At 44.6% G+C, this 144,179-nt stretch overlaps 1 protein-coding gene and 1 non-coding gene across 2 annotated transcripts; both read left to right on the forward strand.

The window, feature by feature from the left end:
* The first annotated feature begins 34,278 nt into the window (after window positions 1–34,278).
* On the forward strand, window positions 34,279–108,023 carry LOC124619971 (putative transcription factor SOX-15). Its single transcript, XM_047146633.1, has 6 exons — window positions 34,279–34,366; window positions 75,572–76,068; window positions 79,925–80,221; window positions 82,365–82,616; window positions 84,474–84,651; window positions 104,776–108,023. The coding sequence occupies exons 1-6, from the start codon at window positions 34,279–34,281 to the stop codon at window positions 105,276–105,278; spliced, it is 1,815 nt and encodes a 604-aa protein (XP_047002589.1). The 3' UTR covers window positions 105,279–108,023.
* Trnas-cga lies at window positions 86,226–86,301 on the forward strand. The gene has a single exon. It is a non-coding gene; the product is annotated as a tRNA-Ser (tRNA).
* Window positions 108,024–144,179: the final 36,156 nt, after the last annotated feature.

Here is a 144,179-nt window from a genome sequence, read left to right on the forward strand (position 1 = left end):
CTTTATGTCGACAACGTGTTCAAGGATCTTCATCGCGTGATTTCGTTATCTGATAGGGCGGTAATTAGAATGTTTCTTGTGTTTGGTGCCGGAGATCGAATTCGTTCTCCATAGCCAACATGACATCATCAGCGTAGAGAAATGTCCATAGTTGCGCCATGTGCGGGTCTGATGTGACAGTGTCCATCATAAGAATAAACAATAGTGGTGATAAGACCGAACCGTGGTGGACTCCTGCTGTGATGCGAAAGTCATTTGACTATCTTGCAGCTGCTTGGACGTACCTCCTCGGTTCTGCGTACAGAAGCCGTACCCAGTTAACAAAGTACTCCGGAATGGTCTCGAAGCGCTAACCAGATTGCGTCATGATGTACCGATCGAAAGCCTTTTCAAGGTGTAGAAAAGCAAGATGCAGTGGCTCGTTCATTTCGGGGTATTTTTCAACCAGAAGCCGCGCAGCTTGCATTGCATCAATTGCGCCCAAATTTTTCAAAAATCCGGCTTGGTTCCTTGTGATTTGAGGTATCTCGCGAATCTTTGTGTCGACAACGTGTTCAAGGATCTTCATCGCGTGATTCCGTTATCTGATCTGGTGGTAACCAGAATTATTTTTTGCTCCGCTGCCAGTCTATTGGTATTCTACTTTCTCCGATGATTTAGTTGAGCAGATCTGTTAGCCAACCTGCCGTATTCCAGTTTGAGAACACGATAACTCTGCTGGGAGATCATCGGGGTCTGTGGCTTTCCTTCTCTTCATCACCTCCAGAGCAGCCTTTACTTCGGCAATGTTAATTTCCTTGGCTGCGCCTTCAACAACAGTTGTTGAAGGCGTAGTTAAGGAAATTGGAAGAAAATTGTGGTAAGTTCTATGGGACCAAACCGCTGAGGTCATCGACCCCTAGGCTTACACACTACTTAATCTAACTTTAATTAACTTACGCTAAGGACAACACACACGCACCCATGCCCAAGGGAGGACTCGAACCTACGAGGGGGGGAGCCACGCGAACTCAAGGAAATTAATAATATTATATAAGTACCTTATGTTGTAACTTAGGCATTTTTTTTTCGCGTGGTCGCAGATCGAAGGATGCGCTTGCGCTTTTCACTTTCGAAAATTCTGCGCATATTCTCGTTGCAGTTACTCGCTTTCTTGTCCTTTTCAGAATTTTTTCTGTGTGTGGTATGTGATGTTTAATACGAGAACTGTGATGGTTTTAATAGCAGAGTTATTTGTTTACCTGGTGTCTGTAAACAACGTACAGAGCGCGTAGCAGGCCATAATAAAACAACATGCACCAGGTGACGGGCTGCCGCCGACTCACTTCCGTATTCTTGTCCGACTGAGCTAGTTCTTCAGCTGCACTCGTCGTGATGTCGACGAACCGTTAAAATCTGTTCTCGCTTCCTTCTGTCCTTTACAATAGACCATCGGACCTATTGGAATGAATTTTGCATAAAATAAAAAATAAAATAGCTTCACAGTCACGTTACTGTAATATAAATCAGGCACCCTTTGGCAATCAAAACGTTATTCCACGTTTCACAGTTACAGTAATATCAGCAATCAGACATCCCAAGTAGATATTAATTCACTATATTTCCTTCATGATCCTTGTGTTAACATCAGAGCGCCTAGAATTAATAACACATCACTCTCAGCTTATTAAATAATAATGTAAACATAAAACGTAGTCCACACCACCCACTAACGGCTACAAGTTTCCTGACAGAATTCACGTTACCAGTAAATAGGTTCTACTATAATACAGTTCATATAAAGGGTTTCCCAGACTTACATTAACTGTTTGAATTCCTTTTATTGTTCTGAGAATGATGTGTTTAAAGAATTAAATTGCACATTCAAGTGCATAAAGTCATACATTATCACAGTACGTCTGACGAATGTATTTTCTCACGAGCAGAGTTCCACCTTTTTTCCTTCGACTTTGCTTCCACTAAAAGATGTGCTGCTGTTAATAATAACGTAAGTTTCCAGTCACTGATGTAACGTAGAAAGCTAAATGAAGCACGAAGTGCATATCCGAAGTAAACTATAAAAATCCCATTGTGCCTGTCTCTCTCTTTTTTTCTTTAAAAATAAAGAAGAAGATCCGTAATGTTCTCGACATTTCATGGGGGGAATGTGTCATTTTTCTCCCCAGCCGTCTCATTCATTATTGTCGGTAACGCCTGGTGAAGACAAGCGGCTCTTACTTGGGCCGTGTTCGCCTTGACGTCCCGGTGTTCTGACAGTTGCTGGCCGAGTATTACAGGCTCCGTGAACTTCGACCCGGAAACGTGTATAGCGACGTGACGTGACGTGGAGGGCCCCCACACAGCTGTCGGCCGGGCATTGATGGAGCGCTGTGCCGCGGACATCGCAGGCGGCCGTCGTAGCAGGTGGAGGCGGCAGTCGCGGGGGCGGGCACGGCCGGCCCCTCTACACTGCACCACATCACACCGCGCCGCGCGCTCGCTGATTCACTCAGCGCCCCTCGCTCTGTGCGGCCGCATCCCGCATCCCGTATCCCGGCATCCTCGCCCCACACACACACACACACACACACACACATATATATATATATATATATATATATATATATATATATATATATATATACTTTGCGAGCCTACCTAGTTTTTGTGTTCACACGTTTTGACTGGAAACGTCGTTCGGCGCTTGGGGGGACTTAAAAGTTGTGGAACTAAAGGTACAGTGAGTAAATAGTTTACCTCATACTTCATAAGCAATACACTTGGGGTCGCCTTAAGTAGGCCCATTATTAAGTAAGGAGTATTTTGTCGACTGAGGACAAATCGCTGCCTGTGGAACACAAGGGTCGGTACTGAGTCCACTTCTGTTTTTGTTGTGCAGTGTCGCCACAATAAAAGTGGCCTGCAAAATTTTTGCAAATCTCACTCGAAATAAGTTACCGTGGAATATTAGAAGTGCTCTTCACAGAAGATGCTGCATTATTACTTGCTATTTATATTACACTGTCATTTAATGCCAAATACATTTTACTAGTCAGTCCTACTTCTGTATGTGACTGCCATTCTCCCTTTTTTTTATTGACAAATCAGAAATGGCTAAATGGTTCAAATGGCTCTGAGCACTATGGGACTTAACATCTGTGGTCATCAGTCCCCTAGAACTTAGAACTACTTAAACCTAACTAACCTAAGGACATCACACACAGCCATGCCCGAGGCAGGATTCGAACCTGCGACCGTAGCAGTCGCGCGGTTCCGGACTGCGCGACAGAAATAGGGCTCCCTGTCTACGACGAAAATAGCATAATGAAGTTGACCAAGGCCTCACCGCCGGGCGGAGTGGCCAAGCGGTTCTAGGCTCTACAGTCTGGAACCGCGAGACCGCTACGGTCGCAGGTTCGAATCCTGCCTCGGGCATGGATGTGTGTGATGTCCTTAGGTTAGTTAGGTTTAAGTAGTTCTAAGTTCTAGGGGACTGATGACCACAGAAGTTAAGTCCCATAGTGCTCAGAGCCATTTTTGAACCAAGGCCGCACCAGCAGAAAGAATGGTAACTCAAATTTTCTTTACAAACGTTGATTGGGTGATAAAATTTTCTCACATTGTCAGCCAAGTAACAACGGTCCCCTGTGAAACGTTTACACAAGGTACCTTGCGATTTTCTGTCGCTCCCGTAGCGAAAACGTAGCTTTAAATGTGTTCACCGCAAAAATTCGTGTAATTTTTATGTCTGTATGTAAGTTTCATTTACTCAGTTCCATCGATAATATTGTTTCTGTCTCTCACGCGTAATATGGTGCCTTTCTGGGTCTGTAAATGCCGTGAAATGAAGTTTTTATACGGAATACTAATCATAACTTGAACTATTTCGGTTTTAGGATTGGTTTCCAGAATATAACACAATATTCTGGAAGCTAATCATTAGACGTTTTCACAAATTACAGCTGTTTCAATGTTTCCATATCGTGAACATCACCTCGTCATCATTGCAAAAAAAAAAATGGCTCTGAGCACTATGGGACTTAACATCTGCGGTCATCAGTCCCCTAGAACTTAGAACTACTTAAACCTAACTAACCTAAGGACATCACACACATCCATGCCCGAGGCAGGATTCGAACTTGCGACCGTAGAAGTCGCGCGGTTCCGGACTGAGCGCCTAGAACCGCAAAACCACCGCGGCCGGCCATCATTACATGTTACGTATTTTAATTCTGCGTGAGGTTTAATAGATCATGTAGGCTGAAGCCTCAGGCCCCTCCCGTGATGAGGGAATAAAAAAGACCAATAAAGGGAAGAAAAGACGGTGGCAAAGAAACACGAGAAAAATGAGTCAATTACCTTTTTTCGATGTTTAATGTAAGTTTGTTAGATTACCCTGAAAGTGTGATTTCGAAGTATCTCAACCGGGCTCCAGAAAGTGGTGTGGTCGATGCTATTCACTATGCGACAGGCTGTTTTCAGAACCGCGTGAGGATTGTAGAGATCCACTAGGGTCGCTTAGTACTGATGTCCGGAGAACTCCCCCGCCAAGACGCGTGTGAGCCAAGCGACGCTTGTCACATTGGTACCCCCAACTCATGTCTTTCGGACCATTTTTGAGTGCAGGTTGTGTCGTGTAGTGTGCAGCCACAGCGGCGGCGAGCCATCATCTGCAGGCAGCCAAGGCTGCGCACTACGCGTGCCGCTGACGTTCACACTGACAGGAGTTGTATTTATCCTCGCCTGAAACCTTCCTAGTCCGTGTTACAACCGCCGTATTGGCGTCTCATCGACGAATTATCGATGCGTCTTCCTGCTCGATTACAAGGTGTAAGCGAGTTCTCTTGTCGTTGAAGGCCGCACAGGTGCGCGACATCTGCAGTGGGAATGGATGGCAGTTTTGGCGACTGTCCATGGGAGTATTACAGTTTTCTTCTCGAAGTAACAGACTGACAGCATAGCCTTTGACATAAAGTCAATCGTCCATGTTTTAGAGACCGCCCCCATTCAAATTGGTTCCTCGTGCTTGTAACTAAGCGTTTTGCAGAGCTGACTTTTAGTTGTATTCTACTCACCTCCACTGCTGCTGAATCGTGATAATACCGACGGTAAAGGACTAGAATGGAAGAACGTTACAGTGTTCAGCACCCCGTCGACGACTACGTAATTACAGTCCGATCACAAGTTCAGGTGGTGGAGTGGGGAAGGGAATCAACTGTGTTGTTTTAGAGGAACGGTAGTGGATTTCGGCTTAAGAGATGTAGGGAAATCATTAAAGCCTAAAACTGGGTGGGCAGATGGGGATTTGAGCTGCCATCCACTAGGGTGAAAGGCTTCTCTCTCACCACTGCCGTAGCCAGCCTCGCTCGGTGGTGTGGTACGGGAAACGGCAAGTCTTGTGAATTCGAAACTTAACAAAGGGAAAGTTGCAAGGCAAGAGATACTGGTAACCTTGACGGGACAACAGCCAGACTTTGGAGGGAGGTTACATAGAAACTTAAAGGCTCCTAAACGCATCAGGGAAAAAAGTCGCCATGGTGGCGATGGTCACCTACAGCGATAACACTAAAAGCTGTAAAAACAAGATTGAGATAATTGCAGGAAAGGAGCGATGGTAAGAGAGGGCTAAAGGGATCACGTCATCGGAAGGGGCACCTAATACAGCACGAAGAGCCTACAGCAGACCTAAGATATGATGTAATGACAGGCGCCTCCCTCCCTCCCTACAGTCTCCGAAGAATAGTGCACAATTCGAGCCAATGAGATGTTGAGGGCCCTTCGACGACGGGCCATGTCAGGGACTGGCGAAGGCGAAGTCTGAATAACACTCGGAAGCAGGACGCTCCGAGATGACTATTGCAGTCATAGTAGCAAGTTAGTAGTTGTATTAGCAGAGGCAGCCGAAGAGAATAGCCAAGAACGCTAAGCTGAGTTATCTGCAGCAGTGCAGTACAGCTGTTGGAATCCTAGTCGTTTAGCTTGAGGATTCTGCGTGTCGTGATGTGGGTGCAGACTCAGTTTTCATTGACAATTTCATTGTAAGTAGACAGAACTGTGCTAGTCAGTCACCATCTCTGCATGAAGACTTGGTCTTGTCGTGGGTACAGTTTCTTTAGAGCAAGTACACCAGGAGTTGAACAGTTCTCTAAATAAAGTCACTAGTTGTAAAACACTCATAATGTCTGTCATTTCAGTGCTTATTCCAAGCCTTATCTTTTGTAATAAGGGACCTGAAATATAGTCAAGACCCCCTTCTGGATCCTTCGGGGATCATGTCGCCTTCCCAAGCAACACTCACCTTTGGGGCGCGACAATGGCAACCGAGCACGAGCGTGTCGGCTGGAAGGGAGTACTCTGCTGATAGCACGCACTGCCACATCACCAATGCCCGGAGAGGAGGATCGCCTAGAAGTTTACGTTTCATCTATGTCGAGATCATTAGCGAGACAACAATAGCTCATCTGGAGGAGAACGGGGAGGCGAACTGGAGGACTCACACAAGCCTGAAATGACATGAGGGATACAAGCCATAGTTCAGCGACAAACTCAACAATTTCCCTCACTGTCTTGTGGGGTAATCGGTTAAACGTACGTTGATGATACGCCCTATGATTTGGGGCGTTGAGCGAAGCGGCCTCGTCGATGCTTTCCGAGAATACTAGCTTCCATGCCGTCAGCAGATTTAGCCTTTCTGTGCCCGTACGTTAAACACACACACACACACAACACTACAATACATAGGAAATCATGGTAACCATACGTTAATTATGTGGCACGTTATACACGTTTCTTATAAATGTATTGTATTAGAAAGGCATATTTATTAATATATTATCTTCAAGGCACCTTACTGCGGCACGTGCTCAAACGCATCTCTCTCCTTTCCACATAATATTGGCTCTTTCGTCTGTCCAAACAGCTCTAGTGAGATTCAGAAACGTGGCGCACGAGGGTTTTGTGAAAGGTGAGATCGTGGGGAGGCTACATTTAACTACACCCCCTTTCCATTCACGTTGTCACTCCATTTGACCTTTCTCGCAGTGGTCCAGTATAATGCTTGGCCCTCAAACATTAGTAGTTGTTTCGTACTTACATTGTGCAATGACGAACTGAAATTCAAAATTCTGTCCATGATGCTCTGGTAAAAACAGAAAAAAATAATAAAAGAAATTGGGGGAAAATGGAACGAATATAACTACAATATATTCTGTAAATTAAGTTCGGAATGAAAATAAATGTAATGAATTCCAGATATAAAGGAAGAAAACAAACGAACGTTGATTTAACTTCTGAAATATGTCCTTTTCCCAATTATAAACTATACAGAGTAATTGGGAATTAATAGTCGGAAAGCACGTCAGACAATAATTTCATGGAGCATTTGTAGGAGGCACGCCCGTGCAAAATTTTCAAAGAAAGTACTTTCATCAAAACGGATGAGCTGGCGCTATCATAAAAGTTTACAGCGGAGATCAGAAGATTCTTTTCCCATTCCACAGCTAAACTGAACTCTTGGATACGTGTTATTAGAACTTGTGAGCTCATTATTGCTTTTAATTTGTTTTATTTTTATTATTTTCCTTCTGCTCACTGGTTGTTGTTGTTGTCTTCATTCCTGAGACTGGGTTGATGCAGCTCTCCATGCTACTCTATCCTGTGGAAGCTTCTTCATCTCCCAGTACCTACTGCAGCCTACATCCTTCTGAACCTGCTTAGTGTACTCATCTCTTGGTCTCACTGGAGTGTCGTCTATTCTCATTAAGTACAAACCAGTGTGTTCTACAAAGATGCGTGCCACCAGTTGAGGAGATATCGCTTAAACACATTATCTGAAGAACAGACAGACTCTTTGTAGATCCCTCAAGGATGTCGATTATCGAAGCAAAAGTTATATATCCTATGATTAAAAAGTGAAACGATCGTATAACCCCATCTGCGGTTTTTATTTGACGCTACTTCGTCGACTTGCGCGCCGATAAAGATGACATGAAATGATTAAGACAACACAAACACTCTCGAGAGAAAGAAATCTCCGGACTGACTGGGAATCGAACCCGGGGGCCCGTGATCTAGAGGCAGGGACGCTATCTACTAGACCACGAGTGGTTGATGTCATCTGAATATTCACTCATATACAATGAAAGAAGATAAAGTTTTAAATTCAGTCGACAACACGGTCGAAAGAAACGGAACGTAAGATCGGCTAGGGCATGATAGATCCGAAATCGGCTGTGGCTTTTCCAAAACAACTGTCTTTTCATTCGCGTTAATCGATCTAAAGAAACCTAACTGTGGGTGGTCGTATGTGGTATGCTGATTACAACCTTCGTCGCGCAATAAAAGCATTCTAGAACAAAAGAGTTGGGAGTTTCGTTACTGTTATCTTGCAGTAGTGATCCTGTTTGGTGACGAGCAGTAGTAGTACAATTTCTGTATGGTTACAAACATTCATAATTACAACATGGGGTAATATATCTCCTTTTGATACTTGTTCCAATAATAATATACGTCGGACGTCGTTTCGCAACATACGTGTCTAACTTCTAACGTTTCGAGAACATGCGTGGTGCGGTTCTGTTACACGAATTTTGTATCAACCAGCACGGTGAAAGACTGGCAGAGTGACCAGCTTGTAAGCAGAGTGTGACACTAGCAGAAGAAAGACACACTTAAATATTGCATCAGATTTAAGTGCGCTTGCCAAATGTTAGGAATCAAACAGTTTCTTTGGGTAGATTTCGGCGAGGTGAGGTACGACGAATCTTGTACAAGGCTTACGAACTAGTTGTGGCTCCTGTTGGTCCACGTGTCGTATTCAAACTAGCTTCGGGTTGTCTTCGATTCCCGTAACGCGACCGTTGTTAGATTTGCAGCTTTAGTTTTCCAGTTCATTAATAGATCCTGGCATGGGTCCGAGACGAGTAGAACTGCTTGTTCTTCGAAAGAGCTCTCAGGATGCGGTCGTTGTGCAGCCTTCGCGTACAGAACGACGTACACCAGATAACCAGTAAACAGCTTTTAGTAACTCTCGGCGTGAATATTTTTCGGAATGAAGCACGCAGAACAAATTGAAAATTGCCACCTGCGACGCTATAAAAGGCTCGGATACGCGATAGGAATGGCAGGCTCGGCTACATAAGGGGATAGGTGTGGGAGTGGAGTCCGTGACGAAGGCGCACGTACATGGCGATAATCAATCGTTCGGCCACCACTAAGCTCCCTTATGAGTCGCAGTTAGAATGCATCTCATTTAGTCCGGTCTTTTATTACAAGTACGAAATGGTGCCATACTGGCTTTGTAACGGCACGGCGTTGATGTGGGGAAGACGGGAAAATCGCGAAGCATTAGTGAAGTGCTAGCCCAATATAGATAACCAATCATTACTGCAAACTTTACCCACAAAGCATATTTGGTGCAGTAGTTGGTTGAATGTATGTTTGATTCTGTTTTGTTTGCGTGTACGCATGTGTCCATATTCAGTGTGAGTCGCGTAAGACCTAACAGCCCTTTTATTTCGTGAACGGTTCAACATATCGAAACTAGATTTTTGGAAAATAATAGCACGGAGAAAGACATGTGCTGTTGTTACGTCTCTAATATTTTCAACTCTTCTATCAACCTAGATACTGAGCCAAGTATGATTTTTTTTGTAATGGAACGACAGACATTTTTTAACCGAATTCAAGAGCGTTTTATAACACGGCTACGTCAATGCCTGATTTCTTTACTGTTTACATTAGGTTCTCAAGAATTGCCTTGTTCATGACAGCACTGAAACTTTTCACAAACGTTCATAGTTGCCCGTTCATTTGCACTTTCATTTCTAGCCTTAATTTTTTGTTTTCTTAAATCGCGATTCATCTTTGCAACACTTTGCGCGTTTATAGTACGGTAAGCTTCGATTAGTCGAAACAAGCTCTTTGAACTGTCTCCTTATATCTCCACTAATGCCTTTCGTATCTTTGCAGACCTGTTTGGGCGTCAGCCTATGGGAAGCGCTTGCGCGTATGGAACCACAAGGCGATATAGTGTCAAATGAGTTTACGCCATTCTGTGTTTGGCTTTTCTGTTTGGGGGACGGGGGCAGTCTCGTTTATTCTGTCTCTTACTTTGCTTGGTGTCGACGTCATCAAGTTCAGACTTTCTATAAGGGACGATCAAAAGTTCCCGTTTGAATGCTCTATTGCGGAGAATGATTAAGCCACTCAGGCAAAATCACCGTGGGCATTGTGCCCTGTTGCATGAAGAAATCCGTAACTGCTCGCTACACATCCTCGTCCGATAGGGGTAGTCGACTCTACAAGGCATATTGTGCGGGACCAAAGGCTTGATAATCGCATGGGAAGAGATGAGAACTATGGGGCGGGTCCTCGAGTGTGTCCTACTGGAGTTGGCATGACTTCTGCGTTACGACATTTCCGATATGGGGTCGTGTGTTGTTATGAAGCAGCAGCAGTCGTGCTACGTTGCATAGCAGCGAAACCCTCAAACGAAAATTTTTTGATCGCCCCCTTATACAGTGATTTAGATTATGGGGAGACCTTTGCAGTTGTTTGCCATGGTGAGTAATACATGAACGTGTAGGTTACTTCGTTCTAAATATTCGCATAGTTATCTTACGATCACTCCGCGTGCAGAACTTGATATGTATCATCCCCCGTGGTGAAATAAATGTTCATAGTTTGCTCACTTTTCAGGAAATGGAAGCAGAATACAGGGTCGAGTCGCAGATTCAAACCTATCCTCCTTTACTGCATTTAGGTGGTTTATTGTCTTGCTAGAAGTTGTGTATTGAGAATATGTGATTTCCTTACTCCTTCCGAGAAATTTGCTGTGAATTATTTACATTAAGAACCCATGTGTGCTTTGTCAATCATTTTCCCTATTTTAAGTCTTTGCTGCGCCGCACGTTCACATCTGTTTCTGCAGGTGTCGTCTCGACTACGCTCAAATATGGGATGAACGGTTAACTGAATTTAATCATGTGCTACCACTGCAAACAGTAGCGATAAGGATTCATTGCACGGATTAACGTTACATGACTTTATTGAACAGCTGATGGCAGTAGATGGTTTCTATTACACAACACAGCGCTTACAACATTTCCGAGAAATGTGCTAAAATTCAAAGCCTTGGTGACGAAATCGGCCGTTAAGGTGCAAACACCACAAATTCGGGGTTTCATTGCAGGCTTCGTCGTCAGATGCAGCGACAAGCTACGCCCATGCTATTAAGATATGATGTGGATCCTCATGATTCTACTTCGTACGTCATAAATGTTGGGTGAGCTACGACTATTGTAAATTGAACTATGTGCTAACTTCTAGCGTATTAAAACGGACTTAGAAAAACTATTTCGATGAGTGTACGTACTCACGTTCAAGAGAAGAACGTTTTCGGAGACAAGTAACCAGTCGAAATATGTGATGTAACGACGGAGCTTTGCAACAGCCTATTCCGGCCTCCCTGCCTTTTTAATTTTAGCACATTTCTCGGAAAAGTTTTACCGGCAGAAGTAAGACGCATTATATTATTACTGTACACGTATTTCCGCATGCCCTTGAAGGAGTACTTCATTCCATTAAAAAAATAACACATTTTCTTCAATATCTGAGTTGATAAAGAGTAAGACGGCCGGAGTGGCCGAGCGGTTCTAGGCGCTACGGTTGCAAGTTCTAATCCTGCCTCGGGCAGGGATGTGTATCATGTCCTTAGGTTAGTTAGGTTTAAGTAGTTCTAAGTTCTAGGGGATTGACGACCACGGCAGCTAAGTCACATAGTGCTCAGAGCCATTTGAACCATTTTTTTTTTTTTAATAAAGAGTGAGAGGATTAATGGTGCAACAACAGTACGTGCCCATCTCTGCACCGTTTACTGAAAACCTCGTTTCGATATCTCGACCCGTTCGCGAAATGAAAGGTGTGTTACGTCTTTGGAAACTTGTGTGTGGCGTGTCGGTGGGTGGATGGTCCCTCGCGTGCGGGCGCACAATATGCATTGCGGGGCGCCGTTATCATTAGCCACACGAAGATTGTTTCTCGCGGAAATACGAGCCATTCTGCTGTACTCACAGTGATGCTTTCTCCTCCCACCTTTCGTCGGCTGCAGTGATTCATCGCCGCCTCTCTGCACCGTCCTTGGGTCTCAGGTCGTACGTCCCCTTTAATGGATCTCACAGGGCCGCTGATGTAACGGACTTTTCTTTTTTTAATTGCAGTCGTCTTTTGTTTTTAATTTCTTTTGTCCCTCTATGTCCTCACACATTTCTGGCTGAAGTGCAACGGTGTTGGTCAGCAAAATATTAGTCTATGTATACTTGTAGCCGGACAGAACTCCTTTTTTTAACAAACGCATGTAACTACGACAAAAAGCATAGTCGCTCTAATATTTCTCTAGATAAAACTTCAGGTATATTTTCGTGGACGCTTCTTGACTTACTACTTTGAGGCGTCTGTTTCAGATTCTCCGGCCGACGGCCGCCTGGTTGGTTATCTGACGTTTTGCCAGCACGTGTATCTGGCGTTTCCAGGGAATTAAACGATGTTTCTCAGTCCACCACGGCCAATAGAAGGTAATTCTTTGAGAATGCCAGTCACTCGTGTTAAGTAAACTTCAGACTCTCAATCAGACTGCCGTCTACCGAAGAACCGGAAACAGAAATATGTTTCAGAATATTAACAATACCGTCACATTTTTGTCCTCTGCAGGTATTTCGTTGTGTACAATACAGAATCAAATCTTTTATGGAATATTGTACCATGGGTTGGAAACAAATGTTAACAAAACAGTTAGAGTGGTTGTAGCAAACAAAGGACGAAATTTGATCTGTCCGTGCACGACAGTGCACGGTACCAATCTGTTCCAAAAAGCCGCGCGTGAAAATGCAGTTTTTCAGAGGTTCGTATTCGGATTCTACTGATCACAGAGGTGAGGGGTCAAGTGTTTTAGATAGCCCGTGGTCCAGTGACCATTTATATGTCTACCTGAAAAATGGTTCAAATGGCTCTGAGCGCTATGGGACTTATCATCTATGGTCATCAGTCCCCTAGAACTTAGAACTACTTAAACCTAACTAACCTAAGGACAGCACACAACACCCAGCCATCACGAGGCAGAGAAAATCCCTGACCCCGCCGGGAATCGAACCCGGGAACCCGGGCGTGGGAAGCGAGAACGCTACCGCACGACCACGAGATGCGGGCTATGTCTACCTGAAGAACTGGTTTATTGCAGCTAATCTACAGTACAGAATGGAAATTTAAACATTACACACTTCCACCATCCCAGGCAAATTGAGCAAATCGATATGTTATTTTGCATTAGCTGTAGTCTAGGGTGGACCTTAGGCGCCATTTGTTCATGTGCGCTTCCTGAGAAAACCCCGGAATTTTGGGTACGAAAGCTACCATTTGCGGAGACGACCGCTTCTTTAATTTCTGTTCACGGCAAACCGTCTAAATTTTTTTATCGTACGTTCTTCAGATGATGTTCCCGGGAAGCTTATTTCGATATCAATACCGAGACCCAGACGTTCAAATTTATGAACGTAATATCAGCTCTGGCCCATAAATGTAGTTTTAACTGACATAGTGAACACACGTCAAGGGTTCTAGCATCATCGCAGGGGTTCTGAGATCACCAAACTATGTTCTTGTTTAGCATTTTTCACCAGGAAGACTTTATGAGGCGCTGGCTGTGTAACTTGGGCACTTCACGCCTATACAAATACGTCCTGAGTGGTATTGCAGTGAGAAAAAATGGGTTAAAAAGGTTCTTAACATGCCTGAAAAGAACTTCAAACGAATCCTAAAAATTACATAAAACTGGAAGGACTTCAAACTCAGTAAAATATTTCAAGTAACATTTATACTCTTTTTTTTTTAGGTACAAATCGTAAACCAGGAGTTTTCGATGAATAGCTATCGATGAGCAAAGTACCCAGAAAAATGTAAAGCAAAGGATTTTTTGTTAAGCTTATATTATGCGTACTTATTTGTTGTTTATATGTGTCAAAGTATATAAATGCGTCGAAGTATATAAATAAACTGTCAAACTCTAATGGCCTATAGAATTCGTTTTATATAAGCAGTACACGCTGCTGTTGCAGGAAGGAGAAAAAAACCAGTGGAAAAATTCTCCTGTCGGAAGACAAAGAAGGCAGATATGTTTCTCTTTAAAAGCCTCTGGTAGAAAAGTGGGGAATCAGCTACATCAGTCCACATTCCGCCTTCCTCACGAACCATTTTGGCAGGCGAACATATTCGCGCTTTTTTGTAATGAAAGAGAGTAGCAGAGGGACAGTTAGGTGGAAGAGAGGAGGAGACAGTACCAGTGACTGAGAAAGAGAGAGGAGACAGCGATGACGGCAGAGAGAAATCGACAGTGAAAGAGAAAGAGAGACGGATGAAGTCAATAGCAATGGGAGCCAAAGAGAGGCAGTAGCAGTAATAACAAAATAAAGATGGATGGAGATAAAAGCAGGGGGAACAAAAGAGAAAGGAGACACTAGAAATGAAACATATCGATGATTGGAGATCATACGTGGGCTTGGGAGGTCTGGACCGTCTCATACCGCCGAACTTTAACACGTAGGTATTGAGGAGAGCGCAGTTTTGACCACAGTTTTAAATACGTGTGTACAGGGGAAAAGGTAAGTCGGGCCTTGCAGAATATTTGAGATGCCAAGGTATAGTGGAGACAGTGGGAGTAGGGGGAAAGGTAAGTTGGATCCACCAGAATTTCTGAGCTGCTTAAGTATGGCGGAGACAGTGGGAAGGGGATGTACCTTACGTAAATCAATGGAAGAAAAATGAGATATTGGGAGAGTGACATATGTAGACTGCGTCAGCGTGAAGGATATGCTGAGTATGAAGACTTCACTGGAAGCGAGGCTAGGGGCAAGGGTTAAAAAAGTGTGAATACGACGCATGCCAAACTTTTGGGGAGGCAGGCGGAATGGAGATTGAGACTCTTTTTCTGTCAGAGTCTGTTAAAGAAGAACATATTTGTCTTTTTGTGCTCCTAGCGAAGCATTTTTCCGTTGGTAACTAAATTAATGAAAAAAGGAAATGTAGCGTTTAACAGTCAGTTGATATCGATGTCATTACAGGCAAGCGTAGGTGGGGAAAATTAAAATGAATAACATCGAAGCTGACATAAAATATGAAAAAGCACATACTAGTTAAATATTTCACTATGCAAATAACTATCATCAAGAAAAAGAATGAGGTTACTCAACTAATTTGTGAAAGCAGTTCATTGCGCCTGAAATATACGAAGACTATTTTTCGAACGATGCTGCCGCCATTTGACTGTAATAATTTTCATTTTAGTGTCGTAAGATCCAGATTTTGGGCCTTGGGCCATTTTCAAGTACAACGACTTAAGTATGTTGAAAGGCATTAGACTGGTATGACTTTTCACATAAGTTTTGTACTCGAAGATGGCTTAAGCTCGAAACCTGGATCGTATAACAATAAAATAAAAAGTTATTACAGTCAAATGGTGGCAGCATCATTACAAAAAATTGCCACGATCGTTGCTCTTTGGACGGTAGCGCGACTGCCATTTTTGTTCGGGTGTACAGCTTAGAACCACTAGGAACCGTTCAAAATCATTCGACGAAATTTGAACGCGACCCGATGCAGCAAATGGTGCGGATGCTTTTTCATCCCTCCTATTTTGCGCTATTGTGACGTGATCACGAGGGGGTGCGACATTGAGACAAGCGTGAATAAAATCACTTTAAAAAAGTACCTGCAAAGAGAGAAACTGTGACGAGAGTCCTAGGCGCCTGCAAGGAGGTTATGCTGCTTCTCTTTGCACCTTCTGGTAGACATGCGGAATCGTAGGTGCTGTCTGTCTGCAAGTGCGTAGGCCTCCACTTCAGTTTCTGTCTGTGCAGGTACATTTTTGACGTACTAAAAAGAGGCGGGAGGGTGACACCGATGGTGTCGCCGAACTGGAGGGTCTTAGAGAGATCCGTGCGTGTGACAATGGCGCACCACTTTATGACAATGCTACAGGAGGATGCGAAAAGGAGGACTGGAAAGGGGTAAGAACTATTTGGTAGTTCGGATCGCATTCATATACCGTCGAATGGCCTTGAACTGTCCCTAGTGGTTCGACCCTGCACAACTGAGCAAAAACTGCAGTCGCACTGCACTCCAATCGTGTGAAATCACGTTCAATGGAATTGCTGGTCCACGATGTTCTTCGACGAGGGCTGATTCGTCCGCGGGGAGGGGAGAGGGGGGGGGGGGGGTCTGTCAGCAGTGTCAAAGATTTCGGCCGCGAAATGTATCGGACTCAACATACCAAGGGAAAGGGCGGTTTAATTGACGCCATTTATGCCACCCCCTAAGGTCTTTTCGTATCGATTCTCAGCGCCGGTGCGTCTGAAATGTTTTACTTGGCCCCTCGTAAGACAACTGCGTAATTTCAACGCTGGGTGTTGCCATTCAGACCTTCATCGTAGAGGCATAACAGGAAGGGGTGAAATGTGCGTAAGAAGAGCTGTGACAATTTTTCCGTCCTGTGACACGTCCTCGGCGGAGTTGGCAGAATTGTGGTGTAATTTGGTATCAACTGGACATGATTAACCTACTTTGCACGTCACGTGAACTTCTGAACTCCAGCCCTTTTTTTCGCATGTGTTGCTGTTCGAGGCATCTACGAATCTGTTCGAGGCGTCTACGAATCGGATGGTGACGTCGCAAGGCGCCTCGCTCTTTAGGCATTAGGGAGAAAGGCTGCAGGTGCATTGAGCCAAATTTCAGACTTATGGGTCACAATGGGAGACAATACGGCGTTTCGAAAAGGTGATCCTTTAATTATGTTACGCAGTGTATATGCCGCCACGTCTCATACCGTAAATGAAAGATATTCCTTCCGAAAGCTGGATTCGAACTAGCTAGCCCTCGAGTTGTGGATATATCTTCAAGGCGGTACTGATGTTACTTTCATTCTGAGAAATAAAGATTGTGGGATCGGAAGTACCATCAGTATCTCACCCAGTGGTGAGTTTCGCTCACACTCGCAGTATCATTTGGGTCCATTGCACATGTAAGGAATCGCACTGATGTATTCGCAGTATCTCAGCAGCCCAGATGGACAAAGAGAGAGAGAGAGAGAGAGAGAGAGAGAGAGAGAGAAGGGCCAGCCTAATGAGTCACGGTGCGCGGCTCGGCGACGCGCGAGACAAAAGGCTGCGGCAGACACGTAGGACGTCGTCGTCGGCGTCTCCGCCGCTGGCTTGCGGCACACCCTGCCCCGCCCGGGCGGCCAATCACAAAAAGCGCCGGCGACACCAACACGCACTGGCGCCCCCCCTTCCCACATACACATATGCGTTTGGCCCTCTTTTTAACTGACGCCCCGGAATATATTATTGCGGCCGGGTTCAACCCTCTATTGTGATGCACAACTTTTATGCCGCGCGTGTAAGCCCTAACGGCCGCGCGACGCACTCTTTTTCCTGCGCTCCGCTCGGCCGCCTTTTTTCACTTTATTTAGAGGGTGTTTTTTGGGTGAAAGCGTACCTGTTATATTTATACGTCCCGCCGTAATAAATAGTGCGCCCAGTCCGCTCATTACGGGAACAAATCGTCCCGCAGGTCACAATATTAGGACCCGTAAATCGTGCGTGGGTTGATGAATGGTGGCGGCGCGAGACGCGATGGGGGTGTTGACGGCACGTGCTCGCCAGCCCCGGCGTGGGCGTCGCACCCTGGCGTGTTCGGGCGCGTCCTCTCCAGCTCCAGGCCTCCACCTCACGCTGGTTACTCCCTCTGCTATCCACACTACCCAGCACACTGTCGATGTAAACAGAAGCTGTCAGGGATGTTTCGTTCATTCTGATTTCTGTACGGTCATTGACACAGGTCCACAATGTATCTTACTGAACGAAATGTTAGCCGGCCGGAGTGGCCGTGCGGTTCTAGACGCTATAGTTTGGAACCGCGAGACCGCTACCGTCGCAGGTTCGAATCCTGCCTCGGGCATGGATGTGTGTGATGTCCTTAGGTTAGTTAGGTTTAATTAGTTCTAAGTTCTAGGCGACTGATGACCTTAGAAGTTAAGTCGCATAGTACTCAGAGCCATCTGAACCATTTTTGAACGAAATGTTAATGTGCGCATATTCGGAGTCTTCGAAACGCTGAAGGTAGCGCGGATAAAATACATAGGGTGAACGGTTTTCTACAAGTTGTGCAGAAGCAAGACAATTGTTGAAAGAGTGAAAGAGCACGAAAGGGAAGCAGCAGTTGATAAGGGTACGAGACAGCGTTTGTAGCCTATCCCAGATTTTATTCAGTCAGGAGAAATTTGAAAAGGAAACTGCAGTTCAGGGAGAGCAAATAAGAACTTTGTGAGGTTTGCCGCTACCATGTGAGAGACGGCAAAGCACTTGGAAGATCAGTTCGGCGGTACGGATAGTGTCTGTAAAGGAAGTTTAAAAATCAGTATCAACGAAACAAAACATTGGTAATGGAATGTAATGGAATTAAGTTAGGCGATGGGGAGGGAATTAGATTAGGAAATAAGGCACTAAAAGTAGTAGATGAGTTTTACCATTGGGGCAGCAAAATAACTGACGATGGCCGAAGTCGGGAGGACATAAACCGACGACTATCAGTAGCAAGAAAAGCGTTTCTGAAAAAAAGAAATGTGTTAACATCGAATATACTTTTAAGTTTTACGGAGTCTTCTTGTGATATTTGTTCGCTATGTAGCCTTGTACGGAAGTGAAACGTGGATGGTAAGAAGTACAGATTAAGAAGAGAAGCAAATAACGTGTTTGGTGTGTTTGTTTGCGTCCTGTAAAGCACTCGGGAGCTGTTACCTGTGGCATATCGTGTGTAGTGCTGTGTAAGTAACATAACTGGGGAGCGAAAACAAGCTTTTCCGAAGTGATTTGTGGACCAGAATGAATCCCAAGAATTCAAGTAACTCTACACGACGACCCCAGCAATGCTATAGACAGTTGCTAAGAACTGTGTATCGTCTAGTCACTAGGCGACTTCAAACAGCTAATGGGGAAACAAAAATCCTGGCATCACAAAGGCGACTGATTGCAGTTATTTCTGAAAAACTTTACAGACTGAAGATATTTAGAAACTACGCAAATTTATCGCACCACTTTTCAGAGTGGGTTAGACCTCGCAAATGGTGTATTCCGGCAGAGGGCAAGAGTACTGTTGCTCCACAGTTGCTGTGCTGATCGATTCTCATTAAATTTCTTACAGTGTAAGGACACAGGCTAAAGCCGAAAAACAGTTGTGCACTGATACTGATACGAAAACAGTTTCTTCCTTCTTTCAGCTGTTATAAGAGTTTTATGCTGCACTGCGTCGTCTGACATGGTTGTTACTGTTGTGGCGTAACAAGCCTGCTACGCCACACTGGGAAGGGAACCGAAAGAAAGGCACGCGTACACACACGCCGACTGGCGTCAAGTCTGGAACAGGATAACTATTGAATGGTAGCAAGAAAAGTACGTAGCTGCTTTATACTTAACTTTTATTCTTTGATGAATACAGCGTTCTTCTTGAGACATTTATACGATAACTCTCAAACTAGGTAAGGCTAATGGCGCCTTGCTAGGTCGTAGCCATGGACTTAGCAGAAGGCTATTCTAACTGACTCTCGGCAAATGAGAGGAAGGCTTTGTCCTTATTGTCGCTAGCAATGTCGTCGTACAACTGGGGCGAGTGCTCTATCGTATATCGAGACCTGCCTTGTGGTGGCGCTAGGTCTGCGATCACACAGTGGCGACACGCGGGTCCGACCTGTACTAAATGGACCGCGGCCGATTTAAGCTACCACCTAGCAAGTGTGGTGTCTGGCGGTGACACCACAGTTACTATTAGTAATACTCACGTATCGAAAATAATACACAGTTATTATGGATCGCTCAGGTAAAAATAAGAAGAAAGGCCCATATCAACAAGAGTACGGAAATGCTTACTATCGGAGCGGTGGGACTACCACATTTCCTGTGTCAGTTCAGGGAACCACTGATTATGCACGTCATTAATTGCAAATAATTCACAAAACCTCACACAAAGTGTTCAATGTACCCACTTGACCCCTGAATACAGATTTCAGTCGAAGAATATGCGTGACATACAGCGTGCAGTCACACCTTGCGCGAGAAGAAATGTTTCAACAACAATGTAAGTCTCATAAAATGCCCTTTTGACGTACAAGAAGTCCAACGGACTTAATGCAGATGGTAGGGTAGCCCGAGGCACTGATCGGCATTTACCTATCCGCTGACAAAGATTACATTCGGACCAGCATCTAACATGAAGTACAGATGTCGACGGCCTGCTGGTGGTATCTCATCCAACTAATCAGGCCATGTGTTGCACAGTAAACGTTAATAGTGCACACGAAAATCAGGCAGGAGCCACAGTTATCTATCTTACAACTCGCAGACTAAGCATTTCCTGACCCATGTTGATACAATTTTTCTTCTAATTTTTACGCGATGAATTCAAAAATGGTTCAAATGGCTCTGAGCACTATGGGACTCAACTGCTGAGGTCATTAGTCCCCTAGACCTTAGAACTAGTTAAACCTAACTAACCTAAGGACATCACAAACATCCATGCCCGAGGCAGGATTCGAACCTGCGACCGTAGCGGTCTTGCGGTTCCAGACTGCAGCGCCTTTAACCGCACGGCCACTTCGGCCGGCGATGAATTCAATTTGGTATTGTCCTGTATTGTAGGTACAGCTTATATGCAAGCGACATTAGGATGCTTTTTAGATTTTTTAAGCTGTTCACTGAAGACGCTGCGGTTTGGGGGGGGGGGGTGTTATGGGAGAGAGAGGAGGGGGGGGGGAGACAGAGACGCGTCATTGGTACGATATTACTGTGAAATACTAGGGAATTTGACGAAGACCTTTCCTTGAAGTGGAAGTAATGCAGCAAGCGTATACAGATGAAAACATGGTTGATTACACCATTTGTAACAAATTATTAGAGTTATCCACAGATGGTACATATTTATGGTTTGGCGTGCGAAGCTAGTCAAGATATAGTGACGACGTATATGTAAATGTCAAGCAGATGCTGGACGGAGATTCACTGGAAGAATTCTCGGAAAATGTAATTCACCTACAGCTCTCTTGACGAGACTGTGGCCATTCCATTCTTCCTTATTATATGTCGGCGATCCTTACGGAGCGAGATTAGCGAGAGATGTGTACTAGGGTCAGAGAAAAGCTGTGGAATTCGTCACGGGCTCGTTTAGCCCCAGCAGGCTTGTATGTAAGTGCTAAATTAGTTCCAGTAGGAGGCGGAACACAGAAAACACGCTGTGCATCACTTTTAAAGTTCCGAGAAGTCGCCTTCTGAAAGGAATATGTGAGCGGACCTCACACACATCGCGTCGGTACAACTACAGGAATCCGGGCTGGTGTATTGGCGTGAGGCAGTCGTCGACATCATGCACTGTACACGAATTAAACAGGGTGGGTGACTGATGAAAACAATTCACAACGCATGGTAGCTTGCTGACGCAAGTCGTGTAATAGCTTGCTGACGCAACTCGTGTAATTACTGCATCGTAATCAAGTGTGATATATAACCACAGGGAATAAAATACGAATAAATAAGTTTTCTTCCCCGTCGCTATGATCCTTAAATCCGACTTGGCATTGCTGATCTTGGAACTCCAATCGCCAGCTGATTTGGACAGTGTTCTACCTGAATAGTAGCACGCGTGATTGGCCAGCTCCACTCTGCAGTTCGGTTTGCTTTCTTTGCTAAAAATCAAAACACCCTAGGAGCTCACTTACAGATATATAAATCTTAAATTCCAAAAGCCATGCCGGCCGCTGTGGCCGAGCGGTTCTAGGCGCTCAGTCCGGAGCCGCTTAGCGGTTCTAGACGCTCAGTCCGGAACCGCGCGACTGCTACGGTCGAACGTTAGAATCCTGCCTCAGGCATGGATGTGTGTGATGTCCTTAGGTTAGTTAGGTTTAAGTAGTTCTAAGTTCTAGGGGACTGATGACCACAGAGTTCTAAGTTCTAGCGGACTGATGACCACAGATGTTAAGTCCCATAGTGCTCAGAGCCATTTGAACCGGAACCGCGCAGCTTCTACGGTCGCAGGTTCGAATCCTTCCTCGGGCATGGATGTATGTGATGTCCTTAGGTTAGTTAGGTTTAAGTAGTTCTAAGTCTAGGGAATTGATGACCTCAGATGTTAAGTCCCATAGTGCTCAGAGCCATCTGAACATTTGAACCAAAAGCCCACTCAGATAGTGAATAAGCCATTTTACAACATACATTTTCTACGTGAAAAGTAGAGTCTGAAGATTGGTTCTGAGTCCTTGTGGAACTGGGATATTTATGGGCAGAGTATTTCTCATAAAGGGCAGAAATCCAGAGAAAAAGTCTGCTATGCATTTATAATCTGTCACAAGTTCTGTTGAGAATAGATATGCACTGTATGACAAAATTTGATACTCAGGCTACCTGACTTTGTTTAGCTGTAAATTTCGCAATATTGTGGGTACGTATTATTTCACGCCGCAGTGTAGTAACCAAACACGAATGAACGGCAATAGGTTTGAAGCCCCTGAAATTCTTGTTTTTTCTTTTGTGTTACTGATGTTTACCGTCTTCGTAACGGAATGATTAGCACACTCACTGATCTCCCTTACCCTGATCCACTCGCTGAACGCCGTGGAAAGAATGATTGCCGGTATGCCTCTGTACTGGCTCTAATTTCACGAATTTTCTCATTGTGCTCATTACGCAATATCATTGACTTCGTTTGTGGCCTCTTGCAGGCCTGCTGGGCAGAACAACAAATTATGCCTTCCTTTCGATGTTCGGATTGCCAGACAGTCAGTGTTACACAGCGAAATCCTAGCCTCGGGGCAGAGCGTATTCCGAATGAGAATGCTTCAGCTTCACGAGTAAGATGGTACATGGCGCCAATCGGCATATCTGAAACTACAGGACTTGTCGGGTGTTCGAGGAGTGCTGTGGTGAGCGCCTCCAACAGTGGTGAAATCAAGGTGAAACCCCGTCCAAACGTGCTGTTGGCCGGCCACCCCTCATTACAGATGACAGATATCGCACGCTGGACAGACTAGTAAAACAGGGCCTGCGGTGAACCTTGACGAAACTAAAAACAGACTTTAATGCTGGGCAGAGTACAAGTGCGTCTGAACACACAGGACTCCGAACACTCCTAACTGTGGGCGTCAGCAGCCGATGACTCATGCATGTGCCTGTGTTAACACGACATCGGCAACTGCGACTGAAATGGGCAAGTGACTATCGGCACTGGACTTTGGCACAGTGAATCCCGATACCTTCTTTACAGTGCCGGTGCGAGGGTGCGAATCCGTCGTCTTCCAGGAAGACTTCTTCTTGACACCTGTACTGCGGGACAGAGACAAGCTGGCGGCGACTCTGGGGAACATTCACGTAGGCATCCATGGGCCTCGCGCAAAAGATCATGACGAACAAGGAGTATCGTACACTGGTTGCAGACCATGTAAACCCGTTCATGACGGTCTAGTTTCCCGACGGCAACGGCAGTTTTCAACAAGATAATGTGCAATGTTACAAGGCTAGGACTGTGATGGAGTGGTTCGAGGAACACATTGGCGTTTTCCAATTGATGTGCTTGCCCCCAACTCGCCAGATCTGACCCCGATCGAACACATCTGGGATGTGACTGAACGTGGCGTCAGAGGTCATCGCCCACTCCCCGGAATTTACAGAAATTAGATGACTTGTGCGATATTATCCGTGCCAAAGGTGGGCATATCGGCTGTTAGGTATGTCGTTATAATGTACTGGTTGATCAGTGTACATTCTAGACGGGACTTTTATGTGCGATGGAGTGCTTACTCCTCACAAGAGGAACTCTTCATTGCACCCCTTTCACATTTAGTGGTAAAATTGCCCAGCGGATAGCCCGTCAAAAAAACTGAACACAGATCAAGCATGAAAACAGGAAGAAGGGGTACTCAACTGTAAAAAAAAAAAGCAAAATAGGAACAGTGAACGATCCAAGCTCAATATGTGCAAAAATCGAGCGAACTGGAAAAGCCATGTCGTAATGGTTCAGTGCTCGCGACGTTAGACTGCAAAGCGGGTAATCCGTGTTCAAATCTCCTTCATGCCCTGATTTTTTTCACAAAATTGTACAGTAACCGTCCAGTCACTGACGTATCTGTTTTCCTTCTGTAGTCTTGGTAATTATTATACTATACACTACTTATGCGATATGAGTCATACGGTAAGAATATATAATCTTAAGTAAGTATGATGAAAGTGAGAGCAGGCGAGATGCCGCATAGACCTCTCACAGAAATGAAAACAACAGATAAACGCGTGTGATCCACGTTACAACAAAGGTATTCAAGAGTCAAAACTTCCAAAACGAAACGCACGTCATAATATGTGGTCCTTATGTAGAACTAATAGGAGGTACGTACGTCTAGTGGCCACTTCCTTACCCCTCGCTGTTGCAAACGGACGCTACACCACAACACAGAGACAAATTTGAATACAGCGAACAGACACGTCAATGACTGGACGGACAGCCCATAATTTCTGGAAATAAAAAGTGGGACACTAGGGAGACTTGAACACGGATCTGCCCCTTTGTAGTCCAACACCGTGAGCACAGAACGATGCCGCCTTGGCTATTCAAATTCGATCGATATTGCACATCTTGAGCTTGGACAGTTCACTGTTTCTATTTTGCTTATTTTTTACAGTTTAATACAGCTTTTTCCTACTTTCATGCTTGTCGTTTGTTCAGTTTTTGACGGGCTATCCATTGGGCCATTTTACCACTAAATCTGGGGGGGGGGGGGGGGGGGGGCGTTTCCCATGTCAGTCTGAAAAGACCGTCGCATGCTGTCTCGTACACTTTGTGCAATACCAGTTTGCAGCTGTTGGTAGGGAGGCCGAGGCCCCCTCCCCTGTGCAGGCTGTGCTGGTGGCGGCTCCGAGGTGAATGTGGCGCGCCTGTGGAGTCCGCAGCGTGCGTTCAGCGCGCTGAATGGGACCCGCTGACCCAGCCCGCGATCGCCTGGCGCCGCAAAGCGGGCCGCTCCGATCGCTCAGCGCTGCTCGGGCCGCTTCATTGTTCTGGCCACTCGCGCTCGCCAGAGGGGACAAACACAAACAAAAGGAAATATCCCTCCCATTCATACGCGCTCCCCGCGTATTCGTTATCGTCTACACGAGGTCCGCCGCCGCCGCTGCCCACGTGCTGAAAGGGGCGTGATTAACCGCGCACCGCGACCGACAAAACAAAAATAATAATAAGTCATTCGGGTAGCGCCGGGTACTCGCGCCTCTCTTCATTACCATTGTACGGCGGGTGGTGGCCGCGCTCTTTTGTTCCCCGCGATGGCAGTGGGACGCGGAAGCGGCGGCGCAGCCTTGACGTCACTTCCGCAGCGTGAGTCAGGCTTGCGTAACGGCCTGCCCCTCTCTCTCTCTCTCTCTCTTTCTTTCAGTGAATGCCAGGTGGAGGCTTGGCAGAAGGCGAAAATCCTCCTGCGTGGACAGCGGATTTTGGGCGGTGGCCCCACAAAATCCCGACGCGCCGATTCCTTGTGGGCGTCGAAGACAGGAGGAGTCAACGCCCCTAGCGGCAGATCTCGGTACTTGCCGATCACAGGTGGACGTGCGTGGGCGGGAGCTACGTGATGCGGCCGATTCCAAAGCAGCGTGCACGGGGTGATTTATGGGCTTTCCTTCCAGTATGGTAGCTTGACCGTTCCGGCGCCGAGTTGACGATTCTCCATTTCACGCACGATATTCAGACGACCATCCAGGCGCATTCATCACGTGCCTCGCTAGCTCACCTGCAGCCGCACCGAGAGGTAGTGTTGTTTCTCTGCTGTTATTTATACCCTAGCTCGACTTCTACACCCTTGATGAAAATTTGGATTATTAAGTTACTGTTTGCCTACACGATTCCATATATTTTTATCGTTGGAATGCATCCTTATCTTTTTGCGAGACATCACGAACCTAAAGCGCGGTTACGAAGGCACGTGCGTTCTTAGTTGTGGCTCCATGTACCTCGCCTCAACTTACTTCCGCGTATATCTGAAATTTGTTTTGGTCACTCAGAAGCAAATTCCTAAAAACCAATCACCTGGCAGCCATGCACGGTGGCCACCAGACTCTGGACGTGATATCAACTAATAAAAGCTAGGTGACAGAGCAGTATATGATAAATGCAAGCTTTAAACTGTCAATCTATTCCGACAGCCTGATAGTCCGAGTTGATCATTCGAACGTACAAAAAATTTCGATGGTACATCGAGTTCAATTAAACTAACTCCGCAATGAATTAATGAAGTCGCTATTGCGCCCTAGCTGCAAGCATTGAGCTAGCAACGAACTATGTCGTGTAGTGACCGTAACAGAAATCTTGGCAGTTATCATCCATAGGCAGACGTCTGCTTTCCTGGCCACTTCTCCACGAAATGGGTGGGCTCGGGACTCTCTTAACGTTTCCTGGCTGTGGGCCAATGTGCAGTCTACTTCAGTAGCGGTCGTTCGAACTTACAAGGAAAAATTCCCCGGTGTAAATAAACGATCTTGATGGAACTTCGTGGGCATGTAGATGGGTCAATATATTGCAATACGTAGGTTTGCGTTTTTCCCCAATTTCACTTCTAAAGGGTAAAACATACCCCGAAAAGTACTTCAGCATATTAAGTTAAGAGGGAATGTCTTCAAGAGCACTAAGTACAAAAAAAAAAGTTTCATATAAAAATTGAAATTTAATTAGCGTTCTTGAAAAGCATTAAAACTTTTGTTACAATATAAATTAAAGAGGATTTCACACCACACCCACCCATGTGTGATAAAGCTGGTTTCTGAAATTACATTTTTCGAAAAGTAAGTTGTACACAATGAGCTGTCGGAATATTTTCAGCATATCTAATTGAAATATCTAAACGTTCATTATTATTCTAATTGCTTGTTGTACTTTTTTGTTTATGTTTAAATTGTTATTTTACGTTTTAAATACACGTTTTGTAATTTGCGTTTCACATATGTGTAATCTGTTAATTGAAAATAACAAGGACCGCTCATTATTATGATATAAAATCATTAACATACTGATAGTCTGTAAAGAACTGCTTAAAAGGTTTTTTTACAGCATGCACGTAAAAAGAACGTATGCCGTTAAAGCTTTTTTAATTTATGTTGTAACAAAAGTTTTCATTCTGCAAAATTAATTAATGGTGGTGGAATATTTTGCAAAATTTCAATTTATTATAAAAGTTGATTATACACTTTTCAAGAACGTTAATAACATTCAACTTTTATATGAAACACATTTTTTTTATTCTTTCACGACTTCTTCACAACCTTACATTGATGCATGTACACTGAAAGAAAAAAGCATTAAAATGTTGCTGCCGAATTGTTATCGATACGAAAAGCAGCAGAGGTTATAAATAGTTAAACGTCATGGCCTAGTAGAAAGCCTTGAGTATCTCAGAAGATACCGAGTGAAGCAGGAGAAAGGCAATACAGACGGCTAAAAAATGACATTGACAGGAAGCGCGAAAGGGCTAAGCAGATGTCGAAGCATGTATATCTAGCGGAAACATAGATACGGCTCCATTATAATTAAAGAGGCATTTGGGGAAAACAAAAGCTGTTGTATGAATATCAAGGGCTTGGATGAAAAACCAGTACGAAGCAAAAAGGGAAAGCTCAAAGGTGGAACCCATATTTACTAATTTTTTTTTGCTTCGAATGGTCGTTGCTGTAATATCCCTGAATATTTTCAATTTCTTATGGAACACCCTGTGTACATGGGGACGCTGTTTTTAGTGCTAAATGCGCTCCATACACAGTTCTTCTTCTCAGGATTCGCTATACTCTGGCAGTTCCATCATTCAGTCTTCAAGTGTCGTTCACGCAACAACTGCCACTGAATTTACGGATTGAGATTTACAGCGTATAAGAACACAGAAACTTACTCATTCCTACAAAGAGCAATTCACCCGAAGACGTGGAGTAAAGGCTGCGGTTTAATCTGGCGGGTTCTGCCTCAGGGAACTTCTGCGCTGATGTACGAGACGGGAATTACGTAAGTCCGTGTTGCTGTTAAGCCGACCGGTCGTCAACGTCTTCTTTAATTATCCGAATCGCAAGTGTGTTGCAACCTCTTGCCAGCTGGCAGGACTTCCAAAGCATGCCGGTAGAAAGACGTGGCACGGACCATGTGGAGTACACTGAAAAAAAAAAAAATCTACATTTTGAGTTCACATTTGCGACTGGTAAGCAACTGAAACAAACAGCTCTCGCGTTAAACATATGCAAAATACCGCTGGACGAGCGTCAATTAGAACTATCCGAAAATTCTCCGCTAATTAAATTATCATCACATGTTTCATTCTTGCTGTCGACCTCCGTCGCTCCCTCGCGTTCAAAACCTCGACGACGAAAAGGAATAAGCCTTGTATTTGGATATCAGGAAACTTGATAGAGACAAATCACAGTTCGACACCTTCATAACCATTCATATGCTACGGAACATGGTGCAGACGGTGGCCTCTTAGTTAATTGCAGAACTTCAACATCTTCTTGATAACAATGCAATTGGCCTCGTAGGACGATCGAAACGGAAAATGAAAGTTTTTGTGATGGGGTAGGATGTTCAAGCGATTTTTTCGGACAGAGACTGCAACCTATGTAACTAACATGGAAAGTTTGAATCCAGATGCATATATTTAACGCTGAAGTATAGTGTATCGTTGGTGTTTCACACGGGGAAAAGTTCTTGAATTAGTTAATGAGGCGCCCGCCACTTTATGAATGTTTCGCTGAAATAATATAAGGATTTATCCTTCTCTTGATAGTAAGAGTAGTAGCGACGGAGATCAAGGTCGGATTGGACAAGGATGGGTTCGGAAATCGCTGCTGCCGTTTCCAGAGGCGCCGCCCCCAAGCATCATTTTCTCTCTTTACCTAACTTGATGTACCAATGACACTCTTGAATGTGGTACATCTAGCATGCTACTGTGCATATGTACATTCGTTCTGGAAATACCTTTCTATATACAGGGCGATTCAAAAAGAATACCACAACTTTAAAAATGTGTATTTAATGAAAGAAACATAATATAACCTTCTGTTATACATCATTACAAAGAGTATTTAAAAAGGTTTTTTTTCACTCAAAAACAAGTTCAGAGATGTTCAATATGGCCCCCTCCAGACACTCGAGCAATATCAACCCGATACTCCAACTCGTTCCACACTCTCTGTAGCATATCAGGCGTAACAGTTTGGATAGCTGCTGTTATTTCTCGTTTCAAATCATCAATGGTGGCTGGGAGAGGTGGCCGAAACACCATATCCTTAACATACTCCCATAAGAAAAAATCGCAGGGGGTAAGATCAGGGCTTCTTGGAGGCCAGTGATGAAGTGCTCTGTCACGGGCTGCCTGGCGGCCGATCCATCGCCTCGGGTAGTTGACGTTCAGGTAGTTACGGACAGATAAGTGCCAGTGTGGTGGCGCTCCATCCTGCTGAAATACGAATTGTTGTGCTTCTTGTTCGAGCTGAGGGAACAGCCAATTCTCTAACATATCCAGATACTGTAGTCCAGTTACAGTAGCACCTTCGAAGAAAAAGGGACCAAAAGCTTTATTGGCTGAAATGGCACAGAAAACGTTCACCTTAGGCGAGTCACGTTCATACTGAGCTGTTTCCCGCGGATTCTCAGTGCCCCATATACAGACATTGTGATGGTTGACTTTCCCGTTAGTATGGAAAGTTGCTTCACCACTAAACACAATCTTTGAAACGAAAGATTCATCTGTTTCCATTTGAGCAAGGATAAAATCACAGAAATCGATTCTTTTAATCTTATCAGCTGCAGACAGTGCTTGAACCAATTTCAGACGATAAGGTTTCATAACTAACCTTTTTCGTAGGACTCTCCATACAGTTGATTGTGGAATTTGCAGCTCTCTGCTAGCTCTGCGATTCGATTTTCCTGGGCTGCGAACAAATGCTTGCTGGATGCGTGCTACATTTTCATCACTCGTTCTCGGCCGTCCAGAACTTTTCCCTTTGCACAAACACCCATTCTCTGTAAACTGTTTATACCAACGTTTAATACACCACCTATCAGGAGGTTTAACACCATACTTCGTTCGAAATGCACGCTGAACAACTGTCGTCGATTCACTTCTGCCGTACTCAATAACACAAAAAGCTTTCTGTTGAGCGGTCGCCATCTTAGCATCAACTGACGCTGACGCCTAGTCAACAGCGCCTCAAGCGAACAAATGTACAACTAAATGAAACTTTATAGCTCCCTTAATTCGCCGACAGATAGTGCTTAGCTCTGCCTTTTATCGTTGCAGAGTTTTAAATTCCTAAAGTTGTGGTATTCTTTTTGAATCACCCTGTATTTTCTTTTACATATATTTAGCAGTTATACCTATAAAAACTTGGGAATGTCATTATACGTATAGAGTTGAGTGAAATATGTCTTACAGGATTCTCTAGGACCCAATCCTTTAATATGATTGCAGCAATTCTCCGTAGCAGTACCCCTTACTTCAACTGTGACTGAAAGCATGAGTAGTAACAGAGAACCAGCAATTTTCTAATGGTTGATTATCTTAGTTTACATACTAGTCCAAGTTTACCAATGAGATATTTTACGCAGGGTGATTTTTTTCTCCGTGTACAAACTCTAGGGACTGATCGATGAGAGGAAACGGAACAAAAAAGGTCTGATGAGCTTATTGTCCGAAAATGCATGGTTTCCATGCTAGAGACCATTGTTACAGAGACTACCGCCTAATACACGGTGTACCATGCAGCCTCAGTTCCAGTATGCATGGTTTCCTTGTAGAGTATAGTACTGCTCCTCATATGTCATGCCCTAGAGCCCTCTCCTGCCGTAGTAATTGGTAATATTGTGTCCGATTCACTTTTCTTGCTGACACATCTTGTAGTGGATGTGATGCAGCGTTGTACACAATGGTTCCGTATTCGAATCGAGAGCTTGCCGACATGGTGTTAACTTACGGAAAGGCAAATGGCAACGGGCAGCAAGGTTGTATCAGGAGACCCATCCCCACTGATAACAGCCATAGCATTCAATCTTTACAACAGTGTTTCGCCGCCGGCCGCAGTGGCCGTGCGGTTCTAGGTGCTACAGTCCGGAACCGAGCGACCGCTACGGTCGCAGGTTCGAATCCTGCCTCGGGCATGGATGTGTGTGATGTCCTTAGGTTATTTAGGTTTAATTAGTTCTAAGTTCTAGGCGACTGATGACTTCAGAAGTTAAGCCGCATAGTGCTCAGAGCCGCCGGCCGCGGTGGTCTCGCGGTTGTAGGCGCGCAGTCCGGAACCGTGCGACTGCTACGGTCGCAGGTTCGAATCCTGCCTCGGGCATGGCTGTGTGTGATGTCCTTAGGTTAGTTAGGTTTCAGTAGCTCTAAGTTCTAGGGGACTAATGACCACAGCAGTTGAGTCCCATAGTGCTCAGAGCCATTTTTTTTTTTGCTCAGAGCCATTTGAGCCAGTGTTTCGCCGTCGTTTCAGGAAGCAGGAAATCATGAAGGGCGTACTCGAAATGTTTGGACATCGGACTCGGAGGAAAATGTCATTAACACTGTGGTAGGTGACCGCCGTATCAGTATCAGACAGCTGGCCCTCCAGTACAGAGTAAGTCAGAAGACCGTGCGGAACATTCTCCATGACAATATTGTTACTACCCTTATCACTTACAGCGTGTGCAGGGCTTACTAGCGACAGACTTTCCACGTCGGGAGTAGATTTGTGACTCGTTTCTTCACCAGAAAACCACGATTCCGGGTTTTGTGTCATCCATCCTATTCACAGATGAGGCCACCTTTACGTGGAGTGGTATCTTATGCTTTGATAACAGTCATCTGTGGGATACTATGCAAAACCCCCTTGGTATGGTGACAGCAGCATCGGTGTAGCCGGTATGTGTGGGCCGGGATAATTGACGACCGTATTGTAGGATCAGTTTTCGTTCCACGTCGCCTAACCACGTCGGAACTATTGGCGTTTCTTGCGGGTGACTTTGCCTCCCCTGATGGAAGAAGTGCCATTGATGATTCGAATAGTTATGTGTCTGCTAAATGATGGTGTTCCAGTCCATTTCGCCGTTAACGTCCGGACACATCTCAATTGTGTCTTCCCTGGTCGATGGATAGGACGAGGGGGTTCAGTTGCTTGGCATCGGATCTCAACCTGTCCACCGGATCTCAACCTGTGCGAACTCTGGGTTATCGGACCATCTCAAAAAGTATAGTGTGTGCAGAGTCCATTCCAGAGGTGGAGACACTGGAGCAGCATATTCGTGCTGCCGTTGACACTGTTCGGGCGACCTGAACGTATGAGGCAGAACATGCTACAGCGCGTTCACGCATGCGTTGAAGCACATGGGAACCATTTTCAACACATACTGTAACTGTGGCTGATTGGGACAGCGCTCATTAGATCGCAGTCTCCGTAACAATGTATGATTAAATAAATGGTCTCTAGCATGGAAACCATGCATTTCCGGACATAAGTTCATTAGACATTTTTTGTTCCGTAGCCTCTCATCGATCAACTCCTAGAGTTTGTAATTGACCGAAAAAAATCCCCCTTTATATTAATTTAATTTGGTCTATTATGACGCCCAACAGTTTGACACTTTGTCTTCTTTTCGCGTGTTTGGATTAAAATACATTTCAGTTGCTTTTGTTTTATTTACACATAGCCGGTTAGGTTTAAACTATCGACTACTTTTTTTCAAATAGTTTCTTATTATTGTTTGTACTACCTGCGTATTCTCACCGGGTGACATCATAGTCATATCATGTAGGACATTTTTGCAGACCATATAGTGGATGCGAAATGAACATAGACGGTAAAAAGGAGTAGTCGAAGGACAGAGCCTCTCTTAATTTTCATTAGCTTTGACCTCTCCATGTTGACACGTTATTACGGACGACATGAGATGTAATAAGGAGGTGAGCGCGTATAGAAGTTGCCGAGGAGGCATTTCATGAGAAGAGCAGGGTTCTATGTGGTGCATGGACACGGAGGAGGAGGAGGAGACTGGTGAAGTGCTTCATATGGAGTGTGGGATTATACGGAGCTGAGACGTGGGCTCTGAGGAAAGAGGAAGAAAGAAGAATAGAAGCGTTTGAGATGTGGATTTGGAGGAGTATGGAAAGAATGAAATGGGTAGACAAAGTGAGAAATGAGGAGGTGTTGAGAAGAGTGGGGGAGGAGAGAAATGTTAAAGGTAGTCACGAAAAAGAAACACAGTTGGCTTGAACACTGGATGGCTGGTTCAAATGGCTCTGAGCACTATGGGACTTAACTTCTCAGGTCATCAGTCCCCTAGAACTTAGAACTACTTAAACCTAACTAACCTAAAGACATCACACACATCCATGCCCGAGGCAGGATTCGAACCTGCGACCGTAGCGGCCTTGCGGTTCCAGACTGTAGCGCCCAGAACCGCTCGACCACTCCGGCCAGCTGACACTGGATGAGAAGAGATTGTTTACTGATGGATGCTGTGGAAGGAACGGTGAATGAAAGAAGAAAAAGAAGATGCAGAAGATATCAGATGGTGGGTAACGTAAGGATAGGAAACAATTATGAGAAAACGAAGAGAGTAGTAAATGAGAGGACTGCATGGGGAGCTACATGTGAAGACTTGCACCAGGCAGAACACTAATGATGTTGATGTTAACACACGCTGATGGTCGCCTGTTACCTAGGTACCAAAATTTTGTGGTTCATGTACAACATTCTAGCATTTTTGCAAAAATCTAATGTGATACAGAATCAAGAGTGGGAATATACCTCCTACATGGGAGAAAGTATAAAATTAAGCGCACAACAGACAGTAAGAATGCATAGTAACGGAGAATCAGTAATTTTTTGTAGATGTAATATCTTAGCTTACATAGTAGAAAAATCACAAGACCAAGCATATACGAGTACGAAGGTTATCTGTGAGAAGTATGAGAAATTGATCATTAGGAGCTACCTTGACAGTTATGGTAGTAAATTCTCCGGAGGAAGGAAAGACTGTAATGTAGGTCACCGAGAACGTTGGATACATAGTGTGAGGCTTGACCGACGCAGCTGACCTCGGAAGCAGCGCAGACCTGAGTGAACTTTTTGCGCATATAGCGTGGAGCGCCTTTGCCGATGCAGCGGTGAGGCGCAGCGTGCTGTACGAAGCTGGCGGGCGGCGCGGCGGCTGATGTACGGTATGGCGGCCACGCCCGCCGGCCGGCGCCAGTCGCGGCGCGTGGGCGGCGAGGGCCGGCGGGCGCCACACTGCAGTGTGGTGTGGTGTGGTGTGGAGTGTGACGGAGGGCGGGGGCGGCAGGCGCCGCGCCGCGGTGCGGTGCGGTGCGGTGTGTGGCGCCACTTCGTCCTGAGGAACACACTTACCGGGGATTCGGATGATAATACATTTGTATTGGGCCCACATATCGAATGTCTCTCTAAAAATTCGTGAGGCGTACTCCAAAAATGGTTCAAATGGCTCTGAGCAGTATGGGACTTAACATCTGAGGTCATCAGTCCCCTAGACTTAGAACTACTTAAACCTAACTAACCTAAGGACACCACACACAGCCATGCCCGAGGCAGGATTCGAACCTGCGACCGTAGCAGTCGCGCGGTTCCGGACTGAAGTGCCTAGAACCGATCGGCCACCCCGGCTGGCGAGGCGTACTTAATCCAGAGTTTCGTCATATGTTTATAATTGTAATTTCTGCGGTATTAATGCGGAATTAACTAAATCAAACACTGCTCATGAATTCCATAGGAGACCCAGTCTCCATGAAAAAAAAGTCTCATTGATTTTTATATGCACATTCCAAACTTCGCTCCCATAATAGTCCAGTGCGAAATTTGGTTTAACGATATGTCCTCTAGCAAATATCGGTATATAAGATTTGTTACGCACCTTCCTCGCCCGATGTATTCAGTGACTAATAAACAAAGAAAAATACTGCAACAACCGCACGCTGCTATGTGCAGCAAGGCCTGCAGTTTTTGTTTTCTCTCGGACTTATTTTTTACAAAGTGAAGAAAAAAATCTACCATTTAACGAGACATTTAAGAACTGGACATGTTATTCTCCCACAGATGCATTCAGTGTCGTATGGGAGTCCTCATTTGTATCAGTTAGCGCTGCGAATATACTGGATAAAATCTCATGTAATCGAACAGTAAGAGTAATCGTATAAGAACCTGTGTTCCACACGCTATCGACTGTGAATCGAAAAGAGCGGCCGATTTGTAGAGTACTGCAAAGCGTACAGGTTGTGCACTCTTGCTGTTCTTTACGTTTTGCTAATGCACGCGTGCCGTACCTCCCAAAGCTCCCTTCGCGTTTCTCCATTTCATCAAACAGAGGTCCGCTTTCATTTTTTGACGTGGGACCGTGAGTAAAAATATATGATTAAATTTCAGATTTTTGGTGTTTGCGTAACATTCACTAACTTTCTTAATCAAGCTCCTGGAAATATTGGTATTCCTAAAAAGGAAGCAGCGAATATTGAAATGGTTCAAATTGCTCTGAGCACTATGGGACTTAACATCTATGGTCATCAGTCCCCTAGAACAGAACTACTTAAACCTAACTAACCTAAGGACATCACACAACACCCAGTCATCACGGCAGCGAATATTAATGTAGGTCTTGTTCATTAGGAGCTTACCCTTCGTTAGGAGCTCACCCTTCGTAAACTGCGAGTGTAGTGTCTTTAATCTCGTTTTTATGGTGCTGATAGCGACAACAATGACGGAGAGGGGAAACGCGTACTCACCAATATCATCAGCGGACTACGGGATAGCCTACGTGCGTGGTAACACGCCGCTTCTGAGTCTCTGGCTGGGACGACGGCCCAGGTACGAATTCGCCCGGAGGATTAACGACGAGGGTCGATGTGCCGGACAACCTGGATGTGGTTTTTAGGCTGTTTTTCACATCCGACTAGGTGAATCCTGGACTGGCACTCGCGTCCCGTCACAGTTACACGATTCGCGAACATTACAAAAAGTTTGCACACTTTCAGATGGGTGACAATACTTGCAAACTGTTGGGGGTGCACAAATTCCATTCCAGGGGGTAAAGGAATGGCGGCAGGAAGGGAATCTGGCCACCTTCTCACATGAACAGTGCCAGATACCGTAATAACCACGCCGATCCAGAGTAGGTACGGGACAAAGGCAAAAGAATAAGTCCTTGTAAGCAATACATACGGTGTCGCCGAGAATTACGTCCCTTTCCGACCGCAGGAGCACTGTCAACACCAGCACACGTCATCACTTCTTCAGACTGTGCAGAGAAGTTTGGGACGTAACCCTAAACACGTAGCGGGCAGTCTGAGGTGTACGCGACTACCTCTCCTTCCCCTTCCAGCCAAATCGCCAGAAGTCTGGCCCAGTGACTTCCACGTGGAGCTGCACTTTACTTATCGTGCTTTAGGGACCTCGCCTACGGAGGCGGACGCGCTCGACTACTAGAGCGTTAGGCGTGGGCGGCCGCCCTGGGCGGTCCGGTGCTGCGCTGACAGACGGCTCCAGTGGGACAGTCCGCCCACGCCACGGCTGCCCTCCTACCTGCTGGAACTGGAGATGCTGAGGCCGTCTGGACCACACAAAGGGTTGCCGCTCCTCACTCGTCACCAACAACCCGGATTCGCTGCTGCTCTTACGGACGCCACGTTCCGTTCTGCGCTGCCGTTCTAAGGCTATGATCTAAAATATTCGGATGTCCTCGCGCAATTCCACTCTAGAATTTGTGGCGTGTAGTATGGGGCTACCTCGTACTTATACGAAAAGGCGAGAGATGAGGCGAGCATGCACAACGGAAAATCGTTGCAGATATTTCTGTTTGTGACTTAGGAACGGTGTACTGAATAGCATTACATCAGTATTTAATTTTCGGACTAATAATTATAGCTGTTAGTAGTAGTGTGTTTTTAAGTTGGTTAGCACCTCCAAGTTCGTGTGGTAGGGCAAGCCATCTTACCCTCGGTGACAGGTCAGGTGTTGAACTGTGGATACGTGGACTGAAAACGGTTAGTCTATACTGACAGACTTAGTCCACTTACTAGTGCAGTTGTGGCCATGCAGAAAACATCGGGCCGTACAGTTTTGACAATTTCCTGGTCGCGACTCTTCGTTGTCAGGAGATTAGCGTCCTACTCAAAGATTGCTGGGATTTGACTGAAAATCTCGTGACTTCAACTACAGCTTTGGTTATAATTGTACACATAATTATCAGGCTAATGTATAACTGCTGGGACAAAGAGGCTAACTGGGAAAGACGCTTCTGTCACCAAGAATATCTGATGGATTAGTGTTATTATGAAAGCTACCTCCACCGAGAGCAGACAGTCGTCAAACAGCTGGCTCGCTCTCGATTTCGGGTTTGGTGGTGGGGGGTCAGCTCGTGAAGTGTTCCATTGAGTCTTTTATGGAACAGAAACTTTGACGATGAGGCATCGCGAAGGGCTATGTATGGAAAGCGCTGAGACGTGGCAGGAATAAAACATGTGGAAAAATAAGTAACACAAAATTCAAGATGGACAGTTCAGGTCTGATACGAAGAGTTAATTAGGATAGATCAGGAAGGAAGATCTTTCGTAGGTACCGGTGATTCGTAGAGGCAGAACTGTAAGGAAGTATTTGATGCACTACGCCTACATCATTCATGGTAAAGAGTAACGGCTTCCCGGCAAGTGGAATACTGTTAACGAATAAATTCACAGGAATGAGGCAGTAGACGTGATAATTACGAAAGCAGAAGGTATAGAGATAAATATAAAGGATTTCGTACTTCGTGTCATTTCAGTAAACCTTCAGTGTATAGTATCTATTATTTAAGAGGTATTCTCGAACTGCCTTTTAAAATGCTTTGTTTAGTTATCTCTTTTAAGTCCTTGGGTAATTTATTGTACAGTTTGGAAGGTGGATTTTGTAAAAGTGTAAGTTTGTGTTATTCTTGTTCCAAATCATGGGTAGAGCAGTAGGTGTATTAATTATTTCCTGAATGTGGGTAGCGATTAGAATTCCGAGCTCTTTAACCCTTCTTTTTTTATAGTTAGCCAGATTATATTTTCTCGGTTATTACCCTTACTGCTTTTTTCTGTACTCTGCTAATTGCCTCCATATTTTACGAATTTCTTCCTCAAGAGAAGATGTCATAAGTAACTACGGATTGAATACACGATTAGTATTAAGTACAAGGCACTTGCCGCTACACTGACGTGGGGACACGAATGACAGTCTCTTTACTGTTACCTTCTCGTCATTCAACGTCTGCTGACTGCTGAAAGGGATGGACTGAAAGGTTTCGTCAGGGATCTAAATCTACATCTACATTTATACTCCGCAAGCCACCCAACGGTGTGTGACGGAGGGCACTTAACGTGCCACTGTCTGTACCTCCATTTCCTGTTCCAGTCGCGTATGGTTCGCGGGAAGAACGACTGCCGGAAAGCCTCCGTGCGCGCTCCAATCTCTCTGATTTTACATTCGTGATCTCCTCGGGAGGTATAAGTAGGGGGAAGCAATATATTCGATACCTCATCGAGAAACGCACCCTCTCGAAATCTGGACAGCAAGCTATACCGCGATGCAGAGCGCCTCTCTTGCAGAGTCTGCCACTTGAGTTTGCTAAACTCTGCGTAAGCTATCGCGCTTACCAGATAACTCTGTGACGAAACGCGCCGCTCTTCTTTGGATCTTCTCTATCTCCTCTGTCAACCCGACCTGGCAATACTCAAGCATAGGTCGAACGAGTGTTTTGTAAGCCACCTCCTTTGTTGATGGACTACATTTTCTGAGGACTCTCCCAATGAATCTCAACCTGGCACCCGCCTTACCAACAACTAACCCTATGTGGTCATTCCACTTCAAATCGTTCCGTACGCATACTCCCAGATATTTTACAGAAGTAACTGATACCAGTATTTGTTCCGCTATCATATAATCGTACATTAAAGGATCCTTCTTTCTATGTATTCGCAATACATTACATTTGTCTATGTTAAGGGTCAGTTGCCAATCCCTGCACCAAGTACCCATCCGCTGAAGATCTTCCTGCATTTCGCTGCAGTTTTCTAATGCTGCAACTTCTCCGTAGGATGCTAAGCGAGAATTGGCCAGGACGGCAGTCGCGTTGCTGCGGATGCTGCAGTTGTGAAGCGGCGTGCGTCGACGCCGTAAAACTGGCGTTTCAGTGGACGGGGGCGGCCGCTGCAGGTGTTGACAGGGCCTTGGCGAGAGCGCGCCCCGCGGTGGGCGACGCCGCGGCCTCTGAGTAACGGCCGGGACACGCGAGGCGTGAGGCGTGAGGCGTGGTTCCCACGGCTGCCGTTGCATCAGCTGGACGCCGTGCCTCGCCTCCCCGCAAGGACGAGCCGCCCACACGGCTGCAAATCTCATCTCGGAGGAAGGCGGCGCTGGCCCACACCTCCTCCTCCTCCTCCTCCCTGCTTTCTCACACCGCCGGCCGAGGTTACGTCAAACATAATTAACATGTCACTAGTTCTTACTCTTCCGCGCATTCTCTCTGCCTCCAGTCCTTCGCCAACCCCTGCCTCCACAATTAAATAAGTAATGTCTTTCACTGACGCAGGTAAATTCTAAATCGTGGTCATGTGGCAGCACTCTTCACGGGATACATAGATGAAATCGTGAAATTCGCGATATCTGCATATGGTGTCTCCCTTAAAGGCCCTCAGTCTCATTTTCTCTGGTTTTTCGACACATATTAGCAACTCTGTTCTGACACTGAAGTTCGGGCAGACACGGCAAAGGAGTTGGATGAACAGTTGAATGGATGGACCATGTCTTGGAAAGAGGTTTTAAGATGGAGAGCAGCAAGACAGGAGTAATGGAATATAGTCGAATTAAATCAGATTATGATATGGCAGATCAAAAGTAGTAGACGTGCAAAATAACTGACGATGGCCGAAGTAGAAACTGTATAAAATACAGACTGGCAGTAGCAAGAAAAGAGTTTTTGGACGAGAAATTTGTAAACGTGTAACATATCTAAGTGTTATAAAGTCTTTTCGTAATCGTATACAGAGGTGAAACACGGACGATAAATAGTTCAGACTATCTGAGTAGCCAGCGTTGCCCAGGTATGCATTTAACCCCTATTTTAATTCAAATAGTCTATCTCCTCCTCCCCTCCCCCTATCGCCATCTCCTTTTCTCTCTCTCTCTCTCTCTCTCTCTCTCTCTTTCTCCATCTCCTACTCCCTCCTCTCCTTGTCCATCCCCTCCTCGCCCTCTCTTTGTCCATCTCCTCTTTCCTTTCTGTGTCCATCCCCTCCTCTTCCCTTTCTCTGTCCATCTCCTCCACCCGCTCTCTCTCTGTCACACAGTGATATAATTTTGTAGGTACATTCAGCGACATATGTGGATAGGGTTAGTAGCAAAAACACTACTAATAAATGCAAACGTCTTGACGTCATGCCTAATGCGATGGTTTTACTCCATTAATAGTGAAAATGTAGTAAGTAATAAACTTTCTTCCTTTCATCGTTGTGTGGGGAGGGGGAGGGGGACATCAGCGAGAAAAAGTTTAGTGAAGGTTTTAAATTGTGTGTAAAGATTGTTACAAGTCACTAAGTGCTCTCGTTCTAAAATACTGGATGAATAAAGTCTGGGATTCGCGCGTCGCGGCCTACGCTTCTTTTTTACCCCCACCCTTACCCCTTTGATAGGGAGGTGGTTCTTACACCCAGAGCAATTCTTTCCAGGCAGTAGGTGATATGTATATCAAGTTTGGTTCAAACTGGTCCATTGATTTCGGTGGAGATGTGAAACATACATTTTTATAATATGTATGAATATCTTCTTTCGTCATCTGATTTTGATGAAATATAACCTCTACGGTGCCCCACAATTACCAGTGAAAATCCCCCAAAAATCCGTTGAGTGGTTTTGGTGATCACCGTGTTCAAAGACAAACAGACACGGCGATTTTATCGACTTAGTACAGATATGAAGAGAACAAAAACTTTTGAAGTATAATGCTGCACAAAATAGAGGAAAACTGGATGGACAGATCGGAGAACTAATGAAGAAGTACTGCACGTGATTCAGGAGAAGAATTTATGGTCCAAGTTGAATAAAAAAAGTAATCACTTGATGGGGCACATACTCAGGCATCAAGGAATCGTCTACTTCCTTGTCGTGGAAGAGACTAAGACCTATGCCCTGTTCGTCAGTATGGACCCCTTGCCAAGTTTGGTTAACGGAAGAAACAGAAAACATTCAGAGAAGAGGTCCACAATTCTTGACGCGCTTCTATTTCCAGCATAAGAGAGCCGCAGAGTTGCTCAGCGAAGTGCAGTGGGAAGGACTACATGGGACGCGTCGTACATGGTGGTTAGTAATTCCAAGAGCTCGCTTCCCAAAGGGAGTCAAGAAACACACTACTTCCGCGTAATGGCCATGGCGCTATAATTATGGAAGTATCGACATCTGCTATCCGCAAATGGAACGGTCGGAGTGGCTGGGCACTGTCGATTTCTTGCGAAGAATAGATATAGGCCAAGTGTAAACGCTGTTTTCCTATTCCGGGTTTCCCTCTAAACCTCAAAGAGCGTATCGTTGATGGTCGACTAAGTGAGAGTTCAAGGAGGTCTGGTATCGGGCGATTTTGAACAACAGTTCATTATGAGAAAGTTAGATACATGCCGTTTAGGCTGTTTATGAGGGTAATACAGGGTGATTCAAAAAGAATACCACAACTTTAGGATTTAAAACTCTGCAACGACAAAAGGCAGAGCTAAGCACTATCTGTCGGCGAATTAAAGGAGCTATAAAGTTTCATTTAGTTGTACATTTGTTCGCTTGAGGCGCTGTTGACTAGGCGTCAGCGTCAGTTGATGCTACGATGGCGACCGCTCAACAGAAAGCTTTTTGTGTTATTGAGTACGGCAGAAGTGAATCGACGACAATTGTTCAGCGTGCATTTCGAACGAAGTATGGTGTTAAACCTCCTGATAGGTGGTGTATTAAACGTTGGTATAAACAGTTTACAGAGGATGGGTGTTTGTGCAAAGGGAAAAGTTCTGGACGGCCGAGAACGAGTGATGAAAATGTAGCACGCATCCAGCAAGCATTTGTTCGCAGCCCAGGAAAATCGACTCGCAGAGCTAGCAGAGAGCTGCAAATTCCACAATCAACTGTATGGAGAGTCCTACGAAAAAGGTTGGTTATGAAACCTTATCGTCTGAAATTGGTTCAAGCACTGTCTGCAGCTGATAAGATTAAAAGAATCGATTTCTGTGATTTTGTCCTTGCTCAAATGGAAACAGATGAATATTTCGTTTCAAAGATTGTGTTTAGTGATGAAGCAACTTTCCACACTAACGGGAAAGTCAACCGTCACAATGTCTGTATATGGGGCACTGAGAATCCGCGGGAAACAACTCAGTATGAACGTGACTCGCCTAAGGTGAACGTTTTCTGTGCCATTTCAGCCAATAAAGTTTTTGGTCCCTTTTTCTTCGAAGGTGCTACTGTAACTGGACTACAGTATCTGGAGATGTTAGAGAATTGGCTGTTCCATCTTGCTAATCTTGGATGTAATAATTTACATGTTTGCAAAAAACTTAACGCTTTGTGGTCACAGTATACTGTTGTCTTCGCTCCATATAAGTAATAGTAAAATTTCTTAAATGACCAGACTACGGCCAATGCTTCCCTTTCGGTAGTCGTATATGTTCTTTCACAAGCAGTTAAGAGTCGGCTAGCAAAAGCTATTGGACAGAAAGTTGATTTCCTATCTATCATCTTTACTTGGAAGAGGCATGAACCTATTCCAATTTCCGAAGCATCTGCCATTAAACCGACCCAAAAATTTGATTTTATCTCGAGCAAAATGGGACTTTTGCAGATTTGCGGTTATGCCTGCTTCCTTGAAACGTTCTAACACTCTTCTCAATAAATCAACGTGCTCCTCCCATGTGCTCGTAGCTATGAGCATGTCGTCCACAAATAAAGTTAAATTGCTTCGAAGTGCAGGTCCCAATGCATGATCTAGAGCATTTATAAAAACTCCTGAGCTCACGTTTAGCCCAAAAGGAAAAACCTTAAATTGATAGCTTCTACCTGCATGTACAAATGCGGTGTACTTTTTTGATGGTTCGTCTAGAGCCACCTGCCAAAATGAACTTCTCAAATCAATATTTGTTAAGTATTTCATCCCCTCGAACCTTTGAATTAGCTCATCGATGTTTTCCGGGTGAGTTCGCACGGGCACGATAATCTTATTTATCTGCCGTGCGTCTAGCACGAGACGAACTTTTCCTCCCTTTTTCGAGACAACATGAAGCGGACTACAGTATGGACTCGTCGAAGGTTCGATCAGATCCCATTCAAGCATCTGGTGGATTTCCGCATCAACTGCCTTTCGTTGGTGCCACGGTACTGGATAAAAAATACGGCAGAAAGCTTGGTGTGGTATCACATCTAAATGGCATGTGTATCCCTTCATTACACCAGGTCTTTCTTGAAAGACTTCTTGATATTCCTGTAGAAGATCATATAATTGCTTTCTTTGATGTTGTTGCAAATATTCAGGTTCTTGCACCTTTTCATATACCATAACTTCAGGGTTTAAAACTGGTTGCAAGTAATTAATTTGGTAATACCGTACAGGTTTGCTATGTATCCACTTTATTTGCAGCTTTCGTCCCTGACAATACTTTCCATGGGTACTATATTCCCTGAGAAGATTCACTTGATGTTTCTGATCCATTGTTGTAAAACTGGCACGGCCTAGAGAAAAATCGATACGCCAATTTCTCTCTCTAAATTCATCTATACCCAGGATACAGTCCTCAACCAATTTTTTTATTACAAGGAACGTGCAATTTATAGCTACATTTCCTATATCTAACTGGAGTTGAGTCTGCACTTTAACCTGAGAAGACTTATGACCAGTAGGACCTACAATTCTACAACATTGAACAGGAAAAATCGGTGGATCTGCTTTCTGAAGTATTCTTTGAAATAACTTCTCAGAAATGACATTTACTGCTGCTCCTGTATCTAAAGTAACTTGCACAGTAAGGCCTTCAATCGCCGCCTGAATTTTCGCAACAGGTACAGTGATATGTTCCTCTTGACAAGGCATCATATCCTGCTGAAGTTCTTCTATTAATAATCTGCCTTCATTGTACCGGAAAAATTTGACGCTTGAATTTTCGCCCCTGAAAACTTCCTCGACTGCACCGTCGGGGCTTCTGACAGTCGAGTTTAGTTTGACGATTGTCCATTATTAGTAGATGTCTGCTCCGTTACGTCGGTTATTATTGGTGGTTGATTTCTCCATTCATTTGCATTATCATTTGGTACCCAACCTGAAGTTTGTGGTTGGTTGTGATATTCATGGGTTGGTTGCTGATATCGGCGTTTTTGCTGATAATTCCCTTCTTGATAGTATCCTTTCCTCTTCTTATTATTCTTCCTCCATTTCCGTTTATATGTTTGTTCACATTGTTGGTCATGATTACACTTGTCGGGATTTTCGTTACCAAATTTTACGTTTTTCTGGAAATAATTCACCTGTGGGTTTGGTGAATTGTGTGCAAAAGGTTTGTTTCCATACTGTTTGTTGTTACTAATGTATTTGTTAGGTTGGTAACTTGGTTGGTTATAGCGCATACGAGATTCTTCGAACAGAATGTCTATTGAATCCAATTTGGCAAGAAAATCTTCCACATGTTGTTCAGGCACATGTAGAAGTTTTTCCTTAACTTCAAGTGGAAGTTTGCCCTTTAATATTCGAATGATATCCTGCGTCGGGATTGGTTCGTCCCCAGTATTTACTTTTATTTATATACTTCTCGAAATACTTTCTTAAAGATCCATTTTTGAAAGAAAAAGGTTGTGGGTCAAAAACTTCCTTACGTAGTCTTTCTTGTACACCTTTATACCAGTATTTTTGCAAGAAAGCGCGTTCAAATTGGTCATAATCTTGACACCAATCGGATGCTTCTGACGCCCACATCGATCCATCTCCATGTATGAATCCTGCAACGTACATAATTTTTTGTTGCTCAGTCCACATTCGCGGCAATATCCCTTTAAATTGCTTGATAAATACCACGGGATTGATCGACTTCCTTTCGGGAATAAATATCTGGAATTGACGATATTTAAGCATTTTTTCTTCATTCATAGTCACAGGTGTATTCTGGTGGCTACTACGCGGTGAATGATAATCTCGATAATTTGTTTCTGGTTGATTACGTAAATATGCACCAATACATGGATATTGTTGCATGGATTCGGTTTCACTGGTTTCATCAGGAATAATGTCTGCCTTTGATAAACTGCAAGTAGTATGTGCCCCTCTAGTATTAACTAGACCTTGCTGGCATGCTTTTAATGTATTTTCTATCTTTGCTTTCCAAGCAGGAAATTCATCTCCTATATTCTCCTTAATCTCTTTAACTTCTGCCTTAAGTTGTTCTTGTGCAGCTTCGTTGTTAACTTGCACGTTAGAAACCGTTTCTTTCAAGGTTTTGTCAACATAATTTCGCACTGTCTCGGTTTGCTCTTTCGCCCAATCTTCAATGTCCTTAGAAAATGCGATCTTATGTTCATTGAAAAGTTTCTCTATGTGTTTCTCGCCTTCGAGACTGAGAGTGTCTATCCTCCGAGTAAGCTCAATGACAGCTTGCTCGTTATCGTGCTTAATTGTACTCACGTCTTGCGCAATAGTGTTCTGTACATGAATAACTTCCTGCACTTGATGATTTAGTGTATCTTGACGACATAAGATGTCTTTGTATTTGTTTGTTAATTCCTGATACTGTTGTTCTTGTGTAACTATGAGTTGTGCCTGACTGGTAATCAAGTGACTCTGCTTTGTTTCCAAACTCTGGAATTTTTCAGTAATCTTATCATTTATTTCTTTTAGTTTATTAGATTGCTCCTGAGCCAAATTAAATTGCGCACTCTCCAATGCCTGGAATCTACGATTCATGTCGTTTGCAAACGTGGATTGTGCCGTTGCAAGATTAGATTGCGATGTTTCCAATGCTTTAATCCCTTGTGTTATGACAGTCAAACTTGACATCAGCTGGAATAACAAATCGGTATTCTCAGCAATTGGCGATTGCACTGGGCTTAATGAGGATTGTACCGACACAATTTTCGGTACAGTCATTTCGTTTTCGCACGCGTCTGTGTCAGAGATGAAATTCATGTTGTTTGTTGGTTGCTGCATATTTCTCTGGACTTCTTTCGACATATGAATGTCGCAACTAGCAACCGTTTGTGTCGACGGCATGAGCGCATTAATTATTGCTGGTTGCTCAGCCGTAATCGACATATCGTTAACTACGGCGGTATTAAATTCTGTGGCACTAGTTGACGATGCATTCACACTATTTAATTGATTTTGTGGCATTGTGATGCGTGCTTGCTTATTGGCTTTGAACATAGATCTAGTTATCACCATGTAAATGAGCAATTGACAGTTTCTCCTCTAAATAAGTCCTACAAAAGTGACTATTAAACTTTTACACACGCAAAAACGTTAATGTCCTAATGCTGTTAATCTACACTTTACAATGTGACACAAAAACAGTGCATAGATAACACATAAAATGTTGTCTTACTATATCTACTGAAATACTGGAATTCTAGTAAAAGTAATATAGCAACTCTATTTATACTTAGAAAATTTCTACATGAGGGGTCACTACAATGCATAAATGCTCAAGAAAGCTAGTAATTCAAATGCTGCGGCCTTTTTGAAGTTTCTGCTCGGCTGCTGGGAAGGCGCACTCGTTCTCTTCATAAGATACTCCCGCACGTTAGCGTTAGCATGAAACATACAAAGGACCATAATGTAGTTACTCTATAAAACTAGACATATATACACACAATGAAACATTAATTACTAAATTACTAACATATTTACATTGCAGGTTCACTATGAGTGTTGTATCAGGATCGTGTCCTGTCTAACGGTAGACATTTATAACGACTCCTTTTCTTACTAGGCTAATTACTGTTTAGCTCTACAGGGCCATTATACTGAAATGTTTCCCCCACCACCTAGTATTGTCTTTCTATTTGTGTGAGTAACTGTATGTTCACTGTTGTGGGTAAATACATACAGCGTACACAGGGCGGTGTGTGAAACTGATGGCGATTACACGCTTCCGCTGTTGTAGAAATCTGCTCCAGATGCTGCAGATACCGTGTTGAGCTGAAAGTGGTAACCAAAATACGGAGAAATATTCTTCGGGGGTCTGTTGCATAGCAATCAGATTGCTTTCAGTTCTGAGGAATGTCCAGTTACTATTGTGGATTTGAATGATCCATGAAGTGACTTCTTTTCCGAAGAAAACATCGAACTATTTCACTAGAACTGAACGCTCCCGTCGGAACTGTTCTCAACTGGTGTTTATTAGTAAATCACAATAGCAGTACATCGCTGGGTGTATAATAAGACGTACCTTCTTGAAATGAACAATATTTTATTGTTCTATTAACTGATTTCCTTCCATATGCACTTATATTTTACAATGTGAAACAAAAACTCGCAATGGCGTCGATTTTTTACATCACAAGAATGGCTCTCCTCTACTAAAATTACTCTTAACCAGAACAAAAAAAAACTATCTCCTAAGAATAACTATGTGAGCGCTGTCCGCCACAGAGTAATAAACAATATCTTTGTCTCTCTCTCGCACTGTCACAGCAAGTTACGCTGCATGATACATCATACTCAGCTCGAACAAGAAACACAACAATTCGTATTTCAGCAGGATGGAGCGCCACCACATTGGCACTTATCTGTCCGTAACTACCTGAACGTCAACTACCCGAGGCGATGGATCGGCCGCCAGGCAGCCCGTGACAGAGCACTTCATCACTGGCCTCCAAGAAGCCCTGATCTTACCCCCTGCGATTTTTTCTTATGGGGGTATGTTAAGGATATGGTGTTTCGGCCACCTCTCCCAGCCACCATTGATGATTTGAAACGAGAAAAAACAGCAGCTATCCAAACTGTTACGCCTGATATGCTACAGAGAGTGTGGAACGAGTTGGAGTATCGGGTTGATATTGCTCGAGTGTCTGGAGGGGGCCATATTGAACATCTCTGAACTTGTTTTTGAGTGAAAAAAAACCTTTTTAAATACTCTTTGTAATGATGTATAACAGAAGGTTATATTATGTTTCTTTCATTAAATACACATTTTTAAAGTTGTTGTATTCTTTTTGAATCACCCTGTACATCCATTTTCTTTTGGAAATGGCTGAAGAATCAAATTCTGCTTACAAATTTGTACGAGGCGTGTAGTAATGATCACCCAGTATGCAGTGTCCCTCACCTGCTACCTTTTACGTATATGATTCGGTGGTTTAGTCCTCTTCTAACGGTGCGGTTCCGTGAAACGACATTCCTTCGACCCAGCGGCTGACATATCTCTGCAGTCTTCACACGCTGCCGCGAGTGCCCAACTAACGCGACGTCATCCTCCTCGCTGTTGGTCGTGGCACACATGTCCGCCTTCTCAGCTTATCGCCTGAAAAGAAACATTGCACGGTGGTGGCTCGTTTGGCTTGCAGCTCTGACGGACGAAGAACATACCCAGGCGTTCCTGTCCCCATTCAAGCTGCTCAGAAATCCACACCACACGCCGATCGCTTCTTATAAAGCTTCGTCGTCATGGTGGCGGCCTACTAATCTTTGTAACGGAATTGAACTCTCGTAATCTGCAACAAATTCTAAACCTTTCGTACAATTCTAGGACATGAGAATGGTGAGGAGACACATACGTGACCATTGTCTCTTTGCGGTAAACCTTAGCCGCTCATGTGAATGGATACTTTCTCTTCAAAGCCAACAAACATCTTTACTTCGTGGCGATTAATTGTTATCTCTCAGATTTTTGTATTTAGAACAGACAATGGATGTGTTGGTGCTGAGTAACGTGTCGTCTTTTTGTGTCGGAAATCCTGGCGACTGATGGTACCATAGGAACCCGCCGATAATAATTCACGAGCATCAGCATCATCAGTGTCTTAACACCATCATTTAGTAAGTCAGTTCAAAGAGATTTGAAATTTAGCGCAGGAAGGAAGGAAGATAAGCGTTTAACGTCTCCTCGACGGCGAGGTAATTGGAGCCCAAGATCGGATTAGGGAAGGATGGAGAAGGGAATCGACCGTGCCCTATCATAGGAACCACCTCGGCATTTGGCTGAGGCGATTTAGAGAAGCAACTGGTAATGAAAATGGGGACCGCCGCATTAGTATCACTGCAATGCCCTTGCCGTTGCTTCACTTCGCTCGGTTGTAGCACAGGAGAAAAGTACGTAATGAGTGGTTCACGGACTGTGCATCACCTGCTGGCTGCCTCTTAGTGACCAACTACTGATGATGAAAGTTTCTTCTATCACAAAATTCGAACACTCACAGGCTTACAGTATCACAGCTTGACACTTGCACCACGAAATCAGACAAGTAATTCGAGTTTTCTTCGCTGCGAGATATTAATTTAATCTGAAAGTAAGACCGACGTAGGAATTATAGCACAGTCGGTACTGAGTCCCGTTCCGAGCTACTACTGGTGGAAACCGTCAGACAATGCTAATGGCGCATCGTCTTATGAGAGGATCGTAAAGAAGTGTTGGAGAACCACTCCTGTCGGCTGTTATCTCGGACAGGAAGCTGTCTGCAAGTAGCGGCTACGTGGGATCCTTATTGGATGTCCTGCTTATAGCGCCGGCAACACCCCTCGCTGACATCACCTATAAATTACAACACACGTGGGATTCACAACGGCTGCGAGTACTGCACGTGGTTTGCGTAAGCCTATAGCACGGATTTCCACTTTATGAAGCAATTAAGCGAACCGAGAGTATTGTGTTCGGATACAAATCCTTATTTTGCAGTGTCATTTTTAGGGCTGAGGCTATTACCCGATCTTAATAAATTGTATCTCTGAACGAAGAAGCGCCACACCTGTAGCTTGCACCAACATAAAGATCCGAGGATTTATCGTGTTGGTTGCATATACAATAAGTTACTACTGCATGCCGGCCGGAGTGGCCGTGCGGTTCTAGGCGCTACAGTCTGGAACCGAGCGATCGCTACGGTCGCAGGTTCGAATCCTGCCTCGGGCATGGATGTGTGTGATGTCCTTAGGTTAGCTAGGTTTAATTAGTTTTAAGTTCTAGGCGACTGATGACCTCAGATGTTAAGTCGCATAGTGCTCAGAGCCATTTGAACCATTTTTACTACTGCATGTCGGACAGTGATTAGAAACGAGTAACATGTCTTCTGGGAGTAGTGCGCTTTTCGATCACACCTTACACATCAACTTAAAGTTTTAAAGTACCCCAGCCTTGTCTCTATTAATTCCTAATTCTCTCAAGGCTCTGTGTTGGTAAGAAGAAATGGGAGAAATTTGTTGAAAGCTGAAGCCGTAAGTCGGTTCGCCAGACTACTCGTAACTGCTAGCACACCGCCCGCCAAAGAAGGCAACCTTATTCTACTCATGTTACCGTATGCTGCTTTATCTTGACATATGCAGTCACTCTTCAAAAGAAGGGTAAACCTGTCACCAATCCGAAGACTAGTTTCAACAGCACAGTGTTTTACTAGGCTTGTACTTAACGGATGTGATATGCGCTTGCGTTCGTCTGACCTCATATGTGACGTACGCAGTCAATTACACGTGCTCATATTCTTTAAGGTGGGCTCTGAAACAATGTAAGTGTTCGTTATCGTGTTTCTGATCGTCTCCACGAGTTTCTTGTAATTCAGCGATCGAAGCAAATGTGCAATTTGTCGCGGTCCCTCCCGAGCCGTGTTCTCCTATCTTATCCACCGGCCAGTCTGCCTCAGCTACGTGGGAGGCTGTGAAGTAGTGCCACGGCCTTCGGTGTTTATTTCTGGGCGCATCGCTTGCAGCGAGCGTGCGCGCCATTTGTGTCACCTAAAGTCGAGACTGTTCCCGTCCCCAGATCAAACGGCCGGCCACTGCACTCCCACACGCCGCGTTATTCCGAACGACAAACGAGCGCAATATCGCCGTATGAGAGCTCGTTTTACGGTCGGTCGCGAGCGGCCCGCTACTTGTGCCGTATCGAGCGATTTGTGTCCTCCGCACATCCTCAGTCGCAATAACAGCGTGTTAGCGTTGTTCGCTAATCGGCCGAGCGTTGAGCAAGGGCGGGCCTCGCGGGAGGCCGTCGCAAATCTCCTCGCCCGGCTAATGGGGGCCCGATGGGAGGAACACTCGCGTGGCGCTGCGTGGCGTGCGGTCGCGCCCACGCCGTCCAGGGGACGCCTAAAAGCTGCCACAAATCAGGCGCGCTCCTGCGGCCCGAGAACGCGCAAAGGCGGAGGCCAGGCCGCGGCCGGCCCGCTCGTGTAAATACAGGGTGGCGCCTACGTTTCTTGCTGGTCTCTGACAACACCCTAGACATTCATTCATAATAAATGGAATCTAACAGCCCTAATCGCTAATAAACGAGCACTGTTAGCATTCTTCCCTCTCCTGGCTAGTATGGTGGTAGGCACGTCCTTTGGAAGATGGACTGCGCGCCTAAATATCGCAGCCGGTGCATTACGAATAAAGTGCGTGGACCTGCACAGTATCCACGGCGTTGACCCACGGTTCAACCAGACAACACGCTGCTTCCGTACGGCACCTGTAGTTTCAATTACACCGCACAGTTGCAGGGTGTGCTTAATTCCATTCACCAAATTGCAACATACCTGCGTATATACTAGAAATGCTTCGTCCAAATTACTTGGCCAACCAATGTTTCTATAGATTCTACAATAGTCACATCAGAGTATTGGTATACCGTTATTGTAGTTATACTCCTGGCGTGGTCCGCGCTTGTTACGTGAGGTTCCATCTCGCGTTCGAAAAGTCGTACTTCCTGTAAATCAGTCTCGACCCTGTTAAAAACTTTTTTCTGTTGTATCTGATTATACCCTGAAGCGCCAAAGAAACCGTTATAGGCATGTGTATTCAAATACAGAGATACGTAAACAGACAGAATACGGCGCTGTGGTCTGCAATGCCCATATAAGACAACGAGTGTCTGGCGTAATTGTTAGATCGATTACTGCTCGTACAATGGCAGGTTATCAAGTTTTAAGTGAGTTTGAAAGTGGTTTTGTAGTCGGCGCACGAGCGATGGCACACAGCACCTCCGAGGTAGCGATGAAGTGGGGATTTTCCCGTACGACTATTTCACGAGTGTACCGTGAATATCAGGAATACTGTGAAAAATCAAATCTCCGACATCGCTGCGGCGGGAAAAAGATCCTGCAAGAACGGGACCAACGACGACTGAAGAGAATAGTTCAGCGTGACAGAAGTGCAACCCTTTCCGTAAATTGCTGCAGATTTCAGTGCTGGGACATCTGTAAGTGTCAACGTCCGAACCATTCAACGAAACATCGTCGATACTGGTTTTCGGGGCCGGAGGCCCACTCATGTACCCTTCATGACTGCGCGATACAAAGCTTCATGCCTCGCGTGGGCCCGTCAACACCGATACTGGACTGTTCAAAAAATGGCTCAAAATGGTTCAAATGGTTCTGAGCACTATGGGACTTAACATCTGTGGTCATCAGTCCCCTAGTACTTAGAACTACTTAAACCTAAGGACATCACACACATCCATGCCCGAGGCAGGATTCGAACCTGCGACCGTAGCAGTTGCGCGGTTCCGGACTGTGCGCCTAGAACCGCTAGACCACCGCGGCCGTTCAAAAAATGGTTCAAATGGCTCTGAGCACTATGGGACTTAACATCTGAGGTCATCAGTCCCCCAACACTTAGAACTACCTAAACCTACCTAACCAATGGACATCACAACATCTATGCCCGAGGCAGGATTCGAACCTGCGACCGAAGCGACTGAAGCGCCTAGAACCGCTCGGCCACAACGGCTGGCCATTGGACTGTTGATAACTGAAAACACGTTGTCTGTTTGGACGAGCCTCGTTTCAGATTGTGTCGAGCGGCTGGAAGTGTGCGGGTATGGAGACAACCTCATGAATCTATGGACCCTGCATTTCACAATGGACTGTTCAAGCTGGTGGAGGCTCTGTAATGGTGTGGAATGAGTACAACTGAAGTGATATGGGACTCCTGACACGTAAGCATCCTGTCTGATAGTCTGCATCCATTAATTCCGACTGGCTTGGACAATTCCAGCAGGACAATGCAACAACCCAAACGCCCAGAATTGCTACAGAGTCGCTGTAAGGACACTCTTCTGAATTTAAACACGTCCGCTGACCATCAAACGCCCGAGAGATGAACATTACTGAGCATATCTGGGATGCCTTGCAACGTGCTGGTCAGAAGAGATCTCTACCCCCTCGTAATATTAAGGATTTATGGACAGCCCTGCAGGATTCATGGTGTCAGTTCCCTCCAACACAACTTCAGACCTTTGTGGAGCGTTTGCCACGTCGTGTTGCCGTACTTCTCCGTGTTCGCGGGGGCCCTACGCGATATTAGGCAGGTGTACCAGTTTCTTTGGCTCTTCAGTGTTACTTGACACTTTACAGTAACGCCTCCATGTAAAGGTAAAAGCAGGGCGGCTGTGCCGTGCTAGACCTATCAGAGCAGGAACATAGCTGAAAATGTTAATATGTGCCTTCTGTTAGTCTAATTCCGCGAGTCTTCTAAAAGACAGCGTGCATTGTATCGTATTTAAGCCAAACTTAAAATGCCGCCAATAATAAAAGTTTGTTGTTTCCGGACTCTTATCCGGAACAAGTGTTTTTTAAAGCCCCATTGCGCTTAAGGGCGTGCATTTATTATTAAGAATTTTATGAAGCAGTTATGAACAGCGTACAATCACTGGTGAGGGATACCTGGTAATAAACTCGCTATTTTAACCCGCGTTTAAGTATTAGGTACGTATAGAACAAAGTAAAGACCACCGCTTGTGCTACAAAGAGGTGAACCAACCCGGATTGGTGAAGTTGCTATTTTAACTTCTATTGCTTGAATGTTAAATTTTGGTGGGTGAAATTATATTTTTTATTACGAGTTCATTTCCGGTTCTCGTGTCTTTTTAACGCCCGATGGTCTAGTACATCGTCCAATTCCGGTGGATTTTAAGCCATTTTCTCCGCATCCGTTTAGACAAACAAATTCGACTATTGGACTCACAAGGTTCTCCAATTTATATTAAAAAATCTTGTAGGAATGCCTTCGTGAGACGTAACATTCCCCCGCCATTTCCCACCTAGGGCGATGTCATGGTGACAGAAACGTAAAGTGGTTCCAAGTAACAGTAGCAAATCCAAGAAGTGCGATCGCTGGTGACATGCGGATCACGCAGAGACGAGAACAAAGAAAAGAGAAAAAAAAATGGAAGAAGAAGAAGGAGGGGGAGAAGAGGAAGAAGACACTGTAGTGCCTGCTGTGTGTATACATGGTCGTAATCGACTTGAATAAAAGTGCACAACATATTTTCACTTTTTGTGTGGGCGCAACAATAGGACGGAAATGACTACGTGGGAAAAGAGCCCATTGCTTGCCGTGCTGCGACGGGCAGGCCTACATAAGCCAGGCGTCGCTGCGTTGCGTTCTCGTTACTACGCTTGTAAAATACGTGAGAGATACTAAGGCACGAGCACTGGTGACGCACCACTGCGTGTTACCCGCCATCAATACTAATGCTGGAGTTTATGCTTCAGTTAGCTTATGTTTCTAGTTTTGGCCTGGATTATTACTAGACTTTCGCAGAAGTCTACGAAAATCTGCATTTCCTTTATGTGCCCATTTAATTACTGGAGAATATCTTGGAATGGGCCCGATGTTCTGCCTGGTCATTATATATTTATTAGTGGTCACGTTGATTGTTAATTTATTTCTGGGACACTGCTCCCCTTTAACTACATCCTACTAAAATGTTGTTAGGAAAATTGTCAAGCCTTTTCAATATCACTTCACTTTCGGCGTCATGTTTTTACTGTGAACACAACGCTCAGCGCCTCAACACAGAGGGTCAGCACAATGAAGTGATGATGTAAGGGATGCAAAATTTTCTGCAGTACTGTTTCTGAAGATTGTACCACCATCAACTAAGACACATGTTTGCAATGGAATTTATTCCGTATATTAAGGACATGACAATACAGAAATGATTAAATTTACAGAATTGTACATGGAAACGTCGTGCGCGAGAATTTGGTACGGGGTGAAGTCGCCCTGCGGTGCACTCCACACACTCATCCCTGCCGCAGCAGCGGGCTCTGTGTGAGTCGTAATGTTGTGGTACGACAAACCCGTTACCCGAAACCAATTATTCCGACCCCTGCACATGCTTACGTTGTGACCTTTGACGTTGAGGAGGCATACCGTCACTTGCTTGCGCGTTACCACTCACAATGAAGAGCCAAAGGAACTGGTACACGTGCCTAATATTGTGTAGGGGCCCAGCGAGCACACAGAAGTGCCACAACACGACGTGGCATGGACTCGACTAATGCCTGAAGTAGTGCTGTAGGGAACTGACACCATGAATCTTGCAGGGCTGTCCATAAATCCGTAAATGTACGAGGGGGTGGAGATCTCTTCTGAATAGCACGTTGCAATGCTCAATAATGTTTATGTCTGGGGAGTTTGGTGGCCAGTGAAAGTGTTTAAACTCGTAAGAGTGTCCCTGGAGGAACCCTGTAGCAATTCTGGACGTGTGGAGTGTCGCATTGTCATGCTGCAATTGCCCAAGTCCCGTGGAGTGCACAACGGACGTGAATAGATGACTACGTTCGTGTCTCCTGTCAGAGTCGTATTTAGACCTATCAGGAGTCCAATATCACTCCAACTGTACACGTTCCACACAATTACAGAGCCTCCAGCAGCTTTGACAGTCCCCTGCTGACATGCAGGGTCCATGGATTCAAGAGGTTGTCTCCATACCTGTCGCCAGCCGGGGTGGCCGAGCGGTTCTAGGCGCTACAGTCTGGAACCGCGCGACCGCTACGGTCGCAGGTTCGAATCCTGCCTCGGGCATGGATGTGTGTGATGTCCTTAGGTTAGTTAGGTTTAAGTAGTTCTAAGTTCTAGGGGACTGATGACCTCAGATGTTAAGTCCGCGCCCGCATCTCGTGGTCGTGCGGTAGCGTTCTCGCTTCCCACGCCCGGGTTCCCGGGTTCGATTCCCGGCGGGGTCAGGGATTTTCTCTGCCTCGTGATGGCTGGGTGTTGTGTGCTGTCCTTAGGTTAGTTAGGTTTAATTAGTTCTAAGTTCTAGGCGACTGATGACCTCAGCAGTTGAGTCGCATAGTGCTCAGAGCCATTTTTTTTTGTTAAGTCCTATAATGCTCAGAGCCATTTGAGCCATTTTTTTGGTCCCGTTCTTGCAGGATATGTTTCCGGCCGCAGTGATGTCCCGGATTTGACGTTTTACCGGATTCCTGGCATTAATGGTACACTCGTGAAATGATCGTAAGGGAAAGTTCCCATTTCATCGCTACCTCGGAGATGCTGTGTCCTATTGCTCTTGCGCCCACTATAACACCACGTTCAGACTCACTTAAATCTTGATAAGCTGCCATTGTATCAATAGTAACCGATATAACAATTGCACAAGACACTGGCTGTCTTATGTAGGCGTTGCCGACCGCAGAGCCATATTCTGCCTGTTTACATTTCTCTGTATTTCAATACTCATGCCTGTACCAGTTTCTTTGGCGCTTCAGTGTGTATTGCCGTTATACGCCTTTAAGGGGCTCCGGAACGCCCTATACTTGCAATGTTAAAATAACGCTTATAAATTACATCTTTCCTCACAAAGTATTTGAGGTAGGAAGTTGAACTTTTTATAGATTATTTATTGGAATATGGGCTACAACTTAACACAGGGATTTTACAAAATTTTAGTTCAGTTATTAAAGATGAATTTTTCAATTGTAATGAAAATTCACAACATTTTTTTGCAATTTTTTATTTATATATTCAAAAATATACAGTTTTTTGGAAAAAGGCTGTGTTAAATTATGCAGAAGGTACTGTGTAACATTTACTGAAAGTTTGAAACAAATATATTTGGAAGATCCTTAGAAAACATGTAATTAGTATGAGAAAATAAAAGTTTTGGGAATCGAGCGACAAAGATTGGATTAACTTTTTAGTGCATTCCAGGTCCATAGGATGGATTATCTTCATCCTCTGCAAACTCCTCCTCCAGCTTCCTCTTGTTCCTCCTCCTGTTTACTCTTGCTTGTATTTCTAGACTCTTTACAGCCCTGTCTGCAGCCCGAAGGCATTCTTTGTCTAAAGCAAGCATCGCTCGTTGTTGTGTTCGTAGATTTTGCTACCATTTTCTTGGGACTGATGACCTTCGCTGTTTAGTCCCCCTTAAACATCCAACAACCACCACCAACAACCATTTTCTTCAGTTGCAGTTACTGCAACACTGTTCCAAAAGGTGGTCACGTATGAACACTTATCACATTTCAGTTGTATTTCACTAGCAAGTCCTACGTGCTTTATTATGGAGAGTTCCAGACCAACTTCACTACAATGAATACATCTTACACAGTTTGAAAAAATTCCTTTGAGAACCGACATATCAAATATTTCATTCACATCCGATTCGCCCATAAAACATTCATAGTTTTCACTCATTGAACCAAGCTTCTTCTGTGAAGTATTTTCTTTCCCACTTTGACTGCTATGGGCAGGTGTACTTGAGAGGTTAGGTTCACTCACTTGGTTATCATCTTTATTGTTTACAGTAATAACACATACCTTTGGCTTTCCAACATTTCCCCTTTTCTTAAAAGCCTTCAGAGGATTTCTAATAACTTTACTTTTACTCATTATTATACTTCAACGAAACAGAGGCTCAAGAAACAGAATTAATTATGAATATTTTCGAGATAACGACAGAGTAAATAAACATGAAACAATCGACAATCACACCAGCGATATATATTGAACCATCACAGGTTAGCCACAACACATACTTTATCTCACATCACTAAAATGTACCTGATGAACACGGACGTTAATAATAACACCATTTGACAGCAGTTTAACAGCGCCACAGTGGGTCACGCCCATGTAGAACACATTTCAAAAAAAATTTAAAAATAGTTGCAGTCTTCGGAATTGAATAAATTATATATCTATTAAAAGGTAATAGTCTGCAGATTCAGAAAACGCAAAAAAGTAAAAATTGAACTTTTCATGATTTTGAGCCTTTCCGGAGCCCCTTAACGTGACCTAGCAACAGACTAGGGGACTAGCAGTGTAGACAGTAATGCAGACGGGCAACAGACCTAGGTGTGCTGCAGCGCGAGTGCAGGGCCCGTGCCTATGGTTAGCGGTGCAGCGCGCCGGTGTGGGCCGTTCAGGGCCCGGGCTCGGCCGTGCCGCGCAGGCGCACCTGCCCATTTCCATACGAAATAAGACGTGGCCCGTAATTTGGCAGCCGCCTCCGCAATTAGCGGGGCATTACCGCCCCTAAACGCGCCGCCATCGCTCGATCCCCAGCCCCGCCCACACTGGTCCCGCTTGCCGTCAGGTCCTTTCGTCTCGGATACACTGTGTAAACATTCGAATTCAATAATGATGACCATTTTCGCAGCATACCATCGCCGTCGGATTTTACCTACTGCAGTCTGATTATGCACACAGATAAAACGATTTTCTGCGCAGCAAAATTCGTGGAAGGATCCAGCGACGATCGAACGTGTGCCGTAGCCCTCCCTCTCCATTGGAAGCTGCAGAAAATAAAAATATGTCCTCCCTTGGAAATTTTTAACGGCATAAGCTATTTTCAGTTTGCGTACTGTGGAGTCCTGCTGCTTAACAGCTTCGTCGAAAGGCTGCTTTAGATCCAGTCTGGGACAACATACCGCCGTACGTCAGACGTATTGCGAGTGCGAACCCCATGCAGCAGCCATCTGGGACTAGTTATCGGCTACAGCTTGTTCACTTTGCCCACGCTATCTGTGGATGTAGGCCCCAGAGAAATAGGATAGGACCACTTCGGTTTTCCGTGCACATAAACCATCTGTCGAATAGTGTGGGCCAAAAAGTGTTGAGTTGCTGTAGAGGGTCTGAAGGTGACAGAAGTTATACATGGTGCGATAAAAGCCAGCTGGCTGTATATGTGGATGAATATAATTTAACACGGATACTTAACACAAACATTTCTATATTTTTTAAACACAGTATTAATGAGAGGCTGCTTGACTCAGTCATCTACGAGGTGCATTCAAGTTCTAAGGCCTCCGATATTTTTTCTCCGGACTGGAAAGAGATAGAAACATGCGCATTGTTTTAAAATGAGGCCGCGTTCATTGTCAATACGTCCCAGAGGTGGCAGCACCGTACCGCAGATGGAATGTTACCGCCAGCGGCGAGAATGAGAACTGTTTTAAATACTTAAAATGGCGATGTTTTCCTTACTTGAACAGCGTGCAATCATTCGTTTTCTGAATTTGCGTGGCGGGAAACCAATTGAAATTCATCGACAGTTGAAGGAGACATGTGGTGATGGAGTTATGGATGTGTCTAAAGAGCGTTCGTGGGTGCGACAGTTTAATGAAGGCAGAACATCGTGTGACAACAAACCGAAACAACCTCGGGCTCGCACAAGTCGGCCTGACGACATGATCGAGAAAGTGGAGAGAATTGTTTTGGGGGATCGCCGAATGACTGTTGAACAGATCGCCACCAGAGTTGGCATTTCTGTGGGTTCTGTGCACACAATCCTGCATGACGACCTGAAAATGCGAAAAGTGTCATCCAGGTGGGTGCCACGAATGCTGACGGACGACCACATGGCTGCCCGTGTGGCACGTTGCCTAGCAATGTTGACGCACACCGACAGCATGAATGGGCCTTTCTTTTCGTCGGTTGTGACAATGGATGAGACGTGGATGCCATTTTTCAATCCAGAAACAAAGCGCCAGTCAGCTCAATGGAAGCACACAGATTCACCGCCACCAAAAAAATTTCGGGTAACCGCCAGTGCTGAAAAAATGATGGTGTCCATGTTCTGGGACAGCGAGGGCGTAATCCTTACCCATTGCGTTCCAAAGGCACTACGGTAACAGGTGCATCCTACGAAAATGTTTTGAAGAACAAATTCCTTCCTGCACTGCAACAAAAACGTCTGGGAAGGGCTGCGCGTGTGCTGTTTCACCAAGACAACGCACCCGCACATCGAGCTAACGTTACGCAACAGTTTCTTCGTGATAACAACTTTGAAGTGATTCCTCATGCTCCCTACTCACCTGACCTGGCTCCTAGTGACTTTTGGCTTTTTCCAACAGTGAAAGACACTTTCCGTGGCCGCACATTCACCAGCCGTGCTGCTATTGCCTCAGCGATTTTCCAGTGGTCAAAACAGACTCCTAAAGAAGCCTTCGCCGCTGCCATGGAGTCATGGCGTCAGCGTTGTGAAAAATGTGTACGTCTGCAGGGCGATTACGTCGAGACGTAACGCCAGTTTCATCGATTTCGGATGAGTAGTTAATTAGAAAAAAAATCGGAGGCCTGAGAACTTGAATGCACCTCGTAGTCTTATCATCAGGAAAAGACGTAAGATTGTCAATTGGACTTCAATTTATTGGAAGAGTTCTGCGGAAAATGTAGCGCTCATGTAAACATGACCACGTACAAAGTGCTTGTGTGAGCTGCGCTTGAGTACTGCTAGCGTAGAATCGTTGTGTACGAACTCTACGGTGGCAGGTGAAGCTGGCTGTGATATGCTAGAATGCAATATAGTTGCACCCATTGCATGGCTGCAGTGGTGTGGTGGCAGGTATTGGACGGTGTTCCATCGTGGAAACATTTCTAGTCACTAAGTCCTTTATTCCTAGCAATTACAGAAGTGGTATCAGAGCCAGAGAGGCGGCCAACAGCTTCCGTCACATAGAAGGCAGTGGTCGGCGAAGACTGCAGGCATCATCAGCATTGTGCCAGGAGCACGGCACGTGGGCCGTTGATGACGACTGACGGCAGGTGCTGCAACCAGCACAGAAGTGGAGGCCATGATGCAAAGTGATGGCAGCTACCAACAGTGGACAGTGGAAAGCGACCACAGTCAGCAGGAAGCACACCAGGCAGGCGGCGTCAAATTGTGGCCTCTGGCATGGCTGATGATGATGCCTCATGCCCGCAATGGTTGGGTGACAGCAATAGTGTCTATCTGCCTAGGGCGACGAACAGCGAGAGAGTGCCTACTCGGGTGGTGGTGGCTGGGCAGCTAGATGGCCCTGACGGGAAGGTGCCCGTCAGTGGATGGTAGTCACTCAGCAAGTGTCCGACGGTATGAAGGCGCCAAGTAGATAGCACAGCATGCAGTCTCAGCTCAGGCAGTCGCATGCAATTAATAGCGGCAGAGTCTGACAGTGGCAGTTTGCTAGTTCATTTCAGACAGCGAGCAGAAATGGACATCTTCTCGTGACCATTGGCTGGTCTCATATGCTTAACTAAGCATAGGTAGCGCAGCTGAGACTGAGTCTAAATTAGTTGCTACATATGCCTTTCAGATGTGCTGGACAGCATCTTCTGCAATGTCAATGTAATGAAGACATCCCCTTGAATACAGGATATTTGTTGTTGTGCCACAGCACCTAGTTATCGAGGTGACTTGCAACAGACTCCTTATGACGTCGTTCTGCTGTATAGACACAGAAGCCATGTGCTTCGCCAGGTGAAGTGTGATACAACAGTATGGGCTTTGGGATTTTCACCATGTTGAAGGTAGGAAGGAAAGTTAGGTTTTAACATTTCGTCGAACCGAGGACATTAGAAACGGAGCGCAAGCTTGGATTGTTTCAAGGAAATTTGCTTTGCCCTTTCAAAGGAGTCGTCCTGATATTTGCTTGGAGTGATTCTGGGGAATCACGGAAAACCTAAATCAGGATGGTCGGATGCGGATTTGAACCATCATCTTTCCGAATGTGAGACCAGTGTGCTAACCATTGCGCTTCCTCGCTTGGTTCCACCAGGTAAAGGCACGACATTGAAGTAATTCAAGTGTGTACTGCTGGGTTTGCCAGTTGGTCGGTTCGATCAGTACGAGAATGTTATCGGAATACTCCAAGAATAGATAGGAATCCATAGAGAGGATGACACAATCTTCTCAGTAAACACTATTGAGGAAGTTTGGATAACCAGCATTTGCGACATACTGCAGAATGATTGGACTGCCTGCAACGTTCATGTCGCATAAGGACTGAGAGAACAATCAAGGGAGATTTATCGTGGTACAGTAGACCCTCCAACATTCACTGTTCAGTGGCTTGTGGGGTATGAAAGCATATCGGACAAAAAACTGCTGACCCCCTGGACAAATTACGCTAATATTGTGTAACGCCGCCTCAAGCCTCAACGACGGAGAGAGACCACAAGTTTCTTTAGGTATGCCACATTCATCTGAAACAACTCATTGATGATTATTAGGTGCCGTAGAGCTACTAAACTGCAACTATGTTGACTGTTACAATTCACCCACTGTTCTAAATACTTCCGGACATTTTCTGTGATATTAAGTTTGGGTCATTTAGCGAGCTAGTCGGGTTTTAACAGAGTGCCTGACTGTTTTTAAAACCAGGGACGTATGCGTGCAACCCTGTGAACACGATTGTGACATTTTAGAGGACAAGACTGTCCACAGCATACTCATCACGAAGATACAGAACGAAGGGCAATACTTCGTCACTGAGAATGTAGAAATAATCCAAGCCGTTCATGTTCACTGGAACTTTTTGCAGCCAATGTTCTTAACCGTGCACGTGACTGCGAGTGGCACATCGTTTGTTGTAGACTCGTTGGACAGTCCACGTTTACACACCAACAAATCGGCCAACCTTAGTCACGATGTTGTCTTGGGCAGGTGGTGAAACAATGTGCTGATTCCACATGATAGCATTAGCATTTGACGTGGTGCCCCCCCCCCCCCCCCCTCCTTGCACAGTAGGTTATCCTCGATGGCGAGTGTTCATCAGAGACAAGTGTAGCGTCAGGAGCGCCCCAGGGTAGTGTGACAGAACAGATGTTGTTCTCTGTATACGTAAATGATTTGGTGGACAGGGCGGCCAGCAATCTGCTGTTGTTTGTAGTTGACGCCGTGGTGTACGGAAAGGTGTCGAAGTTGAGTGACTATAGGAAGATACAAGACGACTTAGGCAAAATTTCCAATTGGTGTGATGAATGGCAGCTAGCCCTAAATGAGGAAAAATGTAAGTTAATGCGGATGAGTAGGAAGATCGAACTTGTAATGTTCGGATGCAATATTCCAGGTGTACTGCTTGACACAGTTACGTCGTTTAAATGCGTTGCAAAGCGATATGAGATGGAACGAGCATGGGAGAACTGTGGTAGGGAGGGCGAATGGTCGACTTCGGTTTATTGGGAGAATTTTAGGAAGAGTGGTTCACCTGTAAAGGAGACCGCATATAGGATGCTGATGCGACCTATTTTTGAGTACTGCTCGAGTGTTTGGGATCCGTACCAGGTCGGATTGAAGGAAGACATCGAGGCAATTCAGAGATGGGGTGCTAGATTTTTTACCGGTAGGTTCGAACAACACGTGTTACGGGAATGTTTCGGGAACTCAAATGGGAATCCCTGGAGGCAAGGACGGGAATGCTTCGGGAACTCAAATGGGAATCCCTGGAGGCAAGGCGACGTTCTTTTCGAGAAACACTGTTGAGAAAATTTAGAGAACCGGCATTTGAAGCTGACTGCCGAACGATTCTACTGCCGCCAGAGTACATTGCGCGTGACCATGAAGATAAGATACGAAAAATGAGGGCTTATACGGAGGCATATAGATAGTAGTTTTTCCCTCGCTGTATTTGCGAGTGGAATAGGAAAGGAAATGACTAGCGGTGGTGCAAGGTACTATCCGCCACGCACCGTGAGGTAGCTTGCGGAATGTCTGTGCAGATGTAGAAGCGACTGCCACATGCGTGCCATGTCACTGGCATCGCCTACGTTAGCAGTGGAGGGTAACGTGATCATGTGGTACCTATTCTACACCACCTACAGCGTTCCAGAGCGACCAACGTGCGCTTTTTAAAGGGGTGACTGATTTGTCGCCTCCCGAGAAGATTGTTGAACAGATTCCTGTGGCCCATCAACTGTCGAAAGGTTTCGTTGCTGCATCAGAAGAGTTGGTAGGGATCGGCTATAGCACACACGCCTGAGTTTTCCACGCGACCTCCATTTATTCGATCACGGGAACGTGCCGCCATGAAACGTGAGTGTTTGTGGGAGAGGGGCCAGCAGTAGCTGGCCGGCCTCGCCCCCAGCCGTCACGTGATGGGATGTGATGTAGGGTGCGAGGCGCGGCTGATGGATGTCCGTAATGAGGGGCGGCGGGCCGTCAGCGCCGCTTGTTAATCACCAGTGGAGGCGCTGTTTTTGTGGCCCGGCGCGTCACTCAATCTGCGGGCAGTCCGGGCCCGCCTGTATAATACGGATAGCCGCAGCAGACAGTGGTTGCTTCCCACGGCCACAGGGCAGCTGTTCCGTACCAGCTGCGTGCGGCACACGCTGCAGCTTACTGCTGCGGCATGGGGAGGTGTACAGGGACCGGCACGGAGTCCTGACCCATCTTCGGCTGTGTTTCCTGACAGGTTAAGACTCTGTGGCAGACGAAGTTTTGGCGGGAAATACTTTCCTGCATTAGCAATACAGACACAAGTCAGAATCCTGGTGTCATAGTTTCTAACAGTCTGCAGAGTGGAAGAGGGTTTCCGGTCGGACTATGGAAGCTTGAGGCCTTGCTTGCTACGTAGCTCAACAACGCTAAAGATCAGGGTTCAAATTCGAGTCATGAGAACAGTTTCCGTAGACAGAAATAGCAGACGCTGCTCAAGAGGAAAAAGGGAAAAAATAGGTGAAAAGACTGCTAGAAAGAGTAGGCTGCTGTTGGTGACGGGCGCTCGTAGCTGCAAGTACAATTGACAGTGCTGTTTATATCACTGCGCTGCGCCCATTTGCTTTCGAGCTGTAAGCCGTAGGAGTGAACAGTTGATCGCCAAATCTCACAATGAAGAAGTTTCAAGAACAACGCTTGTATGTAGAGTTTTTCTACAAATTTACGGAGAAGACTCTGTGATTGATACGCAGGTGTTCTCTCTTGAAGCAAGCACGCATGTATCGGTCAAGCGCCAGGGAGCATATTATGTTCTTACATGTGAAAGGCAGTGTGCCTCACAAGATCATTCTGTGTGATCAAATAGAGAAAAACTGTACTAAAGGGTTTTGAGAAATTTGCCCAATATTGGCACACTGACAGATCTCGACCAAAGGAAAAATTTGCTCGTGAATAGTGCATCCAGACATCGCAACACTTCGCGCGAGTTGATTCTGGTGCACAGCTATGCGGTAAAACGTCGCACAGAAGCTGCGCCCCAGCCTCCTCGGTTTCAAATGTTCAAATATGTGTGAAATCTTATGGGACTTAACTGCTAAGATCATCAGTCCCTAAGCTTGCACACTACTTAACCCAAATTAACCTAAGGACAAACACACACACCCATGCCAGAGGGAGGACTCGAACCTCCACCGGGACCAGCCTCACAGTCCATGACTGCAGCGCCGTAGACCGCTCGGCTAATCCTGCGCAGCCTTCCTCGGTTTCCCGACTTGCCCCGGCAAGTTCCGCTTGTTCTCCATGCTCAAAAAGACCTTTTAATGAGATTTCCAACAAAAAATTTTGTGCGCGTATTTTTCTGACTATGAGTTTTCTTATTTGAACATCACCCTATGAACAGTCACTTTCAGACTTATAGAGAATCCTGCGTAACAGTTCATGAAAATTTACTGGTAGTTCAATTCGAGCGTCTCCGATGCGCATATAAAATGCAGTTCTAGATAAAGTTGGGTTAAAACTAATTATTTGTTACTCAGATCTCATGGTGAAACATTTTCTTGGCGACAGAGTTCACTGTTGTCTCGTTTTTCGTTGTTTACTGACTGTTATGCATGTGTAAATTTCCTTAAGAGAAACTGATTCACAAGCTTCTCCATCTGCTGGCTCCAGAAACTAGTAAAAACTTAGCTCGCTTGCTCCGCAACGCCATGACCCCTGCGTTCACCCGAGGTAGGACGGTATTAGTGGGCTGCTGTCTGTACGTGACGGCGACGTCCCAATCACGGCAGCCTGCTTCCCGATCTTCTTTTTCGGCCCCTTCCTTCATTTCGTCCCTGCGTCGCTCAAGACCAGTTGCAACGCGATACACGAACGCCGAGTTCGCGGCAGCGGGCAATCGACGTGATTAATCGACCACGTTATTAAGCAGCGAGTCACGTCTATCTAATCGCGGAACGAAGAACTTAATTTATCCCGGCCACAGAAGCAATTAGCACAGCAATTCTTTATGTCACCGGGGAAACGCCAAGTCTTCATAAATCAGCCCATCCCTGGCGACGCCGCACGCGCCCACAAACCACCCTTACGAGAGCGAGGCCAGCGTCCGCGCCATTGTCCGCGTCTTCGCCGCCGAATCCGAAAGCGGTCATTTTTTGTGCGGACTCGCTCTTCCACAATGCGACGCAGTAAATTAGGCAGCCAATGACAGCCCCCGTTTGTCGCCGCGGAAGAATTCATTGCCCCCGCCGGCCGGGGTGCGGCCAAATGGCCCCGTAATGAGTCGCACTGCCGGTCGCTCCGGAGCCCCCGAACTCGAGGTGTCGAGGTGCGGCTGCAGGAAAAAAAGGAAAACTCGAGAGGCGCGCAGGTGTATGGAAAATGACATACAGCCGCGCGGAAAAGAATGGCGCTAACGAAACCTTTACCCCTCAGTTCCCACCTCTCTTCGTACTGTCGAAAGTTTGAAGTAAGGGAGCTGGCCCATAGCAGCAACTCGAGGCGATGGAAAAAGAACATCCCCATTCTCTTAAAGTTTCTCACCGTTTACTTACAGAATGCTACGCCATTGCGGTACACGATCAATATGCTTTGGTACCAGAGTGCACCTAGATGCCAGGGATTCAGTTACAGGTGTGTACTGAGTAGCGAAGTAACGGGGGTGATTTTATCGGATCCGAAGGTAGAGGTCGTAGGCTACGAGGGTGGTCATCAGAGGTGGTATCCATTAGTTATTTCTGAACAACAAGTTGAAAGACTTTTACTTTATCAATTTTTAGATAATTCTTGCGGTGTAGGACGTCTTCGCACGGAAACTCGGTCCCCATTTACAAGTTGATTCCATAATGATGCTGTAAACTTTCAGGAATGATGGAAAAGGACAAATGCATCAATTTGTGGTAAGGGGCCCTGGTCTCGAAACGATCGAGTCGAAAGTTATAAGCAAAAATCCTTCTGATATCTCTGAGAGTGGGATGGTTGTACTGGAACTATTGTTGCTAAGATTTTAGATCAGGCAACTTTCAGAGGTGGTAGTATGGACCAAAACTAGAAAATAATGTCCAGAAAACGTGGGCTCTAAACTGCATATCTGAGAAGCTATGAGCATTTGCTCGTTGTCTCTACTGCGGAACGCATCTCTTGCGGTGCACAAGTGCCCGTAGCTGTTAAGGTATGCATTCTAGAGCCCATGTTTACTTGAGAATATTTCTTGTTTTGGTGCTTACTACCAACTCTGAATGTCACCTACCCTACAGTCTGAGCAACAATAGTACCGATACGTGCATTCCACTGTCAGAGGTATCAGAACGATTTTAGCTTTCAACATCCGACTCGGTCTATCTGGACCAGATCCGTAACCACAGATTGATACATTTAACCTTCTCCACCTTTCCTGAAAGTCTGTAACATCATCACGGAATCACTCTGTATATGGAAGAAACAATTTGTCTAACGGTTTAAATGCCCTGCTGTCGTAGTTAAAACTGACTGCGACGAATAAGACAAAACAGCGCATTTTCACAACACAACACAGCGTTTTCTTTCTTGCAGTCAGTTTCAGCAGAAAACCTGCAAATCGGGTCCGCAGCTCGTGGTCGTGCGGTAGCGTTCTCGCTTCCCGCGCCCGGGTTCCCGGGTTCGATTCCCGGCGGGGTCAGGGATTTTTCTCTGCCTCGTGATGACTGGGCGTTGTGTGATGTCCTTAGGTTAGTTAGGTTTAAGTAGTTCTAAGTTCTAGGGGACTGATGACCATAGATGTTAAGTCCCATAGTGCTCAGAGCCATTTCCGGCCGCGGTGGTCTCGCGGTTGAGGCGCTCAGTCCGGAACCGCGCGACTGCTACGGTCGCAGGTTCGAATCCTGCCTCGGGCATGGATGTGTGTGATGTCCTTAGGTTAGTTAGGTTTAAGTAGTTCTAAGTTCTAGGGGACTGATGACCACAGAAGTTAAGTCCCATAGTGCTCAGAGCCATTTGAACCTGCAAATCGTTCTGCTACCTCTGACAGTGGACTATATTTACCCCTTCTGTTGTTTATAAGATCGTTGGGTAGGCTGCTCTCAGAGGTTATAGTATATGACAAAACAAGAAAAACTCTAGTAAACACGGGCTCAAAAATGAACATCTTAACAGCTATGAGTATTTGTTCATCTTCCCTGCTATGAAACACATCTCTTCTACTCAACAAATGCCCATAGCTATTAAGGTGTGCATTCGAAGAGCCCATACTTACTGGAATTTTTTTCATGTATTGGTCCCTAGTAATACCTCCAAAAATGTAGACACCGAAGAGCTTACAGTAGAAGACATGTGTTTCACAGTATTCAAAAGAAAGAACTAGTCACCGCTGTTAAGGTATACATTTTAGAACCCATTTTTACTAGACTCTTTTGTCTTGTTTTGGTCCATACTATCACTTGTGAAAGTTGCGTACCCTAGTCTTAGCAACATCAGTACCGATACACGTCTTCCACTGTCAGAGGTATCAGAACGATTTTCGCATATAACTTTCGAGTCGGTCGTTTCCAGACCAGGGTACCTAATCGATACATTTACACTTCTTCATCAGTCCTGAAAGTTTGTTACACCGCCACGGAATCACTCTATATGCCTGTTTACTTGTATTATTTTAACTCGAAATAAGTCACTTGCAAGTGATTGGGAAACGGGCGAAGAGGTGCTTATAAAGGGTGTACATAAATTCCGGGAAGACTTTCAATTATTTATTTCACAAGAACCAAACATTGTACAGATATCATACATATATCGTTTTGAAGAATTTTTTTTTCATGTATACCGCCACAGCGTAGTTTGGTAATTTGCCGATAGTCAGCGCTAGTCGCAAACACGCCGAGTTACGGTGGGGAGAGAGCTTCCTGTGTGTTGGAGTTCGACAAAAACACCAGATCTCACTCCGTGCGACTTTTTTTCTGTGGGGACACATTAAAGATCTGGTGTATGTGTCGCCTCTACCACGTGATGTAGCAGAGCTCCGGGAGAGAGTACGAGGAGCGACTGCCACAGTCGACGATGCCATGCTGGGACGGGTATGGCAAGAATTCGATTACCGTATTGACGTCTGCCGGGTCACTCATGGTTCACATATCGAATGTTTGTAAATAAAAAGCTTTCAGAGTTTCAAAACGCAATATGTATGACATCTGTACAATGTTTCGTTCTTGTGCAACAAATAATTAAAAGTGTTCCCGTACTTTATGTACACCCTGTACATAGAGAACGGATAGCGACTGGACACAATTGCCTAAAAACTCGATATTGTGCCATTAAACCATCATCGATAACTAACTTGAATTGGTCAGCTGTCATACCGTACATCTAGGTGCACCCGCCATTTCAAATCAGGACGATCACACTTCTAGATGTGGGGAAGGAGAATGTCTAACACACCTGAGAAGAATTCTAAGAAATACTATAATTCACCACTTGCAGAACCAAAGCTGCCCGTATCTTCAGTATGTCAATCGGGCTAGGACCACAAGTGTGACTAACGGAAGTAATAAAATATTAAGAGAATAGTCACGCGATTCGTCACCTTTGTGTAGGCAGCGCTACAGCCACCACCGGGAGACCTTCCAGTAGAAATTTTGCTTTTAAAATTCAGAGGCAAAAGTTTCCAAGACGCATCGAGAAACAATTATTTTGCCTCATACTTGTTACATATTGATCTATACGGCACATTTAGAGACAGTCTGTCTTGTACGGATGGTTGCGGACAGACCTTGACCCGTAACACCATTTACGGTAAGAGTAGTATGGTGGGTGGGCGGGGGTGATGGAGGTAGTTTAGTGGTATCCTTCGTAATAAGGGACAGGTTGTCACAGTGTGTGGGCGGTCTTCTCACGTCCTGTTTTCAAACACGTCGTTGCCAGCGTGTCCTCGCTCTGCCCACGCAGCAGATAAGCTGCCCCGGCTTATCTGCAACTGCGACAATTACGCCTCGACGTAATTAGCTGCGCGCAAATGTATTTGGCTTCGCACTGCTTCCTGAATGTGCAGAGCCACCTCGTCTCACGCCGACCTACTACCTCATTGCTGCAGCCGGGGAACGTCGCGTACGCTGGCGACGTTTGCTTCTCTCCAATTCTTACTTCTGTACTTCCTAATGCCCCTCTTACTGGTACTTGAACCTTACTGTGCTCATATTTGTTGAAATAATCACCGTGGTAGTCCTCTGCGGTAAACAGAAAAAAGAAGATCCAACTGGTTTCTGAATCCAAGCACTCTTGAAGATGATTCCCTGAAGTTGCCTCCTGAGTCTGTTCGTACCCTGCTGCATTCTACGTGTCTCTTAATATCAGTGCCTTGGGTCTTCAGAGTAACTGGGTATTCAAAATTAATTTAAAAACTTCATATGTTTCAGCTAAAGTGTCAGACTTGCAATCTGTGGGAAACACAAAATTCAGGCTGAACAGTTTGCAATGATCCAGCACTCATCATGAACGCTCTCGTGAATTTCTGTGTATTGCATACCGTAGTTAGGAAAAAATTAGGGAGTAAATAACGTTTAAGTCACACCAAGTATCTCCCTACTCCTGAAGAGAAGACTGCGCAAAATACAATGTGACTCAACCCTTTAGGGTATAAATTGTGAGGATGGTACGGATCTTAAACTGAGCTTATTGAGATGAGTAACCAATGCTGGGAAATGAACAAATAATTTCCTATGCAAATGACCAACTTGCACCATAGCAGTTGTCCAGAGTGAAGACCGCGAGTCTCCGTGCTTGCGTTCCAACATAGTTGAAATGAACCATATGTACCAAATCATTTCGCCCCAGTTGTTTGCGCACATTGTTTATGATGTAACGGTGTAACTGATGCCCCATCATTGACCTCCACGTTGTTTGCTACGAAGTGTTGACGGGTGCTTATTGGTGAATTTTCTCTCGTAAGATCAAACAACATCTCCTCAAATCCTGCTGCACGAACAGTTATCTGTTGACAAGCATGGGGAGTTCTCTGCTGTTTGAAGGGGTCAGTTTCTCGCAAGTTGTTCTGTGCGGTACATCCTTTTGCAACTCACATTAAACGCGTGCCTGTAAGTGACTATTACATCTAACGCTCCATCTTCGTCACCTCTCCTGGTTCTTAACAGACGTGGATATGTCGCAATCGATTGTGTATTTTTTTCACGGTTGCTTCACCAACGTCGATAAGAAGTTATTTGTTAGCTAAGAAGGATGAGCTGTCTACAAACTCGTGCCTCACAAGCGTTGCTCCTTCAGAACATATTGAGTACCCACTGTTTACTACTCATCAAACATATTAATGTTGCCGTATTATAATAGCTAGATGCTACACATAGTTAACTGCGAAATAGCAGTTCGTATGAGATTTGTGCACATTATTTTGCTGTCAGCAAGTAACGTTCATTAAAGAACATCGTCTAAACATCATGAGCCGCACTTGAAATGTTTATTTACCAAACCGGTATTCGGGTGTATAACCCATCGTCAGTGGAGGAACAAACAACTATATGTAGATAAATTTCTACAATATGACAACTGAACACATAACAAAAAATGTAAGGTCGTCGTCTAAGACGTAACTTCGTTTCAGATGCCACTGACGATGGATTATACACCCGAATAACTGTTCGCCAAATAAACATTACAAGTGCAGCTCATGATGTTTAGAAGCTCTCCTTTAATAAATATCTTATAGCTGCGGAGCACAACACTTTCAGAAATTTAAAGTAACGTTCAGGTACCTTCGAATAGTTTCATTTGTTCTTATTTTTAGTAGATTTTGACATTTGCTAGCAACAAGAGAAAAGATGTTGCTAATTGAAGGTGCAACACTGCTGAAAATTATTCGAATCCAGAGTCATCTTGCATTATCAAATGTTGTTCAAATGTGTGTGAATCGTATGGGAGTTAACTGCTAAGGTCATCAGTCACTAAGCTTACACACTACTTAACCTAAATTATCCTAATGACAAACACACACACTAATGCCTGAGGGAGGACTCGTACCTCCGCAGGAACAAGCCGCACAGTCCATGACTGCAGCGCCAAGACCGCTCGGCTAATCCCGCGCGCTTTGCATTATCAGTTGTAGGGACAACAGCGGCAAACGGCGAAACAAGGCGAGATTCGCGACAAACTGCTTCGGAGTCACTTGCTACTAGCCAGTATTCATTACATGTCCTGCCTTTCTTCCGCTGTTATATTGGTAAGTATATCTGAGTTGCGGGATGCTGACACGGTCTGAGAGAATAATTTTTTTGGAGGGGGTGGGGGAGGGAGCGAGCAGCTGCCAAGTCTCTCCCTCTCACTGGTTGCGCCTTTGATTCTCACTTCTGTTTAATTTGGTTCAAAATGGTTCAAACGGCTCTGAGCACTATGGGACTTAACATCTGGGGTCATCAGTCCCCTAGACTTAGAATTATTTAAACCTAACTAACCTAAGTACGTCATACACATCCATGCCCGAGGCAGGATTCGAACCTGCGACCGGAGCAGCAACCCGGTTCCGGACTGAAGCGCCTAGAACTGCTCGTCCACAACGGCCGGCGTTTAATTTGGCCCTCAGGAGTTGGGACACACTGTGTAAAGAAGAACGGCGATCCCACACAGTAAGCTGCCATTTCTTTCGCGTCCAGAGGCCGGCGGCGGCGTTGACATGAGACTGGCGAAGCGGCCATTCTGCGAGAACTGGCGCCGCTGTGTGGACAAACGTGATGGGAGTGAACTGCAGGCGGCGGTCGTGAAGCGGGCCGGGCACGCGGTGGCGGCTCCGAGAGACGAGAACACGACCTGCAACTTGTCCGGGCGCCGCGTATTTATGGGATAACTGGCGAAATCGTGAAGCCGTCACCGGCCAACAGGTTTGCAGCACGTCACTGGAGAATGCCGGACGCATTATGCAACGGCGGCGGCAGCGGCTGCTGCACGCCGTACACGCGTGCTCGCTGCAAATTGCTGACCCAGACCTGCCCGTGTTCCCGCATGTAGAGCGAACGAGCGCTCGCTCCGGCCCTCGAACAAAGTCTGCCCCGGTCGTCCTCCGCAACTGCAGCGCCGCGTGACTAATAATGCAGACGCTCTGTCCGGTGTCCTCAACGGTTCCTTTAGGTGAACATCCACGACCGCCGTATTCCTATCCAGCGTAATTTTCTCTGATCAGACGTTTTTAAAATTGGCGCCGCCACAGGTTGACTAACGAAACACAGAAACATTTTCTTGGGCCTATATTCTAAGATAAAGTGTAGTAGAAACGTTAAGAAGATAAATCAATTGTTCCTGTGTGTGCGTGTGTGTGTGTGTGTGTGTGTGTGTGTGCGAGGGGGGCGGGGGAAGGGGAGGGGGCAGAAGAACACCGAACACGTAGAACGCATCATACATCGCCATCCTGCATTACGAATTACTCGCTGTTTCTCATCAAAGCCCGCGACTACACGTACATCGACATCCACATACATATCCGTACCTATACACAGGTTTAAAGCTATCCTGTGATAAAAGTCATCACACTGACAAATATGTGTATCCGCATATCCAAATACTTCATGTAAATTTTTGCAGCTGAAACGTAATTTAACATCATCACGTAAATAAAAATCTCGCGAGGTGCGAGTATGACTCGCTCACCAAAGGTTTCATACAAACTTAAGTATGTATGCAGACGGTTTACCCATTCTGGAAATCGAAGGTTTCGATGATGTTATCAGCATTGATACTGGCGAGGTATCGGTCTTAGGGATTCTAAGACATTCGAGAATGTTTAATTTCAATATCGAAGTCAGGTAACAAACGATAAAAGAAAAATATTTTCGTGTGATGTAGTTGCAAATTAACAATTTATGATTTTTTTCCCTTTAGTTAAACTGTGAAAACTATCCTGTTGCTGAATTTCACGACTTTAGGTCAACGCGACATACCCTGCGGTCGGTTATGACTAAGTTTCTGAATTTCAAAATGTGTGACGGAAATGGCAGTATCTTTTGACTGCACTGACTTAGTAGTTTCACTTTCTTACACAGACAAGGGTCTGTAGACCTCAACTTGTGATATAAATTGTAACTTGATAAGTCTCCTGTTCCCGAGTAAAACGATTTTGAACAGTCGGACGGACAGACAGACAGACACACAGATGGACAACAAAGTAATCCTGTAAGGGTGCCGGTTTTTACCAATTGAGGTACTGAACCATAAAATGTAAGTAAACTGTTTATTATTTCGAAACCGCCAGAACTCTTAATACATTTATCCCACTGTGAGAAAAGCTTTCATGGAAAAATGGTTGCGGTTGCCTGCGGAACCGTGACTGTACCCACGCGTGAGCCTCTTAAGGGCTCTAAAATTATGCAAATCGCATGGGAGAAATTTTGGAGGTTTGTGGTAAGTTCCTATGGGACTAAACTGCTGAGGTCATTGGCCCATGGACTTACACACTACTTAATCCAACTTACACACACCCATGCCCGAGGGAGGACTGGAATCTCCGACGGGAGTGGTGGGGGGGGGGGGGGGGGCGAAACGTGTCAAGGCGCTAAGACCACGCGGCTATGGGGAGAGATCTGGACTGTATGGACAATAGATGGTTCAAATGGCTCTGAGCACTACGGGACTTAACTTCTGAGATCATCAGTCCCCTAGAACTTAGAACTACGTAAACCTAACTAACCTAAGGACATCACACACATCCATGCCCGAGGCAGGATTCGAACCTGCGACCGTAGCGGTCACGCGGTTCCAGACTGTAGCGCCTAGAACCCCTCGGCCACTTCGGCCGGCGGACGACAGATATGGACTTCCCTGCGAAACTTGTGCAGCGTAGTCGACACAATCTTAACAACATGTCGGCCCGTCGATTTACTTCGGACGATGAAGTGCATGTCTGGGAATAATCGTGGTTCCGTAGGCAACAGCAAACATTTTTCCATGAAGTCGTTAATCGTCTTATCTCACAGTGACACGAATGTATGAACAGTTACGGCCATTGATTTTGAAATAATAAACAGTTACGTACTTTTTTCCTCATATGTTCCCTTTTTATTTGACTACTTCTTATACATTAATACCTATTGTGACCCCGTTGAATGTGGTTGATGAGTTGTGTACGGTAATGGTGCACGCGGAGCAGCAGGCGGGACTGGTGGTGACGGGTCTGCTGGCCCTGTCGTGTTGCAGGCAAGAAGTGGCGCAGCCTGACGCCGCAGGACCGCCGGCCGTTCGTGGAGGAGGCGGAGCGGCTGCGCGTCATCCACATGCAGGAGCACCCCAACTACAAGTACCGGCCGCGGCGCCGCAAGCACAACAAGCGCGGCGGGCCCTCGCCGTCCGGGGGCGGCGGCGGCGGCGGCGCGGGGGCGGGCCAGGGGGCGGCTGGGGGCGGCGGCGCAGGCGCGGCCTCCCCGGCGGCGCGCAGGCACGGCGCCGCCACACCCAAGCTGCCGGCGGCGGGCTACGGCGGCGCCGTGCCGGCCTACGGCCAGTACCCGCAGTACGGGGGCGGCGGGGGCGGCCAGCAGGCGTTCGCCAAGGCGCCGCTCTACGGGTCGCCCTACACGCCGCTCATGCACACCCCGGAGGCGTCGCCCAACGCCTCGCCAGAGCCCTCCGAGTCGCTGCGCCTCGCGCCCAGGATGGCCAGTGCCGCCTCGCCGCTGCTTCAGTCGCACGGACAGGTCTGTGTCCGCTCGCGAGTCTACCAGTAGCTCTAACACACACCTCACACACTGTAGCGGCGAATGCGGCCAAATTCACCGTGCTCTTTCAGTAAGGTCTACCAGCTGAACTGCTCGGAAACGTCGTCGAACTACACATCGTATCTCTGCATATCACCCTCCTTAAACGCACTTGCCTGCGAATTTCTCAACTTATTTCGTGAGCAAACACCTTCCATCGGACTATCCTTTCTGTTATCGCATATATCTCCCTGACTGACGACGTTCGTGAAACGTTTTGAGAAAAAATGGCGCTCTTCCTTCCATCTACTCCAAAATCTGATCATTTGCGGTTTCAGTCGAAACTGCTTGCACACGTTTTTATCTTCCTCAGTTTGAACACAGCTTTGACGCAGTTCTCCACGGCAGTCTAACATGGGCATCTCTCTTCATTTCTGCATAAGTATTGTAACCTGCACCCCTTTGAATCTGCTTACTCACCATTAAAGGACTGACGATTCATTCTTGCCTCGGATCTGTACCTTCGATGATACTATCTTATAGTCCGGTTGCACCACAATTTCTTTTTCCCCCCTTTCGATTCAGTTCCACCTCATTAATTATTCGATCTAGCCATTTAATCTTCAGCATTTTTGTGTAATACCTCATTTCGAAAGCTTCTATTCTCTTCTTGTCTGAAATATTTGTAGTTCATTCTTCATTTTTATCATGGATACACTCCAGACTTTCACAAAAGATTTCCTAACGCTTATACACTGAAGCGCCAACAAATCTTCCAAACCCTGAGCACTCGCTGGCTGAATTAAAATGTGGCTAACAAATCTTCAAGTTTTAATCGTTTCTTCCTTAACTTTAATTTGCTGACCAATTTTTCCGTCGTTATGTTTGCTAAAATGTCAGTCACTCCAATATAATACTAACTTTATTCACAAGAAAACGTTCAGCACACCATCCAAAGAACGCACAGCATCAGTATTGGCAGAGTGTTTCAGGAAGAACGTATCAACTCGCAACAGTCTGCCCAGAATAGCAGGTCAACTGGGTGGGGTAACATTGGAGCTCTACGAAGTTCGTAGAATTACACTTCTTTTGTTGCCCTCTATTCATGCAGAAAGGTTACCTATCCGCGTCTTCCTCTTCACATTCGGAGGCAACCGCCGTGTCGTAGGTTCAGGGTTGACATTTTCTGTGGGAGTCATCCTACTCCACTCCTCAGTTGGTGAAAATCGTGGGAAGATTTTGAGTAAATTAATGCCTGTTTTTTCTTCAATCTACTGCAGAAGTTATTTTATGCTGCATTTGGAACTTTTTGGACAAACCCCAGCAACTCGCGAGGCGTTCTTGACATCTGATCACTCACACGGGAATGAGGAGGCGCCATTCGTTCACTATAGTCGTTCCCCTGTTTCTAGACCAATACTGCATTGAGAACTCATTCGTCTGGCCTTCCGTAGGTGCCGTTTTGTGGACACTATCAATCGCCTCCACCATCCTCCCAATCACGCTTGGTACAGTAAATTTTCAAGGGACTATTTGCTAAGTGATGTATTGATGTGTGTGGCTTGTCATGAGCGCTTGCTTTATCTCCGTGAGATTTGTGCGGCAGGCAGCAATAGTCCCTCGTCTTCCTACATGTCTCAGCAGTGCTGGAAGAAATGTCTTTGCTGACGTACCCGAGCAGAGGCCAAGTGTAGAGTTGCTTCCTGCCTAGTGTTTTACACAGTGCAGCGGAATCGACATCACTGCTCACCGCGCCTCTGACTTATCAACGCAGGGCGACAGCTTAGAAATTTGTTTTTGTCCCGTCCCCAGACTGAAGCGGGCTTATTTCATTTCAATACCAAAGAGGATTTACTCTGTTTGGCATCTCTATACGATGTTCGTTTGAAAAGTGAAGTTTATCGGGTAGCCCTCTGTAAGTACCCTATGTTCAGTAAGTGTTAGATATTTGGTTGTGACTGTCAGCAGGGCGTAGGTGGAGGTGGCGACCTACCTAGGTGCGACATGTCTGCAGTAGCTGGAAGTTACACCTACTGTGAAGTGAGACGTCTGATTCCATTTCTTTTGTGTCCTCTCCACATACTGTCGTGATGTATTATCTTCGTACTATCACATCTCTTGGAAGATGGTGCGACACTTCGCTTGTTAACATTATGCTGGCGATGGAAGGAAGATTGGTTGTAATGTCGTTAGAGAGGAGCACGATCTTGGATTGAACGAGGTTGTAGTGGGAAGCACGCTGTGGCTTTTTAAAGAAACTACCACAGCAGTCGCCTTAAGCGATGTAGGAAAACTGCGGAAACCGAAGTGCTGACGGCTGGACGGTTGTATGAGCCTCAGCTCTCCCGAACGCAAGCCGCACGTTGCTCGACATGCCAGTTATGGCAAAATCAAATCAAAGCAGACCATCCTCCAGTATTACAACAGTGGGACATTCATTTTATTATAGCTATAAAGAACGCGTTACAATGTTGCCGTATAGTGAGACAGTCAAATTAGTCCTCATATTAGGTTAAAGTTTTTAACACATACAAATGCCTGAAATTTGTGGAAGTAATAGAAAACTTTGTGAAATTGCTAACTAGTTAATTGCTAAAATAATTCTACTTCTTATTGTTGGTTTACTGCGAGCTCTAGAGAAACTTTGGGTGTTGTGATTACCAGATTATATTAAAATATTTAATGTAGCTGATGTATCTGTACACAGTCACTAGTAAAACTGTATTAGCAATTTTTAAGTTACTTTTATGTGCAGTTTATATGTATACAGTATTGTAACTAACATCCCACTGCTAAACAAGACTAAATACATAAAGTAGCTACAAAAAGCACACATATAAAATAACTAACCATAGAAATCACACAAACATTGAATTAGTTGGTAAAACTGCCGAAAACAAACATTAATAACAAAATAACCTCAATAACACGGTGGAAAAATTTGTAAAGTGTAATGACAGTGCGTGTTAATGAAATTCGCTGCTTGTAAATGTAAATCTATACTTATTTCAGTTCAATGAAGAAGTTTCTTTAAAAAAAACCGAAGCACATCTCGCGTTGGAAAATATAAGAGGCATTTATTCAGCTGCATACAGATCTAACGTCGAGAACGTTACTATAGAGTCTCTGATGTACGTGCAGGATTGTTATAATTAAAATAAAACTATTCACGGAGGGCCAATGTGGGCTTTAATTACCACACAGAAGTGAAACTTGGCAGAAATGCTAATGCGTTAGTTCGGGACCGATTTACACTGGAAAAAAAATTGTCCTAATTTTGGCCACCAGGTGCAAATCTTGATCTGTACAGCATGTCATCGACGTCTCCGATGCTCCTATTGGACTCATTGTGTAAACAGCGGTTGGTAATAAAATCAACATTATGCCTTTCCCACTTGTTTGGCCTTTTGTCTCTGCGTCCCGATACTAATCCATAACATATGAAAACATTTCTACACGTCTTTCTTGCATTGACGGTCCCAAATTGGCGACTGCTAGCACAAAATTGAAATTAATTTTTTTCTGGTGTAAATCGGTTCCGCACTGACGTGTTAGCTATATCTATCAAGTTTCGCTGCCACACTACAGTTACAGCCCACAATGGACCTCTGTCAGTAGCTGCACTTTAATTATAACCACCAGGTAGCAGTTTTCTTGCCATTTGGTTGTCGAAGTTTTAGCCTCGCCCTTGCAAGAGGCTGATCAGGAAGCTCGGCCTTTACATCTAAAGCTCCGCAACAGTTACATTTGTACATCAGTGTAAAGTTGTCATGGGGAACGGAGAAATAAATTGCTCATTCTTGGCAACAGTAGAGAGACGTGACTGGCAGATGCTAAGTGTCGTGTTGTGTGGCAGATGGAGGAGAGTCCGCGCTCGCAGCAAGACCAGCAGCAACATCAGCAGCAACAGCAGCAGCAACAACAACAACAACAGCAGCAGCAACAACAGCAGCAACAGCAACAACAGCAGCAACAGCAGCAGCCGCCGCCTCCCAGCTCCTCGGCGTCGTCTTCCTCTGCATCCAGCAGCTCCGCGGCGGGCCTAATGGAGGACGTGAATGCGGCAGCGCTGCCCACGCCGGAGATGTCGCCCATGGACCAGGACAAGGACAACTTCCAGTTCAGCGAGGAGAAGCGCGCCTACCAGCAGCAGGTAGGCCATTTGTACCACCTCCCAGGCCGCACCACTGGCTCCACTCTACAAGCGATCTGCTTTTGCGGACTAAAACATGTGGATTTCATGTGCTAAGAGAATTTTCATGTGCTAAGAGAGTTTTCATGATTGCTTTAGGGATAGACCCACGAAGGTAAACCAACAGTGATCAACGACAAAAATGCCTGGGGACCTGGGATATCCCAGATTAGAACGTATTTCCAAATCCCAAACATATTTAGCAGTGGCGAAGCTGGCAGATGCCTGAAAACGAGCTAGGATACACGATACAGGACTTGGAGACATCCTGTTGGCAGTTCAAATGTGCAAAAATTGACAGGGCAAGTGGCATTACGACTTTTGATTGGAATTTAATGAAAAGGAAAAACGTTAATTCTCATTTACTGACAGAGTGCGTAAGAGTTAAAAGTATCACATTAATAGGTACAGGCATCATATTTAACTGGGTAAATATGATTGGCAATAAAACAAGTGTGTCGAATAGAAAACATTGTTAATTTGTATTTGTCACGTGTATGCAAAGAAGCGAGGGCCGACGGTATGATTGAGAATTCTGTACTTGTTTCCAAAGTTTCCCCAAAACTGCTGCTGACAGTTGACGTGCTTATGCAGTATATTTGTTCTTTCGGATATGTCCGAAAGGACAGAAGCCATTTTGATCCAGCAGCCATTATGAATTAAGAAACAAAGGAATTACAGACATTGGCTGCTGCGAGTCGGCATTTATTTAAATCAATGGGGAAAGTGGACAGATCATTTTTCTATTATGCAGGAGACCCGGGTTCGAATTCCGGTCCAGCGCAGGTTTTCAACTTTTCCTATTGATTTAAATCAGTGGACACTCGCAGCTATGTCTGTTTATTCCCTTGGGTCTTAGTTGATCTTCATATTTGGAAAGACTTGCCGTGAAAATGATTCGCATCTTAAATTTTTCGAAGCGAGAAAATGAGATGAAATTTCGTCGTCATTGTACTGTATTGTGTTAACGAGGTTTAAAATATTTAAAATTATAGATAACGTTAACCAATAGGTAATTTGTCTTTACAGTGAGAGCCGATCTGGTATAATTACATTACAGTAGTGTGTAAGTCACTTACTGAGGACTTCTTTCCTGACAAAATTGTCAATAGGCAAGTGCCCACAGGAGTACCGTCTAGCCAGACTGGGAACACGGTTACTGTCTTGTTTGGCAAGTGTAAATTATAATTGCATGACGCTCCGTCTCTTGTTTGCCGATACATCCTTAGCTTATCAGGAGGTAAGATGCTAAATTTTCGGCCCACTTTTTACACTTGATGGTCGTCGCAGTAGAAGCAGTACTACATCGTGTTAAAAGAGTACGGTACAGTGCTTTGAATGAGTGTAGAAAGCCGAAAACATTTTATCATTTGCCGATAAGATATTCCAAGGCTGTTCCAGCGACAGGCGTAGAGAGTCATATACTACGCATTTACACACGCTCCAACGGCTTAACGTCCAGGAGTAGAAAGCTTGCTTCATCAGAATGCCGACAACTACGTCCATTACTTTATAACGATGTGCTTTCCTTTCTTTCCTTTTTGTACTAATTTTTCTACAGTAAGGAACTTTCGTGATTGTTCATGACTCCAGTTTCAGTTCTGGTCTAGTGTATGACAGATGCAAATCTCGCCAAATGACACGCTCCTCCCGAATCACTGAGAAACTGCTTGATAATTTCAACGAAGATAATTTCGTCCTCATAAAATGTAACAAAATATACCTTGCGTCAAAGTTTGCTTTTGTACGAGCCTGTTAGGTCACTATCATGATAAAATAAGACCACTGGTCAGGAAGTATTGCACCTGGTGATATCACCCATCTGCTTTGACCCGTGACATCAGAAAAACGCCGGACATACACCACTTATCGGAATCCAGTATGTGTAAACCGTTCTCAGACAAGGGTTAGGGTTATTCATTCTCACGGTATTACATTCATTGGCTTTGTGCATGGGCAACCAAACTGTTACCGCACAGCCTAACCCAGACTTAAGACTTAGGAGTACCGCACCTCATATTTTCGTGACAGGTCCATTCCTCTGGTCAGTATCGGTATGTTGCGCCCAGCCGGAGCTGTTGGGTTACTCTGAGTCTGCCGGCAGGTGTACCGCCACCAGTCGATGCTGAGCAGCGCCTACGGCCACCACGGGCACGGTCTGCACCAGCACGGCCACCCGCACCACGCCCACGCGCACCACGCCCACGCGCACCACACGCACGCGCCAGCCGGAAGCACCATCGCCACCATGGGGCTCAGCAACGGCGGCGTCGTCATGATGTGCACCAACCAGCGCGTCTACGAGCACAGCGGCGGCATCACCGGCACCTTCTACCCGCCCGTCGCCACCTCGCAGGTAGGCAGCGGAAAACAGCATGACCCCGTCTCACAAACGCTGCCGTATTATACCATTCTTCCCATGCTCCCCGACCCTTTTTAAGTTTTCCTAGTAGTAAATCTCTGAAGACTGCTCTAGGGTCAGTGAAAACCTCTCCGTTTGTCATCATTTTGTAATTTAATCAAACATCGTCTTATTAATCCTATTAAATAGTTTCCATTTTTGGCAAGCAAATATACCCTTTTTAATCCGAACACTTACCTCTCGCCTTCCATTCTATTTTTCTGAGGAGCTACATTAGATAGTCAAGCGCTTTTTTTGGATCAACACATCCTGTAAGCCGGCCGGAGTGCCGAGCGGTTCTAGGCACTTCAGTCTGGAACCGCGCGACCGCTAGGTTGCAGGTTCGAATTCTGTCTCGGGCATGGATGTGTGTGATGTCCTTAGGTTAGTTAGGTTTAAGTAGTTCTAAGTTATAGGGGACTGATGACCTCCGATGTTAAGTCCCATAGTGCTCAGAGCCATTTGCACCATTTTTGCACATCCTATAAAGCACCTTGATTTTTCTTAAGTCTTGCATCCATTGCCAAGCGTAAGGCCTGAAATGCCTTTCTGGTGACTTTACCTTTCATAATGCCACTCTGACCGTAAACTGACACAGCTCCTTTTCCATTTTCAATGCGCGGGTTGGCGCAGTGCTGAGACAATGCATTCATATTTGGGAGAACAGTGGTTCATACCCCTGTCCGGTCATTCAGGTTTAGTTTTTCCTTGGTTTCTCTAAATCGCTTAAGGTGAATACCTATATGGTTCCTTTTGAAGGGCAATGGCTGATTTCCTTCCCCAATCCGAGATTATCCTCCATCTCTAATGAGCTCGTCATTCACCGGCAGTTAAACCCTAACCAACTATCTTTTCTTTCTTCTTTTCTCAATTTTGCTCCATAGTGTTCTGATCAAAAAAACTTGGATGCGTGGACTGTCAATATGATTGTATGATGATTGTCGCGTTTCTGCCGATAGCTTCTGGATTGTGCGAAAGACCAATTTAAGTCTCCAGAATCTTAGACTCTACATACCAACTTGAATAGTCGTTTGGTTACTCTGGTACTTCTTCCGTGCGACTTTGTAAGCCTGCCAGAGGGCATAGATCTCGAACTCGGCCGCAAGGGTCACTGCTCCATCTGCGAGCTCTAGTTTAATCGTGCCATTGTGCTGATGTCGGACAGAGAGTTGCTGCTCGCGGCCGCACTTTATAGCTAGCTGCGCTGTGGCCCTGCCTCGAGTTCTGTATTCTCTGCGCTCTCATATCGTTCTCACTTCATACTGTTGGTTTCGCTCTCAGATTTCGCTGCGTCTAAGGTTTTCGCTCTTTGGATCACTTGTTTGGAATTTATTAGTCTGCCGTGGCGTCTATGTTGTCCTATTTTTCTTTGATGTCTTCCTGTTCACACTCGGCGAATCGCTGTTGATTGCCCCTATGCGGTCGGTCCAGCCTTACTTGCTTTCTATAGCCATTCCCGACCACATCTCGGTCAAAATATATGCCACCTCTCCAAATCGTTTTAGAAATTCTGAAGGATTTGCATCCATATGTTCTGCCTTGTTTAATCACAAGCCTGACAAGGCTTTGTCAGACTCAGATCTAACACTGAATGCGTCATTTCCTCCAAATCGACACCCATTTCTTCTCCTTGCATGGTGGCAGACACTTCCTCCTCCTCCTCTTATAGCCTCTGATCTGCTCTTCTCGTTGTTTTTAACAGTGGAGTTCCATAAAGATGAGCTTGTACGACATGTGAATAAACGTCCAGAGTGTTTGCTTTCGGCTAGCAAGTGGGCACGTTATAGTGACGCGTGCCTTGTGGTGTTGCAGGACAACCAGCACCTGTACCAGAGCAGCAGCTCGTCAGCCACGACCACGGCGGGCAGCAGTGGCGGGGGTGGCGGCCAGGCCACTCCCACGTACCTGTCGGGGGCTGGCGGGTACCCGGGGGCCGGCAGCAGCTCACCACACTACGGCCACCACACCAGGGCTGCGGACGCCTACCAGGGTGAGTTTGCAGTGGTCACCAGGGCACAGGCAGAGCAACACTCTGTTACCTTCTGTCGCCCGTCACGTAACACACTACTCAATCCGTGTTAAATATTGAAGCAATGACCACAATTCAAAACATGTACACATATTATAACTATAAACTCACAATTATTACGATCATTTTGCGGCCTCTCATTGTAAAAACAAGACAGTATTGCATTAGCTATTAGCAAGATCCCTAACCATGCACATACCCAGTTTTGCGATGTAATAGTTGGAAGAAAGTGTTTCCTTCTGTCCTTTAGACAAATGTTCTTTAAGAAAATTGTTTTACTTTATATTGTCCACACTTCAAGAACGTTTTAACATAACTTTTATTTAAAGCCTTTGACATACTGAGTGACCCAAAAGTCTGCTTACATTTGAAAATCTAATACTTCACAGATTGTATGTAGAGCCGTAAAAATTGTAATAATTAACATGGCAAATGATTTTTAGCAAAGAAGATATTCTTCATAGCAAATGCTCATACGTAACGATCGACACTGTGGTAAAAGCAGAGCGTGATTGGCCTGGTATGCTATAAGATAAACAAATCAAGCAAAGTTAAATATGATAAGTTTACGCAAAGGGAGGTTACCATTCAGTAAAATATTTTAGTATTAATTGTTTAACTACATTAGCGGACTTTAGAATTTTATTCCTAACGTGTGCTTGTGCTAGAAAAGAAGTGACAACTGATTTTGTATTTTGGTTATTTCCCTGTAAAGATCAAATTGTGTTACTATAAAGTTCAGGTAGGAAATAGTGGCTTACATTTTATTGCAAGATATTCTGTGTTGTCAAAAAATTCTTCTTAATTTGTACTGTTAGTCATCTTATATGAACAAGAATTTTGACTTTCCTGCTTTTCTGTACTCGAAGCGATGTTTTATTCCCGCCTTTCATTATTTGTTTTTCTCTCGCCTTGTATGTTTTCTTTAATATCTTAAGAATTACCTGAGAAAGAAATAAAGCCTAACATGATTGAGTATACAGCAAGCAGTCGGTAGTCGCCCTGGCTTTCGCCTTTAGTAACCACCGATGACGATGAAAATCCCGACACCAGCACGTTAAGACTAAGAACTGTAACTAGTTCTTACAGATCTGACCCCTTTGTCCTGTCACTGCTCTCTCTGAATCAACAATTCCGCAGCTCTCCTTTAAGAGGAGTGGACTCGGATCACTTCTTCCTGCGAAGAAACAAATTAAATATAAAGCATTTTGCGCATTCAAGTCAACAGCGTCACCATTGCCGTGATGTTTATTTGTTCTTTTCGATGTAGTTAATTTTTGAAGAGCGTCATGTTATAATCATATCTATATTGATGACATGAGGGCACGAAGTTTTAATATTTGTAACACAATTTATGGATGAATTACGTGGAACACTTTCCTATTGAAAGACACTGAGGACTTCCTGTACAATGACGATCCTTTGTGAAACTTCCTGGCAGACTAAAACTGTGTGCCGGACCGAGACTCGAACTCGGGACCTTTGTCTTTCGCGGGCAAGTGCAGAAGTAAGGCTGTGAGGACGGGGCGTGAGTCGTGCTTGGGTAGCTCAGTTGGTAGAGCACTTGCCCGCGAAAGGCAAAGGTCCCGAGTTCGAGTCTCGGTCCGCACATAGTTTTAATCTGCCAGTAAGTTTCATATCAACGCACACTCCGCTGCAGAGTGAAAATATCATTCATGATCCTTTGTGCTTGGCTTAACCTTTGTGCTTGGCTTAAACCCTCTCATTTTCCATGACTCTGAAATCTCGCGAGTAAAACTGAATTACTAACCAGTTTTCTCCGTAGCGATGAGAGACATTTGTCCTAAGGAAATAATCGTTGAAAAGATTGTCCATTGTGCATTCCGACGGAGTTGGGAAATTCCAGCAGAACAGTGCGACACCCCACACGTCCAGAGTTGCTACACAGTGGCTCCAGGAACACTCTTTTGAGTTTAAACACTTCCGCTGGCCACCAAACTCCCCATTATTGAGCATATCTGGGATACCTTGCAACGTGCTTTTCAGAAGAGATCCTGCTCGTACGGATTTATGAACAGGTCTGCAGGATTCATTGTGTCAGTTCCCTCCAACAGTACTTGAGACATTAGTCATATCCATGCCATCTCGTGTTGCGGTGTACCAGTTCCTTTGGTTCTTCAATGTGGATAAGGAACAGCAGAAGGCCTATAACGCTACGTTGGGGAGCGCCATAACCCTACATTGGGGAACGCCAGAACTCTGTTGGAGACAGCTCATAACAGCAGACTGTAGCGTCGTTCTGCCTGCCGGTGGGTGTCATTTAGATGGCGCCGGTCTGTCCTATCGCCCCCTGCAATATTACCAAACGTCCGTCCCACGCGGCAGCAGCAGGTGGCCCGCAGCGTAGCACGGTAGCTCTCGTCCGTAGCAATCGCGACATATGCTGGAAGCAGCTGGCTGGCGTCGTTATTAACCTCGGTGGCACCGGTGCCACTTAATTAAGTCCCACTCGTAAATCTGGCCGCGAAACGCAGCCACGTCCGCAATAAGCGCCGCGTCGCGCCGGCCCTCGCCGTTATCGCGACGTATCTCCCCGCGCAGCCGCCGCCGCCGCCGCCGCCGCGGCTGGTGCCAGACCACTGCACTCAAAATGTTTGCAACTTTTCAGGACGAGTCCCTGTATGTGGGTGGAGAGGACGCTTTTGGGAAACTTGCTAAAAGAATAAAAGTGGTTGCCTTCCGCAGAAAGTCGTCTTACAGACTCAGCTATCCGAAAACAGCACGCCACGCAGCTTTCATCTGTCATCGCTTGTCCACTAACTTCTAACGAGAAATCGTACGAAACTCAGATCGCGCAACAGGTATCGGTACCGGGGTTGACGTCGTGTTCATCGACTTCAGGAAGGCATTAGATACAGTTTGCTTTGTTCTTCACTGAACTGAGCATCGAACCAGAATTGAGACTTGGTTCAAGAGATCCGAACAGAAACGGAAAGGTGATTTCGTGAGTACAATCTTCAAAAGACTTAGGAGAACTCTTGTATCAACTCCCGTAATGTTAAATTTATTTTGGTACATGCGGTACCTGTGGTCTTATTGCATCGGTTGAGTTCTCCGCCTTCAGTGTAGGCAACAATTAAAATCTTTCGTCATCTGTTGGCTGTGTTATTCATGACAGTGTCAGGTGACTCCTCCGAAGGAAGTGAGTACCTGAGTCCCAGTTGTTTCTAGTGAGTTGCTGTATTCGACCAAGCATATGCAATGCTACATCTTAATGCAGTGCAGCTTGCAATGGCGGTCTGCTTCATCAAAAAAGGATGGACTTTCCGTCATGAACTCCAGACGCCAATGCCTCTCCATATGTCATCCACAGGTTGTGGACACGCTACAGGGACACAGGTCAGTACACAAGGCGAGCTGGACAAGGTTGCCGATGCATTGCAACCCCACGTGAAGACCGATATCTGGAGTTCTCTGCGTTGTGGCGTCGTATGGATAAAATGGTTCAAATGGCTCTGAGCACTATGGGACTTAACATCTATGGTCATCAGTCCCCTAGAACTTAGAACTACTTAAACCTAACTAACCTAAGGACATCACACAACACCCAGTCATCACGAGGCAGAGAAAATCCCTGACCCCGCCGGGAATCGTATGGATATCACCAGAGCACTACAACACGATTTCAGAAGTGGCACTGGAGCTGTTGTGTCCGATCAGACTGTAATGAACAGCTTAGGAGGAAGGACGTTACGCCACAGACGTCCTGTTCTAGTATCCTAAATGACACATCTCCCAGTGCGCCTTCAGTTCTGTCGATCCCATGTCAACTGGGAACTTCGTCACTGGCGAAACGTGTTATTCACAGACCACAGATATCCTCTGAACGCAAGATAATGGTCTGTTCATATGTGGAGACGCCGATCGGTGAGACGTACCTGCGAAATGTGGTCCAGGAAATAGACAGATTCGTCCAAGGTTCTGTGGTTGTTTTCGACATCTGTAGCACATTTAAGTTCTTTTTATGTATACGATCGAGAATACAATAATGCCGGCCGGTGTGGCCGAGCGGTTCTAGGCGCTTCAGTCTGGAACCGCGCGACCGCTACGGTCGCAGGTTCGAATCCTGCTTCGGGCGTGGATGTATGTGATGTCCTTAGGTTAGTTAGGTTTAAGTAGTTCTAGGGGATTGATGACCTCATATGTTAAGTCCCATAGTGTTCAGAGCCATTTGAACCAATTTGATACAGTGATGTTCTGTTGCGCGCTTAATTTGTTAAGATAAAGGTAATTTGGTAATATACCCAGTTCTCAATTATTGGTCAGTGGTTTATGGCAGACGCCCAAAGCCATGTTCCCCTTTTTCTTTTGAGCAGTATATATTAATGATCTAGTAGATAATGTCGGACGCTCCATAAGGCGGTACCTGGCATTCGCCGTTGTCTGTAGGGAACCTATAACGCCATAAATCCGTACCCAAGTGCAGAAAACCTGAAAAAGATCGGCGTTTGATGCTAGGAGTCGTAATTGCCACTGAACATAAATAAATGTAATGTACTGTGCATAATAGGCGAAGCGATCAATTACTGTTCGAATTACACTACAGGCGATAGTCCCTAGAAACAGTAACAACTGTAAAATACCTAGGGCTCATCGTCTGTGGCAGCCTAAGGTGGAACGACCATAGGAAGAGACGCCGGTCTAAGATCCTTTGGAAGAATCCTAACAAAATGTAACTCGACCGATTGTGTGTACTGCTCGCCAATGTGGGAAACAAGGTGAATAAAATTACTAGAGGATGTCGAGAAACTCCAAAGGAGAGCAGTGTACAGCTAAAATTCCGAGGCGTCTTTCCAAGAAGAGTTCTTTTCTATCATATATATACTACTAGCCACTAAAATTGCTATACAAGAAGAAATGCAGATGATAATCAGGTATTCATTGGACAAATATATTATACTAGAACTGACATATGATTACATTTTCACGCAGTTTGGGTGCTTAGCTCCTGAGAAATAAGTACAGAGAACAACCACCTCTGGCCGTAATAACGGCCTCGATACGCCTGGGCATTGAGTCAAACAGAGCTTGGATGGCGTGTACAGGTACAGCTGCCCATGCAGCTTCAACACGATGCCACAGTTCATCAAGAGTAGTGACTGGCGTATTGTGACGAGCCAGTTGCTCGGCCACCATTGACCAGACGTTTTCAGTTGGTTAGAGATCTGGAGAATGTGCTGGCCAGGGCAGCAATCGAACATTTTCTGTATCCAGAAAGGCCCGTACAGGACTTGCAACATGCGGTCGTGCATTATCCTGCTGAAATGTAGGGTTTCGCAGGGATCGAATGAAGGGTACAACCACGGGTCGTAACACATCTGAAATGTAACGTCTACTGTTCACAGTGTCGTCAATGCGAACAAGAGGTGACCGAGACATGTAACCAATGGCACCCCATACCGTCACACCGGGTGAAACGCCAGTATGGCGATGACGAATACACGCTTCCAATGTGTGTTCACCGCTATGCCGCCAAACACGGATGCAACCATCACGATGCTGTACACAGAACCTTGATTCATGCGAAAAAATGACGTTTTGCCATTCGTGGACCCAGGTTCGTCATTGAGTACATCATCGCAGGCGCTCCTGTCTATGACGCAGTGTCAAGGGTAACCGCAGCCACGGTCTCCGAGCTGATAGTCCATGCTGCTGCAAACGACGTCGAACTGTTCGTGCACATGGTTGTTGTCTTGCAAACGCCCCCATCTGTTGACTCAGGGATCGAGACGTTGCCTCACGATCTGTTACAGCCATGCGGATAAGATGCCTATCATCTCGACTGCTAGTGATACGAGGCCGTTGGGATCCAGCACGGCGTTCCGTATTACCCTCCTGAACCCACCGATTCCATATTGTGCTGACAGTCATTGGATCTCGAGCAGCGATGTCGCCACCTTTATCAAAGTCGGAAACGTGATGGTACGCATTTCTCCTCCTTACACGAGGCATCACAACAACGTTTCAGCAGGCAATGCCGGTCAACTGCTGTTTGTGTATGAGAAACCGGTTGGACACTTTTCTCATGTCAGCACGTTGTAGGTGTCGCCACCGGCGCCAACCTTGTGTGAATGATCTGAAAAGGTAATCATTTGCATATCACAGTATATATATATATATATATATATATATATATATATATATATATATATATATATATATATATATATATATATATATATTGAAAAAGAGAGAAATCAGATTTCACGCGCGGGTTGCTAACAATTGTTATTCACACGCAGCACATCTGACTGCTACAAGAATGTGGTGGGGAGTGGGCTGGTAGCGGTTCTCACGCCGTGAAGTGGCTTGCGGACTGAAGACGTAGAGGGCGTAGTACTATCCCAGAGTTGGTGGCTGGTGGCCAGAGACGCAGCGTTGCTTGTCTCGCTGTGGCGCCGGAGAGGCGTCCACGCACCGTTGGGCGCCGTCCGCTGTGGAGGCCGCTAACTGGGACACGCAGGCGGAAGGTTGGGGAGCGGCGGCGGCGGCACACGGCAGATAGGGCACGCAACACCAGCTCCGCTCTGCTGATAGCAGCTGCACTCCTCCAAACAGTCGGTTCCCGAGAGAAGGGAGGCTTCCCATCTGAACGCACCTCAGCGTCCAGTCTAGTCAGACTTCAACAACGTTACCAGTTCTTCACACAAGCACGTTGTGTTTGCTCGAAATAGAAGAATTTAAAGTAATATCAATATCAGTTCCCATTCCCATACAAAATTTGGCTGTACTGTAACGACACACGTTTCAGAACAGATGATTCTTCTTCAGGATCATAAGACGCTTCCCGGGCTTTGTGAACGGTTTGAAGACTTTCCAGAACTAACAGGGAAGAGCCAGATCCTGCGAGTCACAGATTTCGAGAGTTCTCCGTATACTCATTGAGGATTATTCGAAACCGACTGCTGTGAAGGTGGCCACTGTCTCCGTTGCAAAGGTTTCGCCCTCGGTGTTTCGAAAAGAATCACCCAGTTTCGTAAGAGCATAATATCCTCTACCTGAATAACGGTATAAACAGGAAGTTAATTTTAACTTACGCCAAGGAATACAAAGCTTTTATTTTCAAAATAACCTTCCAATTTTACAGTATTATTTCTTTCACTGCATCCAAATCTTGTGGTACTTTTTACAGTTACGTGTAGGATCAGATTTTTTATTTACCTGTAATAAGCGTTCAATGTGGTCCCTAGGGGAGGTACGACAAATACCTATACTATAATCAAACTTGAGGGCAATATTATGGAAATTGAAGAGGACGTAGATGAAGATGAAACGGGAGATATGATACTGCGTGAAGAATTTGACAGGGCACTGAAAGACCTAAGTCAAGACAAGGCCCCAGTTGTAGAAAACATTCCATTAGAACTACTGACAGACTTGAGAGAGCCAGCCCTGAGAAAACCCTACCATCTGGTGAGCAAGATGTATGAGACAGGCGAAATACCCTCAGACTTCAAGAAGAATGTAATAATTCCAATCCCAAAGAAAGCTTGTGTTGACAGGTGTGAAAATTTCCGAATTATCAGTTTAATAAGTCACTGCTGCAAAATACTAACGCGAATTCTTTACAGACGCATGAAAAAACTGGTAGAAGCTGACGGTTTGGATTCCGTAGAAATGTTGGATCGCGTGAGGCTATACTGACTCGGCGACTTATCTTAGGAAATAGAATAAGGAAAGGTAAACCTAGCTTTCTAGCATTTGTAGACTCAGAGAAAGCTTTTGACAATGTTGACTGGAATACTCTTTAAAATTGTGAAGGGGGCAAGGGTCCAGTGCACGGAGCGAAAGGCTATTTACAATTTGTACAGAAACCAGACGGCAGTTATACGAGTTGATTTCCATCTTTTCGACAAGCTGAAAGAACATCTGGGGGAAAGAGATTTTCCAGTGACACAGCGGTTCTCGAATGTCGCCGTGACCAACAAGCGGATTTCTACCTCGAGGAATATAACGATTGATAGAGCGTTCCTATCGTTGTTTACAGACTTCGTAACTATGTTGCAAAATAGTGTCACGTATCTGTGTCACTTTGATATGTAGTTAAGCGTTCAGCAAGAGTTATTTGCCCAGCCACAATAAATTGTTACCTACTTTCTCAAGTCGCCTCGTCTGCTCGCCTTCCAAAATGGACGATAGCTTAGGGGCTGGAGTTCACAGCGCTCAAGCTCGGATGAGGAAGGAGATCGTCCGTGTCCTTTTCAAAGGAGCCATCCCGACATTTGATTTAAGCGATTTAAGGAAACTAATGTAAAACCCTGGTTGGTTGGGAAGGTATTTGAACATTCACTCCTCCCAAATGCGAGTCCAGTGTATTAACCACTGCCTAACTTACACGGTTATTTGCAACACAAATGACCTGACTGTTCGATTCCTGTGAATGGCAAAGGCTTTCTCTTGTTGCAAGAATTGAAGAACAGGATACACTCAGCTTCGCGAGGACGTTTTAATAGAACTTTGAAGGAGCAGTAGCCTTGCGGGAGCCTGCATTAACGACTAGGAGAGTGATGTGCTATCTGTATGTGGCATAGTACTAACGTTCTGTGACGACATTAGCATAGGACAGGGCAACAGTCCTTAGCAGGATGTCGTCACATACACTGGTGTCCAGAATTAAAGCAGCAAACCTCTATTTTCCGGTCCTGTGCCTAATTCACGATACAGTCATACAAACTGACAAAAGATGTCCGTACGATCGTGTTCAACAACCACGCCAACGACGAGATCAGGGCGCCTATCAAACGGGGTAATGTTTGCCGAGTAATGTAAATCCACAATCGCTGTGTGCATAGGCACAAACGGTGTTGTACGGCACTGTGAACACGCTTACCAGACTTTGCGGTGGAGGGACATAAGAAGAATGGAAGCAGGACCGTTGCAAACTGATGTGGCCCGATGCCTTAACGTGAATCGTTCTGTTTCGGACGTGGCGACAGTTCATAGAGTTGGAACTGTTTTCTCGAAGACCAGAGCAGGGCCGACCACGTGTGACATGAGAAAGAAAAGACATTTATTTGGTTGTAAAGGGACGATGGTACTGCCTTAGCACAGCACAGCAACTGGCATCTGACGTCGGAGCATCAATTGGACGTGTTGTGTCGAAGCAAAAGGTGCACAGGTTTTTACGGAGTGGCTTTTATTGCTGGAAACCTGCTGTATGTGTACCTCTGACGCGTCTTCAGTGAAGGGAACGTCTAGAGTGGAATCGTCAGCATGCCACCTGAGCGGTCGAACAGTGGCCCGATGTTCTTTTCACAGACAAGTCCCGATTTGGTGTGAAAAGTGATTCTCGACAGATTCGCATCTGTAGGGAACGTGGAACACGATTTAGGGACCCAAACAATGTGGAAAGAAACCGATATCGAGGAGGGTCCCTAATGGTGTGGGCAGGGATTAAGTTGACCGCTCGAACACCTCTTCATGGACTTGTACTGTTGAATCGGCAAGGTTTACCTGCTGGCAGGTATCGTGACAAGATAATGAGACTTCATGTGCGGTTGTTGCGAGGTACTGTGGACCTAGGCTTCGTAGTGATGAACGATAATGCTCGACCTCATAGAGGAAGGGGGCTGATATTTTCTTCGGAACGGAAGAATTTGAACGCATGGCGTGGCCTGGTCGCTCCCCCGTTTCGAATCCCGTATAGCGAATCTGGGATGCACTAGGAATATGGGTTGCTTCAAGTTAGCATCCACCAATCACTCTCCAAGACTTCCGAACAGCTGTGCAGGAAGAATGGGCGTTGTTGAGATTGATGACATCGTTTACAGCATGCCCTATCGTTGTCAGGCCTGTACCGCTGCCAGAGGTGGTCACACCACATACAGAGCACATTAACCAAGAACATGCTTGTCTACCGTTATGCGTGTTGGAGATGTTTACGTTCTGTATTCTTGACATTGTTTCTGCTTTACTATCGCCTGTTTATACTGTTTGTGGCAAAATGAACGCAACTTTGTAAAATTTCTGGTTGTTGCTTTAATTTTGGACATCATTGTAGTTAGTTAATCTGCGTATATTTCTCAGAATTTGAACTGAGACTCATGGATCCGCTTCTGTAACTCCTGTTCTCTACTTAATTCAGAACTTTGCGAAGAAACACCTATTTCGATGAAAAAGACCTGAATCTTGGAATATAAAAAAAAAACATTTTAAACAAATACGTACATCCGGTTTATAAAACAACCTTTACTTTTGAGAGTTACAAGTTAAGTGTAACTTCAAAGTGAGTGTCGGCGAGTATTTATTTCTCTTCTCCCTTCTGCGAGCACGCTTCGTTGTATTACCCGCTCGGCGAGACGAGCCGCGGCAGTGCAAAGCGTCCTTGCGCGCCGTCTCATTTGCCTCCGCCCATACCGTAACGACTGCACTCTGCCCGTTAAGAACCTTCATATACTGCGAACCGCGTCTTCCTGAAAACAACCGTAATTTACAGACGATCGTTAAGTGCGTTCAGTTACAGCGCATAAACAACTTGCGCTCGAAATACAGCCCCTCGCTGACATATTAGAGTGATTTATTCGCCGCTCAGACGGAGATAGCCTCGCCTTGAGTCTCGGCCGCCAGCTGCGGCGAAAAATTTCAAAGTTACTACTAATCACTTTGGAATTAGTGGTGCTAAATCACCCAGTAATAAACAACAATTAAGAATAACCGGTTCATTTAAACTCTTGCACAGCCAAGGAGAGCTGTTTACGAATAGAAATTCAATCCCGTGCTTGGTTATAAAATGTAACTCGGAGAAATAACGTTAAGTAAATTTATTTGTGTAGTCTGTAATAACACTTCTCAAGACATCTGTTAGGTGCAAATTTTTAGTGGCGGGAAACGTGGAGGTTAGTGCAGTTATTCCAGTAGCGAATTCGTCGTAACTGTTCATGTAAGTACCAGTCTCGGAGATGCAACGGCGACGTTAGCGTTAATGAATTTGTATGTCGACTTTAACTCCAGTGCCTGCTCAGTAGATCCGAGCAGTCATGAACTGCCCGGCTACTACAAAACGAATTCGTCCAAAACAGTTTGGAGCAAGTGTATGTTGGAAATTCTGAAAAGCCATCGGATGGCTCTGAGCACTATGGGACTTAACATTTGTAGTCATCAGTCCCCTAGAACTTAGAACTACTTAAACCTAACTACCCTAAGGACATCACACAGATCCATGCCCGAGGCAGGATCCGATCCTTCGATCGTTGCGATCACGCGGTTCCAGACTGAAGCGCCTAGAACCGCACGGCCACACCGGCCGGCATCAGATGACGTCTGCGTATCTCAAAGCGATTTATGCATACATCCGCCCACTACCCATTATGCTACTTTATTTAATTACTGTTTTATTTTTGGTGTCTTCCAGAGTTATCGCCTTTGGCGACTTTTCACTTATTTCCTCCTTGCGACTCACCTCTTATGTTTAAGATATCTTTGTTTAGAGCGATTACTAATAGAGCAGATGAATTATGGTGATGCACTTTCATGACACCGGTAAAAAAAAGGTATGTCATCAACCCAAAGGTAGTAGTTTACACCAGACATTTGCCAATCGTTGTTCTACGGGAGTGGTACTACCCGCCAGGATAGCCGAGAGCGCGACCGCGCTGCTTCCTGGACTCGGGTAGGCGCGCCGGCCCCGGATCGAATCCGCCCAGCGTATTAACGACGACGGCCGGTGTGCCGGCAAGCCTGGATGTGGTTTTTAGGCGGTTTTCCACATCCTACTAGGTGAATACCGGGCTGGTCCCTACGTCCCGCCTCAGTTACACGACTCGCAGACATTTGAAACACATTCACACTATTTCACGATTTACACTAGACGCAGACAGCTGGGGTACACCAGTTCCGTCTCGGGGGGTATGGGGTTGCGGCAGGAAGGGCATCCGGCCACCCCTTCAAATTAACCATGCCAAATCCGTACTTAACCCTGCCGAACCTGCACACAATGCGGGATAAAGGCAGTAGCAAACGAAAGAAAGAAAGTTCTACGGGGGTGGTACTCCAGTGCAGTTCTCATACTGGACAATCATCTCATCCAGCTTGGTGTAGGCGGCTTATAGTTTAACGTGCAGTCCAGCCAAGGGCAGTTTTATTTTTTCACGTACACAAAGCGTTGACAGAGTTGAACGGCTCAAACAAAAATTGAGAAACCAGTGAAACGTAGTTATACCAGAATTAAACGTCTCACGGAACCTTCCATATCCAAATGTGTGACTTGCACTAGCGACGTAACAAGTAATTCCATTGCAGACTTAAATAATGGGTAGACACAGACATTTCGAATCATGCACTCGGCAGCTGTATGAACGTGTGTTCCAAACACTTGCTTCAGGTATATTGCATGCACAATTGTTTCCTAGCGTAGGTACTTTCTTCTTTTACTCAGTCACTCAGTCAAATACAAAAAAGTAAAAATGACAGCTAACAAGATTCAGTCTTTTACTGCGTCTTGCTCTCTTCCTGATTACTTTTACAACGATCGAGCTCATATTCACATGTAACACCATTATTTTGAATTAGACATAACTTGTTTCGGCCATCCCAGTTAGCATGTTGTAAGTTATCCTGTAACATACATACATACACTGATCAGCCAGAACGTTATGACCACCGACCTGCTATCGATATAAAGCCGTCCACCGTCACCTGGCGAGAAATAACTGCTAGTCAGACACAGGCACGTTGCAGGTAGTATCAGTGAGAGTGCTGTTCGTGTGTAGAATGGGGAAGGCGCGCGATGTGTCAGAGTTTGACCGAGAGCAGATTATGATGGTCTGGAGGCTCGGCACGAGCATTTCGTAAGCTGCACAACCTGGCGGGTGTTCGAAGAGTGCTGTGGTAAGTGTCTTCAACACGTGGCGAAACCAAGGTGAAACCAAGTCCAGATGTCGATGAGTTGGGCGGCCAGGCCACGTTACAGATGTCGGACGCCGTAGGCTGCGTGTGTTGTATCCTGCCTACTCGTTAAATATGGGGTGCCTAGGAAACCTGCTTTCTCGGATCGCTAGACAACAATTCAAGTAATTCGTATTACTCAGTTTTTATGACAGTAAGATAAATGACAATTCTTAACTTTGAGAATTTACAGTGATGTGTTGCAAGCAAGGGGCGACAAGCAACATAAACAATCTCTTCAGTATATACAATTCGTAATACAGTTCCTAAGTCGCTGCTATGCAAGCGCCTATTCTTGATGCCGCAGTCGAAGTCGGCGAACTGTGCCGTGGCTAGTTGGCCCGGCGCTTATGTTGTCTTCGCCTAGAGGCTGCTGCTGTCTAGTTGTCATACAGAGGGTCGGTTAGCGTGCTATTGGCTGACGCCGTCTCACAGCCCTCTCTACTCTAACGTTCCCGCCTGGCGTGCCGACACATGACTTTACGCCGGAAGAGGGCAGGCTGGTAACCCAGAACAGACGGCGAACTGTAACGGAACTAACATCAGACTTCAATGCTGAGCAGAGTACAAGTGTGTCTGAACACACAGTGCACCGAACATACCTTAACGATGGGCCTCCACAGCCGATGACCCATGCAGGTGCCATGTTAACACCACGCTATAGGCAATTACGACTGAAATGGGCACGTGACCATCGGCACTGGACGTTGGCGCTGTGGCAAATCGTCTGGTCTGATGAATCCAGATACTTTCTTCATCGTGCCGATGGGAGGGCGCGAATGCGTCCTCTCCCAAAGCAACAGCTCCTTGACACCTGTACTGCGGGACAGAGATAAGCTGGCGGCTCCATTATGCTCTAGGGAACATTCACCTGGGCGCATCCACGGGGCCAGTGGAGCTCGTGCAATGCACCATAGCGGCCAAGGAATATCGTACACTGGTAGCAGATCACATACTCCCCTTCATGATGATCATGTTTCTCGACAGCAGTGGAATTCTTGAACAAGATAATGCGCCAGCCCAGGAGATCCACCACGGCCTCCTTCCTTCCATGACCTACCAAGTCCTCCTTCCTTCCATGCCACGACGCACCGCCGCTGTTATCCGTACTAAAGGTGAACATACCGACCGGCTATTCGGTAGGTGGTCGTAATGTTCCGACTGCTCAGTGTATAACACAATTACACACTGATCTGAGCGACGTAGTAAAATCTGCACAGTAAGTGGTGTGTTCATTTTTAGTATCATCTGCTGACATTTTTAATAACTGCAGAAAAGCTATCGCTAGATGAGGTAGCCACTGGGAGCGGGAACTACTTAAATCCTCGATCAGTGTAGTTTGCTGTCATTGGAATCCAGTTGCTCTTGATGTAGTCTGTGTTTCACTCGCAAGTTCGCACAATCGGCATGCAACGAATTTACACACACACACACACACACACACACACACACACACACACACACACACGGGGCGCTCTCTAATTCTCGACAAGCCCGCCCACTAATGCCTTGCAACGGCAGCTCGTAATATTCGGCATCCTTCCCGCGAGCTGCTGGGTAATACGCTCTCCTCCTGCGGGAGTGGACGCCACGTCACGTCTTCGGCGCGGCGCTACGTGCTACGTGCTCGGAGCGCGCACCAGGTAATAATTTGCGGCTCTGCGCGGCTTCCGTGAACGCGAGGTACGTGAGTCCAGGAGCCGGGCGAGTTCTCGACGCAGCTCGCTGCCTGTCCGCGAAGACTTCACCCTGTACCGGCGCTACGCATTCCACCTAAACCTGCGCGCTAAAATAAAGCCCCTTTCGTCATGATCCATTTGATTCGCAACAAGTGGGCAGCGATTCCACAATCGAGTCACGTAGCCGAGACTTCATCAGAAACTGGAAGACTTACCATCTAAAGTTGTTATGCAGGGGTGCAGTTACCTGTCTTCATTATACGGCTCTCACGTATCTACCATTTGTGTGGGGGATAGGTTTAGTGGGGGCTGTAATAGAGCTAATTTAAGTAATGAGAACTGCACCAGTTACTTATTTGTTGGTACTTAGCGCAACGCTTTTCAAGAATTTATTTTCACTTGCAGATGCATTTGTGCATTTGTTTACATGAACATGTTTGGTAATATTTGTTTGTGTGATTTTCTGCTTGTCTTTCGTCTTTTTGAAGTTAGATTGCAATCGGAAAATCGGATAAAATGACTCTTTGAGTGTTTTTAAAAGCTAATATTAGAAATGGGATTTTTGTTTGTCTGCTTGCAGGTATTGTCTACTGTAAATAGACAGATAAAAATCCCATTTCTAACATTAGCATTTAAAAACACTCAGTCATTTTATCTGATTTCCCGATTGCAGCCTAACCTCAAAAAGACACAAGAGAGACAGAAAATCACACATGCAAACAAATTCATGTAAACAAATTCACTCGTAAAAGAGAATAAATTCTCGAACCGCGCTGTGTAAAATATCAAAAATAAGTCACTAGTGCAGTTTTCATTATTTAAATCATGAATGACACAGTTGCAGGATTTTCTGAAACATCGAATATGATGAACTAAATTAAGTTATGTAATAGAGTTGATCAAAATAAAACTCTGAAAGAGTCACGCAGCGTTTGTTTACTTAAATATATCACGTGAGTAGTAATAGTTTCGTTGTAATATGAACCACTTTCACCTCAGAGAGGGTCAAATAGTGCTGGCATGCTTATATCTTAACTCCCCTGCATAATTTCGAGGTTGACTCAGTTAATTAGGTATCATACCAAGACGAAATGCAGTCAAGTTAACTTTCATCACAGGTACAAGTACAAGAAACAGACAACTACTTCACATTACTCTTCTTTCCTGGAATGTAATAGTAAGATTAATACTATAGTTTTGATGACTCTTGAAACCTCACAGAGAGCAGTCGAAAAGTTAAAGAACAATTTATTACGAAAATATCTAAGAAAAATTATTGCACTCTAAACAGTAATTTAAGTACTCTGTACTAGTTTAGCCTCTGCCCCCACTGCAGACAACCGGACAGTGATGCACCATAGATAGGTAAAACCAAACTTGTCATCAAAGAACTTTGAATACCACGAGTACATCCATGCAAACATGCGCCCAGTGTGAAAATTACTCAGATATGTAATTGTATTATAAATTTGTTTCCACCTTGCTTCACTAGACAATTATGAAATCACCATATTTAGAATCACGCTCTGGCAGTTACTGTATTTGAACTACTGCATATGCACTTGCCCTATCTGTTAAAAAGTATTTTTTTTGTGATAGCGGTTACCGTTTCAACAAATGAATTTCTTTTCCCATCAAATCTGTATAAACGTAAAATACTGATTGACAAAAAGAGTACAGCAAAAAAAAAAAAAAAAAATACAAGACGGCCCCCCATTTTACTTTCACTTCCTTATGGACTTATGATATTCTAGTTTAACTGAATGACATCACGCAAGTTATACTTTTATTTAAAAAAATATTACAAGACGGCCCCCCTTTTCACTTTCACTTCATTATGGTATTATGATATTCTAGTTTAATCGAATGGCATCACGCAAGTTATACTTTTATATAAAATGTACACTATGCGCTAGGAATCAATTTTGTGCTGTCGTTTAGCCGTTGTCTTACATTTAATCATTTCACCTGCTCTGAGTACAGACCGCAGGCATTGTAATTCGCGCAGTCCTACAGCAGAAACATTAACAAAACTTTCCATAGTGTGCAGCATTGCTACAGGCAGATAACATACCATCGTCGCCACACGCCGTTAACCCAGGACGCCAGGTCACAAAAATTCAGCGGCTCTCGGTCACCTCTGAAGATTCCAATTCGAGTCTTGTCTCGTGTACGAATAAGCTGAGGCCTCACCAGGCATACTCGCCGAGCCGAAATGCTGAGTTTCACACATTGGATGTTTTTTCCGCGTCAGCGCTATTGGAATTCCCGTCCTGTCAATCTTATCTAACATTGCTGTTGTTCCCCAGAATTACTAAATATGAATAGCAGTCTATTCCAGTCAACCAAAACACGGCATATTTCTGCCAACCAGCGAGTCTCCCTTGTCGATCGTCACTATTTGCCTCATTTCCCGCTCTATGTCGTCACACACTTTAAAAAATGACCAGTTTGTTGTTACACAATGACGCAAATAAACAGTGTTGAAACAGAGTGAGATTTCGGGTGTAAAAATTTAGGTTTGCTCTTTATAGTCGCTTCGTATGTCCAGTATGCGTTCTGATTACTTTCTGTACCTGTGTACTTGTGACAAATGTAATCAGAGAATCACAGTTTGCCCGCTTTGGCCAACAGTCGAGGCTACACCATTCACCTTACGTTTTCGTTTTGCCTCTCTTCGTTCCTTAGCTAACTTGATCATCTGAACAATGTACGGCGGTGACAGTCTCATTTGGAAGTCTCGAGGCCTCATTGCTTTTCCATGCGTCCATACAGTTACGACCATCGCGGAGACGTGCTGGCGCCCCACAGCTCCCCACGCCCCTCCCCCAACCCCCGCCCTCATGTCATGCTCCCTTGATTAATGCCCAGCCCAGGCGCTGCCCACAATTACACCGCCGCCTGCTGATTGCTAGAGTCCCCTTGGAGGCACGACACGAGGGACGCAAGAGGATCGCGTCTACAAATGAGAACGTTCCATGGGGCCTCCGTAGCGTTCCACGCCACAAAACATACTTCTACGGACAGGCAGGGCTTCACACAGTGTTTGTCAACACACTGCTTAGATTCTCGTATGGTTACTACGTCAGGTTTGGAACTTTTGCAATGGAGATTCGATTCTAGTATTTAACTAACTTTACAGTAATACACAATAAATTAAACCATGACTGTGCTGCTTACGTCTGCAGTGGTGTGATCATGGGTAGGTCCAAGAACGATACCTGCTTTTTGGTATTGTATCGCGTCTCCACGTCAATCTTCCTAAGAACCTGCCGCTTCAACGGTGAATGATCGTATGACCCCTTGGTAGCAAAAAAATGGTTCAAATGGCTCTGAGCACTATGGGACTCAACTGCTGAGGTCATTAGTCCCCTAGAACTTAGAACTAGTTAAACCTAACTAACCTAAGGACATCACAAACATCCATGCCCGAGGCAGGATTCGAACCTGCGACCGTAGCGGTCTTGCGGTTCCCGACTGCAGCGCCTTTAACTGCACGGCCACTTCGGCCGGCCCCTTGGTAGCAGATCTGCGCCATGTACAGTACTCCAGAGTGATCAGTCCTCTTTGAAAGGTGAGGGGGGGGGGGGGGGGGTGTCACTAATACCCTCTAAGACAAAAAAGAAGCAGCACCACGAAGGAATTATCCGAATGGGACGAAAATCGATAGATGTTATGTACACGTGCAGACACCCAAATGATTATAACTTCAGAAAAAAATGGAATGATTTATTCGAGAGAAAGAGTTTCAGAAATTGAGCAAGTCAATATCGCATTGGTTCACCTCTGGCCCTTACACATGGCAGTTATGTGGCTTGGCATTGATTGATAGAGTTGTTGGAGGTCCGCTGAAGGGATATCGTCCGGAATTCTGTCCTACTGGTGCGCTAGATAGTCAAAATCTCGAGCTAGTTGGGGAACCCTGCCCACAATGCTCCAAACGTTCTCAATTGGGAAGAGATACGGCGATCTTGCTGGCCAAGCTAGGGTTTGGCTAGCACGAAGACAAGCGGTAAAAACTTTCGCTGTGTGGGGGCCAGCATTAATTTGCTAAATGTAAGACTAGGGTTGCTTGCCATGAAGGGAAACAAAACGTGGAATATCGTCGGCATACCGCTGTGCTATAAGGATGCCGCGGATGGCAACCAAAGTGGTCCTGCTACGAAAAGAAATGGCACTCCCAGCAGGCGACAGTGAGATTGGTATCGCACCGTTGCTGGGAGCACCTCCAGTCACTTTTTCACAGGTCATCAGGGCTCAGTTCGACCTATGACGCCTGGAGTAACAGCGCTGTGCCTCTGCAAATCAATGGGGGAACGAGATTCGGGACTCATCACTGAAGACAATTCTACTCCAGTCAATGAGATTCCAGTGTCAGGAGACGCCCCGGGAGCAAAGGGATAAAAACCAAATCGTCGCCTGCCACACGTCCCGACAACTAGGACCGGGATGCCATTTCTTTTCATAGCAGGACAGTTTGATTGTCATTCGCGACACCCTTACTGCAGATCCGCTTGTAGACGATCTTCTACGCACCGTTTTGTAGCCCTCCATGGCAAGCCATCCTGAGCTTACATTTCAAAAAGATAATGCCAGCCCACACAAGGTGAGAGTTTCTACTGCTCATCTCAGTGCTTGCCAAACCCTACCTTGGCCAACACGGGCGTCGGATCTCTCCCCAATTGGCAACGTATGGAGCATTATGGGCAGGGCCCTCCATCCAGCTCGGGATTTTGACGATCTGACCCGCCAATTGAACACAACTGGCACAGTATGCCTCAGGAGGACATCCAAGAACTCTGTCAATCAATGCCAAGCCGAATGACTGCTTGCATAAGGGCCAGAGGGAAGGGCCAACGCGATGGTGACTCGCTCAATTTGTGAAGCTCTTTCTCTTGAATCTCTGAATAAATCTACCGATTTCCGTTCCATTCGGGTAAATACTTCGAAGCAGTTTTTTTTCTTTTTTGTGTTAGAGTGTATTTTTCCTGATGAGCTTATTTTTTGTGCTGCTTCTCCAATTTTGTGACAGGCTGGAGGCGTTATCTAGCATTTGTGATTTTTTTAAAAATAGTTCTTGATAGCTTCCTTTGGACAGGGCCGGCCGGGGTGGCCGAGCGGTTCTAGGCGCTACAGTCTGGCACCGCGCGACAACTACGGCCACAGGTTCGAATTGTGAAACACCATATACGACGCAGACAGAGATGTTTTGGTTCGCCGTTAATCGCCGGCCGCTGTGGCCGAGCGGTTCTAGGGGCTTCAGTCCAGAACCGTGCTGCTGCTACGGTCTTAGGTTCGAATCCTGCCTCGGGCATGGATGTGGTCCTTAGGTTAGTTAGGTTTAAGTAGTTCTAAGTTCTAGGGGACTGGTGACCTCAGAAGTTAAGTTCCATAGTGCTCAGAGCCCCCTTTGCACAGGTTCTCAGCTAATGTGTCACCTCTCATGTAACCCTGGTTTCCCTTACGCCCCAAGGATGTTCAAATGTTTGGATGTCTGTCGCAGGTGGGGTCATGATGGCTGACGATCGGTACCCGCAACAGCAACAGCAGCAGCAGCACGTGGGCTACGCGTGCGCCGGCGAGGACGAGGACCTGATGCTGGCCGGCGACGCCGTCGACACGCACGAGTTCGACAAGTACCTGGGGGCGCGGCTGCACGCGCACCACGCGCCGGGGCCGGAGCCCATGGACTCGAACCACAACTACCACCACCAGCACCAGCAGCAGCAGCACCAGCAGCAGCTGCACGCCGCCTACTACGGCCAGCCCTCGGCGCTGGACGGGCTGGGCGGCCTGCTCAAGGCGGAGCCGTCCGCCGGCCTGGCCATGGCCCAGTACGACAGCCAGGCGTGCGCGCCGCAGGACTTCAGCGACCACCACCACCACGCCGCGGCCGCCGCCGCAGCAGCCGCAGCCGCCGCCGGCGCGCCGGCCCAGCACATCAAGACCGAGGACGACTTCAGCGTCATCCTGGAGAACGTGCGCAAGACCTGCTACAGCACCTGACCGGCCAGGTAGACCGACGGCCGCAGGATTCCCAGGTAGTCCTCACACAGCGCGACGTCCCAACCTGCAGCAAACGCCGACACGGAATCACAGCATTCTTCCCTGCTGTCGGTCGCTGCGGCGCTGCGGGTCTCGCTGGCGAGCTGTGGAGAGTTCCCACTCGCTCGCTATACTATCAACTCCCTCCGCGAGGTAAATGTTCCTACAGACTGTAGACTGGCAGAGTGGGTGGACTAGTTTCTAGAGAGCCGACGTTTGAATCCAGCAGTCTTCCATTAATGGTAACGAGCCCTATCTCTTCTGAAATCCGTCAAACTTCGGCGTCATTTTGCGACTGAACGATCGGAAACCGTCGCCGTGAAACGCCGCAGAACGTCCGAGAAGAATACTAGCGCTGTCTTCGTTGTTCGAAAACGCGCGTCCCGTACAGGACTGGCCACGGACTTGAACAAAAATTATTCGAGTGATTTTGGATGCGTGTAACACAGTGTGCTAGTTGACAATATTGACAAAGACATTAATGTATATACCGTGTACATATTTAGAAAAGAGGCTTATGGATATTTACATATACGTCCTCCGAATATATTTTAACTACTGTTAGATTTTGATGCATATTATTTACCTAAGCATTCCATAGTTTAATGAACCAAATATTTAATAAAATTTTATTGTTATGTGTAATTTTTACTGGAAACTTATATATACAAGGATTTGATGAGGTGCTACCACGCACAGGGTACTGAACTGAGAAAAACGTATCTACGTGAGACCAACTGAGAGTCGGTAACGGATCAGGCCCGTGGCTGCAATCCCCGTGTTCTATGGCAGCCGACATACGATTTGCGCGGTCAGAATGAACGGACCTGCGCTGCGAAAAGAACATCAGTTCCGGGGGGCCAAGAAGCCTTTTGGTATTCTTACAATGTACTCGCCACCAGTTTCCTATAGCGGCTTAGGTACGTGCTCCCTCTGCTGTATGTCTGCAGGCAGACATGTTTCTCGAGCCGTTGTGGGAATCTCAGAGGGCAGCGGAGCGCACATCCGGTCAGACGCTGCCCTCCCCTTCCCGCGACCGCTCGGGCAGGCGCCCACATTATCATAGCCGTACCTCTCCGATCCGTACCGCCCGAAACCACTGCGCTCTTCCACCTCGCACTAACGGATTTCTTACTCGTCACATCGTCCAAAATATTCCTTCAGGGGACGTCTCCAGAGAGAGACGTTTTGCCATACGAAAGACTTCGTTCAAGCACAATTGTCTTCCGACAACAATACATACAGGTATGAGTCAACTTAAAGCTGTGCCTTATGGAAAGGACCAACCGCGAATTTTTAAACTGAGCGAATGAGTTGAGTAAGAAGAATCTGTAGGCATATTTTTACAACTGCTGTGTATAAGAAGCGAGCGTATTCGATGTGCCTTTCTACCAAACAATACTGGTTGGTTGCTCATCACCTGACAAGTAACGTCTTGTAACTGTTGAGATGTATGAGCACAGCAAATAGAGTGTTGTGATGAATACTGTTCAGTTGCATTCCATTGCGACCAACACACACCGTTAAGCAGGCAATCAGGCAAATGACATGAAAGATAATCGATTTCCGATGCTGCACAGCGTCTCCTGCCTACTGTAAGCACGAATTGTGATACCTAAGGTGGATACAGAGGCACGTAAGGCCCTTTAGTTCGGTTTATCAGTAAAACGGCGCCGAAGTACACATTCGTACTGGCTGGATTAGCTTCTTAACGGTGCCCCTGAGCACTATTTCCACCTAGGACGCTGAATGTCGAACGAACATTCCACGAGAAGCCTTCTTTAAAAGACTCCCGTTCATTTCGAACAGTCAGGTTTTCTCAGAAAGCACTGAAAAATACAGGGTAATGTTGGGAAGCTACTGAGATCCCCTACTCCAGTGAAATAAAAAAGACAATAATGGAGAAGAGATAGATTCTATTAAGTAGCGTTTTTATGAGAGAAAGTATTTTTAATAATTGTGTGAGAGAGACTAACAGACATAGTTTGTGCTCTGTTACCTTCCAGCACTGCAAGACAGTCGGAACCGAGAGAATATCTCGTTTCCTACACCTCGTGGGTGAAACCTCGAAAGTAGCGGTGTCTCCTAGAAGTGAATCCCTCCGTGTTCGGATGAGACACTCATTTCTAGCCTTATCGCTAGTATAAAAGACGCATGTACTACTGAAAGAGAAAGTAATAATGCGAGTACGTCCTGATTTAGAACATCTGCTTCAACTTTGATTTGATCTCACTTTTTAAAAGGTGAATTCTTTAATTTATTAAAAATTATTATGTTTGGGTCATCAAATGGATATTAAGTTAGTTGATGGTTATAGATTAGCTTATATTTAGATATCATAGTGATTATATGAGCAATAAAGTAATTGGCTTGTTAGGTAGAACTGTCCACAGCTAAGTTTTATTGGTAAATATTTTTGGAAAGAAAAGTCTACAATTTTTCCCTCTGTTGAGGCAGATATTTCCGTCTCACGGATAAATGTCACGTATGTCATCTAAATGATCCTCAGATCTGCACAGCAATAAAACTGTACAAGGAAACCATAAGCTGTTTCTACATTTTACTGTTGTTAAAAATAAATGCCTGCCACGATTTATGATAAATTGTGTATAATATATTTTCTGTATATAAAGTGTATTTTCGGACTGTTTTTTAATTACGTACCTGTTACATAAATGTACCATACATATTTCAATAACATGTTATAATTCAAATAAATAAATCCGTTTAAAATATGTTTTTCTCGTGAATTCTTGATCCATAACAATCTCTGCAGATTTATTAGCGCAGCATTGAAACGCCACGACTGACATGGAAGGACTTGAAGGATTCCCGGTGATCAGCAACAGCAAAGCCAGACTGCTCGCATTCCGTTCATTTCAGTGACTCATTTTCACAGTTAAAGAGCAACATTCTATTGAAAGAAATGTGGAAGCAGTAGGTTTTTGTAAAGAGTGTGAAGATTTCTATACAAATGGAATCTGATGACAATAAAACATCCGTTTTCGTTTGTATGTGTGACAGTACATGAAATTAAGGGGGACGTCCCAGATAGTATGCAATACAGTCCACACAAGTAGTGAATACACACACACACACACACACACACACACACACACACACACACACACACACACACACACAAAATTCCAGCCCCTTAAACATTTAATACGCACGGATCGAATTATTTACAAACATAGTAGTTCTGTAAGCCCTTTCGAGTCTGAGCGCACTAGAAGCAATGCGACATTTGCTATGACGATGTCACCAACAGTGTTGAATTGTAGTGATTTATGCCTCCTACGTAGAAAATATGTCATCAAAAGGAGATATGGTAAATATGTAAACGTCAGTACAGGGATATTACTGTGTTAGGGTCCTTCATAATGCTTGATATTTCCACACATTGGTGGAGGATTATGAGTCAGTACCCAAATCGTTACAGACGCACTACAAGATGAGATACTTCTTTCCTGCGAGAATAATATCGATTTCTGTTGCTTTTATCTCCAGTGTTTCAATATTTTATTTTGTAAGCGTCAAATGTCTCATTTCAGTTTAAGCCAGCAGAGGCGATTTTTGGGTCAACAGTCATGATGACTTTTTCATCGTTCCTTGTCAAAACATAATTGACCTCCTTCTACAATGATTTACCTAACAAGCAGAAGTTTAAATCGGAACGGATTACGAAAGCAAGGAGAAACATTCTCAGCTTGACATCAAAGGACTGTTCTTTAACTCAAAAACGCACTTCATTTTTTGATGTAGTTGTGCTTTACATCTATGCACTTTGTGCAACATTTTTCCGTACGACTTTGGAAGGCCAAAGCACCTTCATTGGCATCAAAACTTATCACACCCAGAGATTTCTTCAGTTGTAGTTGGTGGAAGATAGAGAGTGCAATATGTGTAGAATATGATGCATGTTCGCTCTTAATGTCCTTCAGTTCTGCCGTTGCCGATGTAACTCTGTGTGAAGGTGTATTTCTGTAAGAAAATAATTATTTTTTCTTTTCAGTTCGCGTTTCATCTTACCTATTTCTGTAACTGTGGCCGTATACATTCCCGCAGATGAAAGCGACTTCGCACGGTTTTTATTTTTCTTCTTTCACGGCGAACTGCACTTGCCCCCCCCCCCCCCCCCTCCATTACGAATATTTAAAGAACTTCATAATCATCCGAGTAAGTTGCTGTTTGAATAAGAATGTACTATTCCTTTCGATCACACAGCCCTTTAAAAATTGAGCCAGATGACTATGACGTCAATTAATAACATACAATGTGAGTTATCCTACTATAATTATATCCACTCATAGATGGCTTGAGTTTATCTAACACTGGACATGTTTATAAAATAAGCACTCACACAACCTCTTGATATGGGCACCACAGTACAACTTACTTTAAATAGACTGACTTTATTTTGTGCAGAACTGATGTTGACTTGTTTCACGGAAACTGGAAGTCAATAATCGGGCTTTACTCAAACGGTAGCCTATCCTGATGATCATGGCACACCGTAAATTTCCGAATGGAACACGTGTGTTTCTTCAGCATCAATTACATCCGCTGTGACGTCTGAAATACAAGAATTTAAATTGACAGGCATAATACATCACTATTTGCAAATTAATTTTCATTGTCACATAGGTATTTTCTGATCACTTCTTATGTCCGTCCAGTAACTATATAGCATTTCATTGCTCAAGTTAGCCACTCGCAGTTCCCACCATGGAGATGGCTCGTTCATAGCTTGCCAGCGACTTCCGACTGTAACCACAAATGATTATCTTGTTCAATACGAAAGCTGACTTGCAGTAACGACTGACGGTACACAAAACGTAATTTTAAAGATATAGCAACACTTACCTTCACCAAGATTGCAGTATTTTTAACTGTATGATCACAGACAACTGACCCGCAGCTGGGCCCATAAGATGCGTCAGCTAAATCGATAGTCACAAAGACAAGAAAATGCTAGAGAGCGTGCCCAACTGTCCAGCGAGGACTGTGGCGGGACGCCAGAGTTCAGTAACCACCAGTAAACCTCGTGGTTCCGCTAGCACTCCCATGAAATGCTGTATAGTCGACCTAAAACAAGTTGAAAAGGGTTCAAATGACTCCAAGCACTATGGGTCTTAACATCCGAGGTCATCAGTCCCCTAGAGTTAGAACTACTGAAACCTAACTAACCTAAGGACATCACACACAGCCATGCCTGAGGCAGGATTCTAACCAGCGACCGTAGCAGCAGCGCGGTTCTGGACTAAAGCGCCTAGAACAGCTCGGTCACAGCGGCCGGCCCTAAAACAAGTGGTATAGCGTAGTAGCCACTGGTATACAAAGGGTGAAAGCCATGTGGGATCGTCCTACAAGAAAGGCATCATGCAGGACGTTAAAGGCTACTCTCAGTATTTCATGAATGTGCAGTTACACGTAAGCATAGGGGTACACTGCATTCCTGGTAACAAACTGCAGACAAGAATGAGACCGCTCACCTGGACATCAATAAATTATCTGAATACGTTTCACAATATTTCTGAATCAAGATTTACTTCTCTGGCACTAAATCTGAACCTTTCGTCACAAATGAACACAGATCTTTCTATGTCAAACACGTGGAAAAATTGATGTTGCTTCATTACGTACAAATTCCTTTAAGAGCGTACTCGGAAGATTCATTGAAGCAAGATTCATTGAAGCACACAGCTAACAGGGAGATACAGTCAGGTCAACACACAAAAGAGTGCGGGCAAGTATGAAAATGGAAGTTCAGCCAAAAAGTAGAAATAAAAACACCTGGAGTAAAATTTACTTATGAACACAGGATTCGGCAAGACTTTTATAGTATCTGCATTTATAGTGATATAGTTAGTGTACAGGAAAACATACAGCATCAGACGCTATTTCTTTAAGGGGCTTCGGAACGCCCTATACTTGCAATGTTAAAATAACGCTTATAAATTACATCTTTCCTCACAAAGTATTTGAGGTAGGAAGTTGAACTTTTTACAGATTATTCATTGGAATATGGGCTACAACTTAACACAGGGATTTTACAAAATTTTAGTTCAGTTATTAAAGATGATTTTTTTCAATTGTAATGAAAATTCACAACATTTTTTTGCAATTTTTATTTATATATTCAAAAAATATACAGTTTTTTGGAAAAAGGCTGTGTTAAATTATGCAGAAGGTACTGTGTAACATTTACTGAAAGTTTGAAACAAATATGTTTGGAAGATCCTTAGAAAACATGTAATTAGTATGAGAAAATAAAAGTTTTGGGAATCGAGCGACAAAGATTGGATTAACTTTTTAGTGCATTCCAGGTCCATAGGATGGATTATTATCTTCATCCTCTGCAAACTCCTCCTCCAGCTTCCTCTTGTTCCTCCTCCTGTTTACTCTTGCTTGTATTTCTAGACTCTTTACAGCCCTGTCTGCAGCCCGAAGGCGTTCCTTGTCTAAAGCAAGCATCGCTCGTACCATGTTAGAACCTATCTTCATTCCCATATTTCTAAATACCTTGCACCTTACAATGTTGCCATCATTGAAAGTCGCAACAGCATCATACACACCAAAGTGAAGTGTTTCTATTCCAACAAATACAGTCTTGGGGATTCTCGACCATATAACACTATTTACACTTTCATTGGGGTTTTGAGTTTTTCCGTGAATACACTTTTTCAACAGTTCAGGTGCTGCTAAGTCTCTGAAAATAGGTTTTATCACTTCCATTATTGCATGAGGCAGACTATGCTTATGAGTGTACACTTCACCAGTTAGCAATCCTTTGTTATATTTACACCAACTGTCTTCTTCTTTGGGACACAAGCTATGTTGGGGATTTTCATCGGTTGAAGAAGTATGAAAAAAAAAGAGCCCAAACAGCATTCTTCATTTCGTCGACACTTTGTGTATTTTGCCTAATAGCCATTCCATAATAGTTCTGTATTTTGTCAATTACACTGTCAGTTAACCTTCCCTTCCCATCCAACCCTTTACCATCACTGAGTTTTTGTTTTTTGTACGAAGATTTCAGTCGCCGAAGTCTTGTTCCCATTCGCTTCTGTACATGTTCAATACACTCAAATTTCTGCACTACAACATCATCACCATAGGGCTTCAGTCCTTGAACATGCTTGAAACTTTTAGAATCACCGTCACCAAGGCAATTAACGTATCGCACTTTATCACACGCCTCAGAACGCTGGAATATACTGTCAACACCAGCCACTTCCATTCCTCCACTACTGCCACTATAGTTAGCTTTGCAATTATTTTCATGTGTACCTTTATATTTTTGTGGACATCTACAATACTTTGATATTACTGCTACATCTAAAACTTTCCCTGTATACATACTGGTGGCAGATACTACACCATGAAGAGATGTGTGTCCCCGTTTATGCCAGGTACCATCGAACGCTGCAGTCAAATCTCTGTTACCATTATTTTCCATTAGTGCCTCTTCCACAGCGTTCTTCATAGATTCTATACAGACATCTTCTACTTTAGACCCTATTAATTTATTATAGGTCGTAAACTTGGTTGGGGGATTTGGAAGATTCATGATGCCACAGAAAATTGCACCAGCAGTAGCACCCTTACCAACTGAACGCAAGGAATAAACAAATCTAATGTTGTGTTCGTAGATTTTGCTACCATTTTCTTCAGTTGCAGTTACTGCAACACTGTTCCAAAAGGTGGTCCTGTATGAACACTTATCACATTTCAGTTGTATTTCACTAGCAAGTCCTACGTGCTTTATTATGGAGAGTTCCAGACCAACTTCACTACAATGAATGCCCGCATCTCGTGGTCGTGCGGTCGCGTTCTCGCTTCCCACGCCCGGGTTCCCGGGTTCGATTCCCGGCGGGGTCAGGGATTTTCTCTGCCTCGTGATGGCTGGGTGTTGTGTGCTGTCCTTAGGTTAGTTAGGTTTAAGTAGTTCTAAGTTCTAGGGGACTTATGACCACAGCAGTTGAGTCCCATAGTGCTCAGAGCCATTTAAAGAGCCACTACAATGAATACATCTTACACAGTTTGAAAAAATTCCTTTGAGAACCGACATATCAAATATTTCATTCACATCCGATTCGCCCATAAAACATTCATAGTTTTCACTCATTGAACCAAGCTTCTTCTGTGAAGTATTTTCTTTCCCACTTTGACTGCTATGGGCAGGTGTACTTGAGAGGTTAGGTTCACTCGCTTGGTTATCGTCTTTATTGTTTACAGTAATAACACATACCTTTGGCTTTCCAACATTTCCCCTTTTCTTAAAAGCCTTCAGAGGATTTCTAATAACTTTACTTTTACTCATTATTATACTTCAACAAAACAGAGACTCAAGAAACAGAATTAATTACGAATATTTTCGAGATAACGACAGAGTAAATAAACATGAAACAATCGACAATCACACCAGCGATATATATTGAACCATCACAGGTTAGCTACAACACATACTTTATCTCACATCACTAAAATGTACCTGATGAACACGGACGTTAATAACACCATTTGACAGCAGTTTAACAACGCCACAGTGGGTCACGCCCAGGTAGAACACATTTCAAAAAAAAATTAAAAATAGTTGTAGTCTTCGGAATTGAATAAATTATATATCTATTAAAAGGTAATAGTCTGCAGATTCAGAAAACGCAAAAAAGTAAAAATTGAACTTTTCATGATTTTGAGCCTTTCCGGAGCCCCTTAACATCTTTACTAAAGTAGTTGAATTGCTAACATTATACTTTCAAATTTCGCTACGGCGTAATGTTGATCGTCGTATCATTCCGCAATCGCTCATTTCGTTCTTAAAGTAATCTGAAGCAAAATTGATGTAGATACGTTATTAGTCGCGGTTTAGTATCAATTATAAATTTCCTCATTTAACTAATTTACGATAGTGGCTCGTTGTCAGATGCAGTGTTCATACAACGAGGCGAAGTTAAAGATGCCTGCCCGATAGTAAAAGGAGTGTCATATCATGTTGCACACTTAGTACATTACATAAACCACCTGCATATACAGTCCAGAAGAAGTCGACGAAAACAATGAGGGTGACGTGTGACAAAACACAGGAGGATTTTAAGGAAAGCTTAGAAATGTTGACTGGCGTAAGTTCACAGTTGCAGGCATCGGCTGAAACAAGTGTTAACACACTTGAGCGTATTTCTTAGATATTTCTGATGTTAAATTCGAAGACAGGAACATAAGTATTTGTGTATAAGACAGCGTATTCTAGCATTACATGTAGAGCTACTTGCTACCAGTAACAGAAAGCGTGAGAAGTCAAACCATTACTAAATTAAGCGTTAGCATTTCCTTCCCAGCATTACATATGGAGCCACTTGATACCAGTATGCGGTGCATTGTAAAACATAACAGAAAGCGTGAGAAGTCAAATCATTACTAAATTAAGCGTTAGCATTTCCTTCCACTGTCTCTTCAATTAGCCTAATGGTAGCTCCAAATTGAACATATTTCTTAGTAAGCTTGTAACCGATTTGGAAAGGGGTTTTCCTAAAAATAATAAAATGCAATACTAGGAAGTCTTCAAAGAAGCGTTCGGTCATTACCAGTATGGAAATATCGTCACACAGAAAACAAAAATCTACAAACTAGCCAGAACAAGCAAGGATCCCAAAGTACGTTCGTATTATAAACAGTACTGTTAACATTTTAAGTATAGTTGTAAAAGCAATCTACAAGTATGCACATCTTTGCAGAAAATGTCTGATCCGATAACAAAATCAAATCAGTATGGAATATTGTTTAAAGAGAGACAACAAAAGATGCATTAGATTGTAACACTGTTTCTTCTGATGAGAATGAGATTACCACAAAGAGTATTTTATGTGTAGCAAATTATTTTAGTATTTTATCTTAAAAGTAGGAGAGGAAATCGGTTCAAAACGTTCAGACTGAAAGCAAAGCATTATACTGAAGAATCAAAATCGCGGAAATTTACAGAAACGAAAACGTTACCTCCACCATCAAACGTAAAAGTTGGTATGGAGTTAATGTTATTTTCAATAACACGTAAAAATGTTGAGGTTCTATAATTTTTATGTTCTAAGTCACATATGTAATACATCTGTAGTTGCGAGTATTCTCCCAGAAAGATTAGATTTAAACCTATGGACCAGTACGAATCTTTCGCACCTTTGTATTTTTAAATGGAAATGCCGTGTGGCTATGGCCTCCTGTCGGGCAGACTGTTCGCCTGGTTCAAGTCTTTCGAGTTGATGCCACTTCGGCGACGTGCGTGTCGATGGGGATGAAATGATGATGATAACGACAACATAACACCCAGTCCTTGAGCGGAGAAAATCTCCGACCCAGTCGGGAATCGAATCGGGACCGTTAGGTACGACGTTCCGTCGCGCTGACCAGTCAGCTACCAGGGGCGGACGTATTTTTAAATAATGATAGTATTTGGAATATGTGTAGTTGGTTGGTTGATTTGGGAGAAGAGACCAAACAGCTAGGCCGTCGGATTAGGGAAAGATGGAAAAGGAAGTCGGCCGTGCCCTTTCAAAGGAACCATCCCGGCATTTGCCTGAAGCAATTTAGGGAAATCATGAAAAACCTAAATCAGGATGGCCGGACATGGATTTGAACCGTTGGCCTCCCGAATGAGAGTCCAGTGTGCTAACTACCGCGCCACCTCGCTCGGTAAATATGTGTAGTCACTGGGATCAGGCTGGTTGTGGGAATGTAGAGAAAATGTCTTTAAAGATGAGCCGAAGGACGAGAAATAATAATCATAAATTTGTGATAGCCTACACACTTGTATAGACATTCCCATGTATTATTGCTTGCAATTTGTGACTTTCTAACGTAATATTTACATTTACCTGTTGTTGAAGAGAAATTTAATGCGAAATACGAATATAAAACGCAAAGAAGTAAATAAATGCTAGATGTATAGTTTAGAACGTGGTGTGCGTTTCTTACCTGGTGTATCACTGGGTAAACCAAGACGACTATGAAGAATATGTTTGTCGTTTCGGAAAGTATATTCATTTACAAAAGTCAACTGTTACGACGGGCAGAGATAATGCACTACCGCAGGAGTCCACTTAATAAATACTTTAAAACAAATAAAAACGTATTTATAATAATGTAATATGAAAAGAGTCTTTTATTCGCGATTAATAAGTTAGATTAGTAAAATATAGGTTGATAAATAAAGCCTCTTTTATGTTAGAATTTTCCACAAATTTAGCGCAAAATCGGCATGGACTGTCAGAAACAGGTCAAAAAACCTTTCTAGCGATACCTCATATGTTCCTAGACGATTAGTATGTGTGCAGAAAAAGGGTAGTTGACTTGAGAAATAATATATATGATATGCCATTGTTAATCTCTCTGTAAAAACGTTGACTTCACGGATGGCCAATAACTATCGGTCTGTCTCACTTTTTATATCAATTTCAAAATTTATTAGAAGGTAATACACTCCAATGTTCTCACTCAACAGATTGGTGAAGAGACACTTAAGACAAACATAATTTCAGTTTCCAAAGGGCTGTCCTCCGGAGAAGGCGACATTCACTTTGTCGTTGAAGTTGACGATACCACCCACCGCCAATCACTGGTTTTTGTATCTATTGCTACCCTCTGTTTTCCACTGTGCACTGCAGTGGTAGTGGAGATATAGGTGTTTGAAGTGGTCGCTGTCACATTGTGGTGGTCAATCAGAGCATCTTACGTCTCTTTCGCATCAGTGTAATCTACAAGAGAAAAAATTCCAGATGTTCTCCTGCTTTTATGGGTGTTATCGAATGCTGGAGAATCTCCGCTCACCGCCAAAATCGTCTTAACCGGCGAGTTGTCCAACGTAGAAAAAACAGAGGTGCAACTCATCGAAAAAGTGTATCCGCTTACAGAGAGAAACTACGTAAGCAAAGTAGAGCTGTATGAGCAAAATGAGTAAACAGTTTTAGCAACAAACATTGACACAGTTAAAAACACAGATGATACCAGGCGAAAAAAATTATTTAAATTCTTTGATACAATTATGAACCAAAACGAAAGCGTAAACTTCTCAACAGAATTCCCAAAATTCGCTCAGTATTACCAGTATGCCCTCGCTAAAGAGCTTCTAAACATCATAGAATCGGAAAAATTAATTGGAAATAAAAACATAAGTCAGTACTCATAACACGAATTCCGCTCATTAAAAGTAACTTCCAATCAGACTTTAAAGGCTCCAGTTACTAGCAAAATTGATGTACCGTATGACTATCAATAAAGAGCGAGAGTAGTCATTCCCAGGTTGAGGTGTTAATTTAAAAGAATCTTGTTTCTCTCTCAGCCAACTATATGTAGCGTGTTTGTTCACCACTCTGTCTTTGCACAGAAAGAAAAGCACCAAGTGTAGATTATAAGAATATACAGTCAATAATTTTGATACTGTAGAAAAAAGATGATTAATTACTCATTTTTTCCAATTCAGAAAATAAATTTGAAAGGAAACCAAGTGAAGTGATTACTTTTCAGCTAGAAAATATTTTAAATGGTAAAATACGAGTCAGCAGCTGAGATATTCTGTGATTTGACAAACACATTTGATTGTGTCGATTACAAAATTCTATTAAAGATGCCGAATTTTTGTGTGGTACATAGTTTAGCACATGTCTGGTTTAGTTACTATTTAAGAAACGGGGTACAGCAAGCTACTTTAGGTTATTTGAGTAATGCTAACAGGGAGAAATCCCAGTGGTCGTTTCGCAAGATTCGCTCATGAGCCCATTACCGTTCTCACGCTTTCTTAATGATCTCCAGTTTTATTTGGATCATGAAGCTGCAAACGTTGAATTTTGGAGAATGGTTGAAAGAAACAGCTGTCCTGCGTATTTCTGTTTTTCTTTTAGTAGATAAAAGAATTATCACGTGCCAATCTTCTATGCTCTGACTATAGAGACATCGTACTGCAAGTGTTTCGTTGGCACGAATTAATCATACAAGCACATGAAGGGACAGGAGAGGAAAGCTACAGATAAGTAATGAACATCTCTTTAAAAAGAGTCAAAATTTATTAGTCATCTAACAAAGAATAAATGCGAGGTAGTCTTGTTACACAACTGGAAGAAAGTTAACCCACAATTCTGGCTTACTTGGCACGCAGCCCTTTTGCTGTAGGAAAATAACACATGAACATACCATTAAACATAAACCATAAATCTTCCAGTCTCTAGACAGTGGTATTTACAGAAATGAGATTAACTCTTGGAAGTAACTTACAAGAAAGAAGGTGGTAATTTATTAAGAGTTATAGATACTAACCGTAAAACAAGGACAGCGCCACAATCCTTACACCAGCCTCGACGAAGTCGTGGTACCGCCTTCTCGAGGTGCCAGCGGCGTAATCGCTTAATAAAAATGTTCGTTGTAGCCGCGAGCATACTATCTCGAAGAATCCTAACACAGATCTGAATCTGCACAAGGCTGCTTCCAAGGCGATGGCAGCTGGCTCGTGTTCAGCAAGTGAGGCGGCAACTACACACTACGGCCAGTAACGAAGTGGTACTTTCTGAGATCGGCAACCGAACGATCTACACTTCCCTTTAGTGAATCTAATTTTGAAACCGAAAGCTGCGCAATACTCGACAGTAAATCTCTCTTTATCTGAACACTGAAATGAAATGTCTGATAGACAACAGAATTGTTTTCAAATGTAGATTGAAGTTGTTTCTCCTTATCAATTTCTCATTATAAATCTTTTCACGTTTCGCATCACAACGTTTGTCGTGAATATTAGCTACAAGACTTGGAGGAAACTAACTGTGGTGACGCTGAGTAGGTCCACATACGCAAAATAAGATCGCCAGGGATGATTAAACAAAACACTTTTTCCAACAATACGTAAAATGAAAGGATTCATCAACAGTGTCCTTAGGGCTACAAAGTCGTTAAATTGATATCTCACAAGATAATAATCTTGATTTGAGTGCATTTTCGTTCTGTCGTTACAACTACCAGAAAATGCGTGCTTTTTTTCACAGACGCGTTTCGCTTTATTGAGGTAAAGCATCATCATGGTGTGTAATTAAAGATATTGATAATTTGATTTGCTTTTAAGATCGAAAAACTATTCGTTAACAATATGCTGCTTTTTACTTACTGTGATCTCCGCTTGGTTTCTCGCCTGCATCGGGAAATGACGTCTGCTAGAACGTCTTTGCAGTTTTTCTTCGTTAGACGCTAATACTTGTAGTCTAATGTTTAGTTTCTCTGCAGAACTATACATTTCTCACGTTTTACACAGCACAATTTTTCACACACCACTGTTTTCTGTTTATTTTTATACTTCTAAATATACACTCCTGGAAATTGAAATAAGAACACCGTGAATTCATTGTCCCAGGAAGGGGAAACTTTATTGACACATTCCTGGGGTCAGATACATCACATGATCACACTGACAGAACCACAGGCACATAGACACAGGCAACAGAGCATGCACAATGTCGGCACTAGTACAGTGTATATCCACCTTTCGCAGCAATGCAGGCTGCTATTCTCCCATGGAGACGATCGTAGAGATGCTGGATGTAGTCCTGTGGAACGGCTTGCCATGCCATTTCCACCTGGCGCCTCAGTTGAACCAGCGTTCGTGCTGGACGTGCAGACCGCGTGAGACGACGCTTCATCCAGTCCCAAACATGCTCAATGGGGGACAGATCCGGAGATCTTGCTGGCCAGGGTAGCTGACTTACACCTTCTAGAGCACGTTGGGTGGCACGGGATACATGCGGACGTGCATTGTCCTGTTGGAACAGCAAGTTCCCTTGCCGGTCTAGGAATGGTAGAACGATGGGTTCGATGACGGTTTGGATGTACCGTGCACTATTCAGTGTCCCCTCGACGATCACCAGTGGTGTACGGCCAGTGTAGGAGATCGCTCCCCACACCATGATGCCGGGTGTTGGCCCTGTGTTCCTCGGTCGTATGCAGTCCTGATTGTGGCGCTCACCTGCACGGCGCCAAACACGCATACGACCATCATTGGCACCAAGGCAGAAGCGACTCTCATCGCTGAAGACGACACGTCTCCATTCGTCCCTCCATTGACGCCTGTCGCGACACCACTGGAGGCGGGCTGCACGATGTTGGGGCGTGAGCGGAAAACGGCCTAACGGTGTGCGGGACCGTAGCCCAGCTTCATGGAGACGGTTGCGAATGGTCCTCGCCGATACCCCAGGAGCAACAGTGTCCCTAATTTGCTGGGGAGTGGCGGTGCGGTCCCCTACGGCACTGCGTAGGATCCTACGGTCTTGGCGTGCATCTGTGCGTCGCTGCGGTCCGGTCCCAGGTCGACGGGCACGTGCACCTTCCGCCGACCACTGGCGACAACATCGATGTACTGTGGAGACCTCGCGCCCCACGTGTTGAGCAATTCGGCGGTACGTCCACCCGGTCTCCCGCATGCCCACTATACGCCCTCGCTCAAAGTCCGTCAACTGCACATACGGTTCAAGTCCACGCTGTCGCGGCATGCTACCAGTGTTACAGACTGCGATGGAGCTCCGTATGCCACGGCAAACTGGCTGACACTGACGGCGGCGGTGCACAAATGCTGCGCAGCTAGCGCCATTCGACGGCCAACACCGCGGTTCCTGGTGTGTCCGCTGTGCCGTGCCTGTGATCATTGCTTGTACAGCCCTCTCGCAGTGTCCGGAGCAAGTATGGTGGGTCTGACACACCGGTGTCAATGTGTTCTTTTTTCCATTTCCAGGAGTGTATATTGTGGTTTGTGTTTTGTAGCATTGCCAACGTATCAGTCACTAGTTTGTCTTTGACCTATACTCTTTCTTGTGTTGTATTTAATTGTTCGTGTGTAATTCTGCTTAATTCTGTTGCTATGTAAGTGAAAAGCAACATACTGTTACCGGACTGTTTTCCAATCTTAAAAACCAATCAAATTATAAATATCTTTAATTACAGACCACTGAAGATGCTTTCTCTCAATAAAGCGAAACGCGTCTAGTGAAAAAAAAAATGCATTTTCTTGTAGTTACAACGACAGAATGAATATACCTTCAGGAACTGTAAATCATCCACAGACAATATGGCCACACAAATGAAGAATTTCTTGATTTGAATTTTAGATGTGATCATGTCGTTGGCAAAGAACATCACCACTTGGAGTTTAAGTAACACCGGTGGAATGTTGATCACTGCTGACAGTTAATGATACAATTCTAAGTGCGGTCAGACAGCTATCACTGATGATAGTTAATGGGTAAGATCACAATATCCAAGCCAGCCAGCGCATGGCAATCCAGGAGCACAGAGTCCGAGCAAGGCTGAAGTCGGAGGAGGCGCGAGCCCCAACTGTGAGAGCGGACTGCTGTGTTTAACCTCCATGGTTGGTGTTGCGGTTGGGACTTATGCTCCGTCATTGGATGACAGCTTAATTTACAGGTTCGGCGAACGATATTTACAGAGTGTAACTGCAGGCACGTGATCGGCGGTAGCAAGTATACAATGACCGCAGTGCCTCGAGCAGCGATACGAGCGCCGCCTGTTCCCGTGGCATCTGCTGGAGTTACACTCGATAACAAACTGGTGTGTTGTGGTCGGTCATAACGTTTACGTCCAATATTGGTGAGTTAGAATCGCCGGCAGGGTCGGGTCATCAGCAACCCACCAGTCATGGCTGTATTGCAGGTGGACCCAGTTACCCGATACAGCAACAATTACGTAACTAAAAGTGAATGGTTGCTAGATTTGCAGAATGTCTTCTTTCAGAAATGTTGCTTTCAACGTATTGCTTCTCCAGTCAGTCACTAGAAGTAGCTCTTAGGACGTTCGGTAGCACTAAATTTACTCCTGTAGTTAAGCAAACACAAATGAAGAAATACAAACTAGTTCTTGAAGAATAGTTTATCACATAGTAGCTGTACTCTAATTGTCATCAACCTGTATACATGGTTAATGTGGAATTCCTCTTATCGCCTGGGTGCTGACTATTTTTCACAGTTAATTGTTGTGGTAATAGCTAAATATGTGCCCCCTTTACGCACTTATGGCCTCCACATGTATAGCATTTGCAGATTTCGAGAAAGCTTTTGACACTGTTGATTCCAGCACAGTCTTCGAAATGCTGCAGATATCAGGGATAAAATACTGGGAGTGGAAGGATATTTACAGCTTTTATAAAAACCAAACTGCAAATGCAAAAGTCGAAGGATTTGAGAGGGATGCAGTAGCTAAGAAGTGGGTAAGACTGGCTTCTAGATAGTCCTCTATGGTTTTCTGCCTTTGTAGGGTGGTTATAATTAAACTTCTGCTACTTGAGCTCCATGAAAAACGAGTCAACACAGGACAATTAAACTTTCTGGAAACATTTGTATGTTCATGCGAAAGAGAAATAACGAATAAACCATTTAAAGAAACACATTTTAATTTCCACACGAGAGGGTAAAATTTGTTAATTGCGTACCTTTACGTTCTAACTTACAAACGTTACTCATTGTGACGAATATCTGCGCCCACAACAGCATGGGAGTGTAACCTCCCCCTCACTTATCGGCCTTAATGACAGTGAAAAATTAAACCGCGTATACCTAATGGAAATTCGGGAAAAGCAATCGTCACCGAAGTTAATCTGTCGGTAAAGAGGGAGGAAAGGGTTACATCTAAATGAAAGGAGAAATGCAAATGAAATTGGTGGAAATTAATTTTGAGAACAGGGTAAAATTAATAAAGGAAGTAAATGTGCGGCCGTTACGTTAACAATTAATTAGCGGTAATTAGATATTTGAGATTTGGGGGAAATTACGGTCGCCAGTCCTATGGACAATTACTATAGTAACTGAAAAAGAAAGGTTGTTACACATATAACTAGCACTAGAATCGTGGCAACTGAAGGTTGACACGTGTAGTGTGAAAACTGAGAGTTTGTCAGAAGTAATAAATTTCGCTACACTCTGACTTAATTTAGCAAAATAATTAATAAAACCGGAAAATTGAAAGTTAATTTAGTGACTGAAATTAATAGTGAGCTTTGTTTCTGAAGCACATCGAAATTCAGTAAAATAAGGTCAGTCTTGGGCTATCTCAACAATCATTTAAAAAGCTACTTGAATCTACGCAATTTAGAAATAAGAGATTTAACTTTGAACTTGAATTAAATGACTCTGAACAATTAACAATAGTAAAATTTAGTACGTACCCAGCTGAGCTGCAGTCACAGGTAAGCTAAAATACGGTAACAAACCTCGCACTCTTAATTTGTGCTTGTGTAATCTAAATATTGTAGCCAGCTATGAATACCTTAACTGATCTTTGAAATTAAAGCAGTGAAATTGAATGATATTACTTTAATGCTGGCGTTTGAATTTCAACGACTCTCGGGTTCATTCCGGAAAAGGAAGGGACCCTGCTTGGTAATGCAATTGGGACAATGAGCAACAAAGGTTCATGCTACGTTGCTGTAATTTTGTGATTTGAACAGTTTGAAAAGCTGAGGTCTGCCATACAGCTCCAAAACTTTATGTGCTTCCAGTTTTCCTTGTTAGTTGATTGAAGGTCTGAAGTCGTCGATGGAGGAGGTGGCGACAGTCACTCATTGTCGGCCGTCGCTGTTGCAGAAGCTGGATGTTGGCGCGCCTTCTTCTCGACACGGTCTCCAGCCGAAACGGGCTCTTGATGTGTGCCAGCTAACGCTTCCCGTCCGCGACACCATGTCAGAAACTATCATAGCAAGTCGAGCGCAATTACATGCTGCCAAACCCCGAAAGCGCGGCAACTCGCGGGAGCGTCACACAACACACCTGCTGCACTGCACTACCCCAGCCAGACTCCCTTCTGCCCGCGCTCCAAGCGACAGAGTTAACACTACCAAAGATCCTAAACACTTTGGTTCTCCACACGACCTATCGATGTAATCGTTCGATAGCATAGTTTTCTCTAGGCAAGACCCAGCGTAAAAATACAAATAATGTTTACAAAGCAACCAATTATACATCGACATAAATGCATATATATATATATATATATATATATATATATATATATATATATATATATATATAAATAGTAAAACAATTACAATACATAAAGACACAGAAATGTCATATCTCGAGGTAACAAAACAAGGAAAAAAAATTATAGTACAATAGATGGAAATAGGAGGATATGCATTTCCGGCGTTACAGGAGGACGACGGTTCAAACCTGCGTCCGGCCGTCCAGATTTAGGTTTTCTGTGATTTTCCTAAATCTCTCCAGGCAAGTGAAAGGGTACCACCGATTTTCTTCCCGTCCTTGATACAATCAGAGCTTGTGCTCCGTCTCTAATGACCTCGATGTTGACGGAACGGTAAACCTAATCTTCCTTCCTTCCTGTTCACGACAGCATGGAACAGCACTTTCTGATATGTTTTACACCCACGAGAATCATCTCACTTTTGGGTCTATGGAACGAAAACTGAATTAATCTAAACTAATCAATGGCTGTTCTACTGTTGCCCGAAACATCTCACGTGAGACGTTGGCGACCTCCCTTATGCTCATCTTGAGCTTCCAACGTGTGTTGTGCTGGTAAACCCTGTCCCTCAGCCGGCCGGAGTGGCCGAGCGGTTCTAGGCGCTACAGTCTGGAGCCGCGCGACCGCTACGGTCGCAGGTTCGAATCCTGCCTCGGGCATGGATGTGTGTGATGTCGTTTGGTTAGTTAGGTTTAAGTAGTTCTAAGTTCTAGGGGACTGATGACCTCAGAAGTTAAGTCCCATAGTGCTCAGAGCCATTTGAACCGTTTGAACCCTGTCCCTCAGGTAACCTCTCAGCCGAGTTCAAATCTGGTGAGCTTGGTGGGCATGCAATTTGGAACGATCGGCCAATGATTCTGTTTTCTCCAGATGTCTTATGGAGTAGCCAACGGACCCCACGAGCAATATGAGATGTTGCTCCATCGTGCATCAAAACAGTTTAGTCCAAAACACCTCTCTCCTATAGGGCAGGAATCACATGTTCTGCCGTTCACGCTACATGTCCTTGTCCTTGCAAAGTTCCTCTTACGCCGCTATACCAATACCGACACCTAAAGGCAAGTATGACACAAACACTACTAACAACGCAAATCCTGTAGCCCACAGCCTGAATATCATTCGTATAAAGTTGCGTACCCATACGATAAATAGTTTTCTGCCTGCACTGGCTCAAGTAGCGAACATTTGATTATAACACGGATACTGGAACACACGGTAGGAGTCACGCGCAAGCGGGCTGTGAGCTGTGACGTCACCGTGGACGCTCTCGCCACGCCGCGCTGCATTGAAGCCTATAGGCACACAGTGCTCCCATGTGTAACTCACACACGGGTATGAATGTAATCGAGAGTTTCCATGTTTTAGTGTGTTAAGTAATATTGTAATTACTATTAAACTTTTTTGAAGATTTATACAAAAATACAGAAAAGATCACAGATACAATGAGGAAGAGACGGCTAAAATTTTATGGAGATTTAAAAAGAATGGAGGAAAAACGTATTTCAAAGAATTTTTTTTAATTACGTTAGTAAGCTGAAAAGAAACTGTAGGATGGATAGAAGCAGTAAACAAAGCTGCCAACAAAATAGGTGTTACAGAAGAGTTAATAAGTGACAGGAATCACTTCAGACTACTAATAAAAAACGCAAACTATAAAGAAGATGAGCCAAAACCACGACCCAAGAGAGTATGGACAGATGAGCAGAGAAGAGCAGTTGGAGAGAAAATTAAGAAGTACTGGTAAGAAAGGAAGGAAAAGAAACAAAAAGTTGTATGCGGTCCATACCTGGCCAAATTCATAAATAAAAAAACAACTTTTTTCATAGTTACGTGATGGGCATCTTACATATTTACGTCAGTATTTTGAAGTTCAACTAACTCAATGAATGGTTCTTTTGAGAGCGAACTACCAAATTTTAGCCGATAACCATCGACAAGCAGATGATTCCGTAGCCATTTTAAGGCATGATTGACACCACAAAAAACAAACACTTTCTTATTTTGATTGGAAGGATTTTCGAATCCTGAGCTGTTAAATGTAACTTTTACATTCCCGATAAATTTCCTGTTTGGTGGCCCCATATCACACACAGCGCTCTCTCTTTAAATTCAACATTTTCTATTACTTGGTTCGTTTCAGACAATAGCTGTGACAGAGTTATAATATGTAGGTTGCATCCATTTTCAAACCAAACTTATATTGACCATAGCTTGAACACTGTTGTGTGGCCCTATCATAATTTCCTCTGCGTGATAAAAAAAAATCACTGTTTACTTTCATTTCATTAAAGCCAAAAGCTACGTCTTTTGTTAATAATTTGACTGAATTTTCTAACACTAAGACTTAAATCAATAAAACTTGGTGGAACACTAAATTGCCTGAGTCTTCTTTTAATAGAGACTTAACTAGAAAGGTGATATTACAACACATCTGTGACAAAAGATAAAACTTTATGAATAAGGCAACGTACAGTCGCAGCCCTTGTAAATATTTTCAGATGATCAGTTTGTACACCGTCCTTCCATAACCATTAGTTGCTGGCAGACAGAAAAAGAGCCCTGCATCACTCTTTGAACATGTTTTAATTTCAGTAAATCTGTATTCTTTTGCCCAAGGCATTTTATTTCTGTTCCCATAATTTCTAATTGTTGGGGTAAGCACTGTTGCATGCACAGCATTGTCTATTTTCACGGCTAATGTTTTGTCTAGTAGTAATCTCTTCATTAGTTGGCATTATACAGGGCCCATCAGAAAGAGTCATCTGATTTTAAAAAATCGTAACTACTATGTTATTTGAGATATGTGCCTGAACAACTTACTGTTGGAAAGAGAAAACTATCGAGTTTTACATGGTTCCCGCTAGGTAGCAGCAGTGTGGCCCCATTTCAGTTCTAGTAAAACCGGTGTCTGGACAATAGAAAGCGTTTTGTGTTCTACGTTTCGCGCACTACGGGTCAGTGATAACTACTCACCGTGATTTTCGTACTAGATATTTTGTAGATCCTCCTCCAGCACAGAGCATTAGACGATGGCATGAACAATTCCGAGAAACAGGTTGTTTGCGTAAAGGCAGTGCCGGATTAAGTAAGCGTGGGGCCCGTAGCAAATTCTGACTAGGGCCCTTGGTTTGTTTAGGTGGTATGCTTAAGGATATAAAATAAAACAAGATTGTTACAAATAAATTCTTCTCGATTTAATTTCGGCAAATTTGTGAAGAATACAAGTTAGGTCAATGTCTTTGAACAAATCGTATTCAATGTTCATTATACTGAGGTCTTTTAGACGTTTCTTTCCCATCGTATTTCTTAATTCATTTTTAATGCGGTTTAACACTGAAAAGGAAGGTTCTCCACTGCAGTTGGTGAACATTAAGGATAACTAAATGGCTAAGGCTATTTCTACATTTGGAAAACACGAGTGTAACGAATTTTCCATTAAAAATTAGTAAATTTGTAGTTCGAAAGCTTCGTTCTTTCTTCTGTCAATCGCAGCACCGAGATCCGTTTTCAGCAGGTCAGCGAACTGTACCAGTTCGTCGCCTAGCGACTCTTCTAAATCATCTGGGTAGGCATCACGATATTGGGAGTTCTTTTCAAGATCTATTCTTCTGTAAGAGATTTGAAGTCCTGTAATATTCCAAAAACATTAGTCAGGTGATGGTATTTTTCCATACGTTTAGCTAATGTAGCCAGTACATGGTCAATTATCACAGCAAACACCTGAAATTCAAAATGGTCTCCAGGTGTTTGATTTTCTACAACTTCATCAAGTGTAGTTGACACACTAAAATGGGTGTACTTCGTATTTAGCTTGTGGTGTCTTGAAGCTTGTTGCTGATATTCTTCACAGCTAGTCAGGGATTTGGCTTTTGCTCAGTTTATGAACATTTGAACCTCATTGCTTGGATATATTCATTTAAGAATTTATAAAGCGCATATCCGGTGCTCAGATCAGACGACTGCAGCGAAACGCTAGTCGCTTGCAAGCGTTCTAGGATTCTGTTCCATGCGACATACATTATTCCCGTTTCCAACTTACTCATTTTCAAAACCAGTCCGTATGGCTGGTTGCTGCACTCTACCTTTTGATGTATATTAGTTGTTATGTCAATCAAAAGCTTGTTTGATCGTATGAAAACCAAATAAAAACGCCTTTGTAGCATCAGCTCTGGCCGACCATCTAGTGTCCGATAACCTTTTCAAAATCGGAATTTTAGTACTATTATTTTTCAGTGCTTTCAAAAGAACGCCCCATCAATAGGTAGAAGCGGAAAAAATGTATTTAGGCTTTCAAGGAAATCAAAGAAAATTGATGTTTCCGTACAACATTCTGTAGCACAATTGGCGACCTAATTTAACGATTGAAAAACAGGGAATATATTCAGCGTACTTATTTATATCTTTAATTCGTGCTTCTAAGCCGCTGTACATGCCACTCATGTTACTATCATTGTCATAGGTTTGCCCGCGACAATCTTTGATATTAAATCCATTCCCTGTTAAAAAGATAGTAAGCTTTGGGAGCGTTGTTCAGCAGAATTACCTTATATATCCAAAAACTTCACAAGTCTTCCCACTGGTCCGGATGGTAGGACATAGCGCACTATCTACGTAAGATGTATCAGGAGTAGAATCCAGTGAGCCTGAATAGTATTTAAATCTCTTAATTTCTCAAATAATATGATCCAGGGTGGCTGATGCAATTAGATGGAGAAGTCCTCGCACGTTGTTTTTGACAAATATGACGTATGTCCCTTTCCTTTATCTGCATGAATACGTATATATTGGGCCAGAAACACATCAGATTTGGCTAGTAATTCTAATAACCCTAAAGAATTTCCGTTGTGGGGTGAACCAACAATTTCATCACTACCTCGAACTACTAGCTCCCGCTCAGCTAAAAAACTTATAACTGCAATAATTCATTCTAAGAGTGTTCGCCAATACTTTTGTTCGCTCTCAATTTGGCTTACAAGTTGAGAATCGATACGTGCATCCTTGTTTTTTTAGAACAGACAAGGAAGTTATCGCTTTTCTACGTGAACTGTTGTCTTCATGTCTCTTCAGCAAAATATTTGCAATCTTCCAGTCATTTAATTCGTCTTTCGTAAACCGTGTCGAGCCTTCAGAATCTGCCACTTTGCAAACAAAACAGCACAGTCGCCCTTTGCTTTCTGAATAGCACAACCAATCTCTCATGTAAGTTTTATTCGTTAGTTTAAGTTTATATGTGAAAAACGACTTTCTACAGCATCTAAGCTAATTTTCTTTGTCATGTATTTTCATTGAAGACAAAAAACTACTGTTCATATTCTGAACTTCGCTACTTGCCTTCATAATCCAATCATCTCTGTCAAAGTTGTCTGGCCACTCATCAATATCGTTAGAATACTTTTTTTTGACTTCCCTTTGTCTTGAAGACGAGGTATCTGGGCTGATAGACTTCCTACGTTTTTCAATTCAGTTTGGCTTGGAGACATTATGGCTGAACTGGGAAGATGTGCCGTCTGTTGAATTGCTGCATCACTTGTGGAAAACTTAGTTACACCGGAAAAAGTAACGTATTGGGATGAATTTTCTGTAGTATAACTATCATTCTTACAATCAACTACACCTTTCGTATTTTGTACTTCATTTTCTGTATATTTGGCAAAATCATTGTGAACAATAAAAAACTCAGCCAGTTTACGTGTTTTAGATATAACAGCATGTGTCTTTCTCTCCTTCTCATCTCTTGCTTTACGCATTGCACTTCCAGAAGCGTAGTGGCGTTCAGTATCTCTCTGTCTGCTGCTCATGGTGGTTAGCTCGATCTGTGTAGGAGGGAAAATGAATTACAAAATAAAATGGAACACTACTATTTAGTCGGATTACGTAACGCGTAAGTATCAGAAATAATATATGTCCATTTTCTATTGAAGCTAGAGCCAGCTGACTGCGGCTACCCACGAGCTACAGTGCGGCAGTTCCTGGATCTGAATGGAAAGACGGTCAAATTGCAGCGGTTGAATGTAAAATAGCGAGAGCTAGTAAGGACATGACTGACTAAAATAATTATTTTCCGTCTATTTCAAATGTAAATAAAAGTGCATGGGCTTTTATTTGCGCTCTTATTTATACGTTTCAGTTTCGTTGCGGATATCATAGACAGCTTTCCTAATGAAGATGCAAATAATGGATTGTTCTGAGGATTTAAAATCATCAGTAATAGCTCAAATTGATAGCGGAGGAGTATACGAAAAGGTCTACCACTTTCTGAAAGACTAAAAAGAAAAGAATTTTTCGTGGCCATTACGAAGAGTTTTTAGTTATTATAACAAAAACGATGTATAAATTGACAGTAAATAGGGTGGAAAGTAATGTACACGTGTGCAGATGTTTTCAAAGGTCAGCATAACCGATCTACATAAATGTAATATTGTACGCTACAATAACGTGACAGTACATGACATTAACATATTGAGCAGTGGAGCGTTACAGCCACAATACAAGTGGACCCAATTTTTTAAAATAATCTGTTACGTGGGTGTACCTATTCGAGTTCTATTGTGGTGCTAAAGATAACCCATCTTACAACAGAAAAGAATTTCTGAATTTTCAGGTTCTGTTGATTGGACAACCGAAATGATTTCACCAATGTCTTCTATCCAACGTAAAATTCCCAGTCTCGCACTTTCTTGTCAGCATGTTCCTTCCTGCTCTGAGCAGTCGATTGAATGATCAGCAGTTGCCCTGCACTGCATACGAGTCTTCTGTGGGAAGTCTACCACTTTCCTAATGAGGTATACTGCTTGTCCATCCTTCAAAACCGTAACTGGCGCTAGCTTTGTGATCCCCAAGTAGTGCCGATTCCAGAGAGAAACTCGCTCTCCACCATTTTGTCCCAGTCCCATATAATTTTCCTTCTCCCCAGTTGATTCAGATGTCAGCTACTGTGAGTGCCCACATGACTACAACGATTGCAGAAATTTGTGATGCCGGGAAAGCCTCTTAGTTGTATTCTGCTCGTTGGTCTTTCGAATTTTGCAATCGTTCCTATCTTCTCCAGATTAGGTGTAATACCATCGGCCGTTACGATGTGACCAGACGTCGAATTTTCAATATTTACGGTGACACTGTGCTCCTTGATGGTGTGGAGGATTTCCTTCAGATCCACATTGTGTTGCTCCGACATCTTTTCAGCTATCAGAAGATCGTCGATGTAAGTCATTGTAAGCTGTTTGAGAAATTCGCTGAGAATGTCGTCAGTGTTTTGTATAAATCTGGCAGACACGTGTAGCCAAACGGCAGTCTGCAAAACTGATAGCACTTGCCAAAGGCAAGGGATCAAGTGTATTGTCTGCAACTGGGATCGAGTTCAATCTGCCAGAAGCTCGAGCAGAGGTCTATTGAGGAAAAAACGGATACTCCATGAAAGTTCTGGAGAAGCTCTTCCAGCCTCTCAGGCCAGTCCATCTCTGGTTCAAAGATGGTGTTTATCTGGTGAGAGTCTAGGACGGGACTAATAGATCCATTTAACTTATCGACCACTTTTAGTGGGTTATTATACATAGATATGGCAGGTTCTGTCACCCCATCTGCTAGCATTCTCGAAATTTCGTTTGCAACTTTGTCGCTATAAATCGGGGTTATGGCATAAGGTGGGATGAAGAATTTCTTGTGCAGACATACATTATATTTGTACTAAAAATTCTTTTTCGGACCTGGTGTTGACTGAAAAATTTCTGTGTTCTGCAGCATCATATTTCGTAACTCACTACACTCAGCAGGCTTGATGCACTGTGTAGCTTTTACTTTGTTTTCTATCGCCTCTCTAATTCCTCTGATCACTGCTTCCTTCTTGTGTTCATAGTCTTCTTCAGACAATTGTTAACATGACCGGTCTTTCCAATTATGGCAATCGGTGTAATCAAGTCTAATGCAGCTGACTGGAAGCTGTGCTTGTATAACTTGCTCTACGAATCTAATACAAATGTTTGTCCCCTTGCGCAACACATCTTCCCCCATTCCAAGGTCAAAAATCACTCGGTGTTCATTCAAAACTTTCATTCCTATTATTATGCCTGTTGTCAAATTCCCTATGATCATGACATTGGTCTATAGTTTGTGTACTTGACACATGAACTCGAAACGGGTCTGCAGGTTTACTTCCATGTATTTTCCTATCAGAGGCCCTTGTACTTTCGTCCTTTGCATGGGCAGTGCTGGTATGCAGTAACACATCTGCTACTGTCCAGGATACTGCGCAACTGTACCGCTCCTATTGTGATAGTGATCGTGGGGCGAACGTTCTGTCATGTGAACACCCCTTGTTGCTACACCAAAATCTCTGATAAGTCCTCGAAATGTTACAAGTGTATTCGACTCGGTCCGATGACAGTTGCGGTATTGCTCTGCGTCCTCCTGCACAGCTCTGGCGTCAGTTTCTTATCGGGCTACAATTCCACTGTTGGTTTGTGGGGTTTGGTCGCCATACTTCGACCTCTTCGCCTTCCTCGTGACCTCAGTTCGTTCCGTTCCCAGTGACGCTCGTTGTCTCCTCTTCCAAATTGTTGCTAATTTCCTATTCGCCCTGAACATTGTCCATTGTGTTCTTGCCTTCCTGACTGACCACCCCACTCATTTCTTCTGTAGTTATTTCTGTTGGGCGCGTGAAAGTTCCCTTTGTTTGTTGGGCGCATGAAAGTTCCCTTTGTGTCATCTCTTCGTTCTCACGCAGATTGCCTCGCAAAAATAAGCTTCAGTTCACGAATTAGGCTCTTAAGCGACTCGATGATCGTCCCACATTTTCCTGTCGGTGTCTGCTGGTAATTACTCGGTACCCTTGAGAAGTAAAATCTAATTGTCTCGCTCTGACTACAAGGCGAGTTTAAGAAATGGTCCTTTTTAATGAATCCTTCGACTAACTTAGTAGGGCTTTCGTACCCCGACGACTCAAGATCCTGACACAGAATAATTTCCTGCTTTGTTCTCTCCTGCGTTTCCCACGTCCAGTATGTCCCGAGAATTGCGCCCTTAAATTCTTAATATGAGAGACAAGTTTGCTTCTACTCCACGCACTTTTTCCGCTGCTGGTCGCACGATATATCCACAGGTAAATTCTAACTTTGCCTCCAATGTCCATGATACAGGCAACGAATAACTGAACTGAGAAAGCCAGACCTTTGCTTGTAATCAAACGCTGGTTCCACTCTCGTGCTTGTAGTTAAGCCCGAATCAGACACTATAGTCTGCTCCATAGGCCACGAGATTTCGTGTCGAGTGGTGTGACTTACAACTGCTGTGCCACTGTGGTACTCGAACTCAGCATTGCACTTCCTTAACGGGCTACAGTTATGCGAGAAATTGGTTTCCATCCTGGAACTCGTGCCCTGTGGTCTTTTGCCTTACTGACCCCGCGCATGGTGGGCTTTGTGACGGTGACACTATGTGTTGCTTCGGTTCCATCTGAACGCGAGGTGACCCTGTGTAGCTCCTGTTCTAGGTAAACAAGTCTTTCCTCTATCCTTCCAAACTTTTGCGAGTTCCTCGTTATTGCGTTCTGCCCTCCGTTGTGAGAGGGTAATAGCACGTGCATTGCTATTTGTAATACGCCTGGCTAGTTTGGCACGTTTATTTGCCATCTCTATTGTTTTCATGCGCCTGCCGCGTACGGCCGTCCTGATTTAGGTTTTCCGTGATTTTCTTAAATCGCTTCAGGCAAATACCGGGACGGTTCCTTCGAAAGGGCACAGCCGATTTCCTTCCCTCTCCTTACCTAATCCTAGCCTGTGCTCCGTCTATAATGACCTCGTTGTCCACGGGACGTTAAACACTAATCTCCTCCTCCTCGTCTGATCTTGGTACTGCAGCCTCCTTTTTCGCAAATAAAGCAGTCTGTTTCGCTCCATTGCTAATCTGTCCTACTGCCGTTACGTACTCATCGATTTTGCTCAGTAGATAATTAATCTTCTGTGTGTATTCCTTCGCATCTCTTTCCATATTCCCTTCTGCCTCTTCAAGTTTCCTTTGTAATTCCTGCATTTGCTGCTCATGTTTCCTATATACTTCCTTCATTCATTTCACAATGTGAAAGAGTAAATTGCTCCTGCTCGTGATGTATCCCTTCTGCTACTGAAACGACATGTGATTCAAGTGCGCCACTGCATCAGCGTGACAGGATTGTCCACTTTCTTTCGTCCTTGTTGTTGCTGGTGTGGACTGTACCATTTGCATGTCTTTCGTGTTCGACCATGTCTTCTTCTTCACTAGTAGTGTGTAGTACTTCCAACCCATCACGATCAGTAACTGATTTCTTTTCTTCTCTGCTATTCATAGCTCCCTGTTCCATTGGAAAATATACTATCTCATCCCCTGACTCATTTCTATCCCTATTCCACACAAAGTCCATCGTACTAGACCTGTCTATTTCACTTTTGCTTAGTAAAGATCTTGTTTTGCTTTATCATTCACGACAGCAAAGAAAAGGAACTACTCCATATGATACCTAACATGTACTTGAAACAAAACAAAACTCCTCATAAGGTATTAAAATTAATGCACAACATAGATTGCACATTCATATCCGCTCCAAAATAGTGACAACGCTGGTACTAATCATAAGAAAATGTAATTTGGTGTAGAAAGCACACATATGAATAAAAAAAGAAAATACAGTATTTAGTACATTCGCACAACTGTTCAGAACTATCATGGAATTTAAAAGAAATTGGAAATGATAAAATTATGAACATTTCATTCAATAAAAGTTATTGATTGATTACTGACAGTCTCTTAGCTTTCACAGGAAAGATCCTGGCAGGGTCGCCATATCATGAGAGGTTCTGTGGGCGAGAAGTGTGTAACACTACAATTCAACTGATTTTGCAGAGGAGCTGCTCATACAATCAACCCACATTTTAACTTATCTGTAGTGGAGAAATAAATGCTACAAGAATTAATAAAATGGCCCTGAACATAAGTAGTGAAAAGGGTTGCGCACACACACACACACACACACACACACACACACACACACACACACACACACTATAATTTAATAAAGTTAATAATCAATCTCTATGTCCAATAGTTATAAAAATGGACAGGAAATGAAATTTATCATCAGACTACAAAATGATAAACAAATTTAGTATCACAAGGAGATTTATTTTATCTAATAAACATGTAAATATGCGATTCACTGAACAAAGCTTTAATAGGACAAGGAAACAAAATAATGGTGCTGAGAGTAAACAGTTGGCAGCTTCTTTTAAAGGCGCACCTACTTTGAAATACTGAATGCGGTAATCTATTATGAGTGGGTCGATTAACGGAGATAACGATAAATCCCGACAGTGCGACAGAATTCAGAATTCCGATTGGAAACTAGAACTCTGTGAAAAGTGTACATGTAAAATCGTGGGTACTGTAGCGCCAAAACGAGAGCATACACTATTGAGGGCCTCAGCGAAGAATTACACGTCCCTATTACGCCAGTGCTGCACAATACTCAGGCAGTACGTAGACAGCAAACAGCAGTCGGTTGGTGCAGCCACTGACCTCTGTGCCGCTGGGCTGACCGATAACCACAGATAAAACCCGATGAGATAAATTCCGGAAAGTATCTAAACTTGCGTTCGGATCACCGAGACAGTCTTACTCCTAAGTGAGCACAAGAGTATCTCCAGGAGGAGACCATCAATACGCGTATTCTCCGTAGCGGTCCAGAGGAGACTCATTATCTCAGGCGCGGTGCACGGACACCGGAAACTAGCTCCTCAAGACCTCACCATACTCGAATGTTTGCAATTGTAGGAGGCCGTGGGAGATGCGTCAATCATCTGTGTTCAGTGCACTCCGCAAAATCTCACCAATCTGGATAGCAACATTTTGGAACCCTCTGTGGTCATTGCTGCCAATTTTGAGTAGGGCTCTCTGACATCACATCGCATCTTCTTGAGTTGCCCAGTCTGCTCCATGCATTTTGCGGGACGCACGAAAGCAGCTGTGAAACCCGGCGCCAGAAACAAAGTAGCTCCTGGACGCTAGGCGCCGGTGTGCAGGGTGTCTCGCGGCTTCAGACCTCAGATTCCGAGAACCACTGACAACAATATTAACACATGGCGTTGGCCAAGGGATGCCCAGCCTGCAAACATCAATAAAAACGTCTATCGCTGGCTCCAGAAAGTCGCGCTCGCCGTCCCTTCAAGCCTAATATAACGGCCAAGAGCCGTATTAGGTCGGGTGCTCGGGAGCCGGCACACGTTGTTGTCCACGCTCTCTCACAGCCGCAGAACAGCTGGCCCGGCCCGACCTCATGTTTCTCTGTCACACTCAATGCAGGCGGTCCTCGTCAGTCCCAGCTCACCCACACATAAATGATAGAAGAGACAGCAGTGTCCGAACACCACTTAAAATATCACGAATAAAAATCAGAGTTCTAAATACCGGTTTCATTTAGAGCAATGACCTTCTCCGCCCCCTCCAAAATGGTTTAAATGGCTCTGAGCACTATGGGACTTAACAGCTGAGGTCATCAGTCCCCTAGAATTTAGAACTACTTAAACCTAACTAACCTAAGGACATCACACACATCCATGCCCGAGGCAGGATTCGAAACTGCGACCGTAGCGGTCGCGCGGGTCCAGACTGAAGCGCCTAGAACCGCTCGGCCACTACGGCCGGCTCCGCCCCCTCCCCGGCCCTCCCCTGGGACACATTAATAAACTGGTATCAAATCAAAAAAACTGAGGTACATGAGAGGACACAGGCCGCAAGACGCCTGTAACTTCTCACATTTTCTACTGATTTGCTTTTTTTATTTTATTTTAAAGAAAAGTTTCCTCTCTCACTTTACAGATGCTGTGGTTTGAGTTTTGTGTCAGAGTAATAAAAACAAGGGGTAGCGCATCAATCTTCCATTCACGAGTTCATAAAAAAACAAAATACTCATCTCGCAATATAGATCTTGGATTTACATCATTTCTCTAAATCCCTCCAGGCAAATGGCGGCATGGTCCCTTTGTATAGAGCACAGCCGATTTCCTCCCCCATCCTTTCGTAATACCAGCTTGTGCTCCGTCTCTAAGGATCTTCCTTCCTTCCTGCAAGAAACGAATTTGGGAAAGCAGTTCAGTATCCTGGCCTTCTCTCTGTCTTCCTCCGTTTCGGCGCCATCATAGTCACAGTACGTCTGGACAGATGGCTTCGATCTGTTTGCTTACTTTTTGTTGTGACGGTTCGCCTATGACGACCATCAGATCGAAATTTTAATCCACATATACATCATAAACATGGGAGGTGTTATACATTAACTTTGATAAGCGATAATATTTTGCCGAAGTTATCTACTGTAAAGACGACTCACAGTATGCAGAGGTGGTGGAGAAGAAGAAATTTGCTTGCACTCTGTTGCATGAGCAACGACAGCAGGGCGAAAATACCCGCTGCCAACGAAAGTTCGGGCACAGTTACTGTAGAATATGAAATATAATTTGAAATATCGTTATAACCAGTCTTGCTCATGTATTCATATTCGATTGATGTGACGTTATATTTTGCTCCAGGCCACTCTAGAATAATTGAACTGAATCTTAACTAGAACCGAATTGGTTAAGGATAGTATGGGAACTATGGTGTATCACATGTAACTGTGTTTCTCAGAATATATAAAAGAATATATAAAAGATTTATATTTTCTTATTGGTAGTTTTGTGTCACTAAACTGATTGCAGTTTGCATTTATTATTGATTTTAAATTTAGTACTGAACAGATTTTATTTAATTCAGTTTGGAGAATTAAAAAAGAACAGGACAAAATACAATTTTGTTGAGGCGTTCGTGGCCACTTGTTGTCAAACTGCCTATTTGCTTCTGTCTCTGTTTCTTCTGCCGACGTTCGTCTGATGATTTTACTGACTTCCCGCCAACACCAGTGGCTGGCATTGTCAAAGCTTCACCCTCCATTGCCGGTGATGAACTGGAGCCGAGCTCTCTCTTCTCTGTAATTTCTTTCTCTTATCGGAAGTAGTAGAGGTGAAGGTTATTGTCCCTTTGGGACATTTCCTTCGCTGTGTCTGTGTGTGTTGGGATGTGCATTTCTGTTGTTGTTCTGATGCGTTGAGAGATGTTAGTTTCTTTTACTATACTCAGAAGAGTAGTGATTTAGGGCGCTTGTATTTGTCGTTTGTTTGGTCGTACTGACCAAGTGTGTTTAATGAGCTCGTTTTGTGAGGTTCTGGCTGTGGCATAAAACTACTCTGCCAGTTTTCGGAACCGTGTTTGGATGTTTCAGTGTCCGCAGCAGCGTGTAGGTCTGCTGTGGGAACGCGTGGACGTACGTGTAGGGCCCGACGAAGGGCTCTGTTTTGGATCTTTTGGAGGCGATCTATTGTCGATCTGGCTGCGTAGCCCCATACAGGGCACAGGTATTCCAGTATCGGCCTAATAAGGCTTCTATAGACCGCTACTCCTGTTCTGGGCTCGAGTGAATTGTGTTCGTTTAGGATGGGGTAGAGGACCTGCATCCTGCCAAGGGCTTTCTCATGGAGTTCCTCGATGTGACACATCCATGTTAGTCGCTTGTCCAATGTCACACCGAGGTATCTCGCAGTGTTTCTCCAGGGGAGATTTTGTCATTGCAGTTGCAGCAGTTGAATGGGTCGTCTTAGGGATCGGCGTTTTCCGAGACGTCGCGTAATCATTAAGGCCTGTGTCTTTTCGGTGTTTAGCGAGATACGCCATTTCTTGGTCCATGAGTCTGTGCAGTTTAACGCTGTTTGTGAACGTCTCGTGACCAGGTTCCTGTTCGTGGACCAGGAGAAGAATGCGGTGTCATCTGCGTATTGCGCTGTTTGAACGTGCTGCGTGACAGGGATGTCAGCGGTATAGAGATTCTATAGGGTAGGACCCAGTACGGACCCTTGCGGCACTCCGGCGCTTATTCTTCTCGTGCTCGACTGTGATCTATCGATCTTAACGGAGAATGTCCTACCATTTAGATTGGTCTGCATACGTTTTACTACCTTCCCTGGGAAGTCCTGGGTGTACATTTTGTGCAAGATTCCAGTGTGCCAGACTGAGTCAAACACCTTGGCAACGTCTAATAAGACAATCCTGCAGGAGCCCTTGCGGTTGAAGCTTTCTGTAGCTGCTTCAACTACCCTCATTATTTGTTGGGGGGCAGAGTGTGGTTGCTGGAATCCGAATTGGAATTTTGGCATGATTTGCTCTCTTCTGATGGATCTTGAATCGGACTTAAGAGGAGGCGCTCATGTAGTTTACCGAGAGTTGGCAGGAGCAAAAAATGGTTCAAATGGCTCTGAGCACTATGGGACTTAATATCTGTGGTCATCAGTCCCCTAGAACGTAGAACTACTTAAACCTAACTAACATAAGGACATCACACACATCCGTGCCCGAGGCAGGATTCGAACCTGCGACCGTAGTGGTCACGGGGTTCCAGACTGAAGCGTCTAGAACCGCACGGCCACACGGGCCGGCAATTGGCAGGAGACTAATTGGTCTGTAGTGCTGCGAGAACACCGGGTTTTTTTCCTGGTTTTGCGATGGCGCCTGCTTCTGAATGTTTCTCTGGGTCGGGAATTTTTGTGATCGCGTAATTTCGTTGAAAATGCCAGCTAGATGGGTTATTGCCAGAGGCGCGATATGTTTTAGAAGTTCGTTGGTGAGCTGGTCGTGGCCTGGTGCCTTTTTTGTTGGCAGTGACTTTTGGCTCCTGCCACGTCTTCAGGGCTGAAGAGTGGCGTGTATTCATCTTCGTCTTCTGCCTCTAAAAAGGTGGCCAGTTGTCTGCAGGCTGTTTCTACGTGTTCCCTGTCCTGTGCCTCTGCTGGTGTGAATTGTTTCTCGAACACGTCGGCTAGCGCGTTTGCTTTGTCTACGGCGCTGAGCTGCAGTCCACGTTCGTCATGCAGAGGCGGCATTTTTGCGCGTCTCTTCGTGAACTGTTTTGTGGCTTGCCGTAGACTGTGGTCTTCTAAGCTGAGAGTTGATAGTCTTTCGGACCATTGCTGGTTGCGGTGCTCAGTGAGCGCTACTTTCAGCTCCCTTTGTAGTTTGTTGAGCAGCCTCCTTGTGTTTCTGTTGCCTGTGAGTTTCCACTCTTTGGCGATCCTGTTTTTGTGTCGAATTTGAGCAAGCAGGTGCTGGGGAAGTTGCTTGGAGACCCGCTGGCGCAGGCGTGGCTTCCTCAGCTGCTTGCAGGATCGCTTTCGTGAGGTCTTCCAGCGTTTGTTCGACAGTGTCTACTGTTGGAGGCGGGGCTTGGGTCAGTTCTGTAGCTATATTGGTGCGGAACTGTTCCCAATTTATGTGTTTCTGTGAGGTTGTGCGCTGTGGGATAGAGAGCCATTCTCCCATGTCGACCTCGGGTATGACAGGATTGTGGTCCGACGACATTCTGTTCACTGAACTTGCGGACACGAAACCCATAAGGTGTTTTGTGAGGGCAATATCGAGGACATCCGCCCTGTTCCCATTTTTTGGGAAGTGGGTGGGTTCCTCTGGGCCTCTCACTTGGAACTGGTGCGTGCGCGCGAGTCGTTGCAGTTGTCGACCAGCTCTGTTGCTTACTCTTGAGTGCCAGTCTGCGTGATTGGCTTTGAGGTCTCCTCCTATTAGGAGCTTGCCTCTTATTTGGCCTAGTGCGGCTATGTCGTCTCTTCAAGCGTTGGGGAAGGGGGACGGTAGGCTGCAACGACTGTTAGGGGTCCTGTTACGGTGGCTATTTGTATTGCGACCCGAGCTCGCGACCGCAGACTATATGTACCTGGCGCGCCAACGTCCGAGGGCTTCTCCGCGGTCACTTCCGGTGCTGTTCTCCTCTTGCTACCTGCGACGGTCGTTCGCTGCAGTACGGGAAGCCAGTATCCGTTTACCTTATGGCTTTCTCCTTTCTTGTTGAAGCTATTCCTGTTTGTGTATTTCTACAGCTTCTCTGAACAAGCGAGTGTGATAGTGCTTCTCTACAGCCAGAACTTCCCTGTCGGGGAATCTTATTACATGGCCGCCTCACTCAGCGCGTGCTCTGCCACGGCCGATTTCTCCACCTGCCCCAACCTGCAATGTCGCTTATGTTCTTGATCCTGGTGTTGATTGATCGTCCAGTCATTCCGACATAAACTTCTCCGCATGTGCATGGTAAGCGGTATATTCCCGACATTGCAGGTGGTTCCCTTTTATCCTTTGCCGATCTAAGGCATTCTTTGATCTTCCTTGTCGGTTTGAAAATTGTTTTTACGCCGTATTTGTGCAATATACGGCCGATTCTCTTCATCACTATGGGAATGTATGGCAAATAGGCCGTGCCCGACATTTCTTTTTCTGATTTCTTACTTCGCCGAGTGTTTGTCTCTGCTACACTTCTAATATAATTTGTGGAGTACCTCAAACGCGAAATGCAACACCTGGAAAGTGTTCTGAGGAGCAATGGGCACTCCACAAATTACATTAGAAGTGTAACAGAGCCAAACACTCGGCGAAGTAAGAAATCAGAAAAAGAAATGTCGGGTATATTTTGTCATATATTTGGGACTCGGAGACTTGAAACCGACAGTTGTAGGCACCTTTGAGCCAAATTTCACACTTCAGGATCACAGAAGGGGAAAATGACGGGTTTCAGAGAAGTGGCCCTTTAATTCTTTTGCACATTGTATTTTGTAATGGCTGGAAGAACATTCGCTGATCATAATGCTATCCTTTGTCAAAGATAGGAAGAAGCAATGATCATGTTGAAGTGGACGAAGTCTACCGAGCACAGACTATGGTTTAAGAGTAAAACATAGGATAAACGAAATTGTTGAAGATCAAGTGAAGGACTTGTGCTACAACGGAAACAAATTAATGCGTGACATGCGAAGCAAGGAAGACTTAAGACGCAGAGTAGCACAGGCAAGAAAATAATCCAGTCAGGCCGATTGTTAATGCAAGAGCGAGTTCCGCTTACAAATTAACGAATCTACTCAACCGCTTCATTAGAGACAATTATGTGTTTGTTAATAGCTACTCTCTAAGCAGCAGTGTGGCCTTAATTAACGAAATTAAAGAGAAGTCCGTCACTGAGTCCCCCAGACTAGTCTCCCTGTACACTGAAAACTTGTACGCAAACATTCTTCTCAAACATAGAAAAGTCTCGATAAGCAAACGTTTCAATTCGTAGAGACTGTCGCTGCGTTTTAACTATTTTTCATTCAACAACAAATTTTACCAGAATGAGATTTTCACTCTGCAGCGGAGTGTGCGCTGATATGAAACTTCCTGGCAGATTAAAACTGTGTGCCCGACCGAGACTCGAACTCGGGACCTTTGCCTTTCGCGGGCAAGTGCTCTACCAACTGAGCTACCGAAGCACGACTCACGCCCGGTACTCACAGCTTTACTTCTGCCAGTACCTCGTAGAGCACTTGCCCGCGAAAGGCAAAGGTCCCGAGTTCGAGTCTCGGTCGGGCACACAGTTTTAATCTGCCAGGAAGTTTCATATCAGCGCACACTCCGCTGCAGAGTGAAAATCTCATTCTGGAAACATCCCCCAGGCTGTGGCTAAGCCATGTCTCCGCAAAATCCTTTCTTTCAGGAGAGCTAGTTCTGCAAGTTTCGCAGGAGAGCTTCTGTAAAGTTTGGAAGGTAGGAGACGAGGTACTGGCAGAAGTAAAGCTGTGAGTACCGGGCGTGAGTCGTGCTTCGGTAGCTCAGTTGGTAGAGCACTTGCCCGCGAAAGGCAAAAGTCCCGAGTTCGAGTCTCGGTCGGGCACACAGTTTTAATCTGCCAGGAAGTTTCAACAAATTTTACATTCAGAAAATTGGGCTAGCTTTGGGTTCAAGTATTTTGGGCACAATGACGGATATTTTTACTAACAATATGGAAGAGAATATATTGTAAAATCTGATGACTCTTTAATGGAAAAGGTAACATATTACAAACGCTCCGTAGACGACACACTATTGCTCGTACATGGAACTGAAGAAGACATTGTTAAAATAGTTGTTAAATTTAACAGGTTTCACGAAAAAATCAATTTCACAGTACAGCTCGAAAATAATGGACATATTTCGTTCTTTGAGATTGAAGCAATGAGATAAGACAAATCGCATACATTCAAGATCTCCCGAAAGCGAACTGCAACAGATATGATTCTCAACCTGTCTTGCCACCCGGCAATTTATAAAAAAGGGGCGTTTAGATACCTAGTGAAAAGAGCTAACAATGTTTCACTAAGTTCTGCAGATAGGTTAAATGAATTAAACATCTTTAAACCGATAACAATAAATAAGGGTACAATGTAAAGATGATAAATCGTTCTATCCATAGGGGCAACAAGAAGCGGAGAGAGGAAATGGTAAGGGATAAGGAGGTCGATATTTTACCATAGTTTGGTAAAATTTCACAGAAGCGGGCGAACATTTTGCGGCCATACAACGTCCAGTTAGGGTTCACAGAAAAAACTTCACGAAATATAGTTTAAAGTATGAAGTTGGCAGCAAGGACAGTAAATTTTAGGAGGCAGGCGTTTATGAAGTATAATGTACATCGAGTAAACCGACGTATATAGAACCAACAGGTAGGAAATTTTCGACAAGATACAGGGGCGTGCAGACACAGTAGACCGATCAGATGCGGCAGATAGGCAGTTGCCAAACATACATGTTTGACTAGCCAACTCCTGAAAGGCGTAGAAGAGAATTTCGAGGAGATACATGTGGATAAGGAAGGAAAGAAACTCGACCTGGTTGAGGAATTTGAAATAGCAATCCACCGGGTTAACTTTGATAATGTATTTAATATACAAATTGGTGAAAATGTAATGCCTTCTTGACTGCTTTTTAGATCTTTTGTAAGGTTGGCTTTCG

This window comes from Schistocerca americana, chromosome 6 (assembly GCF_021461395.2).
Source record: "Schistocerca americana isolate TAMUIC-IGC-003095 chromosome 6, iqSchAmer2.1, whole genome shotgun sequence".
Classification (NCBI taxonomy): domain Eukaryota; kingdom Metazoa; phylum Arthropoda; class Insecta; order Orthoptera; family Acrididae; genus Schistocerca; species Schistocerca americana.

What these genes read in the sequence shown, in the direction of transcription:
- LOC124619971 (XM_047146633.1), top strand. Translation starts at nt 34,279, where the DNA reads ATGGCGGCCACGCCCGCCGGCCGGCGCCAGTCGCGGCGCGTGGGCGGC. An exon ending in TGCTTCAGTCGCACGGACAG is followed by an intron (nt 76,069 to 79,924) that starts GTCTGTGTCCGC and finishes GTTGTGTGGCAG; the next exon opens with ATGGAGGAGAGTCCGCGCTC. An exon ending in CGCCCGTCGCCACCTCGCAG is followed by an intron (nt 82,617 to 84,473) that starts GTAGGCAGCGGA and finishes GTGGTGTTGCAG; the next exon opens with GACAACCAGCACCTGTACCA.